Here is a 134,768-nt window from a genome sequence, read left to right as displayed (position 1 = left end):
ACGTCTGGAGGGGCACCGAGTTGTCAAAGGCTACACTACAGACATTTCTCCCCTGTACCTCTGAAGCTACAACAGATGTTTCTGAAGTGACCAAACAACATTGCATCACCAAATTTCCAAACTAAAATTTATGGCGTGTCAAATAATTCTGGCCAGATTCATGAAAAAGAGAGGTGAATTTTGGCACACGGATTAATATACGTGAGACCAAAAAAAAAAGCAGCAAAACTTTCTTCAAAGCTAAAAAGAAAAATATTAAAATTGCCATGCAATTGTTTTGCATTCTTTCCCAGCCTCGCTGCTTGTTGGAATGTCCTCCTAACCACGAAAGGGTCTATCACCTGTTCCCTGGCACATGCAACTCTTCTGGATGTGTCTATGCTGTGATTAATTTTGCCTACAGTCCTTTGAAGTGAGGGCCTTATTTAAGCTCTCCCTTGGAAAGGATGATGTAAAAGGAAGACATGATATTTGCTTACAGTTTTTGCTTAGATTTGTGTTTGCTGTTTCTTAGGTAACTGCAGTGCAGCCACAGACTTACTTATTCACTAAAACACACACACAAACAGTGTTATGACACCTTAAGGGCAACATATTTCTTGTGGCATACACTTTCTTGGACCAGAGCCCACAGCATCATTCAGCACGCAGAGTGCTATCCTCAGTTAGCAGATTGTGCATGGGTACATACACATGTGTACATCTATGGGCACAGAGGCGAAGAATTATAAACATTGGAGCCAAAGGACCGTGAAATGCAAGAGGTAGGGCTGCCATACACCAGTATCCAGCAACCCTAATCTGTGGCATTTCTATAAACACCCCAAATATATACAGTACAAGATTAGTATAAAGACCATTCACAGCAGAAGGAGATGCTTTGACAGGGCCAGCTCCAGGTTTAGGGGGACCGTTGGGCACAGGGTTCCAGTGGGACCCTTGCGCCCTCTTTCCTCCTCAAACCACACTTCCATACTGTCCAACATTTTTATTTCAAAAACCAGGACTCGTGTCCAGAGGTTGGCAACATGAGAACGGGCCTGTTCTGTGGTAGCTCCCTGTTTGTGGTATGAACTCCCCAGCAAGGTTCACCTGCCGCCTTCATTACATATCTTAGGTGCAGGCAAAAATGTTTCTCTTCAGTCAGGTGAACACTGGCTAAGTGCCTGGGATCCCTGGACTCTCACACCACTCAGAGATTGGGCTGATGTGGAAAAACATTCTATTAAAAATAATAAAAATAAATAATATTTCTCTCATACATATTAAATGCCTGAAGAAGCACTTTTTTAAAATAATAATAATAATAATAATAATAATAATAATAATAATAATAATAATAATCTTCCATACCTTCATTTCTATGTTTCATTTCTACATTCTATGTCCTCACTTATATGTTTCCATGGCATAGAAGTGAGGACTTAAAGAAGGGATGAAAGACCAGAATTACTCAGGATTTGTTATGTTTTACTGTCATTTTTGTATTTAAGGGGAAAAAACACTTTTGACAGGTATTCTAGTATTTATACCTTATGACTCATTCCAGCCAGCAGAGAAGAGCTTAAAACACAGAACAAAATTGCCATCTATAATTGAAATGGGCAGCATTACCACTGCAAAGTACTTTTATGTTTCAACTCTATTAGGAGGAAATTAGGGAGATATCCCATCAGTGTTATTGTTTACTTCATAATGAGAACAAGAACATAAAAATATAATCAGCACAAATGCAGAGCAGATCCAGAAACGGATTAAACTGACTGTATCAGAATCTCAGAGTGTAGCTTGTGATCACTGACAAGTTGAGTCCATGCGAAGCTCCTATAAGATGAAGCCCCTGATCCAAATATGTTCCCATGTACAGGAACATATTCTGTTTGTGCTACTGTGTGTAAGGACCTGTACCTTTATACCCTAACCAGCAGATGATCAGCGCTGTCATATCTGACAGTACTAACCAGGTATTCAAAGATGACGGGATCCCAAAAAAACAAGCAACTGGATCTTTCAAAGCTAAGAGCACTGATTGAGCAATAGCCTTTCCCACTGTTTATAACTTTTTAATATGCTTTTTTATTGCATGGTTTTATTGCTGTAAAACCACTTTGATTTCTTCCTTACGACATAGCAGTATATAAATATTTTTATAAATAAAAAATAAACTGAGCTGCATCTAGTTTATCTGCACATCGAAGCCTTCTTCCATTTCTCAATGGATTGGGGTGGATGAGGGCTCATGTGTCAGAGCTGTGTTCCAATGTGGAAAATATGCTAATTTGTATAGAATGGTTAACAAACTTAAAGCTATACAAATACAGCCATGCATTTAATACCTCAGCTAGTCTAGCAGTGAAATGGTCTAGTGTCTTTTGTAGACCACTGTGAGATGGGCACCTGTTAATGAGAGAATACAGTGAGATGTAGTAAAATCCCTAAAAGTGTTTACTATTTTGTGTGCATCCAACTGATGTGTGACCACCAAGGTGCAGGTCAGTTTTGGACCCAAACCTACATTTCCTTTCCTTTCCTTTAAAAAAAAACAAAATGCCCACTTATGGGGCTTAGAAGGTTTAAAAGTACTGAATTTCACAAGGTGATACTTAACAGTACTGCCTTAAAATTCATCAAGGAGGCTAAAGATTTGTTTTTTTGAACCTCAGCTGTAAAAGCAGGCAGAACTGCCTTGAAACTAAAAGCCCATCATCTTGGCAGCATAGCCAACAAAAGATTGAACTTTTGCTTAAATTGATCACCTGATTGATCTCAACTCTATTTTTATCAGCAGTGGATTGGATATCCCTGAGATTCATCAAAAAGCCTTTTCCGGTGCTGGCAACAGCAATGACAACAAAATCATACCATATTTACAGTAAAGAAATGTGACTTGAAGAAAGACACGCCTTGTTTTCTTAGATCATATACCCTATCCTTTGCCCTCAAGGCTTCGCTTCTGTAACACATCGGAGCTCCGAATAGTGTAAATACAAAGTGATACTGGAAAAAACATTGTCAAAACATTTAGACATATGTGATGGTGGCCTTCAGCAGGGGTAAGGATTTTATGGGAGAAACCTTGAAAGATGACACTATCAATAGTTCAGCTGCTGAGTCTAATGCATGTGTTTTTAGAAAGCAAAACCTCTTGCATAGCATGCGCTTGTCCCTTTGCTCTGTTTTGCACAAAGAGTTCAGCTACAATCCTAGAAACATTTACCAGTAAGTTCCATTGGGATTTACCTTTGATTAGCTATGCCTACAATTGTGCTGTCACTGTCAAAAGTATATCATCCTGCAGCACAATTATATGCATTTCTACTCAGAAGTAAGTCCCATTTGGCTCAGGGGGGCTTACTCCCAGGTAAGTGTGTATAGGATTTTAGCCTTGGCCAATAGGTAGCCCAAACATGAAAGCTATGTTTGCAACACAATTCTATGCTGTGTCTCTTCAGAGGCAAGACCCACTGTGTTCACAGTGTGAAAGGTTCACCAGCGCTTTAGAGCAAAAGTCTCCTAACACACATTTATGTGCAATTTTGCCTAATGTGGGGATTTTTGAAAAGCAATTTTGCTATGTTATTTTCACCAATATGTGTGATTTTATGCACACTGCACCACAGTATATTCATTTTTGGTACACTCCGCTGGTCTGGAGAACTCCATTGCAAAATCCAGAGAAGGGCAAACTTTGAAGGATAACTAGCTGGATACAAAAGAGTGGTGGGAGACACCAGCTGGGGAACCCGCAAGGGAAGAAGGCCCAGAGCCAGGGGCTGGTGGTGGGATGGCGATGAGTGGTCAGAGGGAGAAGAGGGAGCAGACTGGTAGGAGGAGGTTTTGGAAGCTGAAGAGGTAACAGCGTTTAGTGAGCAGGAAGAGGCTGTGGCACACAGCAATCCAGAATCAGAGGCAGGAGCAAAGGCTGGAAAGGAGGGGGTGAAGAGGCAGAAATGAGGTAGGCTGCTGAAGAACTCTGGGGGTATCCCCCTCCTGCTGTGACAAGCTCCCCTCCCCTTGATTTCCCAGTACACATCCAGTTTAGCATAGTCATTCTGAACTAAGAGTGCTAGAAGCTGTCACCTAAATGTTCTCTTCTTTTTTAAAAGGGGGAAAAAAACTTCCCTGTACTCCTGACTATGCAAACAAGACAGAAACAGTATTGTTAAGTTGTGGGTGAACATATCAGACGACACAGCAATTCTTCAAACAGCTCTTGTTTATTCACAGGCCAGAACAGAACTGAACTGAACTGAAGGGTTCAGCCAACCTGCTTATATAGAGCTCAACTACAAGGCAACAGTAACAACTTTCTGTAACTATCCAATCACTGAATGTCATTTTCAATTCCTTATTTGCATATGTGGACCTGAGTGAAAACTATCTACAGTATCCCCCTGCAGACCCAGGGTGAGAACTTCAGTACATAACAAGTATGATCCCATGCCTGTTTCGTTGTGCCAGAATGCGGACAAAGCAAAACAAACACCAAGATGACATATGCCATAAATATTTTTAAAGGGGTGGATCTCCATACGTTGTGGGACTCCAGCCCCTATCATCTCCAGCCAACAGGGCTAGTCGTCAAGGATGATGGGAACTGTGGTCCCAGAAGCATGCCTGCCATAGTGAATAAGTCAGATTCAAACTTTGTCATGGGTCTACTCTTAGCGTAGCTGTCTGGATCCAACCAAATATTTCATAACCTAAGCACCCAAAGATTTATACAGTATAGCTAGATGCAGTCTAATCTTAGTTTTGCTAACCTTTGTGATCTGAAGCTCCTAAACGTAACCGTTCACACCCTGTACTCTCTCCATATGGCCTCCTGTCATTGTAACCCTAATTAAGAATTCCTATTTATACAAATTTCCCATTATCCAAACGTTTCAAAAGTCCCTTAAGCACTTCAATAAATGAGATTGTAAAGTGTATAAATGTGCACTGGAAATCTACCTTATCTCTATAACACAGCCACTTATACTCTGAGCCATATCTCTCTGATCATTATGCCTATTTTCTTTCAAGCCTACAGTGTGACAAAATCCACATAATAAGACTAAGGTTATTTTGATGTCACATCGGGCTGTATTATTACAGACTTTTAAGTGATGTGGGCATGATTCACACATCTGTTTTTGAGATAGCGAAGTCTCCACGCAGCAATTTCTAACGCCTCATTTTCATGTGGGGAGCCAAAGCAAAATGCCTTTTCTTCTGAGGTGATATCTTTTGAAAAGTTCAGATGGGCCCTATTTCACACGATCCGCAGCTTCTTCACGCAGAGGTATTTTTCACTCCATAGAACGCACCTGACCATAAGACACACATAGTTTTTAGAGGAGGAAAACAAGAAAAAAAATATTCTTTACGAAACACTGGATGTATGATTTTTGTGGTTCATGCTGTGGCAACAGACATGATATGTGATTTGACGGTGAGTTTGGGGTAGCCCAATGCAAAAATCCTAAGAATCCATGTGGATCTGTCCTTTGTAACCAGGTTTTTGCACCATTGCAGCGCCACAAAACTAGGGATGCATGGTTTTTTTGGGTGCAGGCTGTAGCCATGGACATGCTGTGTGATCTGATGAAGAATTTGGGGTGACCCAATGCAAAAATCCTGAGGATCCATGTGCTTTTACCTCCTCCCTCCCAGGCAGCCTCCTTTATCTCTAGAGTCCTTTATCTCTCTCCCGATCCCTTGCCAATCAGCTGCTCAGCGGCTTTGTTTCAATACCCCCTTCCCTCTTGTTTGCCTTAGTGTCTTTTCCTTAGCTGGAGCAGTTTTCTGCTCCTCCTTTTCTTCTAATTTCTCTCCTCATTGCTTTAATCTTCCTGTCTCGTCTCCTTGCAAGTTTGCTGTCTCTACCTCCCCGCTCCCAGGCAGCCTCCTTTATCGCTAGAGTCCCTTATCTCCCCTCCCAATCGCTTGCTGATCAGCTGATCAGTGGCTTTGTTTCAACACCCCCTTCCCTCTTTCTAAAAAAAAAAAAAAAAAAGTGATTCGGCTCCAGGGACCACACATTCGCTCCATAAGACGCACAGACATTTCCCCATACTTTTTAGAAAGAGAAAAGTGTGTCTTATACAGCGAAAAATTGGGCAAGCTACCGGGTGGATACCCTGGTAGCATTTTTAAAAAATATAAATAAATAAAAAGAATCAAAAGTAGCGTCCAATGAAAATATATTGTTAGCCCTAAATTGATCTGATCTTGATTTGATTTATTATATATCAATGACGCTTTTCATTCAAATGAATCCCAAAGTGGCTTACAAACAATAAAAATACTTCAAAAGCAGCAAGCATTCATTCAATATGATGTTTGGTAACTTGTAAAAAGGTAAAGGTAAAGGTACCCCTGCCCGTACGGGCCAGTTGTGACCGACTCTGGGGTTGCGTGCTCATCTCGCTTAAGAGGCTCGGAGCCAGCGCTGTCCGAAGACACTTCTGGGTCACGTGGCCAGCGTGACGAAGCTGCTCTGGCGAGCCAGCACCAGCGCAGCGCACGGAAACGCCGTTTACCTTCCCGCTATAAAGCGGTACCTATTTATCTACTTGCACTTAGGGGTGCTTTCGAACTGCTAGGTGGGCAGGAGCTGGGACCAAACGACGGGAGCTCACCCCGCCACGGGGATTCGAACCGCCGGCCATACGGTCGGCAAGTCCTAGGCACTGAGGTTTTACCCACAGCGCCACCCGCGTCCCCTTGGTAAGTGGTGAATCAACGTTATTGGGCTGTTTAAATAAATTTAGGGGTATATTATTTTAATCCTCTAGCTCGAAGAAACAAAATACCCCACCTGAAAGTGAGTTGTTCCATGTAGGTAGACACAATGTCATAGACAGATGATGTGGTGTAGCAATGATAAACGTCCTAAGCGTTAGCATTTAAAAAAAGGCTAACCACTGTTTCAAAGGAGTACTATATAAGATTAAGCACATTTAAGCAATTATGTGGGGAACTGTCTTGCTGGTCATGTTCTGTCTTGTTTTTTACTAGGTAGCACACAGAAACGCTTCTGACATTTATGTGCTGTGGAACAGTGGTATTTCTGAGAATTATTTTTATTTTAAAAAAAACGCAGGAAGGCTTTCTTCCGGTAACTATTTTTGGTCAGGTAAAAAAACAACCACTAAAGTGATATGTATAGCCAAAGACTACTGCAATGGGTCTGGTTCCCGCCTTGCAGAAGAATTCTACCATAGAGGCTGTTTAACAGAAGGAGGGGCTGTTAATCTGATGATGCAAGTGAATTCAAGTCTGTTGCAACAAAACAGAGCTTTAAAAAAACACCCCAGCTATATCTGTACTATATTGTATATATGTATGCGTACCTATTTATATGTATACACATGCAGGTATATACCTATTCTCTCTCACACACATCTCTCTCTCTCTCTCACTCACTCACACACACACACAGAGGGGGGGCAAAGTAAAATAGACAAGGTAACGTAAAAGGAGGAAGCTTGCATGCCCCTGTTCAGTGCACAAGTTTCAGTGCACACACAAAGCACTCTTCACAGCGACAAATTAGGAGGAATGGGCACAATTCTGCCCTTTGTACAGGGCTGAGCCCTCAGTATTTGCCAGTTGAGAGCAACATAGAGATTAGATCACAGCATCCCCAAGATCCAACACAACATGGTGTTGTCTGCTTTCTGCAGATGCTGCAAAGCTTCCTTCTCCACATCACTCTTGCTTATTCTCCCCCCAGCTCACTCCAAAAAGCCCCACCCTGGGGCATCTCTGTAAACACAGTTCAAGCTACTGGGCTGCCTGCATCTAAGCTGTAAGTGGAGAACTGCATGGGGGGGCACATGTGGCCCTCCATGCCTCACTCTCTGGCCCTTTGAATGTTCTGTAGGTGCCATGGACTGGCTGGATGCAAAGGAGGGGTGGGAGGCACCAGCTGGGGAACCCCCAAGGGGAGAAGGCCCAGAGCCTGGGAATTAATAGTGGGACAACAATGAGTAGCCAGAGGGAGAAGACTGGGAGAAGGAAGAGGGAACAAGGTTTAGTGAGCAGGGAGTGTCTGTGGCAGACAGTAGTCCAGAAGCAGAGGCTGGAGAGGAGGGAGGCCAGGAGGCAGAGTAGAGACAGGCTGCTAAAGAAGCCAAGGGGGTCTCCACCTTCTGCTGAGACCAGCTCCCTTCCCTGCTGGTCTCCCAGAACCAGAAGCGGTAGAAGAGGGCAGAGCAAGGCGATGAAGTCTCAGATTGCTTGGGGAGGAGGAGACTTAGGCAACCATGAGGAGGTGGGACCTACAGTCCCTACAACTGCCTCATAGGGGCAAGATCTACTGGGATGAGCTGTGCTCACTAGGTCTGGCCTCCTGAGTCAACAGTGCTTCCTTGAAAATGTTAACTTCGCTGATGCCATGTGATTTATTGCAGACCTGCTCCTGACTCCCACCCCTGTCACTAGGCCCATCTCCAGGGCACACCCCTCACCTGCCCTGTTCTGCACCCCCCTCAAGTGCTTTTGCCTGACTGAAGTGTGCCCTTGAGCTGTGACGGTGCCTCATATTTGCTTGGAGAGGGGTGTGTGTAAGAGAGAGAGAGTATGTGTTTAGAAAAGTGCTTATTTATGTATTGTTTTGCTCAGCTGGATTGTCGCCACCTGTCCAGACGTAAGAGACTGCTGTTGATCTGCCTCAGACGCTGTCCCACACAGGGGCATGTGGCCCTTGGAAGATCATCTATGAGGGAATGTGCAGCCCCAGGCTGAAAGGATTTCACACTCCTGTCTAGGCCCAAACCATCTGTGGTGAGGCTGGGAAGCACTTAATAATTAAATTAAAAAAACAATTCCTTTTGTAGATCTATGTCAGTTAGTTCCAAGTCTCCATTAATCTGTTAAGACCGACGTTGCACAAGGTGGTGGCATTTTATTTTATTTTTGTTTTAACGTGCTTTTCTCCCTTTCTCTCTCCACCCCCAACATTTGCCAGCTCCGGAATTCCCTGCTTCTTGCCGGAGATCCTGTTACTCAATGGGGGTATTAAAAAGGCCCGTGGAATGCAGCCGTCTGCATGCTTCCCTGCCATAGTTTGCTCCACACGGTCGTATTTTTGTATTTTGGAAACTGCACATGCAAATAGTGGCAGGAGGCGGCAGGACGAGGGGACCAAAAATACAAAGCAAAGCCTTAGCATATGTTAGGGCCTCTCGGGCTAAAGCGTGGGGGGTGGGAGGCGGGAGAGGCAGACAGAGATCCACCCACCTTCCACATGCTCAGTAATTGTGTTACTCAGCTGTCTTTTCCTTGACTGCCCTTCCGGTTGCTATTGCTCAATAAACACAAGGCCATAAAGATAACGATATATGCTCCACCACAGATAAACAAAATCCTAAATGAATAAATTTGCTAGGCAGTTGACGATTTCATCAAACGCCCATCTATTAAAGCCGTCAAGCAATATAGAGAATAAAATTCAGGGCTGTTCCTTTAAGTGCTGCTTTATTCAGTTGGCTTTATGAAAGGTTTGTTTATGTCTCTTTTTTTTCTTTTCTTTTTTGCAAGGATCCCCACTTCCTACTTTTGAGGTACTTCCTACTTTTTAGGGGGTTGGGCTTGCTGCCCCTTGGGACCCCTTCCAACTCTACAATTCTATGATTCAGTTCTATGATCTCTCTTAAAGCAAGGCTGGGGGCCAACTTGTGACCCTCTGAAGAAGAAGAGTTTGGATTTGATATCCCGCTTTATCGCTACCCGAAGGAGTCTCAAAGCGGCTAACATTCTCCTTTTCCCTTCCTCCCCCACAACAAACACTCTGTGAGGTGAGTGAGGCTGAGAGACTTCAGAGAAGTGTGACTGGCCCAAGGTCACCCAGCAGCTGCATGCGGAGGAGCGGGGAATCGAACCCGGTTCACCAGATTACGAGTCTACCGCTCTTAACCACTACACCACACTGGCTCTCTGGATGTTGCTGGACTACAACTCTCATCATCTTTGACCACTGGCCATGCAGGTAGGGACCAATGGAGTCCAACACCTGGGGGGCCACAGGTTCCTCACCCTTTTGAAAATATTATTGGCCTATTTCGACTTGGTATTTGTTTTCCTTTGTCCTTTTTCACTTGTAAATACCTATTTTTAAAAATTGTGTCAACGCATCACTTTACACAGTTTTCTTACACCTTTCCTCTCTTTCTCTCTCTCTCTCTCTCTTTTGTAAACATCATTTTCAAAGAAGTGGAAAGTTCCCAAATGGCACATTTATACTCTCATAGTGGCCTGAGATTTATAAAGGCTTTAATCTGACACATGCTTCCCAAAAGAAAGCCCCACTGACTTGGTGAGACCTAAATACATCAACAGGATTGTGTTTTAAGTTCATGAATAGCACAGTCCTATGCATTTTTTGTAAATTTATTTATTTGGTTTTTCAGATTAAAATTTTACAGTCACATCCAACATCCAACATAGAAACAAGATTCCAAAGAATCTCCTGGACTTCCCTCCTCCCCTTTGTGGGTCCTATTGTTAATCATTTCCTCCTGCATCTTTTATGATAATCCAAATCTTTTACCTCTCCGTTGTGTCCAAAATTCAGGATTAGAATAACACTTGTATTTTAATGCCTTTTTACTCATACGTACGTCCCACTGTTTGCAGCAGAAGGTCTTATTCTTGAGCAGGCTTCCTCAACCTTGGCCCTCCAGATGTTTTTGGCCTACAACTCCCATGATCCCTAGCTAGCAAGGCCAGTGGTCAGGGATGCTGGGAATTGTAGTCTCAAAACATCTGGAGGGCCGAGGTTGAGGAAGCCTGCTCTTGAGCATATGCAGTAGCAGTTGGGGAAGCACTCACCTGACCTTCCTACACCTGCTTGCATCGCTGCTACTCACTGGGAGGTAGAGGGGAACAGGGTGGCGGGGGCAAGGTCAGCTTGGTGCAAACCAACAGAACCAGTCATCTGTCCTGCCAGCAAGTTTGTGCTGTGTTGACCTCACCACTGCCTCGCCCCCTCTTGACATGGGCAACAGGAGGTCAAGCAGAGGGCTGCCACTCTGCCAACCCCCAGTCTAGCGGGTTTATTTGTGCAGGATTGCAGCCTCACTGAACTCAATGGGGCTACTTCTGAGTGGATGTGTACATGATTGCAGCCAGAGCCACTTAGGGTATGTTCACATCACCACTTATTGTAAATCCAGTGGGCTCCCACTGCTAGTTTTTGAGGCTGCAATCGGTGGGAGAGGACAGAGAAACCAAACCAGTCACACACCTTGGACATCCTCGCCCCCTCTGAGATGTGAAGAATACAGCTCAAATGTGGGGAGGGGGGAAATGACCTTGCTGCATTTTAAGGTGCTAATGTGGACATATTCTTAATACACTAGCCAAGCAACAAAACAGTGGTCTATTTCAGAAACAGACTTCCCTGCACAAATTTAATTGATGCACATAACCTGGTGCAAAATATGTGCATCCACTGCCTGGATCTCCAAATCAAATACTGTGTAAATTTTTTCATGGTGAATTGAGAGCCACATGCCTTGTTTCCAAGATCTCTCAAGGAACTTATATCTCAAGGAACATCAGCCTGTATCGGCCCTGCAATGTGCAAACAGGGATGCTCCTCCCCATCTGTCATGTGAAGCATATGGAACTAAATGTGCGTGCCTGTCTGCTATCTGAGGCCACCGCACATAGCTATGAGCAGTGCATTATCAACCAAGCTGCACTTTACAGAAAATTCACTTTATGGATCAGGGCCATAAACCTCAGCTGTCCTGAGATAGCCACACTGTTGGTACATTATATTCTTGAGGAGGCTTTTAAGAGTTGTTACCTACCCCTCAAAGGTAAAACCCTTTAAGTACTATGCAAACAGTGACTCTTGCGCTGCATACTTCAAGAGAGTGTGTTCCTGAGGTCAAGTTTTCAGAACTCTGTAACATGCACTCTGCTGTTTGGCAACATCTCCCCCTTCTGGATAGAAAAGGTGCACTGTCTGAATCCATCAGTGGATGGATGCAGATTGCAGAAGATCTACAATCTCAAGAAGCAAAGGAGGTTCCCAGTGGTATCGTTCCCACAAAATGAGACTCCAAAGCTGAGCTTTGTGAGCTACCCGATCCTACAGTTCTCTGAGCCATTCATGTCTCAGAAGTGAGGGTTCCGTTTCCATGAATGGAAGGCCTCTGACTCACAGGACCACAATGTGACCCTTTTGAAAGTGCATCTGGCATTTGCATGGGTGCATTTAAGAATGGACACGGTCAGCAAATACAGACAGCAACGGCACTCTCCCCACCACCACCCTCCCGACCTTTCCTTTGAAACCCAGAGTGATATATTATCGATTGTACAGCTCAAAGGATTTTTAATCCATGCTGCGTGAGTCACTGGAAAAGCAACGTCCTAGCAACACAGTTTCTCCTCCTTTGATATCAATTATTACGGCACAAGCTCCTCCTTCTTTCCTGTCCAGAGGGGTTTGTGTGGGCTAAGGAGGCACTGTGCCAAACTGTTCTTTTCCCAGTCGGGGCAACGTGGGCGAGTGTAAATTTAGGCTCTGTACTGATTATACAGCGCTGGAGGCTGCTGTAAACTGGCTTTTGCAGAACTTTTTTTTATTCTTAAACTCTAGCTTTCTTAAGCATGTGAACCCAGTTCTGTGCCTTGGAACCCAACATGCCATTTGAAAGTTATTTCACTGAGTTAATGAGACATTTTCCTCCCAGATAAACCTTGGGGAACTGCACTATAAGACTGAACATTACAAAGCTCCATATTAGAAATTCTGAATATTAAGTAGTATAGAAATACCTCAAATAAATTAGTAAATAAATATTACAAAGCATTGACAGTTTTCCAATAACAACCTAGCACAGGGGTCTCCAACCTTTAAGACAAAAAGAGCCACTTGGACCCGTTTCCGAAGGAAAAAAAACTGGGAGCCGCAAAACTCGTCATTATAAAAATAACTTTTTTGTCACTTTTTAAAATTATTTCTTTGTTTGACCCCTCAGAATTACTCCTCCTCATAGAAATAAACATTAAATTAACAAGTTACCTTTTTTTGTGGGTGTGTTCTTCACTCCCCTTCAAAACAGTGACCAGCGTACATGCCCCCTTTCAATGCAGTGACCAGCGTACATGCCCCTTACAATGTAGTGGGCGGGCGGGCGGGAAGGTGACGTCGGGACGGTGCGTGACTAACGCACGCACCGTCCCCATGCGATGTCACAGCCAGTACAGCGCCCGCCACAGTGGGGAGTGTCGGGGCGCACAATGCGCCTCCTCCCCTCGCTAGTATCCGCCCCGGAGCCGCGGCAAAGGTGTAAAAGAGCCACATGCGGCTCCGGAGCCACGGGTTGCAGATCCCTGACCTAGCATTCATATAAGGGCTTTAGAGAGGACTCATAGTGTTTTGGATATCTTCTCTCAATAATGTACCATTTGGTAATTTATTCAAGCTGCAATCCTTTGTACACTTTTACTCAGGAAGTAACATCACTGAAATATTAGGATTTACTTCCATGTAAAATTGGGTAAGAGCAGGCTGGATATCTTCAGTTCCTGATTTTTTGAAGTGGAAATACCTACCTGAACATATTTCTATTTTCTATACAGTGGTACCTCGGGTTACAGATGCTTCAGGTTACAGACACTTCAGGTTACAGACTCCGCTAACCCAAAAATAGTACCTCGGGTTAAGAACTTTGCTTCAGGATGAGAACAGAAATCGTGCAGTGGTGTCGCGGCGGCAGCAGGATGTCCCATTAGCTAAAGTGGTGCTTCAGGTTAAGAACAGTTTCAGGTTAAGAACGAAATAAAAAAATTCCTTCCAGTAGCACCTTAAAGACCAACTAAGTTAGTTCTTGGTATGAGCTTTCGTGTGCATGCACACTTCTTCAGATACACTGAAACAGAAGTTGCCAGATCCGTCTAAGGTTAAGAACGGACCTCCAGAACGAATTAAGTTCTTAACCCGAGGTACCACTGTACAGTGGTACCCCGCAAGACGAACGCCTCGCAAGACGGAAAACCCGCTAGACGAAAGGGTTTTCCATTTTGGAGGCGCTTCGCAAAACGAATTTCCCTATGGGCTTGCTTCGCAAGACGAAAGCACATAGGGAAATCTCCGGGACAGCGGGGAAGTGCAGCGCGTCTTCCCCGCTGTCCTCGGACCTCCTCCGAAGCCTGGCAGCGGGGCGGGGACACCTCTTTCTGCCGCCAGGCTTCGGAAGGATGCTCCGAAGCTAAAGAAGCTAAAGCAGCCTGCCGCGATCCTCTCCTGGCTGGAGAAGTGACGCGCGCCTATGGCAGGAGCCTCCATAGGCGCGCGTCACTTCTCCAGCCGGGAGAGGGTCGCGGGGGGCTGGTTTAGCCCCGCGCGCGCTCTCCCGGCTGGAGAGGTGACGGGCGCCTATGGAGGTTCCTGCCATAGGCGCGCGTCACTTCTCCAGCCGGGAGAGGGTCGCGGGGGGTTTCTTTAGCCTCGCGCGCGCTCTCCCGGCTGGAGAGGTGACGGGCGCCTATGGCAGGAGCCTCCATAGGCGCCCGTCACCTCTCCAGCCGGGAGAGCGCGCGCGGGGCTAAAGAAGCCCCCCGCGACCCTCTCCCAGGTGACGCGCGCCTATGGCAGGAGCCTCCATAGGCGCCCGTCACCTCTCCAGCCGGGAGAGGGTCGCGGGGGGCTGGTTTAGCCCCGCGCGCGCTCTCCCGGCTGGAGAGGTGACGGGCGCCTATGGAGACTCCTGCCATAGGCGCGCGTCACTTCTCCAGCCGGGAGAGGGTCGCGGGGGGCTGGTTTAGCCCCGCGCGCGCTCTCCCGGCTGGAGAGGTGACGGGCGCCTATGGAGGTTCCTGCCATAGGCGCGCGTCACTTCTCCAGCCGGGAGAGGGTCGCGGGGGGTTTCTTTAGCCCCGCGCGCGCTCTCCCGGCTGGAGAGGTGACAGGCGCCTATGGCAGGAGCCTCCATAGGCGCCCGTCACCTCTCCAGCCGGGAGAGCGTGCGCGGGGCTAAAGAAGCCCCCCGCGACCCTCTCCCAGGTGACGCGCGCCTATGGCAGGAGCCTCCATAGGCGCCCGTCACCTCTCCAGCCGGGAGAGGGTCGCGGGGGGCTGGTTTAGCCCCGCGCGCGCTCTCCCGGCTGGAGAGGTGACGGGCGCCTATGGAGACTCCTGCCATAGGCGCGCGTCACTTCTCCAGCCGGGAGAGGGTCGCGGGGGGCTGGTTTAGCCCCGCGCGCGCTCTCCCGGCTGGAGAGGTGACGGGCGCCTATGGAGGTTCCTGCCATAGGCGCGCGTCACTTCTCCAGCCGGGAGAGGGTCGCGGGGGGTTTCTTTAGCCTCGCGCGCGCTCTCCCGGCTGGAGAGGTGACGGGCGCCTATGGCAGGAGCCTCCATAGGCGCCCGTCACCTCTCCAGCCGGGAGAGCGCGCGCGGGGCTAAAGAAGCCCCCCGCGACCCTCTCCCAGGTGACGCGCGCCTATGGCAGGAGCCTCCATAGGCGCCCGTCACCTCTCCAGCCGGGAGAGGGTCGCGGGGGGCTGGTTTAGCCCCGCGCGCGCTCTCCCGGCTGGAGAGGTGACGGGCGCCTATGGAGACTCCTGCCATAGGCGCGCGTCACTTCTCCAGCCGGGAGAGGGTCGCGGGGGGTTTCTTAAGCCCCACGCGCGCTCTCCCGGCTGGAGAGGTGACGGGCGCCTATGGCAGGAGCCTCCATAGGCGCCCGTCACCTCTCCAGCCGGGAGAGCCCGCGCGGGGCTAAAGAAGCCATAGCCCCGCGACCCTCTCCCAGCTGGAGAAGTGACGCGTGACTATGGCAGCAGCCTCTGAAGGATGCACTGAAGCCTGGCGTGGGGGGGGGGCGGAGAGACCTTCTCCCCGCGCCAGCCTTCGGATGGCTGTCCTGAAGACTTGGGGTGGGAGAAGGGTTTTCCTTCCCACCGCCAACATTCAGAATGCTGTTCTGAATGTTGGCGGTGGGGAGGAAAAACCCTCCTCCCACGCAAGCCCCGGGAACAGAGGGAAAGCGCTGCGCGCCTTCCCCTCTGTTCCCCTACCTGTGCTGAAGGCTTGCGGTGGGGAGAAAAGCCCTTCTCCGCACCGCCAGCCTGGCAAGCGGTTTCCCTAGGAACGCATTAATTGATTTTCAATGCATTCCTATGGGAAACCGTGCTTCGCAAGACGAAAAACTCGCAAGAAGAAAAAACTTGCGGAACGAATTAATTTCGTCTTGCGAGGCACCACTGTACATGGATATGATTTTATGCCTATACCATGGATTATATCTGTTATGTACTGAAGTTCTCACCCTGGGCCAGCAGGGGGATACTGTACTGTAGATAGTTTTCACTCAGGTCCACATATGCAAATAAGGAATTGAAAGTGACGTTCAGTGATTGGATAGTTACAGAAAGTTGTCACTGCTGTGTTGTAGTGGAGCTCTATATATGCAGGTTGGCTGAACCCTTCAGTTCTGTTCTGTTCTGGCCTGTGAATAAACAAGAGCTGTCTGAAGAATCGCTGTGTTGTCTGATATGTTCACCCACAACTTAACAATATCATTATAAGGCTGTCATGCAACTGAATAAAGTTTACTCAGTTAATCAAATCAACAGTGCAATCCTATGCATATCTACTCAGAAGTTCCTTTGTGCTCAGTGGGACCTATTCTCAGATAAATGCGCATACCGAATAGCAGTTTAAATCTGCATGATTTAGCAAATGACTAAGACAATAATTTAGTAGCAAATTATTCCTTCTCTCTCTCTCTCTAAGATGTCACAATTGGTACTTTAATCACTTTGGGAGGACGCATCATACTCTCGTATAATGCCTTTCAGGTGTTCTGTAGGTTTCAAGTTGCAACCTAGCCTAAGAACACACATAGGGCCCAACTTGTTATGTACTGAAGTTCTCACCCTGGGCCAGCAGGGGGATACTGTAGATAGTTATGCAAATAAGGGATCGAAAGTGACGTTCAGTGATTGGATAGTTTTAGAAAATTGTTACAGTTACATTGTACTGGAGCTCTATATAAGCAGGCTGACTGAACCCTTCAGTTCAGTTCTGTTCTGGCCTGTGAATAAACAAGAGCTGTTTGAAGAATCGCTGTGTCGTCTGATATGTTCACCCACAACTTAACACAACTGAAACAGAATCCTGGGGACTGTAGTTTCTTAAAGATACTAAAAGTTGCTAGGATACCCCTATTCCCCTCCCAGAGCTATAATTCTCAGAGTGGTTTAACAATCAAGCCCTCCTCCTAGGGAATGCTGGGAATTGTTGCTTTGTGAAGATAATAGGAGTCTCCAAACTCTGAGCGCCCTTCTCAATCAACGTAATACAAATACATTAAGGGTTAATTAACCTGAATGAAATTATTTTGGGACAGTATGTCCTGATACTCAACTCTTGCCCCTGCTTTGACAGCCTTGACACCAGGTGTCAAATGGCCACCCTCCGCCCCAGAGGACGGGTGGCATGTCTACACGGCTGAGGTCACATGTGGCCAGCTCCAGTCTCGCCTTTCACAGTTGTTGGGTTTCCTCAAGAAATTGTCTCTTGCTGGCATGGCCAACTCAAGCCAGACCTTCCAGTAACTTGGTGCACGAGGCAGGCAGGCAGGCAAAGATGAGCACCGTCCACGATGATCAGGCTCTACTAAGATCAGATCAGGGCAAGAGGGTGAAATCGAATGTAATTTCACACACAGAGCCTCCCAGGCCTGGATCGCAAGGTGTCAGATTATTCTCATTCCTTTAGTCTGGCAAGCCAAGGAAGACGAGGCTGGAGAGTAGGACTGCAGCGGGCTCCACGAGAAAATAAATCCTGTTGAATGCTGCATAAGTTCCAGGAAATCCTAGGTCACCTCCAGGCATTCAGGGCAGGATTCAGTTGCGCACCAGTAATGTAGCTTTGTACAATTAAAGTAGATTAAAGTTGTTGCAAGAAATCCACTTTTTAAAGGGATTTTGTTCATTTAGAAAAAGCCTATTCCGTATTAATTTTTTTAAAAATGTATCTAAACGATGAAATAAAGAGTAAAAATAACAGAACAAATACAGATCTGTTGCCATCTGTTCCGCATGCAAATACATTCACCAGGAAGACAGAAACAAGGAATGGAAATAAAGATGGAATCACTCTGCAGAAATCTGCATGTAATATGGCTGGTGGTTTAGGACATAAATATGAGGAACTGGTAAATGTGAGAAATGGGAAACCCTACAAGGCTTGCTGGTTTCCTGTAGGCATCTGGTTGGCCATGGTGAGAACAGGATGCTGGACTAGATCGGCCATTGGCCTGATCCAGCAGGCTCTTCTTGTGCTCTTATTTGTAAACATACCAGATTGGTTATTGTTGTTATTTTTAAGTTGATTTATTGCCCTAGGACAGGGATGCGGAACCTGCAGCCCTTCAGATGTTGCTGGACTGCAGCTCCCTTCCTCCCATCAGCCATGCTGGCTGGGGCTGATTGGAGTTTGGAGTCCAGTCCCTCCCCAATCCCTGCACAAAGGGAGCAAAGCTATTTAGTTCACTTTAAAGATACAAACCTAAAGTTATGGGGTGTGCTTTAAACCCTCACAGAAAACAATGACAGTCTGGAGGCACCTAAAGTGATGGGAAAATGCACTAAAAGGTGGGGGGGGAATAATAGGTTAATAGGAGGGTGTGTAACCACCGCATGAGGCAAACTAGGGTGAAATCGGGATAAATGTTCGTTGTCGCATCACCTCTCTGCTGGCAAGTCAGAATGAATGCTGAGTATAGCCTGGATATCACCTAAGCTTGCATTGTGCAAGCAAATCAGGGTGCTCAGTAAATCAGGATGAATGCTCAATAAATGCAGTCTGGAGAAGCCCCAGGGGGCGGTTGCTCCATGGAACTCATCAGGACTTACTTCTGAGTAATGTGTGCCCACATTTATTTGAGAATGAAGCCCGACTGAACATGGGGAAGGGCAACAGCTCATGGAGAGGCGTTGCATGAAGAAGATCCCAGCAGGTGGATCAGGTACCCCTGCAGCAAACGGAAAGGCCGTTTCCTGACGCAGATCCTAGGAAGCCACAGCTGCCAGCCAGAGAAGATAAAATACTGGGCTAGACCGGCAAAGAGCCTGGCAAGCATAACGCGGCTTCCTGGACTTCTGTTAACTCGGTGGAAGTGGCGCGCTTACTTCCGAGTACAGGTATATGGGAACCTCAAAGCCGCCAGGTGCTTTGCTGAACTACCAATCCCATCATGCCTGGCCGTGCTTGCTGGGGCTGATAGGAATTGTAGTTCAGCAACTATATCCGGCGGCCAACCTTCGACATACCTGTGCTAGAAAACCGGGCCGCTTGGAGAAACACCGACTTTCGGCCAATAGGTGGCGCTGCACCGCACTCTCTAGAAACACTATGAGCCCTGGCTGGGCGAATCCATTTAGCCACCGGGAGGGGAGGGGGAGCGTAGTCGTTAAAGGCATCGCGCGTTTCCTTCACACACACCCCCCCCCCAAGGATCCGACGCTCTCCCGGAGCAGCAGTTCCGGCGTCAAGTGAGGACGTGGCTCTGCCGTTTCCCAGCCTCTTCCTCTTCCGCTGCGGGCCCAGGCCTGCCCGCGGGCCTTGCCTGTTGGCGGAGCCGGCCCTCAGCCCGCGGAGGATGAGGCAGCCCCGCGCGGGGAGCGAAGGCGGCGGCGGCGGCTGAGGAGGCCCGGCCCGAGAGCCGGCGATGGAGGAGAAATGCGGCGGCGGCGAGGTCCTGCCCGGAGGCGGGCGGCTGGGGCCCGTGGACGTGCCCAGCGCCCGGTAACGGCCTGCGCCGGGGGTGGAGCGGGCAGAGGGGCTCCCGCCTGGGGGGGGCGCCGCCAAACTCACCCCGACAGGCGTGCTTAGGGGGCGCGGAGGGGGCGGCCAAGGGGCGGAGCATCCCGGGTTGAATCCCCGGTGCCTCCAGGGAGGGTCGAGAGGTGCCTCATCCTGGGCAGCCGCTGCCAGTCAGGGCGGACCATGCTGAGCTAAGATGGGCCTCTCGGTGTAAGGCAGCTTCCTATGCTCGGCCTGCTCTGCAGGGAAGGCTGGCGTAGGCTCAGAAGGAGCCGGGCATTGTCTTGAGCTATGCCTGGCCATCAGATTAGGGATCATAGCTGTCAAGGTTTCCCTTTTTTTAAGGGAAATCCCCTTATTCCGAATAGGATTCCTCGCAAGAAAAGGGAAAAGTTGACCTCTATGTTAGGTTGAAGGAGCACAGGACTTCCTATAACGGGTCAGCAAGTTTTTTCAGCCAGGGGCTGGTCCACCGTCCCTCAGACCATGTGGGGAGCCAGACTATATTTTGAAGAGGGAAAAAATGAACGAATTCCTATGCCCCACAAATAACCCAGAGATGCATTTTAAATAAAAGCACACATTCTACTCATGTAAAAACACCAGGCAGGCCCCACAAATAACCCAGAGATGCATTTTAAATAAAAGGACAAATTCTACTCATGTAAAAACACGCTGAATCCTGGACTGTCCGTGGGCCGGTTTGAGAAGGTGATTGGGCCGCATCTGGCCCCTGGGCCTTAGGTTGCCTACCCCCATCCTATACTGTTGAATAAGTGCTCAAGGGCTCCTATTGTTATCAGAAAGAGAACAGTCACTTTGACCCGCTCAAACAATGCAGAATCTTGTGCTCCCATCGAAGGCTTGCCAGCTTCTTAAAGCATAGGCTTTGGTGAGTTGGAGTCCACGCCATCCGATGTAGTGCCTAATGGTAAATTGGGTTCTGGAAGTTTGTGCCCAAAGATACCTGTTTTGTCACGAGACTTGGTGTTCTTGCTGAAAGAAATGAACAAAGCTGCCCTTCGTTGGGATTTAAAACTTAGATAGTTATGTAGAATCAGGGAAACTCCTGAGATACGGTTAGATTTTTCCTCCTGTGTCCAATATTTTGACATGTCAAGCTGCGTCTCCCAGATTGCCTCTGTGGTAAAGATATAGGAGCCACACACATGTCTCTCTTTTTGCATCTGGCTGGCTTAGTGACAGGTCCAAACCCACAATGTGATCCTTTATTTAAACCTTGTGCTTAATAGGGAAAATCCCACATTGGACAGCTTCTGAGATTTTCCATTCTGTGTAGCTAGTTCTCCATTATGTGCAACTCCCAGGAGCCATTTAACACATTGTCAAACTCCTACACAGAAGTAACATGATTTCTGCAGGTAGATTGCAATATATAATTTTCCTGCTGGTATGCATATCTCACATAGCAGTATGTGCACAGCAAAGTGCATGTAGGTAGGATAGGCATCTGTGATGACTTGCAAGTGGGGATCGTGTACGAGTTTGGTAGCTTGTGAAGCAGCATGAAAGGTTCACAATCTCTGGATCTAGCTTCCCTATATAGGTTTCATCTGTTTAGTTCAGATGCACAGGTGGCTGTAGGATAACTAGGCTCACTTGTTTGCTAAGGTTATCTTTTAGTAGACCAACCATGCAGTATTTTGAGTTGCATAGAAGCATTCTTCTTCTTGTTCCAGTCACACATTCCCAGACCCAGATTTCAAGTTCTATGGCACATGTAGTGACTGGCAGGCTGGTTGCAGTGCCTCCTATCCCAGAAGTCATCTTGTTCTTTTAAATATTGGAGCACAGAAATCCATAGTGGTATAGTGTTTTGTGCTTCAAGCATATAACTGCATACATTTTGACATATCAACACTACAGCACTTGATAAACAATGTTGAGTTGAAATTTGCCCCAGGTGGACATAATCTATCTATTTCATAGTATTCCAGTATAAAGATGTTTTGAAGAGTAAACAGACACATCCAGGCCCCACAGTTTTGTTTTTGTTCAACCTTTTGTTTAGGTACAATTAGAGAGTTATCTGCCGGGGCAAGTAAACATGGTCAAGAGTAAGTTGTGTTTATTGACATGGTGCTCTAAATGTTTCCTTTTTAGAATAATATAAATTGAATATATTTAAATTTTCATATCTAAATGTTTGCCAATATCTCATAGAACATTTTTCCCTTTTTTTTCTCCCCAGCCTGACTAAATATATTGTGTTACTGTGCTTAACTAAGTTTTTGAAGGCTTTAGGATTGTTTGAATCTTATGACCTCCTGAAAGTAGTTCACCTTGTACAGTTTATCTTCATAGTGAAGCTTGGGTAAGTTGACTTTTGATTACAGCAACTTCTATTGAGATTAATTTTATATCTTTATTAATTTTGTAACTTGCTTTTTTACTAATCATAGATTTACAGTTGATAATTTTTTATTATTGTTTATTGAATTTATATACCGCCCTATATCTGGAGGTATGTAGGTTCAGATGTGATGCCTTGTAGTCACTAAAGCAAATCCCTCTTGTCCTCATTTATTTTCACAGCTAACTAGTTGGTGTTCGTCTGCACCAATGTTTTCGCTGAACATAATTGGTACCAAACCACTGTTTAGAACCATGGTCAGAAGCATGTTTGCAAGCTGATTTGGACCAAACTAGTGGCTAAGAGCTCATTTTCTGTTTTGTAGGATTAAAATTCAAAATGTACTGATACTTAAAATAAGTATTTTAAAACACATAGCCAGTGTTGGTTTGCACACTTGCCTTCTATAAACTGTAATTTCACTTGATTTAATGGAAATCCCAATTTTTCATAGGTCGGCATTTTTTATGATTTTATTTCAAAAACCATTTTCATCTGGAAAACCTGTCACCAGACATCAGGTGAGTATTCTAGATGTGATTTATATATGTAGCTTGTTCTTCTAAAATGTAAACTTTAAGAACTAAAACTACTTTTCTCCTAATGGGAAACTTCTTGCTGCCTTGGGGCCACGGCCACATGGAAATGAATTAAAGTTGTGCAAGAGCATTAGTGTTTATTTCAGTGGAGCTTGCGTAGTAGTTCCTCAATGGATTGGTTCCCTATAGAACTTTTGAAAGTTGCATCCTATAGGGGAACTTTGTACTTTTATCAGCTTAGGTTTAATCATATTGGCCATTATCATTTCTTGGTGTTCACATGGGATGGTGGAGTAGTTCTGCTTATTAAGGTACATTTTGCCAATTTGAAGAAATTTCAGCAGTTCTACAGTGGGCTCGTGTCCTTTGTCACTACAGTGGAACCTCTGTTGTCAGAGGTAATTCATTCCGGAAGACCATTCAACTTCCAAAATGTTTGACAACCAGGTGCAATTGCTGGTCAGCAAATTCCTTTTAAAAAATGGAGAAACGCGCCTCAGAAGCCATTAGACTTCCAAGGCGCGTTTGAAAATGGAAGCATTCACTTCCGGGTTGTTGGCGTTCGGGTTCCGAAGTGTTTGGCTTCCAAAGCATTCAACAACCGAGGTTCCACTGTATCAGATTTAAAAGGCTCCCTATAGCTGTCTGCCCACCCGTCAAATTTGGCCTTTGACTATCCTAATAAAATGTAGCCCACAGAGCAACAAAGGTTCACTACTCTTGATACAGTACAAGGAATTGTATTATTTGATACTTTATTTTGTGGGGAGTGGAAATACTTGTGCTATGTCAAAAAACTGCTGCTTCCCTGTGGCTGTATTAAATCAATCAAACTGTTCAAGAGATTTGTCATTATGATTTTTATCTGGACAATGCTCTTGGGAAGCTAAGAAAATATAGTATCTGGTATGTGTGTATCTGAACAGTATTTTAAAATTAAAGAATTACCAAGATTGTCAGTTTAAAGTTAATTTGGAAACTAGTTCCCTGCATTTCGAATACTTAAAGTGCCTGTGGTTTGAATAATTATATGGACATTAGGTTATATGTGGAAATTTGAAGATCTAGATACCATAGAAGAAAGGGAATGAATTTGTCAAATCTTATTGCAGTAGCTAATGGTACCCTATCTGCCATGTTACAGGCTGAAGTTGATATTGTCCTCATGAGTGCTGGGTTGCATAAAGCCCTACTTCTTTGTTCAGTTAAAGACTCCAAATAATAGCTCTCCAAGCAAGTGGCTTTTAGGACAAATTGACACACATGTTTGGGTTAAACAATGTGAGCATTTTCCCATAGAAGCCTTAGTTGAGGTTGCTAAAAAACTATGGATCTGCTCTACTCTGTGTTGAAAGCATCCCACTCAACTGGTTGTCATAGATTGACTAGGAATTTCTGAATGAACTAGATGGAAGACTGTGCTTGATTCCCCTGTCAGCTCACTGCATTGCTATGCTGGATGTGAAGAGCAGCACTTTACCTCCTTAGCCACCTGCATAGAAGCTAAGCAGCCTGCTTTGGAAGGAATGAAGCATTCAGCCGCTTCTCTGCCATCCCACGGTCCATATCTGCTAGTTGCACAGGAAATGAGTTTCCTCTTACATGCCCAGCATTGAGGAGATTGGTGGCAGCTGAATGGAGAGCCTGCTTTCTTTCTTTCCTTGCTAGGCATGCAGCAGGTGAATAAGTTCATCCAGCATAGAAATATGGTGTGGTGGTGGCTGAGGGAAAGAGCTGAGTTTCTGTGCTGGGCATTCATGGGATGAAGCCCTTTCTTGTGCACCCAGCAAAGAAATCAAGTGGGTTGGCAGAGCAGGTGAGAAGTAGTCATTTCTAGCCTGCAGAATAGAGTTATGGTAATGATTCTTAGGTTGTTCATTTGACCTCATTTGAATTGTATATCCCAAGTAAAATCAGCAATTGAAATGTTAACTGGTAATGGTTATTTCTAATGATTGGGATTATGTTTTCTCTTACAGTGGATCAAAATAGTTAAACATGCCGTCGTTGGCTGTGTAATTTCCCTCTTGTGGTTTTTTGGCCTCACCCTATGTGGACCTTTAAGGTAAATATATTCTTGTCAGGGCACTTACTGTAGATATCTAAAATGACAACTTGTTTATTCACATAAAGAAGGGGTACAGAACTGGATCAGGCTAGCAGTCCAGATCCTTACCTTTCCCACCTCCTGCAGACCACCCCACCTGTCACCTGACATTCTGACATCAGTAACCCATTTTCACCTCTGGATTGAAATTAATTTCTGCGGGCACAAGTCCTGACAATTGGGCCTCAACAATCAACTGGCTGTCATAGCTTCAAAGCACCTCTTCCCAAATGTAGAAATCATAGAAATTTCAGAATAATTCTGTTTCCATGGAGACCACAATGATGTTCTTGAGACTGGCCTTGTATGATGGTGGTTTGTATGATGCTTGGCAAGCCTATATTCAGATATTGTTGTAACCGTTTGGTTAGTTGGAATCCAGGAAGTCATTCAGATGATTATAGCAATAAGAAACCACAAAAAGTTCAAATAGCTTCACAGTGACTCTTCCTCTTTTTTGTGATGACACTTAATCAACTATTTTTAGATAGGTGTGTAGCATTACTGAAATATTGGTGGTAATGATTTCTTGATATTCAGAAGTACACCATAATTTTTTAAAAAAATTAAATTATTACTACTAGATCTGCCACTGAAAATTAGAATTGCAGCTAAATGCATCTATTTAATTGCTTGTTCAGACTAAATTTTAACCCAATTCACGCATGTTAAAAATTTTTCTATTTACTGTTTGTCATAAATGAGATTTGTATCTCTTGTTTTGCAGAACTCTGTTGCTTTTTGAGCACAGCGATATTGTTGTCATTTCACTGCTAAGTGTACTGTTCACAAGTTCAGGAGGAGGACCAGCAAAGGTTAGCCATTATTTTGTGAAAATATCCCACATGTTTTGGAATATAAAAGAAGTGACCATAGCATTTGTCTAAAATTCATAAGAATATCTACCTAACTGTAATTTTGTAATTTTAAAATACTCCTTCATGGAGTGTTTACAGTCTTGGTGAAAAAACCTTTTAAGACTATACTTAAGATTTATTATACCAGGAATTCAGCTTATCAAGATAACCTACATCAAGGCAGATTTAATTCTCCCTGTTCCCTGCCTCACCCCCCAATCCAGAGGTATATTGAATTAAATTTTATTGAAAGTTCTTGGCATATTTCTGTTTTCCTGCTTTCTTAATCACCTTTTCTATTGCTATTTTTTTGTTTTCCAGACAAGAGGTGTGGCCTTTTTCATTATTGCTGTGATCTGTCTTTTGCTTTTTGATAATGATGACCTCATGGCTAAAATTGCAGAACATCGTATCCTTTCTGACCATGTGTAAGGGATAAAATTATGTCCCAACTGCCCGATTTAATTTAGACACTGATTACTGCTAATGAAAAAATATTTTCTGGCATAATTTTGTGACTGTACTGCAAAATACCAGTTTTCTCTTTTGTGCAGCTTAAATTCTGTCGAGAACCTGCTCGACATCTGAAATAATCAGTCTCACACCAAGATGACTTGAAGAAAAAGCTTTGGCTTCAGCAGCAATGTTTATTGTGTCCAGTGAAAATAATTCATCCTCTCTCCTCCAGCACAACGTTTGTTCTGCCTTGTACCCAAAAGTAACAAATCAAAGGAATGCAACCTTGCCCTTCCCGCAGACAAAGAGGGTACTATTCTACGTGAGCCAATCATTTAGTCTAGCATGAGGTGTTCACGTGCTCATCATGCTCTTAGCAATATCTCGTGCTGTAAAATCACTCTGCAATAATAAGAACTCTGCTCATGCTCTTATGTACAAGCAATCATTTTCCCACAAAATTCCTGTGTATTCTTTCTAATTCTTAAGGGAGTATTTTCAAGAGAAGTGTCTTCTGTGAAATGTGTGCCATTCAATTTAGGTCACATGAATTCTTAACCTCCTATGCTTCCCTTCCTATAGTTATTAAGCTCTGTTTAATTTATTCAAGGAAGCAATTCACGAAGATGGAAGTGCTTTTCATACTTGTCTGCTCATATCTGTCTATGATTGAAAGGTAGGGGTAGGACTCCATTGCGGAATTTTCCTGACCTTCACTTTCTTTAGCTGAAGGACACCATGACAGTGCTCTGACACACTTACTTTACACAATCATCGCTTTCTTAGGAGTTGCCGATCATAAGGTAAATGCTGTTCATATGATGAACTGTTGAAAAAGTGCACAAAGTACATAATGTTAGGAGCCTGAATGGCAATAGTGCAGTTCTTAAATGTCTTCTGGTTCTGTTGCATTGCTTTGTTGATTCGTTTCAGCAGCAGTTTTCAGATACTTGCAACAGGTGTGCGTGTTTTATTTGTTGCTTAAAAGGTCATTTCAGTAACGGCATTCTGATCTTACTTGAGAACAATAACCATTTAAAAATAAGTAGCGATTAAAATACACCATCAAGTTTGCAGTACGATAACATAACATACTGGTGTGATTGTAGCTGCTGCTAACGCTCAGCACTTCGTAAGCTGCCTGTTCTTCACCCTCAGTCTTTTTCCATGCACAGTTTATTTCAATCAAAATTCTGTCCATTGTTAAAAGGTTGTGGAGTTCCTAGAACCTTAGCATGAAGATATAAAGGCATCTTGTAATTTCCATTCCACTATTGAAATACTTACTGGGATCTAACCATGGAGTCCATCTTGCACATTAAAATTGGTGCCCTAGTCAGAAAAAATAAATAGGAATGAGTTACTGAATTTTGTTACTTTTAAACTTTTGCAGAACAATCTTACTAATGTAGAGAAAATGAAACACATTTAATATAGAACAGCATAGAACACTTAAGATAGCATGCAAATAGGTCCTGTTATAGACAATCACACACATTTTTAATTTAGCTTGCTCCAGTTTGCAGTAATTAACTATGTTTGTTTATCATAATAGACTAGAAGTTTTATTTAGAAAATATAAGCATGGATGCCATTGCAACAGTATAAGGATTAATTTTAATAACTGTGTTCCAGTATTGGAAGCTGCCAGTAATTTATGTGCCTGTTGAGAGACTAAGAATCCCCCATTCATAGAATTTCTGTGAACCAAATAAGGTGGCAGGGGGGAAAGTAGTGTTTTCTGGGCCTTTCACAAATAATATTTAAAATAGATTTACAATGTGTGATTCTTAAGTACACTGATATTACTCTCCCTTCCTTTGCAGGGTGGAGTAATTTTGCTAGTGTTAGCATTATGCTGTAAAGTTGGTTTTCACACAGCTTCCCGAAAGCTCTCAGTAGATATTGGTGGAGCCAAACGCCTTCAAGCGCTGTCTCATCTTGTTTCTGTCCTCCTTTTGAGTCCCTGGGTGATTGTTTTATCTCTGACAACAGAGGTAAGTGGCATAACCGCTGACAAATGGCTTTCTGGCAACTAGATTTATAACCACAACTACTGTGAATGCAAACTTGTTTTTGCCGCCGGTATTGAATGTTTGCATCTTTTTATTGCAGAGTAAAGTAGAATCCTGGTCTTCTCTCATCATGCCCTTCATCACCGTTATCTTTTTTGTCAAGGTTTTGGACTTCTATGTAGAATCTGTGTGTTCCATCAAGATAGAAGTCTCAAAGTGTGCTCGTTATGGATCCTTTATCATTTTCATTAGTGCTCTACTTCTTGGCAACTTTTGGACACATCCAATAACAGACCAGCTTCGAGCTATCAACAGACCAACACATCAGGAAACCACAGAGCATGTTATTTCTGGAGGAGTGGTAGTCAGTACCATTTTCTTCATTTTGTGTACGTATTGGTAACTTCAGAAGAATGGTGGCATGTGCTTATGACTGTTTCATACTTGGATAGAAAGAAATTCAACATGCATTGTTATCACAGAATGTGTGGTCTTAGCTTTCATTTGCATTATGATCTTCAGGGACAACTTATTTGATCCCTCACAAGTGTAGTGATACAATGGGAAATTGTTCCTCTGATTCTTCTATATAGTTTGTATGTAGGCAGTTCTAAACTGATCATTGGCTTTTGCACTAGTACAAGTGTTTTAAAATTGGACTAGGTTTGTGGGTTGTCACTTCTCTCTTACTTAACTGCTTGTGGAAACATTGATCAGCTTTTAAAAGGTACAGCCTTTCCATGAAAGCTTAAGGTAATAACCCCTGGCTTTACTTTTAGAGTTAGCTTTTTCTCTGCATTCCCTGAGCCCGCCCCCTTTGGAAATTTCAGCTTTGGTTAATATGACCATAGGACTGAGGCTGCATCAAACCCAGATTAGGGGTCATTTCATTTGGCCTTTACACCTGAGACTTTTCTCCCCCAACAAACAGGATGAATGAGCAATAGTTTTGCAAAAAATCTCTGCAAAGTATCATGGACCTTGAATTCTCTTGCCACATTCTGAGTGATTAGTGGGTGCATAAAATGTTCCAGTTCTTGTTTGTAGCTAAAATGCTTATGGGTTGTATACAATGAAGTTATACTCGGGGGTAAGTCCCATCGAAATCAATGAACCAAAGTTGGCCATATTCATTCCAATGGGTCTTCCTTGAGTAGGACTAACATTGGGTACAACCCTGCGTTACAGGACTGTTACAAAACGTAAACAAACATATGCTTTCTCTTCAGCTGCCAATATTCTCTCCTCCCCAACACGAAAAGGACAGAAAGGCACTCTTATAGGTTATTCTCCTGAGGGAATACCATTGTACAATTTTATGGGGGATGCCTTGCAACACAGCTCTCAGTCCTTACCTCGATTTATTAAAGAGTCGCTGAAACAAATTCTTGAGGAGTCTGACTCAAGGCAGATCTTCTATTTTCTGTGCCTAAATCTGGTAAGTTGGTTGTTTTTTTAATCCCTTTGAGGAAACTATTTCTGGTTTTGGTGAAGTGGGGGTAAACTTAGGTTTTAAGACCAGATATGCAATGTCTAATGTAGAATGAAATGGAATGGACTCCCTTGGAAGGTGGTGGGCTCTCCTTCATTGGAAGTTTTTAAGCAGAGATTGTGTGGCCAACTGCCATAGATGCTTTAGTTGATATTCCTTCATTTCAAGGAGGAGTGGGGAAGTGCCTGATTTCTGCATGCTTCCCTCTGCAAATGGCTGGCATCTTGACCCTGCCCTGGCTGTTCTCCAAGCCACTACTTTGTCACTAGCCCTGTTAAGGCATCTTTGTTCCCTTCGTAAACTTTTAATTTGTTGCATACGCCATTACTTTCAGTAATGAAAGAAACTTCAATAGATCATTAACTGGAACAGTAGCTCAGTTGGTTAGAGCATCGTGCTGATAACGCCAAGGTCCAAGGTTTGAAACCCCACCACCACCACCACCAAGGTGGGACAACTGCATATTCCTGCATTGCAGGCGGCTGGACTAGAATGAGATGAGCCTCACTGCAGTTCTGTGATTCTACTATTTTCAAAGTTCATTTCTAAGTTATTCAAAAAAGTTGATAACATTCTTTCATAAAAGGTAAAAGAAAATAAAGCATTTTTCCATGTCCTCGTTTTAACAGAAGCAGACATTTTAAGACTGCAATTTTCTACCTCATATTGTTACACTGAGTAGTGTGCGGAAGTTTTGATTTCCTCATGATATGTGAGCCCCTCTTCTCAGAGTGGAGTTGCAAAAAGGGGAGTTTCAAAATATATCAGGCACATGCTTCTTCAATGAGTAGCTTTATGTGTCATTTTCACAATGAAATCTCTGTTATTCACTTTTGTTCTAGGCTTTTACTTTTGTGGAATTATTTTATGGTGTGTGGACCAACAGCCTAGGTTTAATCTCAGATGGATTTCACATGCTTTTTGACTGTTCAGCTTTAGTTATGGGTCTGTTTGCAGCACTGATGACTAGATGGAAAGCAACTCGCATATTCTCCTATGGGTATGTATGTTGAACTAATTATAGAGACCTATTAATACTAGCTGAAATAGCACGAGATGTAGAAGGACTGTAGCTCAGTGACAGAGCAAGTGTTTTTTATGTAAAAGGTCCCAGGTTCAGTCGGTGACTTGCCCAGGTAGGGTTGGGAAAGGTGGTTGTCTGAAACCCTAGAAAAATGTTGCAGGTCAGTGTAGGCAATTCTGAGCTAGGTGGCTCAATGGATTGGCTTGGTATAAGGTAGCATCCAATATTAATGAAGGTTTGTGGGGGATTATGTTGGGAAAATGAGCTTTCCAGGTTAAACTACCACAGTCATATATTAGAGTCTAATCAAACACTTCTCACAACAAGGCAATTATTTGGCTACTGTGGAATTGATTTTGTATACATTTGTATTTATTTATTTTCCATTCCAAAGTTTTGAGGGGGAAATGTCAAATGGAAAAACATAAAAATCTTCCAATTTAACCATCCCTTTTATCCCAGAAAATCAGAACTGCTTAGTATTACTTCCTGAAGAGTCTTGTCTCTCTTTCTCATACATATCTTTCTGAGAAGCATAGCAGCCTGACAAAAAAATGTCACTTTCATTAGCAATTTGTGTAATAGAGAAAGCCTGGAAGTCAAGCAAAGTCATATACATCAGGCCAATTGACTTCATTTGTTGAATAATCACGGGTTTTCTGGCAAAATAGTTCAGGGTTTAGCATAATTCAGAACGCCACAATTATTAGACTTCTTTGGAATTGTTTTTATATGTCTTTTATTCTTTTTTCCCATTCCAAATGATTTTTTATTCCTCACTTTCTTAATTCCAGGTTTGGCCGTGTAGAAATTCTCTCTGGGTTTATTAATGGCCTTTTTCTCATGGTAATAGCTTTCTTTGTCTTCATCGAGTCTGTGGCCAGGCTGGTTGATCCTCCAGACATTGATACCAATATGCTGACTGTGAGTTTATAACCTTATTTTCTGTTAATACTTGGTTTATTGCTCTTAAACATTCTGATCTGTATGGTAGGAACAAAAAAAGTTTTAATCCCTCAAACATTGCTCTGGTGCACCGGCTCTGTTCATTTCACAGATGTTTCCATAAGATTGCAATGCATATGAGAGGCAATAAATTATACTTGGTTGGAAATTCTTCTCCTTAACGGTCATAACCCTTTTCCTCCAGGGCAAAGGCTATAGCCGCTGTTTAAAAGGATGCTCTCATCTTCACTTCTCCTGCTAAAAGTACAAATAGACCATTGTTTTCTGAAAAAGGCCTTAATATTGTACATGCTTGCAACTGTTCAGTTACATGGAGCCAGCACAGATGTAATGCTTCTGAACTGGGCCACATAATTCCACCCTCTTACTCCTATTTCTCTCTCTCTCTCTCTCCCCCCCCCCCCCCCCCGCTTCCCATCTCTCCCCCTAAGCCAGGGTAAAGAACCTGTGGTCCTCCAGATGTTGTTGTACTTTAACTCCCATCACCCCTGACCATTGGGCAATGCTGGCTGGAGCTGATGGGAATTTGAATCCAGTATCTGAAAGGCCACCCCTGCTTTATACTGTATGTGTTTGTCGTCCGTCCCCCCCCCTTGGCACAGTTAAAAGGAGTAAACAGTTTAAAGATTCTCTGTCTCTCTCTCATGCAGCCTGTCTCTGTTGGAGGATTGATAGTAAACCTTGTTGGTATCTGTGCCTTTAGCCACGCCCACTCCCATGGGCCTTCTCGGGGAGGATGCCATGCACACGACCACAGCCATTCCCACCATGGACACGGCCATAGCCACAGCCATTCCCATAGTGACCATGGGCACAGTCATAATCACGGACACTCGCATGGGGCACTGGGAGGTGGCATGAATGCCAACATGAGAGGTAAGTGGGGGGCAGTAAGGTGGTTGGGTTTTGTTTTGTTTTGCAAATTTATGGGGGGAGGGGGACAGTACTAAAAGGAAAATTGTAATAAGGTGGTTTGGTTTTTAAAGATTTCATACTAGAATGGTCAGTTTAAAGGATCCAATACGATGATAGGAGTACGTTGGCATATCAAGCCATGTTGTGCTTTTCCAATGCATTCTCACTGTTAATGTCTGTTTAACTGCCGAATTATGTATTAATGATCTGGGAAATTTTTGTTTGTTTCAGGAGTATTTCTGCATATCTTGGCAGACACCCTTGGCAGCGTTGGCGTGATCATATCCACAATACTCATTCAGCAGTTTGGCTGGTTGATAGCCGATCCCCTTTGCTCCCTCTTTATTGCTACATTGATTTTTCTCAGTGTGATCCCACTCATAAAAGATGCCTGTCAGGTACTCTTGTTGAGGCTTCCACTAGAGCATGAGAAAGATCTGCACATGGCTTTGGAAAAGGTTAGAATTTACTGCCCCTTGGGGTTTTTTTCTTCACATTCGCTCATGTGTCATGAAATTTAGAATTTCTGAAGGACGTTTTAAGTACTCCTCATTGTCAACCACATAACATCCTTTTGGAAAGGGCCTTGTTTTTAGGTTTGTTCACTTTGAATTGGCAACCTTTGCAAAACTACAGAGTTCAGGTTACTCTCTTCACCCCCCACCCCCCCAAAAAGGTACAGTTTATTCTACCATTTCTGTCCGAAGCTCCTACTCGGACTAAGAATCTTTGTGAAAATTTTATATTGCATTAAAGAAAAAAAATAAACATTTAAAACAACTATATAAACAATCAATTTTAAATCCACATTCTGGGATTACTTGAATCCCCTGATTTCCCTCTACTCCCTCCCCTGGTTCCTTTGTATTATTTTCATTTATGCATGTCTATAAAATCTTTATCTCTAATTACCTCCAAGCTTACACATTGTTTTTTAAACAATGTATGTTTTAATACAGTGTTTTTTAAAATCCTGCTAGTGTATTAACTTGCAGACTAAGAATCTTCTTGGGCATTCAGATGCACTGAGGAGAATAGTGTGCAATTTAAAGAGTATAGAATTTAAAGTATTACACTATCTTTGAAATAAGGCTTGCATTCACAAATATATGCTGATACTTTAATACAATGATTCTTTATTATATAACTGTGATTTAGTGAAAACCAGGTACCGAGAGAGCAGTAACATTGAACAGTCAAAAATAATACTATTACAAGTTCTGCATATGTATAGAAATGTTTTTTGGGTTTTTTTACAGATCCAGAAAATTGATGGTGTCATATCCTATAGGGATCCTCATTTTTGGTGTCATTCTGCTAATGTTGTGGCAGGCACTATACATGTGCAAGTAATGTCAGAAGTGATGGAGCAGAGAATTATACAGCAGGTAACTTTGTGTGTTCGCGCTTCGCCCACCAAGGCCCACAGAGCTAGTTCATGCCACCAGATTTCTCCACACAATTGTGTATGTGGGCACCCGACAGAGTAAACTAGATGGTATATTATGAGCTGACAGCCACCTCTGTAATAGTGACTGCTGGATACTGCTTATGGTGTTCTGTAGATTTCTCTGCTCTTACACTTTCTGTGAGATTCCATATTACTTCAGCTGGGCAGGTGTTTTGGCAAACTGGGGCCTCATTTCTTCACCATCTCTGCAGCATGTTCCAGCAGCGAATGTGTGAAGTGGTGCTTTTCCACCCGCTTCTGGTTGTTTATTAATTTAAACAGTTTATACACCTCTTAAAGCAACAGTTTCTGCATTGTTTGCAGTAAGGTTACAGAGATAAAATCAGATGTCAAAGAGATAAACAACTACCTGACATTTAGAAGACATCTGAAGGCAGCCCTGTTCAGGGAAATTTTTAATGTGTGACATTTTAATGTATTTTTAATCTTTGTTGGAAGCCGCCCAGAGTGGCTCGGGAAACCCAGCCAGGTGGGCGGGGTACAAATAAAAAATTGTTGTTATTATTATTGTGCTTGCTGAATTTTATTTTTTTTTAAAAAAAAGCATATTCACCAAGTTCCTGAACATCCAACAAGGTGGTCTCTGACCTCAGCTGGGAGTTCTGCACAATACTGAATGCATAGCTCCTGGTGGATGCAACGGGGGACCTTTAACAGTGACTGCCCTGAGGACCTCAGTGACTGGGCTGGTGTGCCAACTACAACCATTTTTGGACATGGGTCACTTGGCCATGGAGCTTCTTGCATTCATGACTCCAAGACATAGAGTGATATGCACTGTGTGTCTGGAAGCCCCAGCTACTGCAAAACGCTGCAGCTAACTATTGGTGGAAACAACTTACTGCATCCTTGTCTTTACCAGGCTGTATTAGTCTCTGGGGCAGACACCTTTTTTAGAAGCATCGCAACACATGTATATTTTGAATAGCCTGGGATTTCAATAAATGGTGGGGAAATTGAAAACAAACTTCAGTTTTTGTTCTGTATTCTTCAGAAGAAGTTGCAGTAAGAGCACACCGAGCCTCCAAGACAGACAAACTATAAATAGACCCATGTCTGGGGTGGAATAGTGTGTTCTAGTCCTCATCCCTGCGTCTTCTATGCTTATCATTGCATAACTGCAAAAGATACTTTCCATCATAGTTTGTAGACCTGGCCCTGCACCATGCTCTCTCCAGTATCCATTTTTTCTCTTTTGTTGTGCTTGGAAAGAATAGATTCCAGGTAGTCATTTGATCTGAATAGGACTCGCATGCAATCTTATTGGTTCATGCAACTCTTTGTGGAGAATAGGATGTAAATCTCAAATGCAAAGTGATACCACTTCTCCTTTGTGCAGCCAGATTGTCTTGCTTAGAGCTCCAAAGAAACATTTGCTGAAGATGTGATGCTCATATTTTTATTTTGTTCAGGTTTCAGCAATTCTTAAGGATGCTGGAGTTAATAATTTAACTGTCCAAGTGGAAAAAGAAGCCTATTTTCAGCATATGTCTGGCCTCAGTACAGGATTTCAAGATGTCCTTGCGATGACAAAACAAATGGAATCCATGAAATACTACAAAGATGGCACTTACATCATGTAACCGGAAGCTGACTCTGTAGGGTTCACTGTCTGTATTTCATCAGGTGAATTTGCACATAAATGTACAGAAACAAATGCCGTATATATTTGGATTTTTAGAAAATGTTACATACCTTTAAAAATAAGATCAAGAGATTTAAGAAGAGGTGGGATAAGTAGAACATATGCTGTAAATGTGGAAATACTGGCAATGTAAAAATACTGTTATTTGGTGTCTATTAAAGAAATTTTGCTATGTGATTGTGGATGAGCACAACTATATTGCACATTTCCCCCCAAAAGGAATATCAAGCATTTCTCTACCATCTCAAGCCTAAAGAAAATAATTTTAGGTTGCAACAGAAATAGCCAGACTCCAAAAAATGGCATCTTCAGAGTTATTTTGCTGCTGTATGTGTATGTGTATCTACACATTTTTAAAATGGGTTTTTCAAAGTTCATTAGATACAAATGAATATGTACAATTTTATATTCCAGTTCTGTATATAATCCTATTTTCTAAGCACAGCTTTGTTAAATAAGGAAAAATAGATTCTACCAATTAAAAATTGTCACTCAGCTGAGCTAATTTTTTAAAGGAGAAAAGTTATTTTAACAATTAGTCAGGGGTATAAAATACATTCTTTGTTCTTGCGCTCATATGTTTCTGTTCAGTGGGAAAGTTGAATAACTAATTGGAAATTTGAACCACTATGTAAAATAAACATTTTATAATTTTTATATATTTCTAGTGACATATTATTGATTACACCATAAAACTTGACTTATAGGATAGAAAGATGTCCCGGTTATGGGACAATTTAGTTCTGTACTACCCTGCTATGAGTTTCTTCTTAACTGGCCTAGTCTGTAGTTACTGATTTATTGTAAACATGGAGATTGTTCCTGGTTTGTTCCTCCTCTCTAGCCAGCAGGAGTAACAAACCACAATCTCTGGCATAGCAATTTAAAAAGCACATGTCCCAATACCAACCATTGGTAGACCATGCTTCTCATACCCCAGCAGTGTAAGAACTGTCAATTTATTCCTACTCTCTACTCCTGTTCATTAACTATTACTGACAGTTACAGAAAAAATGGGGTTGGCTTTTAGAGGGATTCAGTGTTCCCTAAAACCATTATCAGTCAGAGAGGTAGAATCCAGTGAAAGCAAGGAAATCCTTTATTTTCTGTTGCAACAGAGTCCTGCCCACCCCCCCTTGCAAGGAGGTGAAGCCCCTTTAAAGACTTTTGAAATTGCCCTACCTGGCAGTATGGCCGCTCTTTTGAGATGCTTTAGTTTTTGGATCCAGGTCCCAGGCATACCCTATTCATGTACAAAACATGCCCTCAAGACAGAATATGTAGGATTTATAAGTGTAAAGAACTTCTCCAAGATAATTCCTTCTGCGGACAAAATCTTTGGGGTCATTAAGACTCAAGGTGACTTCAGGATTGTTCTGTACTATTTCGGACATGTGGCTTGAATGTGTGTTTACCGTGTGCATTTATGAACATTTATTCTATATTTGAGACACGAGAATTTTTAAAACAATTCCATAAGAGTATCTCTCTTTACATTCCAAGACTGCTAAACATACACAGGAGACTCTAAATTCATGAGACTAGATTGTCATTGCAGTTCTTCAGCAAGACTTGTTTATTTGCTAATTCTGTCTTTAATAATGCTTTTCACCAGTTTCTGAGAACAGACCTTAAGCTAACCTTGTACTTTTCTGAATCCACCTGGATACTTTTTTTAAAGATTGGTGTCACATTGATTACTTTTCAGCTCTCTGGTATGGAGGCTGACCTTAGGGACAAGTTACATATTTTTTGTTAGAAAAGCAGCAATTTCACATTTGAGTTATTCAGTAACTCATGGATGGATACTATTTGGACCTGGTAATAGATATATATATTTGTTTTGTTTTTAATTCAATAGCCCTGGGCTTCCTTTGGAGGAAGGGTCTGATATAAAAATACATACATAATGCCCAGGACTTCATCTCTTGTCAGCACTATTTGCCTCAGTTCCTCCTTGAGAGAGTTGGTTCAGGCATAGGGATTCTGTAGTGAAGAGAGATTAAAGATTTATCTGCAGTTTTCCTCCTTTAGTATATATTTGATTCCATTCTAGAGACAGATAAATCAAGAAACCTTTTTTTTTTTGCACCCCTTATAGTCTGCTGTGTTTCTTTTGCCAAAATTTGTGCTTTTTTATTTCCATTTGGACAAGACTTCCATTTTCTGAAGGAAGCCGCCTTCTAGTAGCTTCCTAGACTTTGCTTGTTTACCACACTGGCATCCTCTTGGCCTTGATCTATGTTGTATATTTTGACTATATTTCTATTATTGTGGTTTTGAAACCCTCAAGTATTCAGGAGAGATTTGGCACTGTTGACTTTTATCAGTCTTTTGGGGAAGCTCCCTCTTTGGAAGTGAAATGTGGACTTTTGGGGTAATTGCTCACTTCCGTACATGTAGAATTCAATGGTACTGTGCTTGCTGTTCTCAGTTCATTCAACATCACACCACTTAAGATTATGTTCAGTGTTACTGACCCTCTCCTCACTTCCATGAGCAAACTATTCTAGGGCCTGGTTATTTCGGATATCTAGAAATTTTACCTCTTTGTGATAGGATCACATTTACTTGGTACATGTGAGGGTAACTGAAAATACAGGTTGCTGCAACATTTCCTGCTTGATTTCATTTTCCATCATCATCACCAGCGCACAAGAGTACTCTCCTCTCCTGTGCTTTCCACCAATTAGTATCCAGAAACATACTTATCATGAAAGCTGTAACAATTCATGGCCTCTGACCATGAAGGCTGTAACAACTTTTAAAAATCGGTAGGGGAGAAACCCTAAAACAGGACGGACTGAGCATGCTCAGTGGCTATGACATGCTGACTGAGTTCCTTGGAGGAAGTGACATAAATGTTAATAGCTACAATGTAACCAGGACTGTATAATACAGCTGTCACCCCAAATACTTTATACAGTGGTACCTCTGGTTAAGAACTTAATTCGTTCCGGACATCCATTCTTAACCTGAAACTGTTCTTAACCTGAAGCACCACTTTAGCTAATGGGGCCTCCTGCTGCCGCCGCGCCGCCGGAGCACGATTTCTGTTCTCATCCTGAAGCAAAGTTCTTAACCTGAAGCATTATTTCTGGATTAGCGGAGTAGGTAACCTGAAGCGTATGTAACCCGAGGTACCACTGTGAGACTGTTCAGTTTTGGGGAGGAAGGAAAATTGTTAACAGCATTTATATAGCACTTTTAAGTGTTTGATGCACTACAGATGCAGTATATTGATGTAATTCTTACAATAATCCTGCAATGTATGTTACTGTCCCCATATTGCAGTGTTAGGGTAGGGGCTGAGGCAAAGATGCTAATGCTTGTTAAAGGCTACCCACTGAATTCATGGCAGAGGTGAGCCAGAGACCTCAGCCTATCCTCGTTTTTCCTCTACGCTTGCCTAGTCCTAAGGGATTTATTCCTTATCCTTTTCAACGCTTGTATGACAAACAAAGATTCAATCAGCGTACATTTCCCAGCATAGGGTAGGGAAAACCTGCGGCTGATGCATTCCTTCCTATGGTGACGCTATTAAAATTAGAAGTGGGTCTGGAAAGCCGTTGTGGTCCAAAATATTCTTGTGCAATGCGCTCGGCTTTACCCAACTTATTTTTGTAAAAAAATATATATGGACCAATGGGAGTTCAAAATCCGGCGCACGTAAGCAAGCGGGAGAGGACGTACAACTCAGAAACACAGTCCTATAAGGAGAATTATAATAGTCTGGATTGGTTTCTTGATAGCCGGGAGGTACTTTTCTAGATGAGAAGCAAACGGCTCCACCTATTTATTCTCCCTCGTCCACCAGCTGAGCTCCCAAACTGAAAGCGAGCCATCCTTTCCACGTGACCTTCCGCATCTTCTCGCCACGCCCCCCTTTTCGAACGCTCGAAGTCATCCTCCTTGTAGCCGTAGAAACGCATTCAGGGTGTAACGCCGCACGGCCAATGAGAAGCGGCGGACGCCGAGAGAGGCAGCCAATGAGCGCAGCCTGGTGCGAGTTTTAAACTTGCGGCGGTAGGTGGGGCGGCCGTCGGACTCGTGCGCAGCAGGAATCGGCCGCTGGGAGTTTGCTGGGAGCAGAGGCGACTGGTTCGGATTAACATCTCGTGTTGCGCAGACCGAGTCTGGATCATGGCTTTGCGGGTCACCCGGGTAGGAAAGGGGCTTTTGGAAGGGGAGAATTTTTTTGTTTTTCAGTCTTCCTGCTGCGCCCTCTTTTTTGCAGGAGGTGGCAAACTTAAGGCTGCAGTCCTATGCAGGCGTATGAATGGGGCTTACTCCCGAGGAAACGTGCATAAGTTTCTGTTTCACAGGAAGTAAGGGGCGGTGGTGCTAGTAACTGCTAATTGCCATTTGAAAAACGGAATTATACTGCTGTGTCGAGTTTTTTCTGCCTACCAGAATTAGTGAATCGGTTCCCAGACCCATTTTTTTTGGGGGGGGGGGAGTTGGGCGTTGCCCTGGCTTGTTGAGTTTTACCAGTTGTGAATTGGCTAAGACTTCTGCTTAATTAGTACTGTGTCTCATCAACATTGATAGGAGGAGGGCTTTAAGGTAGGGAAGCTTGTAAGGTTCAGAACTCTTATTCCTTCCCATCCTAGCTTTATCATAAAGCTGTGCAAATGCTTTCTTGTGTTTGTGAAACAGAGAGGTACTTAAACGGGGTCTTCCTCCTTCCTGCAGAACACAAAGATCAATGCAGAGAACAAAATCAAGGCTGTAATGGCAACCAAGCGGGGAGGCGATGGTGCCAGACCCGGCTTGAGGCCTAGGACTGCCTTGGGGGACATTGGCAACAAGGCATGTGAAGCAAAAGCCAAGGCTGTAATGAAAAAGGTAAGTGTCCCCTCCCTCCCCCCCTTCCAAGTAGAGCTTAACATTGGGAACTATCAGGGCTACTGCAATGATTCCTCCCTCTACCCACTTCTATTCCCTCGCCCAGGAAATACTGAAACCTGCCATTTTGGACAAAGTTACAACTCAAAAAGTCACAAGGCCTACTGAACAGCCAAATGAATCTGTGAAGGAAGAAAAACCCATCCTTGAACCCGTTAAGGTATCAAATGACTTGCAAATGATAGGCCTAGCTTTATGGTTGGGTGGGGCATGGGGGTGAAGGATTATGAATAACATTTTTGCTATATATGTTGTACACATATGCTATATAAGTATGTGTTGTCTCTTGATATTGAAACTGCTATTTTTGAGCATTCATTAGCTACCCTTGGCAATAATTGGCCGTCTGCATACTGAGGCTTGGGTTTTAGCCCCTGGGTGGGCTACATTGTCAAGCTTAAGGCTGTCTGAACAATTTACTTTAATGGCAAACAACTTTCTTCCAGGGCTTGCGAAGTGTGTGTTCAGTGGTCTCCAAAACACCACTGGGTATTTCCTGCTGCCAAATTAATACTGATTTTCTCTTAAAATCAACTCTGTGAATATAGTATTGTGGATTCCCTCCCTAGATGCAGAAACGTGAGACAAACCATGTCTATTACAATGGGCTTTTGAATCTTTAGCTGCAATCCCTTTGGTTGTAAGTCCAATACTCAATCCAGTATCTGACTTAAGGTGGATCTTTGAATCCTTAGCACTTGCGTCTGACCTCCCACACTACTACTACTGTTATTTCCCACCCCTTTTGGGCTATAGCTTAGTTTTTCCTGCAGCCTGGGTATGGACTACTGGATCCCTTTATGCTTCTATGTCCATTAGCATCATGATTACACCTGGGTCAGTAACACACAAGTAGCTCTGCATCCCATGCAATGCTCTTATACAAAATATTGATCAGGAGTCTGGCATTTCCCTTCTGGTCAGCATTTGTGGGCCATATGGGCAGAGCAACAAATGAGAAATTTACCTTTGCACTATAGGGTGCCTTACACACACACTCCTCCCCAGACAACAGGCAAAATAGTTCTAGGACACATTCCAGCCAGACAAAAACACTTGAGCAAATCAGGGCCTTTAAGACGTGTGATCAGGAAATTCTAAAGACCAATAGGCCACATTTGGCCTCTAGGCCTGAGATTCCCCTAACCCTGACATGGATGCAGCAGAGACCTGCAGTTGACTTGTACTGTAAATGGGCAGTTATACAGAGACCACATATACCTTTTGCCTACCAATCTATAGAGAGTGGTCAGAGGACTCATGATGCAGCCACCTTGCTGAAGCTAAACAGGTCTGAGTCCTGAATTAGGAGCCCAGTTGCAGTCCCATGTATGCTGCCATGAGTTCCACAATCCAAGGAGACATGTAGTGTTGCAGCTCAGATATTAATAAGTGAAAACCTCTCTTCAACAGTTGGAGTCTCCATCCCCCAGCCCAATGGAGACTTCTGGTTGTGCGCCAGCAGAGGAAATACTGTGCCAGGCCTTTTCAGATGTTCTGCTTGAAGTGAAAGACATTGATACAGATGATGCTTCAGATCCAAACCTTTGCAGCGAATATGTGAAGGATATCTACAACTACCTGAGAGATCTTGAGGTTGGTTCAAGTAGCTAAGGCAAGCCTGATGCATGCCTCTGGAAATTGAGGGTACTTCCAAATCTAAGTTAACTAGGAAATGTCACTACTTAAGTTAGTGCACAGCAGGTGCCCCCCAAAATGACAGCAGCAGCAGCTAGGGGTCTTGCTCTTTGTGTGCCCTTGCTGTGCTTGCAAAATATCAATGGAGTCCAAACTCAGTTTATAAAATTGGGGGCAAGGAACTTGCTAGTTCAAAAGCAATGAGTGGTGGCGACATGTCAGCTTCAGCTGCAACAAGGCTGCCTTTCTTTTCATTTGTGCGGGTAAACATGATTTGACATCTGTTGTTTTCTTCACAGGCTCAGCAGTCAGTGAGACCAAACTACTTGGCAGGCCAGGAAATTACTGGGAACATGCGGGCAGTCCTAATTGACTGGCTTGTGCAGGTCCAGATGAAATTCAAACTCCTGCAAGAGACTATGTACATGACTGTTGCCATTATTGATCGCTTTATGCAGGTAAGAGCAGCATGGCAACACTTTTCTTTTTTGGCCTGTTTGCAGCTGTCTTTCCTTAAGATTCTGCGGGGACACAGAAGGCAGAGGGGCTTAGCTGCATTTTATGGAGGCAATACATTGCATCACAATGTTTCCCACGCCCATGTATGAATTTCATCATACATGGAACAATGCACTTTCCTTTTAAATTGAAAGCTGCATACTACACAGCTCTCCTAGGGTAGCTAGACTGGAGGTGCCTTATCAGTCCACGAAGTTGACCATTGAACTTGCAGTGGAACAAGTGCATAAATATTCCTTCCTGTGAAGCGTGTGTCCGCTTTGGGAGTAAGTGGTCTTCCCCAATATTGTTATTAGCCAGTTTGGCTAACGGTTGTTTCTATTGCAGAACAACAAAGTTCATAAGAGGATGCTGCAGCTGGTTGGTGTAACAGCCATGTTCGTTGCCAGCAAATACGAAGAAATGTACCCTCCAGAAATCGGCGACTTTGCCTTTGTGACAGATAACACCTACACCAACGTGCAGATTAGGCAAATGGAGATGAAGATCCTGAGATCACTGGACTTCAATCTTGGTCGTCCTCTTCCACTGCATTTCCTACGGAGGGCATCAAAAATTGGAGAGGTAATGCTGTTTAAGGGGATGCCAATCTCCCTAGGTCACAGTATGACACTCCTGAGTCAAATATGTGTGTAGGAAGATCCTAAAATGGAATATGTGTGTTGGAATCCTAAAATGTCTCCTTTTGGCGTGAGGAGTTGTATTCAGTATCCTACCAGTAGGCCAGTCTTTTCCAACCTGGTTCCTTCCAAGTGGGTGAGACCCATTGGCTGCAGCCAGCATGACTGTTGGGAGTTGGGCCAAAACAACTGAAAGACACAAACTTGGGGAAAGCAGAAATGGCTATCACTACTTTTATGAGCATTTGTGGTTCAAAATGGAGCCTGGCAAATTTAAAATTGGCCATGGAGTTAGGTTGTTTTGTCCTGAAAAAGCTGTAAAAAGCTCAACATTTTGCTTTGTCTTAACTGTGTGTAGCTGTGAAGGCACAACCTTTTGATTCAGTTCTTCAGATAGGCAGAAATGTCATGCAAGGCACAGTCTTCCTTGTTGATCTTCAGGGTTCGTTGGCGATAAACACTATCTTACCCTAACTATTCCAGGCCGATGTACAGCAACACACACTTGCAAAATACCTGATGGAGCTCTCACTGGTGGATTATGACATGGCACACTACCCTCCCTCTCAAATTGCTGCTGCGGCCTTTTGCCTATCTACTAAAATACTTGAAGAGGGAGAATGGGTAAGTAACTAAGCCCAGACATAGCCTGAAATTTGTAAGGTTAAAAAGACTACGCTTTTCACCTCCACTAAATACCAAAAATGACTTTGGGTATTTGTTTCCATGACTTTCATTCCCATGTGTGAGCTAGAATTGCTAGAGCAGAGTGGCTTGGAGAATCAGCTGTGACCCTGGAAGATCTGCCTCAAAACTTGCCTCTGCTACAAAGCCTCTAGGTAGCCTTAAGCATGCCGTTATGTGTGCCAGGGTCTCTAGATCCAAGTGCAGAGGAGGTTCATAGGGCATTCTGAGCTCTGCCATGACCTTCAAGTGTTACTCAGAAGGATTTCTAATGCTTAACTTCTTGCTCTTAGACAACAGCTCTACAACACTACATGCAATATACCGAGACTGATCTTATTCCTGTTATGCAGCATATGGCAAAGAATGTGATGTTGGTAAACAGAGGCAATGCAAAGCATCTGGTAAGCAAAAACCATGCCACTGTGTGTCTGGTTACATGTAAGTCCTAACTTGCTACTAAATGAGGTTTATAGCTCATAGTGTGATTAAGCACAGGTGTGTTTTGGTTATGCTAATATGTAGTGATATGGTTGACTCTACAATGGTGCAAAAATTATTAACTATTGATCAATCTCTCCGCAGACTGTCAAGAACAAATATGCCACCAGCAAGCATGCCAAGATCAGCACCCTTCCAGCACTGAACTCTGCAGTCATAAAGGATCTGGCTAAACCATTCTCGAAATAAACCTAATTTAACTGTTGGACAAAGTTGACACCGTGTGTTGCTACTTAAGTGTGTGTATATTATAAATATAGTGGTTATAAAAGTTTTAATAAACTTCTTTTTTACTTTAACCTCCTTGTCATGGTCTAATTGAAATTCCTGAATTGCAGATTAGCTAGTGAGATTCACAAAGGCAGCCTATAATTTTAAATAAGCTATAAATCTTTGGCTTCTCAAAGTTGTAAGAGCAACTTCTAATAGTCAAGAACTCTTCCTGTTCTGTTAAAGTCTATTTTATTGCTGTCCTGTAGCCACTCTTGTTAGGATGGCCAAGCTGCTGTTTGGACACAAGTGGAAATCAAATGTAATCACAGGTACATGGAACATAAAATGAGCCATGACTACTTGATGTGTAGATCAGTCTCTGATACCTGGAATGTAAGGCCTTCCTTCCCTCCTATTAGTGTAATTTTTAAACTTCAATATTTGTTGCAGAAGCAATTCTGAAGGAAACAGAACACACTTTTAAATTAACATTGTTTTAGCTAATGCAAAAAAGGGCTATAGAGAAATTATAGCTGTCAGCTCAGGCCTTACAAATTGGGTTTTCTGGAGAGGACAGGTGAGATATACCATAGTTTTTATTATTTGAATTTATAATTATTTGAATTTATAATTAATTGCTTGGGGTGTTTCATACTGTAGCTTCCAGAGTCTGGTGAAAGTTTAATAAAACAACTCGATTGGGGAAGGTTAGCCTGAAGCTAGTCAACTTTAGTAGGTTCTGTCACTTTAAAAGTACCAAGCCATGCTGAAAAGGATGGGAAATGGCAGCCTATCTGAATTGGTGCAATCATTTTGAGTGACTTCAATTTATCTGAGCCAGGTGCAACATGTGTGCTATTCCTGCAGTTGGGTGTGGTGGGAGGAAAAATCTTTATTCTGATGTTCACAGCAACTCAAGCATGCTAGTAAGGATTCATGGTCACAAATTTGCTAGGTCTTGGGAAGAGCACTACTGCAATTACACTGCTGGACTGGAAATATTTCCAGTTCAATCAGGCAAAAGGGAGGGTATGGCACACAGTAATTTGTTTAAAAGCAAGATAGCTGCAGCTGTTGTTAAAGCCAACCAATGTAATGACTACAATGAACATGGTCACCTATGATATAGGTCAGTCTTGGCAGGTGCTATTGTATAGTGAGCTCTAGTGAGCCCATTCTGCTTCTGTTTAAATCCTACTAAGTAACTGGCTGTTTCTCATGAGGTGGCTAAAGTACTTGAGCCTCAGCTTCACGATCTGTGCTTCCAGTGAGCACTCAGGGCTGATTTCCTTCAGAATGAATAGGTTTGATCTTTTTGCAGTCCATGGGACTCTCAAGAGTTTCCTCCAGCACCACAATTCAAAAGCATCAATTCTCCAGCGATCACCCTACCCTTATGTATAGGTCAACGCTTGGCAAATCCATATCATGATCAACTCCTGCCCGGAAACCAACATCCCCACTGTGGAAGGACGTGTGGATCCAGAATTGGCCTCCACAATCACTTAAGGACTCATTGTTAAAACCGTGTATATGGAAGACAATCTTACTCAGCTAGGATTGATCACCAAAGAATATAGAGGTCTGGTGACTTCTGCTTCACTGTATCTGAAGTGTGCATGCACATGAAAGCTCACACAGTGGTACCTCGGGTTAAGTACTTAATTCGTTCCGGAGGTCTGTTCTTAACCTGAAGCACCACTTTAGCTAATAGGGCCTCCTGCTGCCGCCGCTGCACGATTTCAGTTCTCATCCTGAAGCAAAGTTCTTAACCTGAAGTACTATTTCTGGGTTAGCAGAGTCTAACCTGAAGCGTCTGTAACCCAAGGTACCACTGTACCCAGAACAAACTTAGTTGGTCCATAAGGTGCTACTGGACAATTTTTTATTTTTTCATCCTAACACTGCAAGCCTAAATTCACCAGTTCCGCCAAATGCAAGGTGTAAATGTGTTCAGGATTGCGGCCTAAAGCCCCGCCCCTTGTTTTAGTTGGTTTATAACCGCCCTCCTTTATCCATTTTTCTTTGTTTTATTATGGGTGTCTGCGCGAGAGAGGACCTAACGCTGTAGTAGTAGTAATAATAATTAATAAAATGATGGACCACGAAAAAAACTATCCACCTGCAGGGTCCAAAGGCGGCTCCACGCACTTGACGCCCCGCCCCCTTGAAGAGGAGCTTTCTTCGGCACGCCCATCGCAGCTGGGAGGCGTGGCCCACCAGGCCGGAAGGTAGAGCGTCTTCGGATTTCGTTCGGAGCTGGGAGTGCGGCTTATCTCAGGCTGGAGCAATCGATCGCCGCGCTCCCTCGGGACCGTGACGTAAGGCTGCGGCGGCGGGCCTTTTGAAACAGAGGGGAGGGAGGGAGTTGCGCGAGGGAAGCGGGCCTGGCTTGCGATGGAAACAAGGGAGGGCGCGGCGGCGGCGGCTCCTCTCGAGGGCTTCGTTGAAGAGACGTCCGAAGAAGCCCGAAGGCTCGTGGGCGAGGAGGGGCAGGAGAAGCTGGACCTGGTGTCGCTTTTAAGGTCAGGCCCTCTCTGGGTATTGGTGTCTCAACACACAGAGAAACCCTCACACTCCCTCATATAGGAGCCAACGCCCTTCGCTCCCCCATAAAATATTTGAAGGGGCCGCCCCCCCAAGTTGATGGGCATTGCCATTCAAAGAGTGAACGTGCGCCACGTCGTGTGATCGATTATGCCTCCCCCCAAAAAATATTGGCACCCCTGCCCTCTCTACAAACACCCACGCACAAACACACACACCCTCCAAACTGCCGCATTTGCTGTTAAAAATCACGGTGGATTTGAATTTCTATGCCACCTCTATAACATTATTTAGAAAGAAATGCATTGGAAGCATGTAAACCTTAATTGTGCATATTTAGTTATTTGTTAAAGTCCCCGGGTCTGTGCAATGGGTCTGTGCATCTGGCTGTTAACCAGAAGGTTAGTGGTTTGAGCTGTGGGCAGGATTCCTGCCTTGCAGCGGGTTGGACTAGATGACCCTCAGGATCCTGTCCAACTTTATTATTCTGTGGCTTTTATTTCTTGCTTCTGAAATAAAAAAAGTCCTGAAGCTATTTAACGGTGAAAACATGCATAAAAAAACAACTTCGGGTCCAAACCAAAACAAAAATCTACCCTTAAGAGGCTCGTGGGAAAAGAAAAGTCTTCAAAAGACTATAGAGGCAGCATCTGATACGCAGTGGGAGGGAGTTCCAAAGAGTAGGTGCTGCCACACTAAAGCCCCAATTTCTACACTGCATGGAGCAGGCCTCCTGAGGATATGTTATCTGTAACAAACACTCTCCTTCAGAGTACAGTCATAGGTTGGGCATAAAGGGATAAGATTTCGGTATATTTTAGGAATTATGGTTCCAGGCTATATTGGGCTTTGTCCAGCTGTATTGACATTACAGATAGTTGAGCCATTGTGTTTTGCATTAGCCGCAGCTTCCAGACCAACCTCAATGGCACCCACACACCCTCGCATTATAGGTTATAAGTTTCAAGTGGTATGCTATGCTTGAGCCCAGGCCAGCTAATTATGATTCATTAAGAGAACAAAGGAAATGGCTCTGTGCCAGAGGCCAAATGGGTAGGCCTCCCTCCCTGATTAGTTACCATAGGTCAAAGTAAAAGGCCATAGTTGAAAATTCAGTTATGTGAATGAGAAGTTGGGAGAGAGGCTGCAGGCTGCAATGGCAGAGAGAGTGCCATGGCTGATTTCTTCTGGAATCCAAGGTTGTGGTAATGGTAGAAGCAAGATTATTTTGGGATGTTAATTTTTTATTATTATTAAATTTGTATATTGCCCTTCATCTGAAGATTGGGTCTTTCTAAAGACATACCCAGCTCCTCCTTTAAAATGCTGATCAGAATGCTACTGTCTTTGATTTCAGTATCAGATAAAAGGTGGATGCTATTAATTCATATGTGAACAAGATAAATTTTCTGTAAACTACTACCAGATCCACTCTCTTGATTTTTTTCTGTCAATTTGTTTTTTACTTTGTAGAGTAAGAGAACAAATAAAGCAACAACTTTTGGAATATAATGCAACAGTTAATGCAAGTAAGTGTGTGACTACCATTGTGAAAAATAAAAACTTTCTTATGTTTATATATTGCTAAATAAAAAACACAGTACAAACAGGTAAAGTTATTTGATAAGCCCTTGTTTAGAAAGTAAATTCCCGGATGAAGTCTCTTGAGGACTTTATTTCTCTTTATAATCTTATGAAATGGTGTTTTGAAACTTACTATACTATTAGCATGTTCCTCTTGGGGGGGGGGAGTGTTTTTCAGTTACTTCTAACATATTCATCTTTTATGTGACAGATGAAGAAATCATTACGGATCAAGTTATTGATGAAAAGGCCATTCTGTGGTATGTCATCATAACTTATTAATGAATATGCTACTATGATGTTTCCATGTCCCCCCCCCCCCCGCCACGTACAGTTCAAACAAGCAAAAACTTACTTTTGTGCTAAGGGCAAAGGGCTAACGGCAATGTTATGTTTGTAAGGAGGACATGGGTATGAAGCATTAACTTGTATCTCTTTACACGTTGCATATTCTAGTTCATTTCTATTTGCAGAATTATCTGTGATTTAACAAAATAACTGAAAATGTTGTATTTATAAACTATCAGGCTTGTGTTTAAAAGTGTCTAAAATATCTTTATGCTTCTGAGTTTAAATGGCTAGTTTTAAAATTGTTTATCCTTAACAGACATAGTTGAAAGTAAACTACTTATTTTAGTGGGATGTATCTCCAAGGGAATGTGTGTGAAAGCAAGGTAAATGGGATAAGCGGCTTGTTGTGGTTTTGTTCATTGTGCTCAGACCATGTTAAAAAAAATAAACTGGAAGTTCTGTGACCAGTTTAAATTGTGTAAATGGTTGTCTGCATATTTTGTATGTTTGCCCCTTGTAATCAAGAAGAGCAACAAGCTGTCCATGGTCTTAATACTCCACTGCCTGTCTGGGGAATTCTGCTCAATCCCTTCCCCTGTATTGTCCACACACCAACCTTTTTTCATAGCCTTGGGGTCTAGAAACTGGATTAATTTCTCAATGAAAGTTGAAATCTGTATGCTGAATGCTGCATCCAATTACAAGTTACGTGCTTGTGCGGCATGGTCTCAGAAAGCTTTCCCACCCAATAATGCTGGCAACACAGATGTTACATTAAATGCGGAGGAGGAGCAGATATCATCATATGAATCATTTTAGCATTACATATCTACTTGCTGTTCTACATCTCCAAGTTCCCAATGCAACTTGCAGAAAGAGTAAGAACCAATATCTGAGCAGAGCAATATTGCTTTTCAAACATCAATAACTAGGAAAATGCGTTAAAAACTTCTCCAATTAGAAAAGTTTGATAGAAGAATCACCTTCTAAGAAATATACGTTTCAGATCACTTGATCCTTGGTTTCTGTTTACCTGAGTTTTCTTTTGCTCTTAGTACAATAGAAGACTTGGAAGGGGAATTGGAAGAAGTGAAGCTATCACACAGACACAAAACTTTGGCATTACAAAGGTAAAGATTCAATCTTTCTGAAAAGTTGAAGTATAACATAGGACATGAATGAAGAACTAATGTAGACTGCAGGAATTGAAAATATACTGTGTCTGTTACCACAGGGATGGCTTGTTTGGTCTGATTCTTACCACATGGAAGTTAAAAAATCCAAGTCACAATCCAGCAAATGTTATGTGGAATTAAGATCCACTGAAATTAATGGGCTTGTGGATCCAACTCAGTGCTTGACTGTGCAGCAAAGTTACATATATGAAATTACTTAATAGTAATTTTTATGCTTTACAAAATTGAGCATTAGACAACTTTTTATTCTGCAGCTGCCTTCTACTGAACTTCATATATGTGTTTCCTTTTTTTAAAATGGTTTAATGGTTTAGTGAATATATAAATAAAACCTATGACATTTAGCACATGAAACAGCTTAACCACTAACTGAAATAAAATATATTATTGGAATTTCCTCAGAAATACAAACACAAGCTTCCTTACTATACAAAGTTTTATATACATCTTGATCTTTGAAATACTCTGATGTGATCTGTAATGTTTAGCCAGTAAGTTATGGTGCATCATTTGTTCATGGAAATGTGTATATGAAAGCAGAAAAAAATTCTTAGAATCCAGTTCTTATTTCTTCTATGAATGTCCTAGACATACTGTCATGCATTTCCTCAGAACACATCTTACTTTTCTTCTTCTTTTTAACTGTATAGGTTGCAAGTAAATGATGCACTTAGAGCCAAGCTGAGGAACAATGATGACAACTTAAAGTAAGGGGATTTGAAAGTCCAAGGAGTTATTTAAACTGAATTATTTAACTGACAAGAGTATTTGTAGCTTGTTTAATGACTATGGAATTGATATGCAAATGCTGCTTCTGTGGATAATAGAATATTTCAGAAAGGCACTCTGGTTAGACAACTGATAGTCCTAGATGAAATTTATAGTCCCTTATAGTTGGTTTAAATCAGCTGTTGCAATGCCCTATTTTAGTCCTTTGTAAAATTCTCATACTGTGGTTCCATTTAACTACAACTGGGATACAGTTTAAAACTAGAATCAGGTTAAAATTAGCTGTGATCTCAGCAAACCTCTTCCTCAGAATTGTGCTGTTGCTGATTTTTGTAGAAGGCAGCTGCTGCTTTTGTTTTTGGTTGTTTGTTTGTTTGTTGGGCAGCGTCCACTTAGAGTAAGCACCTATGTCATTTACCTCCCCATAACATGTTTTGGCAGTTTCTCACAGGGAAATCATAACAGTGAAAGTAACTCCCCTAGGAAGAAAACAGCTGAAGAGGGGAAAACATGGACAATAAAAAGTGGGCGGTCTAGCATGCTGTTGTCCCCACCCTGGTTTTTAAATGGCTCCAGCCCCTTTGCTTCATAGGAACTTGACCAAATCTGCATTACAACGCACAGGTGCTGGTGCCATAACATGTACTTTTGAGACTTTTTCTCTAAATACTGCTTTTTGTTGTTGTTTTTCACTGCTTGCAACTTGTTGCAGCTGCAGATTAATATCTTGATGCCCAGGTGTGTTGCATGCTTAGCTGGCATAATGCACACATAGAAGTACTAGTAAAAGCCAAAGACAGATCTATTGATATATGAATATTTGGCCATTAGAAATACCCCCATCACCTGGCTTTTAGACCTGATCTGGTGCAGGCAGTTTTCAACTCTTTTTGTTAGAGAAAAGTGGATTGAAGTCAAACTGCCTTCACTTAAATTGTGTCTGTGAATAGATTTAAACCAAGGGTGGGGAATCTGTGGCCCTCCAGATGATGTTAGACTACGTTTGTTTGTTTGTTTGTTTGTTTGTTTGTTTGTTTGTTTACTTATCAGTTTCTACACCACTCAACATAAAGATATCTAGGCACCAAAGCAAGAAACTCAGTATGATATAATATAATATAATATAATATAATATAATATAATATAATATAATATAATATAATATAATATAATATAATATAATATAATATAATATACATAATAAAACTGTATGTTATGTTCAGTAAAACATACAAGGCTGGGTCATATTGCAGGGGAAATGTGTCAATAAAGTCTTAACCAAGAGTCCAAAATATATTTTCCATAATCCCTGACTATCGGCCATCCCGGTTGATGGGAATTGGCCAACACCTGGAAGACTCAAGAGTTTCGCAGCCCTGGTGTAAACTAAGGACCAAATTAAATGCTACACACAAAATGCACAACAAAAATACCAGCCACTTTGGGATGGGATGATTTGGAGAGAAATAGCAGTATGGGGGCTGCTTAATCTTTGGCCACTGCTTTCTGCTGCAACTCCCCCTGTGGGAAACACATGTGAAACTCTGTAGGGAAAAGAACAATGTGGGAAGGGCAGCAGAAAACCACAGCCAGGGAAAGAATTAAGCAGCTGAATCCAACACTGCATATTCTCTCCAAATCACCCCATCCCAAAGAGAAAGGGCTGTAGTTCAGTGGTAGAGCTTTGCATGCTTTGCTGGGAATGTCCCCTATCTGAAACCCTGAAGAGCCACTGCCAGTCAGTGTAAACAGTACTGCGCTAGGTGAACCAGTGGTCTTCCTTGACATAAGACAACTTTATATGTCCCTATATATGCTTTTCTTAGAAGAAGGGCATCAGGCTTCTGTTTAAGTGCATTTGCATATAAGTTTGATTTGATTGTATGGGCCTCAGGGTCATGCTGATTTGTTTATGCTTTCATTAGGTTGATCGGGGAGACTATAAAACACATTATGATGCTTAGTACTGCAGTAATTAAATTGAAGCAGGCAAGTATCCTTTCTGTTAAAACGTTAAGACTCATTGTCTAGAAAAGATATATTTGCAACCCATGGTAGATACAAGTGTAGCTGTACTTTAAAAAGTTACTGTGTTTACATACTACCCTTTCTCCTAAAAAAAAAGTACTAAAGTTAATATTCACAGTTACAGTATTACTTTGGGGTGTCAGGGGGTAGTGGGGGGGACACATTGTGCTCTTTTCAGGGTAGCTTGTCCACCTTTGGTCCCCACCCTGCACCTGTGGCTCCTAGAAGTTGTCAGCATGCCACAGTAGCCACACCCCGGGAATGGCTTTGACTGGCCAGCTAAACCAGGTGAGGGGAGACAATGGGTCTTAAACCCTCAGTGAATAAGGGACTTCCAAATATGTGAAGACGGGTTCCAGTGGATTGAGTGGATGAGACCAATAGTGGGTCCAATGTTCAAGAAGTTGGTTTCTGCACAGGCTGTATAGAGAAGTGAGGGGCAGATGGGGCTTATCTGAGAAGGTAGTCCATGTAGGAGGAGGAAAACTGATCCCAAACCTCTACTGCTTTGTGGGACATCTTCAGGAGAAGAAAATCCTAAGGAGTCTTTAAGGTGGTTGGATGGCATCTTGTACACCACCTTCTGACAACTCCTGCAGCCAAGTTGGTGCCAAATATATTTATCTGCTTTCCTTTGGCATCAGCGAGGCCAAGAGGGGGCGGTCTTGTCATCTGGGCATCCCAGGACCTCCATACGCACTGCTCAGGCTTATGCCCCAGGGAGGTCACTTTGGTGCTGCTAACCCAATGTTTTGACTTCACCTCTGGAAGAGCACTCGAGGTAGACGGATGCCAACAAGTATTACTCTGACAACCAGGGTAGATATTTTTTACAAAATATATTAATGAACTGCTTTTTTAATATAGCAGTCACGTGAACTGGAAGAAAAATTGAATGCAGTTAAGCAGAGAAGACAATGTAAGTTTTTTAACCGTAGTGAAATATCAGTTTCCCTTTTGTATCTTATAAAGGTGGTGTGCCATGAAAATGAGTGTGTGTTGGAAACATCATTCCACCCAATGATGGATGTGCACATTATAAATTCTCATGGTCAGTCTGGTGGTTAGTGCAAAAGGGGTGTGGTAAGGAAGCTGCCCCAAGAACAGTATAAAGGCCACATCACAGTACCATTGTGTGCAATTACACAGGTGCTAAGGTTTCTTTCTGTGGGCATTCAAGAATAATAACAGAGATAGGTAAGCATCCCCACAAAGTTTCCCGTTAACTACTCCAATTCTGGTTTTACTGGATGATTACTGCCGCTTGCTTTACTCATACAGTGGTACCTCAGGATGCAAATGGGATCCGTTCTGGAGCCCCGTTCACATCCTGAAGCGAACGCAACCCACGACTGCCCGTCTGTGTGTGTGCGCGCAGGTCACGATTCGCCGCTTCCGTGCATGCGCGTGACGTCATTTTGAGCATATGCGCGAGCGGCAAAACCTGGATGTAACACGCTCCGTTACTTCCGGGTCACCACGGAGCGCAACCCGAAAAGGCTTAACTTGAAGCGACTTCAACCCGAGGTAGGACTGTATTTTCATGATCCCATTTAGAAAAGAACCTTAAGCCATATTATGACCTTAATGCAGGTCCACGCAGAGCTTGTCTGAAGCCCAGGGCGGGAGGCTTGTCCGTGAGACGGGCCAACACCTAATCTGACCTGACGCTACACACTAGCATGCAGTAATGCAGGTCCAGATTTTACTATCAGAGCCTTGCAGTGCATATGAACATCCATGGGTGTGTCACCCAATAAGTCCCCGGTCTGCCACAGGGTGCTCATGGCATCACATCATATCTGGAGGGTCCCTTGGCTAGCTTAGCCCTCCAATGCCCAGGGCAAGGGGGCCCGGCTGCTCCCACTCACACAGACCTGCCTTAAAGACACACTTTATTCCAAAACTAAGTTTTTGTAGAATCAGCAGAGCTTGTTTTTATTTGCACACTTAATATATACTTCTGCATACACCGGGAATCCCCTTAGTATGTAGAAACCAGTACCTTGATTTTTCATCGGTCCAGGTCCATTTTGCTTCTAAACAGCCAGGCACTCCCCACTAAAGTTTGCAATTACTATATAAGATCACTTACCTTTGATTTTTGTTCACTACTCAGTGCTGACTTGCTACTTTTTACAAACAGTGTTGTAATGCAATACTTGCATTGTAGTAGCTTCTTTAAGTGTATTGTAGCTCGTTATTGGTTGTATTAATACTATGCATGCCCATAAATCTGCTCTGGAAGGTCCCCCAACCCTGTGGAGCAGCTTTTGAGGGTGCGCAGATAGCTGCAGGAGGAGGGGGGGGAGGAAAGGGAATTGAAGTTCTGTCAGATGGAAGTCTTTTCTGCTCATGAAACAGCAGCATTGGATAAAACTCTACATGTTTCGAGTTCTAACAGTTTAAGCATGGTGTGTGGAATGGAGGCATACAGTCATACCTTGGAACTTGAACGGAATCCGTTCCGGAAGTCCGTTTGACTTCCAAAATGTTCAAAAACCAGATTGCGGCTTCTGGTTGGCTGCAGGAAGCTCCTGCAGCCAATCAGAATCCCCTGAAGCCCTGTCGGAAATTCGGGTTCCAAAACAACGTTTGCAAACCAGAACAATCACTGCCAGGTTTGCGGTGTTTGGGAGCCAAAACTTATGAGTTCCAGGGTGTTCGACAACCAAGGTACAACTGTATTTCTTTATTTTAAAACCATGTCATAAATCACTCACTACAAAGCCTCTTCTTGCACTAGGGTTTAGGAAATAATCAAGTTCATAGTTTCATATTTTTCTCCTCATAATTCAATAGCACTAAAGCAAGCTATGGATTGCAAACTGGCAGATATACATAATATGAAAATGAAACAAAAAGAGGAACTGGACAATATGGAAGTGAGTGAAATGTTGAAGAAGGCCCGTAGAAATCTGCAAAAGGAAATTGAGATGACGACATTGATTCAAAACATCTTCCAGGTAAAACTGCCTCATTTTGATCTGTACTAAATATAAATTGAGTCAATTTATATTCTGCTAGCAAGAATGACTTTACTGATGAGAAAGCTGCTTTTACTGGGGAATTTTGTGATCTATTGACAGTTTAATATATTAAACTTTAAAATTTCTGTGCATAGATGGAGAATGACCAAACGTATAACTTGCACAATGCATGACCACTTTCTTTTATCAGCCCACTTTTTTTTTTTACTTTTTTAGTACTGACATCCTGAAGAGAGTTCCGTTTGCTATTGGGAGCATGAAGTATCTGAAGTACCGTATTTTTCGCTCTATAACACGCACCCGACCATAACACGCACGTAGTTTTTAGAGGAGGAAAATCCGTAGGCATGCCACCCGTAGGCATTTCCTCCATAACACGCACAGACATTTCCCCTTACTTTCTAGGAGGAAAAAAGTGAGTGTTATGGTGCAAAAAATACGGTATTTCTTTAAAAGCTAAACAAACTGATTTTGTTTCAGAATCTCATTATTGGAAGTGAGGTCAATTGGGCAGAAGATCCAGCTTTGAAGGAAATTGTTCTGCAACTGGAGAAAAATGTGGCTAGAATGTGAAGAAGCAGCAGAGCAGTACATTTTCTATGGTTTGCTGATTCAGAGGAGAAGCAGTAGTCTGTCAAGCTATTGTGACAAAGAGGTGTGTTTTCATAATCATAACTGCAGTGGCGCTTAATTCTATTGATGTACAGATGGACTTGAAAACTTCCTGATGTAAAATATGTTGCCTAACTTAATGACTAGATTTGTTTGCTCTACCTTGGAAGAACTATTCCAGTTTTATGGAAGGAGTTATTGACGGATGTATTGTAACTGCAACATTCTTCCCATCGCCTCCTCAATTTCCAGAGAAATTATTGGCTGTTGCCTTCGAATGAAGACAGAGCAACAGGTTTGCCTTTTAAATCTTATTTCCTGCTGGGAAGGCAGAAATGCCTTTCCTTACCTTTTGACTTTCTTTACCACCTATAGCGAGCACATCATTTTTATGTGTGCCAGTGGAAAGCAGCTTAGCATTTTGAGGGATCATTTTTGTGATCATTTTTGTTATAGTCAATGGATTTCCAAAGCCACTTCACTACAATGGTATGTTATGCATGTTTAGTTAACTGTTGTGCATTTAAATAGTTGGCTGCTGCTATTATTGCAGTGCCATCAGTATACATGTAACATTGTGCATTTAAGTGTTTCATTAAAAAGTTAGATGACTGACTCCAAGGAACTTAAAATCTAAAATAATGAGGAACATAATGAAGGGAAGGACAGGGGTAGAGAAATCTTACTGTAGAATGACCATAGGTTAGAATTCTTGTATTGTTTATACATGTTATGTCATAGTATTGGCTGCGTTTGCAGTGAAATAAAATGGCTTTATGTGTTATCCTATATGGTTTGGAGGGTTCAAACCTCTTACAAGCTTACCACTCATGGGAATAAGATGTGGCCCTCTTGTGGAAGGATGGTTATTGGTTTGGTTTGCTTTTATGGTGTATTTTGCATCTTCATTTTGTATTTTTATGTTGTGAACCATTCTGTGGTCTTCAGATGAAGGGTGGTATATAAATCAAATAAATAACTCTTGTATATCAGGAATGGTTCTACGAAGGGGGGTAAAAAGTGGAGTCCCCCAATGATTGGCTTTTGGACCTGTGCTTTTAACTTGTTCATAAACAATCTAGAGCTAGGAGTGAGCAGTGGCGTGACCATGTTTGCGGAAAATACTAAGTTGTCCAGGACATGGGGTCACGAAGAGTCGGACACGACTAAATGACTAAACAACAAGAGGTGACATAATATAAACACGTGAGATAATGCCATGGAGAAAGTGGATCAAGGCAAGTTCTTCTTCCTCATAACATTAGACTTGTAGCTATCCTATGGAGCTAAATGCTGGGAGATTCAGAACAGACAGAAGAAAGTACTTCTTCACACAGCACATATTTAAAACCATGGAATTTGCTCCCACAAGAGGCAGCGACGACCACCAAGCCAGATGGTTTAAAGGAGAATTTAGACCAGGGGTCAGCAACCTTTTTCAGCCGTGGGCTGGTCCACTGTCCCTCAGACCATGTGGTGGGCCAGACTACCGTATTTTTCGCCCTATAGGACGCACTTTTTCCCCTCCAAAAATGAAGGAGAAATGTGTGTGCGTCCTATGGGACGAATGCAGGCTTTCGCTGAAGCCTGGGGAGTGCGAGGGGTCGGTGCGCACTGACCCCTCTCGCTCTCCAGGCTTCGCGCACCTCTCCGCAAGCAGCGGGTGCCCAGCGCTGGGCTCCCGCTGCTTGCGGAGAGTTGCCTGCATACTGAAGCCTGCACACGCTGAGCTCAGCGCGTCCAGCCTTCGCGCACCTCTCCGCAAGCAGCGGGAGCCCGGCGCTGGGCTCCCACGGCTTGCAGAGAGCTGCCTGTTTGGGGGCTGGGGTCGGGGGAAGCTCGGGCTTCCCCCACCCCAGCCCCGCACCTGGGGAAAAAAATAATTCCCCCCCCTTTGTTTCCCCCCCAAAAAACTAGGTGCACCTTGTGGGACGGTGCGTCCTATAGGGCGAAAAATATGGTATTTTGGGGGGGGGTGGAGGGATGAACAAATTCCTATGCCCCACAAATAACCCAGAGATGCATTTTAAATAAAAGCATACATTCTACTCATGTAAAAACACTTGATTCCCGAACCGTCCGCGGGCCGGATTGAGAAGGCAATTGGGCCACATCCGGCCTATGGGCCTTAGGCTGCCTACCCCTGTTTTAGGCAAACCTTGGAGGATAAAGCCTGCTGAAGGCTGCCAACCATAATGGCTATTGCTCTCTCTCTCTCTCTCTCTCTCTCTCTCTCTCTCTCTCTCTCTCTTTCTCTACCCCCCCTTCACTGTGGAAGCTATAGTACAGAATGGGAGAGAGCAGTTCTGCTTGCGGACTTGCCATAGGTAATGTTATAAGAATTTAAGGTCTCAAATATGTAAATTAAATGTACAAGACAAACACATACACAAATACATAAACCACATGTCTGAAACAGTACAGGAAGGCAGTCCTGAAACCATTTTGACTCTCCCAAATTGACCAGATGTTTCTCTGCAAGGAGGGAGGAAATGTCTCTGTGCCCATCAATCCTGCCTTAAGGGCACATTTAAGGTGTGGATAGGGTGAGCATGTGACCTGGATTCAGGAATTAAGTAGTTATAATAAAAGAGTGGCCAAAACCCAGATAATGCAATCAGGTAACCTGCCAGACAGGAGATAAACAACACACTCAGGATTCTGTTTTAGACCGCCCCCTGTGATGTATGTATGATGTTTCTGGGGGGTGGTCTGGAGTTTGAGGGTGGGCAATTTAAAAGGTCTATATAAGGGCCTTTGTTCTGGGTTCCTCCTCCCTCCGGCATCTGGTGAGTGAGGACCCTGTTGCAACAGTTTAATAAAGATGAGGCTTACTAGCTGCTTTGCTTCTCAATATTCTCTGGTTGCTCTTGTTATTTTCTCCTACCGATAGAGGACCTACAAAAGGACTCTGTATGGGCTCTTGGGGACCCCATAAGGGAAAAGGAGCAGTTTTTTTCCTCATAACAGTACCTAGTTGACCACTGTGGGACCAGGATGCTTCTCGAGTTGGGCCAAGGGCCTGATCCAGCAGGGCTGATATGAAGAAGTTCCCAAGGGAAATAAATCCAGCAGGCCATTGCTATTGGTTTCTTGATAGCTTTAGGACACCCCAGGCATCCATAAGACCAGGCTTCCTCAACCTTGGCCCTCCAGATGTTTTTGGCCTACAACTCCCATGATCCCTAGCTAGCAGGACCAGTGGTCAGGGATGGTGGTGAAGGAAGGTGAGGACAGGTGACCTCACCTAGGCCCGAAGTCAACCCCCCCCCCCCCAAGCAGGCTCAAAGCTTCTCAAAGCTTTTCAAAATCATTTTCTCAGCAGCTAAGCATCAGAAACATTCCGCTTGCTGTAACTAAAAGATTGTAACAAGGTAGAGAACAGAGCCCATTGTCTTCTCAGGCCTTTCTCAGAACCACATTGCAACTTGCTTTCTCTCCGGGAACCATGCCAAAGCACAAGAATGAAACAACGGGAACACTCTGAAAAACCCCTCACCCCCTTTCCTGCCAAGAGTCCACAATAGTTCCAAGACAGCTTTCTGTTCATGCTCAGAGGAACCTCAACATGGGGCAGGACTCCTGAGGGAGGAGAAAGGAGGAGGGAATTGGAAAGGGGTATATATGCTTGTGCACATGGCTGTGAACTTCCTGCATGCTTTTTGTGACTTATCACACTTGCTCCTTCTACCAGTTCATGGATGGTAGAAATAAAAGCCTTTTCTCCGAAACTATTCCTTGAGTGTCTGTTGACTCCCACTTCCCTTTCCAAGGCGCAATATCCCCCCCCCCCCCCAGGGCAAAGCCTCATAAGGCTACAGTGGGAATTGTAGTTTCAAAACAGCTGAAGGGCCGAGTTTGAGGAAGCCTGCAGAAGACCATCCTTTCTAGAGAATAGCTTGCCTTGCACTAATGAAATCAATGGAAATGCAGAACAAAACACACTCTCCCTGTCCCAGTTGGGACTTTATGCTTATTTTTTTCCTCGACTATTAAGGACAAAATGAGACAAAGCGAGTGTCAGGGGCCTGCCCATGCTTGTCCGCTTGAACTCTGAGCAGTTCAGTAACGCGGCTTGTGACGCCCGGCCTCTTTTCTTTCTCCGGATCCGCTGCGTGCGCTGAGCGTCGCGGCCAAGGCCCCTCCCGTGGGCGGCGCTTCGCTAGGCCGCCGCCCGCTCCTCCTCGAAGCCCCGGCCCCCGTCGGCGCGCACTTTCCCCTGCCTAGGCCGGCCGGGCGGGCGGTCACCATGGGCAGCAAGATGGCGGCCGCCAGTAGGGTCGTTCAGGTAAGTCCTTTAAGGCGTTTCTGCCGCAGGAGACCCCGCTCCGGCTTGGCGCACGGCCGGGCCTCGCACCTCTGGGCCAGGCTTCGGCGGCCGGCGGCGGGGAAGCGGGTCCCTCGCCCCGTGGGACTAGCGGAGGCCGGTGCCCTTGGGCGGGCAGGGGGAGAAAGCGCAGGAGGGAAGGCGGTCGAGGGGGGATGCGCTGCCTGCCGACCGGGAGAGGAAGTCGAGAAAGCTGGGGCCTCGCCACCTTGTCGGCTTCGGAAGGAAGAGGCAGAGGTTTGTTGGGCAGCCTTTCCCGGTCGCTTCGCCTGTCCTCCGCCTTTGCCCCCGAGGGTCCCAACTCAAAGCAACAGGGTCGCAATGCTGTCCTACGATGCACCATCATCTTCCTCATCGCCTCGGGATTAGATCCTTCTGTGCCCTGCAAAGCTGACTCCGGATTAAGTCTCTCTAGGAAGTCTCAGCCCTCGTGTCAATGACAAGCCTTTCAACTATAAATAAGAGTTGAGTGAAATATCAGCGTTTGCAGTTCCCCTGGCAAAAGAGGGAGAGGCACTTGAAAAAAACACCACAAATGAAAATAAACTGTTGGACTGGACATGTTGACGAGCAGTTTGACCCCGTTTTTGCTCACAGGCAATGCCTTAAAAGATTTCTGGCTGGTTTGGTGACTTGGAGAGAAGTGGCTCAGTCCGTTTTTAGTGCTTGGCACAGCGAGTGGGATGGTGATAATAACCAAAATAACTGGCAGTTTCCTGACCTTTAGCAGTAAGGTGGCTAGAGCACCTTACTTAAACGTACATCCTACGTTTAGGGTGGAAAAGCAAAAGGTGTATAGGGAAAGGCATTGTTTGGAGTGCGGAATAACTTTTTCTTCCTCTTTCATAATATTGGAACTCGGGTCTTCCCATGGAATTGATCTTTGGCAGTAAAACTGGAATAGCCATACACACACACACACACACACACACACTGTGCACAAAGCATTCATTAACTTAGTGAATTCGCTGCCACAAGTTGTGCCAAACTAGACTTGATGCAAAATGTGTTGTCATTAGCCACAATGATTTACATTTCAGACATCACAGCAGCTATAGATTGCCACTTGTGAGCAACATTCTATGAGGATAGCAAGTGATATACTTCCTGACCACCCCTTAGGTAAACACTAAACAGAACAAAAAACCCTTTCTTCTCTGCAATAGAAATAATAATGGATAAAGAAACTCTTCTGGAGAAATCTGTGCAATTAATTCAAGTATGACTACTGAACCTTGTACTTAGTGCTTGTTAACTATCCATGCAGATAAACCTGCTGCCTCGTGTAGTACAATAGTCCACCAGCTATGTTTCATTTGTCTTTGGATAGCATTAGATTGTGAATGAATAAGTGAGTAGTGTTTCTAGAGTTTACATGATAGGTTTTGTTCTTCAACTGCTCCAACATTTCAAATATAGAAGTTGAACTCTTCAAATGTCTTTGTATTTTGCTCCCAAGCAAGCCAGTTTGCATTGTATCCCATTCTACTCAGAAGCCATTGCTGTTGCCAATGTTCTGTTCCAAAAGGAGTTGGGTTGGGCTCCCCACTAACATGCCATTTAGCAACAGTGCTTGGTGGATTACACCTTTTCTTTGCAAGAAAATGTGAATATGTATATTGAATTGCTGTCCTAGTTATCTTACATTGCCTTCCATTTACCTGTTTTACTCTAGGTAGTGAAGCCACATACACCCTTAATTAAGTTTCCAGACAGAAGAAGTACTCCCAAACCTATAAGTAAGTATCACTTTTTGTAAATGTATGTTAATTTTATCTAGTAATGTTTAGAAAGAGTTTAATCCCAGGCTTGTGTATTTATAAGTATGCTTTATTGGATTCCATGTGACCTACTTCCATGTAAGAGTGCATAGGATTGCAGCCTTAGTCATCATATTTCTTTTGCTTAGACTGGAAATTGGTGTTAACTGACATTTGCTGTATCTTTGAACATACCATTCCAAAATTCCCCTTTTCACTTAAAAATGTTATTTTTGTTGTTTTTTCTGCAGCAGAATAACATGGCTATTACTCTGAATGCTTTATGATCTAGGGTTTCCTGAATATTTTTGCTAAAGTAAATGGTTTAGAACTTGTCTCTTGTTCCTTCAGTACAGGAGCCTCTACAGTCAAGAGTGCCTCTGCCTCATGGTTCAGCCTCACAACTCTCTGCAGGAGGTGGGCCATCATCATCTACAAATATTTCATTCTCCAGTAGAATTCAAGGCACACCTGACACTTCAGAATTAGTAAAAACGTTACCTCAAAAATATAGAAGGAAACCCATGTCGGTGGAAGAGATGGAGTATATCCAAGTAAGGTCCCAGAGGTTGCCTACATAATTTATTCTTTGCATTTGTTTTACTGAAATATCTATTATGTTGCCTTTCTTTTATAAATTGGACACAAGGTGGCCTTTAAATGAAATAGTTTAAACAGTTCCAAAATAAAAGCCCAGGGCAGTCAATGGGAATGTCTGCAATCTAGTGCTGTGTTGATAAAACAATAAACAGCATTGAAATGGTTCCAACAGCCTCATAGCCAAACAATAAAATAAGCATTAGGTGAAAAACCAAACTGTCAAAACCTGGATAATAAGACAGCCTAGTGCCTAGAAAAAATTAGGTCGCCAGGTGTATCTTTCTTGGGATGAAGTTCCACAGATGGGGTGCAACTGCAGAAAGGGACCCCTCTCTCCTAACCTTTTCTAAACTTCACCAATTGGGGCACCTAGAGAAAGTTTCTGATGATAAAAACACAAAAACTGCTGGATCAGACTAGAGACCTATGGATAGTCCACAAGAAGGACCTGTTGCCAATAGCTCTTTTTCATTATTGTTTTTCAGCAACTGGTATTCAGAGGCCTGGTGTTTCTGTTCCTGTAGATACTGTATATCACAATTATCATAATCATTATCTATTATTTGTACCCTGCCCATCTGACTGGGTTGCCCCAGCCACTCTGGGCAGCTTCCAACACACAAAAAACATGTTTTAATGTTTTCTGTGTTGTGACTATGATGATCAGTTTCCAGGCCAGTTGATAGGGAAGTGGGTGAAACATTGTGGAAGCCTGCTCTTAGACAGCCTGGCTTTAAATATTAAAAACAGCAGTTTGCATTGTTCCCAGGAACAACCTGAAAGCCATTGTTGATCTTTAGAGCAGGTGTATGCTTGCATAACAAGCCATGATCTGCAACCTAGCTGCTGCAGTAGTCTGAACCAGTTTAAATTTTCAGAGGCAGCTCCATATATAATGTGTTATAGTAATCAGCCCTTTGTGTTACTAAAGCATGGGCAACTTGTGTAGGAGAGTGAGTAGCTGGCATAAAGGTACTTAGCGCTATGAAAACAATCTCAGTATGCAGTATCCCTAGCTTCTACATCTAATATCCCTGTAGGAGTGCAACCCCATACAGTACAAGATAGCATATTCAACGTCAGATAAGATACTACTAGGTATCTTATCTTTATTCAGCTCCAGTTTATTAGTGCCCACCCATCACATTACTGCAGGTGTGGAAACCTTTTTATTATTATTTATAATTTTTATTAAATTTCCAAATTGTACATTTCAAAATAAACATTTAATACAATACCATATATCAGTTGACATACCATCTTCTCCTTCCATGGTTCATTTTACTTATCTCTCATTTCTGCGTATTTTACTATAACCATTTTAGTCAATTCTCCAATTTACATCATTCAATTATTAATCACACTGTTGAGTTTATCTTAATGCTGCCACCATTTTCAGTTGTACACAGTTATTTTCTAAAGAATCAGCAAAAAAAATTCCACTCCTCTCTAAATAAAAATTCTTCTTGCTCTTGTAATCTATAAGTTAAACCTGAAAATTCTATCATCTTAAGTTGCCAATCTTCCTTATTAGGGACCTGCCTCACTTTCCATCTTTGAAATAACAAAACTCAAGCCCCCGTTGTTGCATACATTAATAGATTTCTCTGATATCTGGGAACGTCAGTCCAAACTATTCCTAACAAAAATGCTTCAGGTCTTTTTGGGAAAGTTGTTTTAAACATTCTTTTCAACTCATTGAAAATCATTTCCCACTATTCCTTAACCTTGTTACACATCCATTACATATGAAAAAAGGTTCCTTCAATTTATTTACATTTCCAGCACATATCTGATTTTGCTTTATACATATTAGCCAACCTACTCAGAGTTAAATACCATCTATGAATCATTTTCATATAATTCTCTTTCAATGTATAATATGCAGAGAATTGGAAATCATTCTTCCAGAGTTTCTCCCAGAGGTTTAAATCTGTTATGCCCTATATCCATTGCCCAGTGTGCCATAGAAACTTTAACTAGCTCATTGTTTGTTTTCTATTCTAGCAATGTTATACATTTTAGACAATAATTTATCCTAATTCCATAGCAACACTCTTTCAAACTGTGAGCTTTGGTCCAAAATCCATTTTTAATCTGTTTTAAACAAATCATATAATTGATGGTACTGTAACCAATCCATAACTTGGCTCCTTACTTCCTCCATTGGTTTCAACCTGGGTTCGCTACCTGTGCAGGTGTGGAGAACCTTTATCCTTCCAGGTGTCGCTGAACTACAACTCTCATGAATCCCAGCACATCACCCAGAACGATGAAGTTGTAATTTAGCAATGTCTGGAAAGCCAAGTGTTCCCACCACCTATCTTAAAATGGCTGTTCGGAACATTCGCTGCTTTGCTTGGACAAAAAGGAGAAATAGCAATGGGTGTCATCCACATTTTGATGACACTTTACTCCAAATCCCACATGACACTCCAGGATTACATGAAATAGTTTCATGTTCAAGATTGCAGTGTTTGGGGGAGGACACTTAGTGCACAACTGTGGGTTGGGCCCAAGGGACTCAAATTGATATTGCTTTGAGAAATACAGAAATACAGGCAGGCAGTTAATTTACTGGACCCGTAAATAGGAAGTGGGATATAGCACACTACAGAAAAGTCCAAATGGCAACAGAAAAAATATGCGTGGCTTGCTGTTATTCTGTATATCCCTATAAAGTTAGACATCAGTCACTTTATCCAAATGCAAATGATATCAGTGCAAGAATTGATTTTTCTTTCTGTTGAAAGATAAATAACCAATATTTTTTCTTACAGCGTGGAGGTCCAGAATAACGCACAAGACTCCGGTTAGCTACTGGTGTACAACAAACTCTTATATTCACAACAAAGGCCTTCCTCACTCTCTGAATGTTATAAAAGTCTAAAAGCAAATAGCTTTGTTAAAGGTATTTCATGAGGGATGAGAAGGTAAATGCTTCTTCAGAAAGTGGCGGTGTCCTAGAACAGAAGACCATTCTGTTTTGAGTAATTGCGACTCCACTTTATACAACTCTACAATTAAAATTTTATTTTATTTGTTCTACTTAGCAATAATGGTTTTGTTATCTCCTTTGTAGCTGTTGTTGATACACTAAGGAAGAACAGCAAAATCTCGTGGTGTTTTCACTGTTCATGTAATGCCTGTCTGGCATGAAGGAAAGCAATATTTGTTTCTTCTCTCCAACAGCATCAATCATGTCCTTTGGGAGAGTTTTTTTAAAGGGTGGGGGATGTAAGAGACAGTATCAAGACAGAACTTGCAGGTGTTAGTGGATGAATTGTATTTATTAAACATCAGTTACATATTATTGCAAACTTATCTGCCTTCTCTTTTGGAAGGAAATACAGGCCTCCATTCTTGACAATTCCACTTGTAGGTACTACTCTCACTCAGCCTGCTTGTCAAATGAAATGTAGTCCAAATATGCAGGAACTCGTTTTAAAATGTATCTCTAAGTTATACTAACGACTAGAGGTTTTTCTTTTGAAATCTCAAAAGAATAAGAAATTAAAATGTTTGCACCATCTACTCATCAATCAAGTTTAGTATTGATACGATCCTCTGGTCTCAAAATGGACTTGGTTCCTGTGCTCCTCATCAGTTGTGATGTGAAATGAGGATCTTCTGAAGGCTCAGGTGCCCATTTATTTTAATGAAATGAGGCATCTATCAGTACACATAGTAGTAGCCAGAGATACCCTCCCAACACCAGTGTCACTGTTGCTTATCTATAGTAACGTCAGGCCTACCCAGTTATATGGCTGGGAGCATTACAATCAATCTGACACTCCTGCTGCACCCATGTCGTCCTGACCTTGCTCCTGCTCATCTTTGTGCTTTAGAAATATAAGTTCAAGCTACTAACATCAGTTAGAGTTGAGGCCTGGAACTTTTTTTCCAAGTTTGCAAGGATCACTGGAAATGGTTTCTGAGTGGGGGCGGGGAGAGGGGCAGGGATTGATAAAGCTGTGTTCTTAAGTGAGAATTCTATAAGTGGAAAGTGTTGGAAGTATAGGGAGATCCATTTATGTATAAATTTCATTGTAAAGAGGTTTCCCATCTATTGCATACAGCTTCCAGACACTGAATCTGGAACTTTTTTAAAATGCAAAGCATATGTGCTACCACTGAACTATAGCACTTCTTAAAAATAAATGCATGAATGAAATCTGCCAAGGAAGGCAATAAACACGCCTTGCAAATAAAATGCTGGTCGCATCCACATTGTAGCAGGATATCTGCTTCCCTTTTGATTCCCTAGTCATCATGAAATGACATTTCCGTTTGAACAAAATGGGTTCTGCTCCAACCTACATCAAATTGTGGAATCTTCTAAATGTGATGGGTTGATTACAAATAAAGCTGCAACTGTTAATTTTGAAGTGCTTATTTTGCTCTTTAGTTTATCTACAAAGTGGCCTTAAATCAAAAGCCACAGGGTATAAATCCTGAAAATAAATAGAGTAATAAATGCATCTTTTGTTTGGAAAGTCCAAACAACAACAACAACAAAACAATCAGGATGTGCATGCCTACTTTTTTTTGGAATTTGCTTCTGAGTAAATAAACTTGTATCACATTGTGCTGCATTTATATTTTCTCTGATTCATTTGTGTGCAAACAAACATGCATTTATTATGTTACCTTTACTGCTCTAGTCAGGTGTAGTGGCTGCCTTGGCACTTGGGAACTTGAAAAGAGGGAGCTGCTTGAGCAAAGTGGTTGAGGTTCACTGGAGTTTGCTCACTCCCCTATAGTTTTCACTAAACTATGTGCATACACTTGCCAACTTGTGATTGCAATTTATATATGATCCAGTGCAGTGGATTGTGGTCCATGAAAGCTGATACCATGTTAAATACTCATTTTTCAAGCAGGCATGAGAACCTGTGCCTCTCCAGGTGTTGAGTTCGACTTCAGCTCCCACCAGCCTTGGTCAGCATGGCCAATGGGAGTAACAATACCTTGTGGGCCACAGGTTCTCCACCTCTGTTTAAAGTGCCACAACACTTGTTTTTGTTGCAAGACTAACACTGCTTAACAACAAGCTTCCCTACCCCTCTCTTTTGGGGTGGCAGTGACAGCTGGGAAACAGGAATTTAGACTTTAGCATGATGTGTAAGGGCAGCAGAGGGCTCTCACAGAAGCAATGAGATGAGTTAACAGGGTTCCCCCCCAAAAAACTTTTCACATTACTTGTTACGATAAAACAGCACACACCCTACCACTTCTGAGGGCATCAGGCCAGCTCACCAAGTCAAAGGGCTGATAATATGATATGCACAGTTGTACATCCAACTGATAAGGTCTGACTGCTGATGCAACTGCTTCTCTGCCCAATGGTAGCACTGGCCCTGCTGCAATCTGAAGGGTGCTTTTGACTAGCAAACCCCCCACCTCCCAGCAATATTAACAATGGAATACAGTTCTGGTCTGTCACCAGCTGGTATTCCCCAGTGCCCCTCCCCACCCCAGGGGCACACTTACAATATGGGGATACTGGAGTTCACTGGCAAGGTGCTTTTAAACGTGTACAAAACAGACTAAAAATCAAGGCAGAGGGTTTCTCTGCCGCTACCTTTCATTAGGCGGGCGAGGCACGAACAAACTTGCAGCTTCCCAATAATCAGTTATGTCGAAACCCAGAATTTCTCCCCTCTGTTTTTTTAATGGACAGCCCTCACTAGCACTCCTGGGTGGGCGGAGAAGTTGCGACCCGAGAAGAAAACCACGGATTTTTCTATCCTCGTAACAGCTCTATGAGGGACTTTGCTTGCTCGTCTATCCTTTCCTATCTCTGTGTTGAGAGGCTGCTGTCACGACCGGCGGAAACCTCGGAGGTGGGGGGAAGCGTCGTTTGCCCGCGTGCGTGGCGCATGCGTAGGACGCGGTGGGAAGGCCGGTGGTGTACGGGAGAGGGGGAGGAGCCGGAGTCGCGCTGGTTTCCTGGAGGCGTCGTAAACTTGACGGTTTTTAAATCGCGCTTGGTCGGGATGGACGCCCGCGCGCGTGCGAAGCGCTACGAGAAGTTGGCCTTCCTGGGCGAAGGGCAGGTAAGCCGGACTCGGCTGAGGGGAGGGGTAACGGCCGGCAGCAGCAGCTTCCGTAGGGCTCCGGAGGAGGCGAAGGAGAGGCACCGCCTGAGGTAGTTTTCAGGGTTAGCCGGGGCGGGAGCTGCGGACGCCCCTCGTTGCTCCCTCCGAATAACGGCGTCGCCTTCAATGCCACCTACTTAAGCCGTCGCCTGCGCAGAGTTCACCTTTTTTGAGATCGACGACACGCAAACTTTCGCTCTTTGATAATAATAAAACAGTATTTCCACCCCAAACCCCACTTGCCCTTCGCCATAAAGGCCCCAGAGGACAGTGATGCAGTTAAAAATAAAGTGAAACCGATGTCTAACGCAGCGCCCAGAATACAGTTTAAATAGGAAAATAAAGGTCTCGCCTATCAAAGGCCAGGTTAAAAGGTGCAGTTTTAGCATAAAATGAAAGCTGCATTAAGCACCTCTGCAGAGGGAAGGAGATTCCACAGTTTGGGGGCAGTCACGGAGAATCCCCTCTCCAAAAAACCTTGAGAGCAGAGAAACTATGAAAAGCCGCCCCCTCTCCCTCCTAATATATAAAGTTGCAAGTCTAACTCCACTTACCTGGGAATAAGCCCCATTTAATTTAAGAGAGGTTACTTCTGAGTATACATGGCTGGGGTAGTGCCATAGGTGTATTTGTATTATAGGTTGTGGAAAGCATCTGGAGCTGGGCAATAGGCATTTTTTCCCCCAGAGACTTGAAGGCTGTTTGCTCATTCCAGTTTCCCAGGTTTGTATTTCAGAAACCTAAAGCACCTGCTTGACTGAAGATGGCACTTTCGAAAGAAAAATATCTGTTCCATGAGAAGCCTCTGTCAAAGCATTTTCAATGTGGAGTCAATGGCTTAGCACCTAGAAATATTGGCTGTTCACAAAAGATAAAGGAATGGGTAGTTGACAGGCTGCTCCCAAAATTGACTTTGATCTGTCCTTTGATGTCATGAAGGCTTAGGGCAGCAGCAAAATGATCTGTTAAAAAGAACCTGTTAGATATGCTTGTGTAAGCAGTTTGTTGCTCTGATCAAATCTACTTACAGCCAGACCTTTTTCTCATCCAGCTTTGGACAGAGAAAAGTGTTTTCCTAGCCACCCAGTTGTTACCCAATGGTCAAACCTGACTTACAATGGAGAATAATTTTTTGAGGGGCAAGGTTTGTACCTTTTCATACTTTAGCCAGAAAATAGCATCACTGATATCTCTGTTTAAAGCTGTTGCTTGACCATCTGGTTAGTAAACTTTTCCAAAATGGAGTTTGAAGGTTGGTGACTAGAGAAACAGTGGACAGTTGCAAAGTAACCAACAAGGAAGTAGGAGGTCTGCATTTTGCAACTAGCTGGAGCGAGAAGATAATGATGGGGAGAGAGACTCAAAAGTAGTGTCTGATTTTTTTTGGGTGCTGATGTTACCGGCTGCTGGAGCTGGCTGTCTAGGTCCTGCCTGCTCCTCTATATACAAAATTATATTTGAAATGAAATTGGGAAATCAAACCCTGTAGTGCAGCCACTGAACTTCCTTCTTAATAGGGATATAACAATGTAATACTTTCCTGCTTCGTAGAAAGCCTTCCTGTATAGGATAATGTTCATTATGTGGGTAGATTGTCATATGTGACATTCTTACATGCGGCATTCTCACATTTATGTACTTTGAGGTTTGTACTGATGTTTGAAACAGCTTTGCTGGGGGTTGGACCAGATGACCCTAGTGGTCCTTCCAATTCTAGAATTCTAGGATTCTGTAATTATGCTGTATCTCTTTCCCTTAGTTGCTAGTACTGACCAGCTGAGAGTGACATTAAAAGGAATGCATAGCATTTAATGAGTTAAAGGTGTTCAACATTGTTCAACATTTTTACTGTTTTTATTGTGATCATTTGTATTTATTATAGCATGCCTCAAGATACTTTATAGAAAAGAAGACAAAACACTTTCTAAACAAAAAGCAAGGCTGCCGCTATATAATTAGAAAACTGATTTTTAAGATGTTCTCTTTTTCTCTTTAGTTTGCTACAGTTTATAAAGCAAGAGACAAGAATACAAATCAAATTGTTGCTATTAAAAAGGTGAGTTAGCTTTATTAACCTGACAGCATACCCAAACCATGATTTGTGCTGACCATAGCTTGGAATCCTAGCCACATTGACGATATTTTTATTTATTTATTAAGCAACTCATAAATTGTGCATTGATATATTCAATTGCATTAACCAGGGCTGGTCTGCCCATGAGGCTGACTGAGGCAGTCAACGCAGGCAGTGGAATCCTAAGCAGTAATGTCCCTGCAGGTGCTTCGCTTACCCCTGCTGCTACTGGAGAAACAAGAAGGTGCAGCAGGAGCTTCCAGTGAAATCTCACAAAATTATTGTGAGCTTTTGTTGCCACCGCTTCTCTTCACCACTCCAGGTGGTGGTGGGCAGCCTGCCTACTGCCACTGGAGAAGTAAAGAGAAACAGCTTTAGCTTCTGGGTTCTGACCATGCATTTTGTCTGACCATGTTTTATGTAATTGTGCAGAGCTTTAGTAACCTAGAGCAAGTAAAAGCTGCAGTCTAAGCACACTTAAATAAATCTCTCAGAAATTACTTCCAAGTAAAAATACATAGACTGAGCTGTCAGTCAGTTTAGATACTTATAGAACAACAGACCGTAGCCTTTGACGTGCCTTTGGTAATGAGAAATATTGTCTTAATTAAACCATTTTCTTATTTTAGATCAAACTTGGGCATAGATCAGAAGCTAAAGATGGTAAGTTTTTTTGAAATACACATATATAAATGAACTATTTTGCATATGCTAGACTTTTGCTACCATGCTGGTAAATGACTTGCTGTTCTTTTCAATTTTGAGTGGAAGAGATAACAAATGAGATCCATGTAATTCTTTGTTTTGAAGTAGACCAGTGGCATAATATCCATACTCCACTGGTCCTTTGGTGATTTAGATAGAAAACATTCACAATTTTCCCCTTTAGTGTTCTTGTTTTATTTTTATCCGTGGACATAATTTTAAGCAGGGACATGATTTTTCTAGAAAATTTTGAATTGAAAAAAATTCTGATAAAAAAAAAATGGAGAGCCAGTGTGGTGTAGTGGTTAAGAGCGGTAGTCACATAATCTGGGAAACCGGGTTCGTGTCTCCGCTCCTCCACATGCAGCTGCTGGGTGACCTTGGGCCAGTCACACTTCTGTGAAGTCTCTCAGCCCCACTCACCTCACAGAGTGTTTGTTGTGGGGGAGGAAGGGAAAGGAGAATGTTAGCCGCTTTGAGACTCCTGAAGGGGAGTGAAAGGCGGGATATCAAATCCAAACTCTTCTTCTTCTTCTTCTGATATCCTAGTGAGTGATCCAATTTAACATGCTTATTTTACCTGTAGTTAGTCAACAGATCTAAAGGGGGGAAAAGGAAAAACTGCCAAGCTTGCCTAATACTACATTTGTAATTGGCATCTGTTCATTGTTTCTAATGAACTTATGAAGTGGAACTTTTTCAACGTAAAATTAAAGCCCTAGAAATTTTCCTGTTCTGTATCACTAATTTCAAGTAGAATGTACTGCTTTATGTGAATTGTGCATTCCATCAGTTAAGCAAGCTTATATTCAGTTTAATTTATTAATTATATTCTGTCCTTTTATTAAAACAACAACTAAAGTATTTTACAATTAAAATATTTAGTTATTTGTTTAATTTATAGTTTATCCTTCCTCCCAAGAGAGCCCAGTATAGTAAAATAGTACATCATTACAAGAACAAAGCAACCTCAATATAAAATATCATTTGTAAAAACTTTTAGATACCAGTGCTAAGATTTCATGTAGGGCATCTTGGAAGTATGTTACTGTTTAAAAGCTAGCCTATTTTTTAAGTGCTTACAGTCATTTGATAAACAAGAAGAGAATGGCAATGCCAAGAGATAGTTCCACAGTCACAGCACTACTGCTGAAAAGCCCCTTTCTCTTATTCACATCCACCTGATTTCATGTATGGATGGAGCAGAAAGTGTGGCTTCCAGGAGTTATCTCAGAGGCTGGACAGTTTCACATGTGAGCAGGTGGGTCCTAAAATAACCTGGTACCAAGCTGTTTAGAACTTCAATGGTGACTACCAGCACTTTAAATTGAGCCTGTAAGTAAATGTTGAAATGAAATAAGATTGGAACATGACTACAATCTTCAAATGGCAGACAGTAGTCTAGCAGCAGCATTCTACACTAGTCCAAGTGTCTAGACATTGTTTAAAGGCAGCCCCATGTAGAGAACATTGAAGTAGTCCTGCCTAGTAGTAAGTAGGGCATTGATAACAGAAGCTTAGTTCCATCTTTTCAGGAAGAGTTGCATCTGGCAAATCAACTGCTTCTAGCAAGGCAGTCCTCTTCATTCCTACCACCTGCATATCCACGGAAATCAAGGGACCAAGGCATACCCCAACCCACATGTTGGAAAACAATCTGTTTAGACATACTAAACTGTTAGAGCATACTAAGTCGTTTGGGTGATGCTGGGCGACATAGTGAAGAACAGTGACTAAAATACCTTGGACCTGATCCAATGTAAGTTCTTGCTTATCTATTGTTGAAGCAAGAAAGATGTGAATTAGCCTCTCCTTTTGCCCATGCCATTGCTTCCTCCCTAGTATAGAAACACTGACATTTGAGGGAAAGTTTTATGACATCTGAAAAAGCACCTAAATTTTGTTTTAACTACAACAAACTGAGCATCTTCTTCATTCAGGATGTGAGGGAATAGGAATTACATTGTTCCGAAATACATTCATTGCCTAGAATATTTGAAGCTGTGTTCTGGAGCTTGAATCTTACCAGAAATATTCACCAATTTGAAATAAAATAGTAGCAGCCTCTTGTCCACAAAATGTTATGCTTAGTCTTCATGAACATTATTCCCAAGGTACAGAGACCCGCTCACCTGAGCTAGGTGACTTCAGGATTTGAATCTCTAACCTCATAGGCATAAAACTAGCAGGTATGTCGCATAAATAATTGTGGCAAAAGTACCAATCGCTGCTCCCTATCACCCAGGATTACTTTGAGCCACTAGTACCACCAAATTCATACACTATTGAGGGTACAGTTCTATTGTTATTGTCATGATTCTTATTTCAATTCAGGTATAAACAGAACAGCCCTTAGAGAAATAAAGCTACTGCAGGAGCTTAGCCATCCAAATATTATAGGGGTAAGTACAAAGTGCTGTTTGAAGGGAATATTTCTGTATTAACAATATTTAAATACTATCCAATAACAAAGTCCTCTGGTTGGTTTATAATAAGAAAGAAACAAAACAATAACTAATAAAAGTGAAGCAGAGAATAAAATCAGTATAACAAACTCTCAGCAACACCCAGATTAGATAGATAGATAGATAGATAGATAGATAGATAGATAGATGGATAGATGAGAGTTTAAAGGGCCTTGGAAAATAAGTGTTTAAATTTGAGGCCCTCTTTATACCTGAGACCCAGGTCAAATTCCCCTTGCCCTTCGAACTTCCCTCTGATTGGCCATGCCTAAATGTGAAGACTCATAAACTATCCTTTTCCCAGGCATTAGGAGTTTCTGTTGCTATGAAAAGCAACACAAAAATGTGCCAGATTCAAGAAGTACTGAAAACTGGCTGCAAGGGAAGAATCAGGAGTACACTTCTGATTTTTCTTCCTTTTCAGGATTGGGTTGAAGTTTCAAGACATGGCTTGAACTTTTCTGAGCATGGTATCATAGGACTTCAGGCCTGGGAAAGATGGGTGTGGTTTGCCCCAAAACAGCCTTGCAGACCTAGTTAAGGAAATTAAAAGGGTGGTGAGACTCAGTCACTCTGCATTGCCTGGAGTGCTGTAAGCCTGCCAGGGCACATTAGAGAGGATACCTTGACCAGTGTTCACACACACATTGGATTAAGGACATACTATCACACCAATAATTTGAGTGTATTTCTCTTCCAGCTTCTTGATGCATTTGGACACAAATCTAACATTAGTCTAGTATTTGATTTTATGGAAACTGATCTAGAGGTAAGATTGCCATTAACTGGCTACTGACTTAATTTTGTGGCCGATGATTAAGCTTTTGCTTTGTTTATATATTGAAACCAAAAGTCCTGGGGTTGTAAGAGTTGGAGAAGGGACATGGAGGAAGGGGGTGGTAGAAGAGAACAACAGAGAAGGCAGAACAGTATGCCTCTTCTTTGCATCTATTTTTAGACTGTAAACCCCTTGGGGTTGGGATCATCTCTCATACTTTCCAAAGAGTTGTGCAGATAGGTGGCGCTGTATCAATACTTTTTAACATAAGCAGAATAACAGGTTTTATGCATAAATAACTCATATGGTAGGTTTTGTGTATCTGCTAGAGAAAGCAGGCATACACACATTTTCAGCAGCTAAAGAGTAATACAGACTTCATTTGAAGGGAAATAATTGTAATTGCTTAGGATGCCGCCCACTTAAAGGAATTCTCATTACTAGTGAGAAAACATAAGAATATTAGATACAAAGTTCACAGAGAATTTGGACAATTTGGTCAGAGTTCAGAACAGGAAGTTGCTATAATCAATACTTTATTTATATAGGTCTAACAATGTAGATAGTGAAAATACTGAAAGAGGGCATTACCAATCACATTATGATAATCAATTCTATAGCATTTCTGGGTCAGAGAGAGCGATTTATCTAAGGCTTGCTAGTTGATGTTTTGTTATTGGGGACATTGTGTACCTCAACAGATCTTTCTCTCTAATTTTTCTGGTGTTTTTTTTAAAGCATTAAGCTTCTGCAATTTGTAAAATGCGATATATATTTTACAGGTTATAATAAAGGATACTAGTCTTGTGTTGACACCTTCTCACATCAAAGCGTACATGCTGATGACACTTCAAGGTTTAGAATATTTACATGAACACTGGATCCTTCATAGGGTAAGGAACTCTAGGAACAAAAAGAACAGCCTTTAAGACAATGAGAAATGGTTCCCATTAAGGTGTTTGAGATGGAAATGTGATTCTCCATGTAAATTATCTCAGTCTTAACAACAACAACAAAATGTTTCTTGGTCCCTTTTGATATTTTTTTTTTAATGCCCCAAAATCTGAGGTTTCAAACTGGTATATAAAAAAAGACAGAATAAGTAGTTGGGCTATTTTACCTTTTAATAGGTATCGGCAATTTGCGTGCAACATTTTTTAAAAAATGAATCCAGCTTCCAAAGCCTTCTGATTATCAGAGGCACAAATGGATATAAATGGCACAGTCTAATTTACCATAGTCTGATCAGCCATTGTAGTTTCTATCTAGTGCCTCAGTTCTATATTGTCACTGCTTTCAGAAGCATATTTCTGGTTAAGGTGAACCTTTGATCACAAAGCAAAATATTTAAGTATTCTCAGTGATTGCCTATTTGTGTGTTTCTCCTTTAAGGATCTTAAACCAAATAACCTGTTGCTAGATGAAAATGGAGTTTTGAAACTGGCTGACTTTGGTTTGGCAAAATCTTTTGGAAGTCCGAACAGAGTTTACACACACCAAGTAGTAACAAGGTAAGAGAGAGATCCCTCAGGGAACACATCTGGCCTATTGATATGACAATTTCATCTGCTTGCCCAATCACTATGTGTTCATGAAGATAGGAACTTGAATAAGACTGCCAGTGTGTTGCAGAGTTTAGAGTATCATATGAGGACTGGAAGACCCTGGTTCAAAAACCACACTCTGTGTCATGAAGCTCAGTTATTCTAGGCCAGGGGTCAGCAAACTTTTTCAGCAGGGGGCCGGTCCACTGTCTCTCGGACCTTGTGGGGAGCCAGACTATATTTTGAAAAAAACAAAACAACAAATTCCTATGCACCACAAATAACCCAGAGATGCATTTCTACACATTCTACTCATGTAAAAAAAATGCTGATTCCTGGACTGTCCACGGGCCAGATTTAGAATGTGATTGGGCTGGATCCGGCCCCCAGGCCTTAGTTTGCCTACCCATGTTTAGGCCAGTAAGATAGGTTAGGTAATCCTACCTAACCTATCTCACAGGTTTGTTGTGAGGATAAAGTGGGGAGGGCCATGTACACCCCCTTCAAATATTTATTGCATCCACTTTTGAATGCCAGTAAATTGTGCAGTACTAACTTAAACAGCTACTTTGTCACCTTTTTTGGAGAAAAAAAAGATTAGATTTGCACCATTTTCTTACAGAAAGAACAAGATAAGATGTAAATCTTTAGGCACAAAATAGGATAGTGTTTGTACTGAAGGTACTGTGCACAGCTCATAAATGGAGGAGGGAAATGCAGCATGTCTTAATTTGTTTTTCAGGTGGTATCGAGCTCCTGAGCTACTGTTTGGTGCTAGAATGTATGGTGTAGGCGTGGATATGTGGGCAGTGGGCTGCATATTGGCTGAATTGCTTCTAAGGGTAAGCTCTCAGTAAAGCTGTCAAATGAAATTTTATTCTACTCTTGTGCAAATGGTTTATCTTCTGGCACTTTTACATGTAGGAGGAGTGCTGGAAATGCAATCTTTGTTCTGGGAACCCTCATGTTTGCTTTAAACTGAGCCAATGCCATTTGCTTACCAGAAAAATTCAAAGATTTTAGGGCTGAATTTCTTTTTTGTAGGAGCTCAGAACAAACCAATTTTGAAAGCCACTGTATTCATCTTTCTATAGGTTCCATTTTTGCCAGGAGACTCTGACCTGGATCAACTCTCAAAGATATTCGAAACCTTGGGTACTCCAACAGAGGAGCAGTGGCCTGTAAGTTTTTGAGTTAACAACCTTGTAACAAAAGCTGGCAGGGAGAATTGATGGAAACTTGATTGTTTTGACTTCCTTGCCTGTTTGACTAGCTTTATACTTAATGTGTGTTTACAGGTGAGAGGACCATTAATGACTTTTAACTATTCATTATGTGGGTGCTGACTTCTCTGTGCTATATTTCTTTCTCCTCCCCCTCCCCCCCCCCGCCTCAATAGGGTATGACCAATCTTCCAGATTATGTGACTTTTAAAAGTTTCCCTGGAATGCCACTTCATCACATCTTCAGTGCTGCTGGTGATGATTTGCTAGAACTGCTGCAAGGCTTATTTACATTTAATCCTTCTACCAGGGTCACAGCTACTCAGGTATTTAAATTTAAATTTCCACCCATCAGCTTAAAACTGTTTCTGTCAGTATTTAGCAAAAATAAGTTCTGCACAAGCAGAATTGCTTTATTTAATGGAGTGTATAGTTCTTCCAGGGGCACCTCCAAAGATTTTTATTGTGATATTTTAGCAGTGAGTTCCTAAACAGGTTTGTATCTATTTCAGCTCTGTTTCTGATGTCAACTGATCTTTCAATTTGTGTTCTGATACCTGCTTCATGAAGTAGAAAAATGGATTACATCATTTGAGATGAAAAATACACCTGTCAGAGGACTGCTCTGAAAGTCTGAATTCAGACTGGGATGCTCACCAAATAGCTTTACCCAGTTTCAGGGGGGAAGAGAAGAGCCACCCTTGGCATTTGACCAGTGCCACCAATCCCATTGCTCCTGGAAAAGAGAGCCAGTGTGGTGTAGTGGTTAAGAGCGGTAGTCATGTAATCTGGGGAACCGGGTTCGCGTCTCCGCTCCTCCACATGCAGCTGCCCCACTCACCTCACAGAGTGTGTGTTGTGGGGGAGGAAGGGAAAGGAGAATGTTAGCCGCTTTGAGACTCCTTAAAGGGAGTGAAAGGCGGGATATCAAATCCAAACTCTTCTTCTTCTTCTTCAAAGCAACTGAGCAGTAAGAAGGGGAAGGGAGAGTGAGCTGGGCCTGAATATTTTGGTTGGGGGCAAGAAGCAGCAGCCTGTTTGACCTGTCAATATTTAGTGGCCAAGATCTTTAATCTTTTTTTAAAAAAACTTCTTTTTATTAAATATTTTCTTGGGTTACAAAAGTATATACAGCATTTCTGCTTTCAGTTCATAAAGTTCTTTCTACAGGTCATTTCTATTCAATGTGAGACACTAATGTAATAGTATAAAGTTGGAGGAGAAGAGAGGTGGAGGAAAGTTGTTCCCTATGGCTCAGACAGCAAGCAAAAAAGGAGGAACAGGGTGCCAAGCCAGCAACTTCACCACTTGTGAACCTGAGGCCCACAATGAGAACCAATATGTCAATTGGCCCAGAGTGTCTGTGGCAGAATGCACATCTTCCACAGCAGTCTTATCATTCTAGTTATCTGAACCTATTCAAGTTTACTTCATAGTAAATTAAGCGGGACTTAAATCCAAGTACATAGTTTTTGCAACTTGGGGAGGCATGTATTTTGAGCTCTTTGTTGCTTTTTAAAAACTCTTACTGAAACAAAGGGCTGAAGCAGCCCTCTTTCCTGAGCCACGAATTGAGAGCTGCATATGAGAAATGTGTTTCTAATTGCTTGTACCTTTTTATTATTTGAACCTGTAATTCATTGTGGATGTTCCTTCTGGTCTTAATTTCCCTGGTTACTTAATTGCAAGTGTTTCTTGGTACAGACCAGTGATGTGGAAACTTGTTCAGTACTACAAGCCACATCAAAAAGCAAAGTAAGACTTTTTAGTTGTGCATAATTACCATAACTTGGCTATAATTTGAAGGCAAAGCACAGCAAAGCTAAAGATGGTGATCCTATTACATTTATGTTACAGTCTACTGCATATCCCATAAAGTTAATCCTTGAATATTTTTTGCTGCAGTTCAAAAGCTATTTGCTAACACAAATATTAATTGGGAAACCATGGGAAGAGAGGGAAGTAGCTGGATGAGATGTCAGGACTGCAGAATTTTTATTCAGAATGTACATGCAGTCCATATGTTCTAGTGCTATACAATTTGTTTCGTCCAAAAGGAGTTTATTTAAGCATTAACAACACTATAAAAATGTGTGTTTGCCTGGATGCAATACACAGAATTATTTGAGGACAAATATAGGTGACCAGAAAACTTGTTCCAGTCAGATACAAACCAGGCAAATATTGATTATATTATAGGAGAAAGTTCACAACTAAAAAACATTAAGCCCAGGGCTATGTGTACCCCACTCTGGTGTAGGGAAATTGAGAAATTGCATATGCAATCTAAATTATGTGCCAAAAAACTAAATTATACAACTTGAGCCATTTCGCATTTGCTATTTTGCATAATTCTAGTTTGAGAAGAGGGGTCAGTGAATTTCTGCTTTCAACCACTGTATATCTTATTCAGCATTCCTCTGACTTTCAGCATGTATTGCTTTCAAAAATAATCAGAATGATAGTATATGCACAGCCCTGGCTGTGCCCACATTTAAGAAAAAGTGTCCTTTGTAAGAATACAACACACACATGCACACAGAATCTTGCAGGGGGAAACCTCCACAGAACTGATATTGTGAGGAACCATAGACAGCCTCAGTGACCATAGACACTATCCATCGCCACTGCCACCCCTCACGCTCTTTATAGAAATAGTGTCATTTCTAAATACAGTAGTGTCATTTTTTATTGTTATCTCATTCTGTTCTCTTGAAGGCACTAACACAGAAGTATTTTAGCAGTCGGCCAGCGCCAACACCTGGAAGCCAGTTGCCAAGACCCAATTGCCCTGCAGAAGTCTTGAAAGAGCAACAAAACCCAGCTCCAAATTTGAAAAGGAAAAGACTGGATGGAATAGATCAAGGTAGCAACATTTTTAAATAGTCTCTTCCAATGTTAAGTGTAGAATTTAAACACTTATCATATGTCCAGATATGATTTCTCACTATATCCTTTCCTTTGCCTGCTAAAAACATTTTTAGTCATGCCTACCCAGAAAAGCTGGTGTGAATTTTAATATTTTTTAAGTATTTTAATTTCTTGTATGTTGTAAAGTATTGGTCCCCCCACCCGATTTTACGATTCTATCTTTTGTATACTACTTTGAGGTTTTTTACAGTCAAGCAATGTATAAAATTTATATTTATTTATTTCACAATGTAACATCTAATTTGCTAGCCTGGGCCTAGAAACACTGGCCTAGAACATCAGTGTGCATACCCTAGCTGACTTAAGCCATTCTAACCAAAGGGTTGCAACGTTGTAGGGTTGCTCACACCAACTTTTGCACTTAATATTGCAATAATATTTCGGGGGATGGGAGTGTGGCTAGCTAATCATTATGAGATCAGGAGAGATTCTCAGTCTTGCATTCTTTCACTTCATTTTGATACAGATCTTCTTGATTTTTTATTTTTTCCCTTTGAAACTATTTTATTTTTTTCCCTTTGAAACTAACTATGGTTTAATGGAAGTGGAAAGTTTAATGGCAGTGGTTTAAACTATGGTTTAATGGCAGTGGAAGACAGGAGTGCCTGGCGTGCTCTAGTCCATGGGGTCACAAAGAGTCGGACACGACTAAACGACTAAACAACAACAACAACATGGTTTAATGTTAGTACGCATGTAACACTAACAACTGTTGGTTCCCCAAAGGGAGAGAATGTGTTTATGATATGTCAAGCATGATTTAGAAGATCAGGTGTTCTTACATCTGCTTGAGATGCAACAATTGTTCTGCCATTGTAAGCAGGGAAGTCTAGGCTTGACAAATCCTTGTGCAGTGCACCTAACATGGGCAGGTGTCTAAGTGGAAGACGTCAGCTATGCTATTTTCAAATGAGACTTTTAGATGAATGATGCTTCAAGAACCTGGCAAAAGCCCAGAGATTCTTCCTTATCTGTTCCAGTCCCAAAACCTATAACCTTTGCTGGCAGATGGTTACAGAACTGAGAAGAGCAGAGAAGTATCATGGACAGGAAGCAGACTGTATTGGAGACACAGTAGGGACACTGGAGACACCGCTAGCTTGATTTTGTACTTGCTGAAGCAGTAGTCTTTCTCTACCCACCCACAGTTGAAATGGAAATGGACAGTAAAGTTTGTTCTCCATATGCTAGCCCACATTTTGACACTCACTAAAACAATGTAATTGTGATAAAAGTTTGAAATAGGTTAGGCACAAGCAATCTTACTATTGCTGTAAGACACAAGAAAAAGAAAGACAAACTGATGTGCATTAAACTTACCTCTCTCTTCCCAGGGTTACCAAAAAAATTGGTGTTTTGACTACTGTGGAAACAGGGATATTGAATATTTCTGCTGCTATGAAGTCTGAAAAGATCAAATAATGTGAAAACTCAAAAGTCACAATATGGATTAAAGCGTAATTTGTAAATGTAAACATGTAAAATGTGTGTAGTGTTAAACTCTAAAAACCATGTATTTTTATTGCTTTGCTTTTTTAAAAAATAAAAAAGTTAAAGACTCACTGGTTAATAATATATAATAGGTGGGATATGGGAACTTGGCATATGGTACTGATGAATGAGACCTTGTGCTAGAAATGCCCTGGGGACTGGAATCCCAGATGCAGAGATTGGAAGTCTTGGTAGGGATGAATCTTTGTTTCCCCAGTATCTGCTCTAGACAAAGAAAAAACAACCACCAAAATGTGTAGTAATCTTATTCCAGTTACATATGCCAGTGCAGTTGTAGAAAATAAGGCGATTTAGTAGAAGAAAGGGCTTCATTGAGTGTTAGTATGAGCTACAGTATTACCAGAGATGGCTGTGAATAAATTCATATCCTACAGTGGAGAAAGTTAGGTTTATCTGTACCTTGCTTCAGCCTAGACTAGTATGGTGGATTTAGGGCAAGGTCCTAATTCCACATTTATAAAATGAGAGTAGGTTCTACCTAACAGGATATTGCTACCAAGCGCCCTGATAAGCCATGAGTGAAAATAACCCCTGAATTCCTGCTTGTTAGCTTTCTTGATACATCTGGTCAGTCACTGTGAGACAGGATGCTGGACTAGATGAATTGAAACAAAGCCGCTCTTGTGCGAGTAAATCCTAAAACATTTATTTTGTGATAATATGGGATGCCTGAATGATTTTTTCACTGAAACCCCCAGCCAAGCAGACCAAGGCCTCTTTAACCCTGTTATCTTTTCTACTGCCATAAAGATTTAGCATGGGCGTGACTAGTTTATATCTAGAGATCCCAGTGCGGGAGCAATTCCCATAATTGCTGCAGCGGTGACCAAAGTTGCTGCTCCCAACATCAGTGTCCCTCTGGTTCACAGTATAGGAATAATTGCGACAAGCTGTGGGGATGGGACAAGTTTGTGTGTAAGGGCGGTAGCTCTTCCACCTCATCTCCAGAGCAATCTGCCTCTGACCAAAGGCGGTGGGAGACTATTCCTTCCATAACCTGCTTGTGGGCTTTCCAGGGGAATCTGGTCGATCCCTGTGGGAAAGAGGACAATAGATTAGAATAAGAGACTTCTGGTCCAGCAGAGAACTGCCCTGATGGCTTGTCTTAGAAGCAAACGTATCGTGTGAAGCAGATCGCGTGAGAAGCAGATCGGAAGCGAAGGATGGATGCAGGTAACGCAACACCTGCAGAAGCCGCAGCAGCTCTCCCCGCGAGAGGCGTCCCTCCTTCCGAGACGGCACCAGCCTCGGAGGAGGCGCCTCGCCAACCGGCGCCCGCAGGCCGGTAGCTCCGCCCTCTCTTTGGGGAACCTCAATCCCAGGTGCCCTCGCGCTGCGTTTCACTTCGGAGCGTGAGAACGAGGACAGGTGGTCTCCGCCGCGCGCCTGCTTCATTCCATCCAGGCTGCTTCCTCTTTTCTCCCGTCTCCTAAGCGGGGCGGGCCGTTCCTAACCTCCCGCACCGGAAAGCCATTTATCTCCTTCCAAGCAAAAAACTGACGACAGCGGAAGCTTCCAGCGCGCTCCGAGCTGGGCTCGGGCAACTTACCCTGCAGCGCAGAAGCCGAGCTCGCCAGGCTCCCGTGTTTGTGTCCTGCGTCGGGGCGAGCGCGCCGCGCGCCTCAGGCCTGGCCAGCTGCTCTAGGGGGCGCGTGTGCGCTCTCTGCGCGCCTCGGCAACCGAGGGCTGGGCGGCTGAGGAAGCCTTCAGCTGCGCCTCGGCTGCTGCTGCCCGGGCGCGAGGCCGCTTCCCTGAGCGAGCGGGCAGGTGCGGACGGAGAGGGGATTTGCGCGCGGCCGTCTGAGGGGCGACCATGTCCGCGCGCTGTTGTGCGGGTCAGGTAAGGAGGTTTTGTTTTTGAGGGGGGGGCGGGGAAAAGCCATTCCCTTCTGTGAGGAGAAGGAGCGAGACGAGGAAGCCCCTCCATTTGGAGGCCACCCTTCTCCTCTTCCCAGGCGGATACGGTCGGAAGCCCCACCCTGGCTGCGTGGCAGGGTCCTTTGGGACTGCGCCAGCGCCTGCTTGGCGGCCGCGCTCGCTTTCGTCTTCCCTGGATTGCGATTCCTAAGACTCCTCAGCCTGCCTGTGCCCAGGGCGGATCTGCCCGTGCCAAGTGCTCGGCTTCTGAGTTTAGCTGCTGGGGAACTGGGTCTGCAGAAAGGACTTTCCCTTGTCGATCCGAACAGGCAACGCGTAGGGTTTGCGGTGCTGCTCATGGGTGCCAACTCGGGGCCAAACGGATGGTGGTGGCAGACCCGTTGGCCTGCATTCAGGCGCTGCATCAACAGTCAATCTTGTGGCACATTGAAGATGGACAAATGCATAATGACAGAAGCTTCCCTGCTCTCGAGCCCAGTTGGTCAATGTCTAGAGTGAAATCTTGGCAGGGGTATATGCAGCGTTTAGTTTCTGATGGATTGGTTAGTTCATGTGCCACTTCGATTTAAGATCAGAAACGATTAAAAGGAGCTTACCAATAAACGCAAATCCACTCCTTAGATGGTGTGCAGATCGCTGTCCTTTTTCGCTTACAATGGCTTACAATATATGTTTGGTTCAAAGGTATACCCACCATTGACAGCTTGGGATTTCTCGAGAGGATATGTTTTTATTATTGCATTAGATTTTATGCACAAAGTGTTATGTAGCGCTTTTAAAGTCTAAGAAGTACTGTATAGCAGATCAAGACACCCCCTCATTCTTTTTGAGAGGGGCCAGTTTACAAAATAGGCAGAGTAGGTACTGGGTTATGGGGCCCCACACCTTTTGGGGGCCCTGCAACAACAGATCACAATTGATTTATTAACATTGTTGTTGGTAAAATAAAAGATGTATTAGGAAATGATTTGTGAGGAGCCCCCCCCACCAAGATTTCGACTGCCTAGGGGCCTCCACAGGGTTTAATCCAACATTGTTTCTGACTACAGTTGAGAAATTTTAGTTCCTGAAATCTGGATAGTTCATTTAGTTTGTGGGTTGCTGCTACGGGGACATTTGGAAAAGGGAGGCTAGCATTCAATTGCCACTGTATCCTAGAGTGGAAGAACAAATCAGAATTTCTCTGAGGAAAGCGATACTGCTAATGAATTGTATGCTTTGGCAACAGAAAGCATTTGTCAGTTGTGTTATCACTCATTACTAATGTCATACAGCCCTGCCCTAAATGTATTTGTTTGGGAGCAATTCCTGTTAAGTTCAAAGGAATCCTCTTCCTAATTAGATTATGACAGCCATTCCCAATACATTTCCCAATATTTTGTTTTATTATGCAACAACTTTTCAAACGTTGGGCTGTGATTGTAAAATATTGACAAAAGAGCTACAGCTGCTAATTAGTGGGGAGAAAACATTGTTTCATTCCAGAGTGGCAATGTTTTTGTTCCCTGAACTTGCCATGCCAAGTAAGTCTAACATATACTTTAAGCATAACTCCAAAAGGGCCTTTGAATCCTCCCTTTTGCTTTTTGTGTGTGAATGTCGCTAATGCAGGGCAGAAACACACTGAATGTGTTTTCTCTAGCTACTGTAGAGGTTACAGCAGATGACAGAATGCAAATGCATAAAGCATATTGCCATATGTAAAGCACATAAGAAAACATAGCTTTATTTAATGGGAGTAAACTCTGCTTAGATCCAGTAAAACATTGCTTACAAATGTGCTGCTTTAAAATTGCCTCTTTGTGCTGTTAATAATTTGAAATTCTCCCTAGATGTACACAACTTGAACAAGATAGTTGAAAATTCTCCTAAAGACAAAGGGAAATTGTGGCATACTTAAATTCATAATTTGCAATTTATAAACATACAGTACTAATAGGCAGTTCAGTCTGCAGGCCATAATGTTCTTTTCAGAGTTACACCTTTTATGTTTGTATGTGAAGGCATAACTCTCTGAAAGGAAGGAATGAATGAATAAATGAAATTAAACGCATTACCGTATTTTTCGCCCCATAGGGCGCACCGGCCCATAGGACAGCCAGCTCTCCGCAAGCCTTGGGAGACCGGCGCGACTTCCCACCGGGCTCCCACGCCTTGGGGATATCTGCCTGAAGGTCAGGGGACAGCAGGATGGCGGGATTCCGCCTCCCCGCTGTCCCCCAGCTTGTGGGGCTGGCTGCGGGGAGAAGCGCGCTTCTCCCCGCCACCAGCCTCCAAACCAGGTCGGGGGACAGCGGGAAGGCGGCGTTCCACCTCCCCGCTGTCCCCCGAGCTTGTGGGGCTGGTGGCAGGGAGAAGCGCGCTTCTCCCCACCGCCAGCCTCCAAACCAGGTCGGGGAACCGAAGCCCGGGCGGCGCTGCCAGGCTTCGAGATGCAGGCTGCTATCCACAAGCCCAGGGAGCCCAACGGGAACTCCCGCAGGCTCCCAAGGCTTGCGGAGAGCTTCCTGAAGCCTGGAGAGCGAGAGGGGTCGGTGCGCACCAACCCCTCTCGCTCTCCAGGCTTCAGCGAAAGCCTGCATTCGCCCCATAGGACACACACACATTTCCCCTTCATTTTTGGAGGGGAAAAAGTGCGTCCTATAGGGCGAAAAATACGGTAGTTCATAGTTGCCTATTGTGTCACTGTGAGATTGCAAGCACCAGTTAAAATCTTATCACATGCCACATGTGGCAGTTCCAGTTCCCCATTTGTGGAATGCTATCCTAGGTGAGGTGTCTATTTCTCTCATTATTGGCTTTCAGGAGGAATTTCAAAACATTACTTTTTACCCAGGCTGAAAGATGCTGCTCCTAGGAAGCCTGAAACCATTGGGTGAGAGAATGTGATCGATACCTTTTAAAACATTCTAAAAACAATCTGTTTGCACACTGGGCTACTTTGGGAGGAAGGGCAAAATATAAACTGAATCAACAGCAGCATCACCAACATATTTCTTATATTCTGAATAAGCATATGTTGCACATCTGTAAAGTCATTTGCAGTAGAAGGTGAATATCATTATGTGTTTCAGCAATCCACAAATTCAGTAGCTTGGTCACTAGGGCAATTCCAGGCAAAGTTTCTGATTACATTCCACCACAAATGTAAAGCCATGTGTAGGCAGATGGATGCAGAGATGACTACTTCCGATTGTAGGTAAACTATATCTTGTGCCAGGATGCAGTAGTTGTGGCATGTTTTGTGAAGCAGAAGGGTTTCTCCTTGTTTCTCCTTCCTTTTCTGTAAAAAACAATACCTTTCCTAACCTTTGAGTATGGCATGGATGGGCAGGAAAATGGTGGAAGGTGCTGATAACAAGCAGAAAATAAGAGACTGAGTATCTGAGGAGCAAAATAATGAAACTGGATAAGCATGTTCCCCTGCAGATACTGTTGGATTACATCTCTCATTTTCCAATGCTAGCTTGGGTTGATAGAAGCTGGAGTCTAACAACATACTGGGGGCTTCGTGTTGGCTTATCCATGCAGCAAAGGTTTAGCAGGCCAGCCCGCTTCATAAATGCCTTCGTCAGGGGCACTTAAATGTCCTCCTCACTCAACTGTAGCCAAATGACCCTATAAAAGTGATGCATGCATGTACTTGGCTGCTTTGGAAGGAGGAGTGAGAAATCTCTGCTTCACTTGCTACTAGAAAGAGGGGGGAAACACAGCTGTCAAGTTTTTATTAACCAAACATGGTGGACCTCTCCTCAGTTTATCCACACTGGTACAAGAGCTACAAGGTATATAACCTAGAATATTGACATTTTATTCAAGGAAAACTGCTGGAGATGGATAGAACGCAAACAATTTTTTAAAAAAATTCCGCAGAAGCATTCTAGTTCCTACACATTTTTAAAAACGCCAAAAAAGAATTAAAGTTTGGACAGTGTGTTTTGGAAATGTTTGGCCGAAACAGGATTTTAGGTGTTCCATTATGACTTAATTAGTTTTAGGTCATTCCAGTTCTTCCTATCCCTAAGAGTGTATAATTTCCCAAGATTTTTTTTTTCTGGGATGAGTCATTGTCATGCACATCTTTTGTTCCTCAAATAACAAATATTTGCCTTCACTATGCTGCGAGCTCTGACAGCAAATCTTAATAGCATGAACAGGGTCGGCTCTGAGTTTTAGAAACCGTTCATCCTTAAATTTCATAGGAGTACTGTGGTTATATTAGTCATGGAAATGTTACTTTGGGGGTGGTGCATAGGAAACAGCTGCTTGAATTACATTGAGTAGCTGTCTCTATGCAGCATGCTATGCATGTTCCATAACTCATCATATGGATTAAATAAACATCTTTGCACTATTTATTTCATCAAAAAATATTTTATTCCATAACATTTATACACTACTTGATTATAACCCCCCCTCAAAAAACAACACCACAGTTTACTATTTGTTTTCATGATAATTCAGTTGGTAGAGCATAAGACTTTTAATCTTAGAGTCGTGTGTTCAGTCAAGCCCCACATTGGGTGAAAGATTCTTGCAGGGGGTTGAACTGAATGACCATCATGGTCCCTTCCAACTCTACAATTCTATATGATTCTATGACTCTAGACATTGTTTACAGCCACTACATATCTAATTTTGCTGTACAGCAGTTGTGGCTAAATTGTGATGTCCAGATGTTGCTGTACTACAAATCCCATCATCCCTGACCCTTGGCTGTGCTTCGTGAGCTGACAGGAGTTTGAGTCCACCAATGTCTGGAGAACCCTAGGTAAGCTACTTCTCCTGTACAATATATTGATTCCTTGCTAGGCAGCCAGAACCCTGTAGTTTTGATAAGCACAGCAATACAAACTGGAACTTTCCTTGCACAAGGCAAAATTAGTTACTGCAAGTTATCTAATATTAATGAACTTGGCTATATCTTTGGCCATTGGTACCTAACCTCAAAATAGTTGCCTGTCTAGTTTTAGACTCTGCAGCTGCTTCAAAGCACATGCCTCCCCAGCTGTCTTCTGAAGACACAAAGCAACTCAGACCTAATTTCAATGATTTCTAACTTCTCTTTTTGTGGGTACTCAGCCATCATATAGGTTATATCCTGGCCCTTTGCTAGTCCTGCACAGTTATGACTTGCTTTTGCTTACATAAAAACATCTGCCCCATTTCACAGGAAACAGAATTTTACATATGGTTTTTCTGTAGCATTCTCTTGAGACTGAAAAGTTGACCTCTGTTTTAAATAAAGCTGCTGCAGTGGAAAACGTTAGTTATAATTGTTTCTTTTCAGAACACATTGTATATAAATGAAATGCTGACAGCCTTTCACTGTGATGCTAGACAAGGTTGTTGGTGAGACTGTGCTGTGTTGGAGATCTTGTCAGATCTCCTAATATTACATTTAGCAATGTTTACATTTCATTCTGATTTATATAGCTCTAAAGAGTAAACTTTAAAAGGCCTGTCAGATTTCTTGGGCCCTCTTCTTCTGTCATAGCTACTCTGTTTGTAGAAATAATGCTTTATGATAAAATGTAACAAGGAAAATAGACAAGGGTAGACATATTAGTCTCTTGCAGCAAACCCTACCGTCTTGTGGCATCTTAAAGACCAACACATATGGCACAAGCATTTGATTAAGTAGATTCTAGTCCAGGCTTCCTCAAACTCGGCCCTCCAGATATTTTTTGGCCTACAACTCCAGTGATCCCTAGCTAACAGAACCAGTGGTCAGGGATGATGGGAACTGTGGTCTCAAAACATCTGAAGGGCCAAGTTTGAGGAAGCCTGAAAGCTATGTGATAATAAATGTGTTGCTGTTGTAACAGGGTCCCACAGTGGGTCATAACAATATAAAATACAGCATTAAAAACATATCAAAACAAATTACAGTCACGCCTAAAGGAAGTCCTAAACATATATATATATCACAAGTGTCAAAGACCAGGATGAAAAGGTGTGTCTTCAGCAAACAACAAAACTGTAGAACTAGTCTTCAAGGTTCTTTAAAAAACCAACAACGTTGGTTCTGTGTTTATACTACACAAAGACACACAGTCTACTAGTACTTAAATTTTGAAGACGCATTAGTGTGTCATAGATGTCCTATAGTTTTAAAGGCCATCTGTGCTATCAGCAGCAAGGAAAGTTCCCCTTTCCTTTGCAAGCAGTTTTTCAGGGGTTTCCCGAATCTGGTAATTCTTCTAATTGTTTACACTCCCTAAAATTACTGCATCTTGCTCTGAGGCCCGAGGATGAGCATTTTAAAGTGTGGATAAGGGAACCTTTTGGACTCCACAGGCAAGATCCTTAGCTGGATCTGCCTTGTGGGCCAGATGTGAGAGGTGGGCAGAGCCTCCCATTGTTAGTCGCCCTGCATCACCATTATGTCAGTTTCAAAGTGTTGCTAAAACAGGGTTTCCTTCCCCCCTTCATTTTAACAGGCATGTAAATCCCTTCCTGAATCAGGAAGAGGTTTGCATAGAATCTTGCCAAACTGAGCGGGATTGATTCACCAGTCATGTGCATTGAGTGCAGACTTTAACCCCCACCTTCCTACACATCAGCTGATGTCATTAGTGGCCATGCTTTAGGGGAAATGGTTTTGCAGGCCAATTTGGATCCCTTGGTGGGGCAAGACTGACCTGCAGCTTGAAGGTTCCCCACTTCTGTTTTAAAAGATTAGTACTGTACAGAAAAAGGGACACAGGTGGCGCTGTGGGTTAAACCACAGAGCCTAGCACTTGCCAATCAGAAGGTCGATGGTTTGAATCCCTGTGACGGGGTGAGCTCCTGTTGCTCGGTCCCTTCTCCTGCCAACCTAGCAGTTCGAAAGCACGTCAAAGTGCAAGTAGATAAATAGGTACCGCTCTGGTGGGAAGATAAATGGCGTTTCTGTGCGCTGCTCTGGTTCGCCAGAAGCAGCTTAGTCATGCTGGCCACATGACCCAGAAGCTGTACGTCAGCTCCCTCAGCCAATAAAGCGAGATGAGCGCCGCAACCCCAGAGTCAGCTACAACTGGACCTAATGGTCAGGGGTCCCTTTACCTTTTTACTGTACAGAAAAGCCTGCAGTATAACCTAAACTATTAATAAAAATAATCTAGAAGATGTAGTTATCTAATCTCTGTGCATTATAGTTTAAAAGTTTAGGGCTTGCTGCTCTGTGAAGAGCAAAATGGGTTCTTAAGTGGTGCAGCTTTTATGTCTGTCATAAAAGGTTTGTATTTGAAATACCTTTGCTTATCTTTACACTCAATAAACCTTAGGAAAGGGTAAACTTCACCCAGGCAAAATAGTATCAAATAAATTAGAATATTGAGCACGAGCAACAGGAACAGAACTAATTAATTGAATTTACATTACATGCCTCTCCCTAGTGTCCATCATCGCCATTAAAAGTTGAAGGAACAGGGTTTCAACCAATTCCACATTAAATGTTGACTGTGCTTTTATAGGAACTTGGCTGTAAAATTGATTCTGGAACATAATCTATTTTAGGAATGGTTTTCTGAGTTGTGATATAAGACGGAATGGTCTGGGCTTGTCCTAGGTATTGCATATTCAGTGCCTGGGGTGGAACAAAAACCAATGAGTGAGAACTACAAAAGACTTCATCACTTCAAACTGAGAGCAGGTCAGTCCATTCAAATATGGACAAATGAGATTATCTTTAGTCTAAAGTTACATTACTAAATCTAGCTGGCAATTGATACATTCCAACTACTTGTGTTAAGGATATTATTTCGTAAGATAAACCCCTTCAGAGATTAAGCTACATCTCTGAAATACAGCAGTTACTAAGGGGAGGTATTGCACGGATAAATGTTTGAATTGTATGCAAATGTAGTCTTAGTATTTAAAAAAATACTCCGTATGCTGTAGGGACAGGATTTAGCCAGCTACAGTTATAACTAGAATTCCTATGATCTCCTAAAACTATTGACCCAAAGGCCACAAAAATCCCCTTAAATCTTATTTTAAAATCTGGCATTGTCGGGATAAAGGAGATAAATGCTCTGCTGTTGTTCCCCTGGGAACACTTCACAGCTGAGACTGGACCAGCCAATCAATATTACCCCAGCAAGCTCTCCAGTAAAAAGCATTGTCTGATACTGTGGAGTGTTAGCCTCTGCTTACAGAATTGTACTAAGGCAGCAAATGCAAGCAAGTCGGTGGGACTTGCAAGCAAATCTGTTTAGGATCAGTGTGCCAGTTTTTACTGTTACTGTTTAGCTGTCTGCTTTTCTTCAACTTTTATGAAACAAATACTAAAAAGAAACCAAGAGAGCAAAGGGGGGGGGGGAATCTTAATCCTTCAATTGAGATGTTTTTACATTTAAATCCTTATGTGAACATAAACCAGCTATTTTAACTGTATGCTTAAAAAGTGCACGCCAGTAACTTACTTGAAGTTCTTTCATGTTTCTGTATTTAATACAGTAAGCCTGCAATTTACACACATTAAATTTGTGCGCATTCCACTTTATGTGCTTGGCAAAAATAAAAATAAAAGGGGGGAAGGCATCTGGGGGGGGGGGGAGGCTTTAGCAATCCCACTCACTGTAGCACCCAATGTGTTTTGACTATACACTATCCCCAGAAACATAACCCCTATGTACAGTGGCGTAGCGTGGGTTGTCAGCACCCGGGGCAAGGCAAGTAATTTGCGCCCCCTAACCCCTGGATTTGCGCCCCCTAACCCTAACCCCCAGATGTTGCGCCTGGTGCAGCCGGTCCCCCCTGCACCCCCCATGCTACGCCACTGCCTATGTATGTTGTAAACTTACTGTACATTTCTTAGAGAATTTGTTGCTGCTGTTGCATTTGTATCCACCCTTTCTCCATGGAGTTCAGATAGATTTCTTCAGATGTGAGCAGAAAGCCAGTAATATAGTGGTAGAGTGTCAGAATAGGACCTGGGAGACCAGAGTTCAAATCCCCATTCAGCCATGCAGCTCACTAGGTGACTATGGCCCAGTCGCCAACTCTCAACCTAACCTACCTCACAGGGTTGCTGTGAGAATAATATGGAGACCCATGTAAGCCACCTTGAGCATCTTGGAGGAAAAGGTGGGATATAAATGCAACAGCTATCTTTTTTTTTCCCCCTCCTGGAATTCCTCGGTTAGTAGGCCTGACTTTAAAGCTAAAATGCATCGCTTTCTCCTTAAATGGCTTCCAGTTGTAATCAAATAGTTACCTTGCAACTCCTTTCGTCTTTGCATAAATATTCTATATACCGTAGTATTCTCTTTCCTTACAGTTTCCCTCTTACTCCTGCAGTCTTCATATGATGAGAAGCAAGCCAGAAGGTTCATTGTGGGTGGAACAGAGTTAAAAAAAGCTTATTGGAAGATACTAGCAGAGCATCTTATATTTTGCCCTTACCTTAGCATTATTCTAATAAACTTAGGGAAGTTGGTTCCCATCAGAAAAATAATGGATTCAGTACATAAATATAACTTGAAAGTATCTGGGCAAAGGTAACTGGTTCAACTAGTTATTAAATGCTTGGAAGTAGTAGGGCAACTTCCTTTACATGTTAAGGAGGGGACAGCCTTCTCTCACTCTAGATTGCCAGATGTGAGAAATGTTGTTTACTTTATAGCTTTCCGTGCTTGTATGCCGATCATTATTTTTATTCTTATTTTTGCAACCTTATGGACCCGATATCACCTCCTGAAAAGGGCTCATAGAATTTGTTAATAGCTTGCTGACACATTTGTATATTCTTTTGGTATTTGATTGGTGGAAATATTTCTTTTTTATCTTTTCATATATTTATAACATGTAACCAAATTATTATTTTTTTTGTAAGGACAATAGTGTGAAATGTGCTGCAGCTTTAGTCAACTTTTATTTTTATTATTTGAAAAAAGCAGGTTGGGTTAATGCACCTGCCTGCAAGATTACAATTTAATAAACCAAGGAATGAAGGGAATTGCAGTGCCATTTACTAGAAAGCCCCTTTTTTCTATTAGCATATACAGTGGTACCTTGGGTTACATATGCTTCAGGTTACAGACTCCTCTAACCCAGAAATAGTACCTCGGGTTAAGAACTTTGCTTCAGGATGAGAACAGAAATTGTGCTCCAGCAACGCAGCGGCAGCAGGAGGCCCCATTAGCTAAAGTGGTGCTTCAGGTTAAGAACAGTTTCAGGTTAAGAATGGACCTCCGGAATGAATTAAGTACTTAACCCGAGGTACCACTATATGGTTATTCTGAGATGACGGTCAGTTCTTAAGTAAGTGAGAGATGAATTCAACTTCAGCAAACACAGAAATACCCACCTGTTGAAATTGTTGATAAGGCTTAAGGCAAAATTCCAGTTGCTGTGTTCACTGAGAAAAAAAGTAATGACTGGGTGTGACTTCTTCTACTGCAAAGTTTCTTTTTTTTTCATAATGTATTTCTTTATACTCCTCAGAAGAGAGCTCAACACAAAAAGCCAAATAGAATAAAGCTGTTTCTTGCTTAAAAAAAAAAGTACCTAAGCCAAATAAGAATACAGTATACGTTCCTTTGATACTGTCCTTCTGAGAATGTTCATTGCTTCTATTGGTCTATAAGAGGGAAGGGGGAGGGGCTTTCCAAGTCCACTGCTGGGTAATACTTTTATTAGGATCAACCAAAAAGTCACAGCAATGTGGCAAACTGCTCAGTTCTCCAAAATTCTTCAACAGGACAGATGGTATACAAAGCAGGGGATGTCAGACCACCAATAGCAGTTTGAAGAACCTCCATAGTGCAGGATTATGGTTTGACTGTAATCTGCCCCACAGGCCCAGATGTGGATCTGGGCAGATGGTTTACAGAGGCCCAAAGGACCTAGCTGCAGGGAGGATGAACGAAGTGCCAACGATCAGTTCTAAAGCTTCACTTATAATGCAATGCAGAGATCCTCTTTGTTATGACTTGGGACAGACTCCAAAAACAGCAAGCGCAGAGCCAACCCCTTCCCATGAGGCTAGATGAGGTGGCTGCTTCAGGCGGCAGTCTCCAAGGAGCATCACCCCAGTTCTGCGAACCAGCTTTGCTGCTGGTCTCCCTAGCCTCTAGGGGCAGAGAGCGACCAGCAGCAAAGCTCTGTGGAGCTTCTCTCCTCCTGCCAAGTTGGTGAGAGGGGGAAGCATTCCACCATCCAGCTTTGCCATCAGACAAGGAGATGATTCTCCACTCCTGGCAGTGTGGCATGGTTTTGCCCTGGCTTCTCATGAAGGGAGTAGCCAATGAAAAGCCCTGCTGTCGAGTGAGAGGGGTTGGGGATTCAGAAAGGATTTACCTGCCTGATTGGGGAGACTCTTTGTGGAGTTTGCACTCTCATCATGGGGGGGGGGTAGCAGAGGGCTGTTTCACTGCAGGTGCCAAAGCATCTCAGGCCCCCCATGACCAAGTGCATCATGACTGTCCATACCCAGGCAAGCATTACATGCTTTACTTACACAGAAACATCATATGTGTGGTAGTCTGCCAGCTACAGTCTAGTAGTTAATCACACCTGCCTTTGTGGTCTCTTCCCAACTCCCTCCCATCCCTTACTCAGATGAGGGAATAGGCGGCAGACATCCATGTTGCACAGGTAGCTCGCAACTCCCTAGGCCAAGCTCTTAAAGCAAGCAAATCTTGCAGCATGGACCGATTAGCACCAGGTTATCTTCACAACCAAATGCTGTTTACAGGCCTTCTGGGACCGTTTCACCGCCTGGCTTTGCACAGACTGATAAGCTGTTATTGCATGTTGAACTCAACAGGAGCATGATTATGCTAAAGTAAGGTCTGGGATGGTGTAGTAAAGCTTTGCCAAACCAATGTGGCGGGGCATCTTTATATGAGAGCCACCATGTTGAACATGGATGGGAAGGCTGTGGCTCTCGAGATCTTGCCAAACTCACAATTTTTATCAGCTTCAACCAGCATGGCCAAAGATCAACAAAATCCGGTGGACCATGGGTTTCCTACCCCTGATGCAGAACATTTTAAAGTGACAGTCGTGATATTTAAACCAGTCTTCTTCTGGCATAGTTCATTTACCAGGCCAACAAAGTTTTTGTGTGGTAATGGCGAAGGCACACTCTTCTTCCTTTGAGGATATAGATAGTGCCACATGTGACATAAGTCCTCTGTGTGAGTGCCCAGTTTACATTGTCTCCCACCTTTTTTGATGACACCCATTTGCCACCCACATGGAGAGAGCCAATGAACATATGACAAAGGGGACATACCCCCAGGACACAGCTCTGCAGTGAAATATGCTAAAGAGATAATTATATATAGAAAGTGCAAGGGATAATATATTCTTATATTAGCTTTTAATGTTCAGATGTGTTTGTCTAGAATGATCACCGAGCAACATTCCTCATATTTTGTATTCCCTATCATACCTTATTCAATGTCAGAATTTATACAGTATGCCAGCTAGCACTGAATTTTCTTATGTCCCATGCTTGTTTGATTTGGTGTGTTTTTTCCCATATTAAGTGAAACAGAGCTCTTTTGTTAAGATGATCTAACTCTTCACCATTCAGTCTGTCACAAAAGCTTCACAGTGTGTAGTAAATTAATAATGGTTCAGTAAGGCTATTCAGTCGATTCTTGCGTGTTTTTGGATGGCATGAAGTAAGGCCAAGCCTCTAGGTTCCTGTTTACTCAGTGGAAACAAATAGAATTGGTGGGAGTTTTTGTCTGAGTAAAAAAAAATAGGAAAAAGCTTTACTCTTAAGCCTGGAAGGGTCTGAGTTGTAAGGCTTGGCTTTCAACATTGTCAGAAGTAATTGGTATTGTGTTTTGCTTGTGTGATGCCTTTCTACAACATAATCCATTTTTCTTATACAAATAATTCTATCTGTAAAATATTTGGAATGTATTTGATCAGGTGCCCCTATCAAAATTTTGCTGCCACCACCAAGCATTATTTCCCTACAGAACTTTTCTTTCTGACTCTTGTCACTCTGGCTTCCAGACCCTAAGGACTACTATGATCAGTAAACACCACGGTCAGCCATGATGGACCACTGCAGCAGCTAATTGTGGCTCTGAGCAACTTTAGTTTGGTATGGAGAGGTTGAGAAGATGCATGTGTGAGATCTTGGCTGTCAAGGAGATTTAAGCTTTAACAAAAGATAGGGGCAGATGTAACCTACATGTTACATTAATGGTATGATTAGCAATCTCGTCGTAGGTTTTACAAAATTAAATTCCTTGCATACGTAGGCAGCATTTGACATCAGCATAGTTATGAATGGGAAGGGGAGGTTTAAGCCTTATCTCCACATTTGCAATCCTACCCCACAATGTGGCCATTAACACTGGGGAAAACACATTTGATTTTTACTCCGATTGTAAAGAATTAAACATTTTTTTCTTGAGCACTGCAGTGCAAATGAGTCTCTCCTCACACATACACCCCAAAAAGAAAACCTCACTTATTTTGAGACATCCACAATGTGGTTGGTAATCATTACATTAATGTAGCAGGAATTGTCAGCTTTTTAAGGCCAGTGGTACATTTTGAATTTTTGAGCCGGTGACGTGGATAACATCCCATTTGGTCACTTGGAATCATAGAATCATAGAGTTGGAAGGGAGCAAGATGGCCATCTAGTCCAACCCCCTGCAGTGCAGAAATCTTTTGCTCAAGGTGGGGCTCAAACCCACAATCCTGAGATTAAGAGTCTCATGCTCTGCTGACTGAGCTGTCTACTTCCTGATCCCTTTTCTTGGGTTTCTCACACACACAGAGGCAGAAGGAGAAAGTGCCCGCATGGACACACTCCTTTTTTGACGTATGTGGTTCAAAGCTGGATCAAGTAGAACTAAACAGAGCCCTGAAAAGCACATAAAGCTGAAAGAGGAAGTGAGAAAGAGTGTCACTCTTTCAACTTCTTTCAGTTCAGTTGCTTTTCAGGAGAAAAGTTAACCACCATCGCCATCCCATGACCAAGGGGTCTAACCACCTTCACTACCTCATGACCAAGCAGGGCAAATAATAATACAGTGGTACCTCGGGTTAAGTACTTAATTCGTTCCGGAGGTCCATTCTTAACCTGAAACTGTACTTAACCTGAAGCACCACTTTAGCTAATGGGGCCTCCTGCTGCTTCTGCGCCGCCGAAGCACGATTTCTGTTCTCATCCTGAAGCAAAGTTCTTAACCTGAGGTACTATTTCTGGGTTAGCAGAGTCTGTAACCTGAAGCATATGTAACCTGAGGTACCACTGTACTATGATTGGAAGGTTTATTCATTTATGTGGCTAAACTTTCATAAAATATATCAAGGCGGTTTTCAGTATTATTTTTTTAAAAATACAACAATAGTATATAAACACCCATAAAACATCAGTAGATACTAGTTGGTTAAAAAGCAACAGATTGTGGAGGCTTATCTAAACAGTACAGTTTTCAGAAGACATCTGAAAGAAGGCAGGGATGATTCCTGCCCAACTACAGATAGGGAGTTCCACAGGGCAGGACCTGCCACACTAAAGGCTCCATCCCTAGTGAAAATGAAGGTTAACCAAACCACCAGAAGTGCCCCACCAGAGAAGCTCTATGTGATCAAGGTTGGAGTATAAGGCATCAAATGGTCCTTCAGATACTTTGAACCCAAGTTGTGTGTGGGACCTCAAGGCCACCCTTGGTGCTTTTGGCACCAAATCGGTGACATCGTAATGCATATTTTGGCCTATGTGTTTAGAACTTGGAGGTGCCAGTTACACCTTTCCCTGTGGGAAAAAAGTGGATAAACAAAGAGGATAGGAAAACCTTGTTTCCATCTCTGATCAAGTGGGGTGAAGGGGGAGAGTTTCAAAGTCTAGTTGCACTAGCAATTAGGTTTGCTCTCTCATTCCACCATATGCAATATTGGAATCTTTCATAGCTCTTGGTGCACCTCTCTGGATTATAGTAAATGATCAATGAGCTGTGTTTGCTGATGTAAAAATTATAACAATGTTAACCTTTTATTATTATTATTGATTTCCTCTAGTTGGCCTGCTGTTGTGGCACTGCTCCGTGTTCACTCTGCTGCAAATGCTGCCCAAAGATAAAGCAATCCACTAGCACCCGCTTTATGTATGCACTGTACTTCATCTTGGTGACTCTCATCTGTTGCATCATGATGTCGGAGACGGTAGCAAAAGAAATGAAAGCACATGTAAGTAACTGGTTTTTTTAAGGAAGGAGAGGGCAGATGCTAAATGGAATGAAGATGACTGTGTCATTTCCAGTAAAAAGCACATGTTAAATTTGGCTCTTGACAGAGGTTTGGGTGGAGAAACTATCATTATTAAATTGCTGGACCCTATCATTTGCATGATCTATGTTTCAGATTAGCATTAAAATGTTTAGTGTTGTTGGTGTTGTTTTTAAAAAATCCCACTACTGTCCTAAGAATGTTAAAGGCTCACTGTCTGTTGATTTCATCCTGTGTTTTGCTTTGAAAACTGAGAAGTAGGAAGAGCCAGGAGGAGTAGGAAGGGACAGTACAAAGGGTAATTGTTTGTATGAAGGCAAAAGATTACGGCTCTCTGAAACTTGAGTGTTTGGCAGATTTAAAAGAGAGAACACAAGTGACTCAAGCAGGTCCTTTGTTGGAACTCTTAGCCTCTTTCTCGTGCTCTAATGTTCTGCAGCAACGTGTAGAAAACTCAAGGGCCTCTCAAGTTTATTGTGTAATAGAACAGATCCAGAAGCAATAATTGCTCTTCTGCAGAGAGGAATACTGAATTCTGGTTTTCTCACTCCTTTTTCCATCTCCATCCTGATTTTAATGCAACTGCTCTTCCCATTCATTCAGTTGGAAAATGATTGCATTATTAGATTGCCTGCCAGTTACAGACAGCTCTGACACAATCCTGCATATGAAGGATTGACATAACCATGGGGGTGAATCTCTAGTCTGCAGACAATACAGTCCATACAAATACCATCGCTACAGTTTTCCTCATGCTTGTCTGGAAGGAAGGCTCACAGATAAACAGTTGATTACAATTCAGGCATCATTGTAAGAAGCATGGCAGATGTCAGTGAGGTAGGGATGGGGAGAGAGAAGCCTGAAAACTCTGCAGAGGTATTTTCTTTTGATGTTTGCTGCCTGTACAGTGGTACCTTGGGTTACAGACGCTTTGGGTTACAGATGCTTCGGGCTACAAACTCCGCTAACCAGGAAGTGTTGCTCCAGGTTAAGAACTTTGCCCCAGGATAAGAACGGAAATTGCGCGCCAGCAGCACATCGGCAGCAGGAGGCCCCATTAGCAAAAGCGCACCTCAGGTTAAGAACCGTTTCAGGTTAAGAACGGACTTCTGGAACAAATTAAGTTCTTAACCCAAGGTACCACTGTAGAAGAAACAAATACTGTCCTGCTGCCATTGTTCTGTACAGAGCAGGGACAAAAGTGACCTGATTGCATAAGCAACCCTATTTGCAGGTGTGTTTGCGAAGCAGAGAGAACAAGAAGCACACCACAGAATCTGCCTTTCAGTTTCAGTGGCATTGCCACTTGATCAGGATTGGGGGGCTGGCCTTCAGCAGGGAGTTATGAGTAGTTGTGACAGCTCCCTTTTGACTCTTCACGCCTCCTTCTGACTTGATTTTGTTTGCTTAGTTTTCTGCAGTCTCCAGACTTGGCTAACCTCTAGTGTGGGGTCTTGATCTAGCCACCATAAGCAATTTTTTTCTGCCCCCTTCCCACAAAAGAACCCACTATTCATGGCAAAAAGTTATTAAGAAAAATAAAAGCAGACAGAGCACTGAAGTCAGTGGAGCTCAGCATCCCGATGGGGATATAAGTTGCTCTCTCCCCAGTCATATTGGTCATATGATCAGAGAGAAGGCAATAATTACCCCTCTTTAGCTGTTCTTCACAGATTAGGAGAGTCTCTCTCTCTCCCCCCCCCCCCACCTCCCACTCTTCTGTGGGAAGAGAAGGAGAGGTATTTCGGACTAGAAGGGTTGACCCAGGATTTGTGCAGTCCTTGGATCAAAAAAAGTTGGCCACCCCTGGCATAAGCAGTTCTTCTTTTGGAAAATCTTTAGTAGTAGTGTTCATCACTGCATATTGGTACGGAAAACACCAGGCTTGGGCAGCTACAGTATTCTGGTCTGATTTTTATAAATGAAAGTGTTTGCTGTTTCAAGACTGATGTTCTGGAAAATGTTTATTAAATGTTTCCAGACCTTAACAAAACAGCGTGGAGTAACATGCTTCCTCAGCAGTTTAGCAAAGGACTGATAATGTTGGCCAAGTTTGTAGAGACTTCATTCTTTAGTTGCCAAACTGCCTTCTTTTTATAGACTTCCATCCTTAGTTTTGTAATTGCTTTAATTCACCCCTTAGTGGAAGTGGCCTTAGACTTTCATCAGTCAAAGCAGTCATTTGATGGTGATACATGATATCTAGGTTTTCTGCCCTTTGTTTTCTAGACAAAGCCCAGAGTCCAAATTTTGTGGTTTTGCTAGCCCTACAACTGAGTGGAGATTTGCACCTGGCACTCTCTAGCCCTGGTTAGACACTCAAAGGTCTCATCCGCACTTAGCTTTTGCCCCTTGCTTTATAGGCAGAGGTCCATGCTTTACTGATCTGTGTCCAATAGCTCTGCCCTTCCCTGCTCCGGCTGCCATTTCCCCCCCAAAAAACATGCTCTTTAACTCTGAATCAGAACAAATGGCAATTTGGGTTTTCTGTTCATTTCCATTTGCTCCGATTCAGCAGTAAAGAGTGGTATTTCATGGGGAAAGTGTTTGGGCATAAAGAAACTGCACTCCGACAGGGAATGACAAAGTGTGGACCTGTGTCTAGAAATGTGGCACAAAAGCAAGTCTGGATGAGCCTACATATTACACCACTGTGATTCTGAATTCGGAGCTTATTTTATGGCTCTTTGGATCATGGACAAGGTTTGGAGCTATTGGCATAAGCAAATGGAAGTATTTCCTATATCTCAGAATAATTATATTATGTTCCTACCAGGCATAGTCTACATCTTGCATATTTTCCCTTATCCAGAGACCGTTTAATTTAAAATATTTTTCTATACGTTGTTTTCTTCCAACTCTGCAAGCTGGGTTTAGCCTTGGAAGAGGTTCTTGTAGAGTTGGCTCTGTTCATAAGAGGGAAAAGGGAGTGTTAATGGTGTTCTGTTCAGCTGTGATAAAAAGTTCAGTTAGTCCACACACATGAGGATATAGAGAGGCCTTTATTTTATTGTAAATGCTTGTATTTGTATACCAGTGCTTCTATTTTCAGGCTGCCTTGGTTGTGAAGGGGTGGGAACCAGTCTTCATAGGGGACACAGCTGAAGTATAGAGCTTCAGATCAGAAGCTTGCTTTGTAAGATGTGTTTTCTGAGCACAACTCCACATTCGTGTGGTGAGCTTGAGACCAGAATGCGTAGCTGGCTGTTCTTTTTCCATGAGCGAAAGCACGGCCACAAAAGCAAATATTGAGTAAACGAGAGCTGGAATTTTCCCCACCTTTCTGGTATTTTATTTCTGTAACAGTTTTGTAACTAATAAGCATTTCATGCTGTTGGGAGTTGTTGGATTTTTTGGGTTGGGGATACTTTTTCTGTTGTAAAATAATTTTTAAAAATATTTTATTCTTACTACTGTGTGTTGTTGTGAGCTCTCTTGGTATTATCAATGAAAGGCGATACAGAAATGTTTCAAACAAGTTAACTAAACAACACTAAATTACGAGTGAGCAGTCTGTGACCCTCCAAATGCCACTGAATTCCATCAGCCTAACCCAGCATGAAGAATGGTCAGAGATGACAGGAGCTGAATCTAGCAATATCTGAAAGGTCACAGGTTTCCTACCTAGATTTGTTCAGGATCATCCATGTAGAACTAAAACATGGTTTAGTGTTATGGCCAAGTGGTCATGGCCAATCTTTCTGGCATGCTGTTAATGAATACCTTTTTTGGAAAATACAATTATTCCACAAAAGAACATGGAACTTAATTTCTAAATAAAGAATTGGCATATCTCAATATTTCTCTCCCAAAACATCTTATAGCACCGCTATACGGAGTTTTGTTTGAAATTCTGATCCTCTGGCAAATGTCTGAAGGTAAATTTAAGCAGAACTCTGGGTTGGCATCTCTGGTCACTTCACCTAATGAACTGAAAGTCTCTTGAACTGGGTGTCGTTGTTTTCATACCACGTATATCTAAATTTGCTTTACTGTCCTGTTTCAGATTCCCTTTTATGGCACACTATGCCAACATATTCAGGCAGGTGACTCATGTGAGAAGCTGGTGGGGTACTCTGCAGTTTATCGAGTGAGCTTTGGAATGGCCTGCTTCTTCTTCATCTTCTTCTTACTCACCATCAAAATCAACAATAGCAAAAGTTGCCGTGCATACATGCACAATGGGTAAGCCAAATGGTTGTCTTTTTTGTTTTGCACTAATTTAAACACTCACTATTCTAAGATGCTGGATTTCTTCACAATCTAAATATGTAGTGCTTAGTGCTTTTTTACCATCCATGCTTATTATTATTATTTTATTTTATTTATTAAACTTATTAATTGCTTGTCACTCAAAGGTCTCTAAGCAACTTACATGCAATGTATTAATACCATAGGGAGAAAGCGGGGTGGGAATAATATAATACTATAATATTTCATATAACATAACATCCATGGGGAAATAAATATATTAGCGATATGCTACTATATATATGGCTTAATGATGTGCAGTTAATAAGCAAAGAAATAATCTTACCCACTAATTTAGATTATTATTATTATTAATAATAATATATTAATTTAATACCCCACCCATCTGGGCACTCTGGGCGACTCCTAATAGAATATTAAAAACATGATAAAACATCAAACTTCCCTAAACAGGGCTGCCTTCAGATGTCTACTAAAAGTCAGATAGTTGTTTCTTTCCTTGACATCTGATGGGAGGGCATTCCACAAGGTGGGCGCCACTACTGAGAAGGCCCTCTGCCTGGTTCCCTGCAACCTCGATTCTCACAATGAGGGAACCACCAGAAGGCCCTCGGAGCTAGACCTCAGTGTCTGGGCTGAATGGGCTAATCTCAACCTCCCCCTAGTCCAAAAATCATTCACGTTGAGCCAACATTTCCCCCCATTTAACCTCCCCACCCAGAAGTCTGGTGTCAAGGCCAGCTATTACAAGTCAGAAGTGGGTGGGTCCAGTATCCTCCCTGGATGGCCCAGTGTCTCCTCTTCCTTCAGGGGGAGCAGAGCAAAGCAGGAAGATGGTTACAAATGTTTTATGTGCTTTGCACTTTACCCAGCTACCGCTCCTCTCCTGCTGAAAGCTCTTTGCGGCTTTGCCATTTCTTAAAGAAACCCTGAGCATATTCATAGCACTGAATAAACAATACTAGCAGAAGTTCCTTTTCCAGTGCTATATATACCCACCTCTCCTCCTCCTATGTTTGCATGGATTTCTTTACTGACTTCCTGTCATTTTCATTAGATCACACACGCACCATTCGTAAAGCATTTATAAAAATAACAAACCTAAACGTATTTAAAGTGCACACAAGGTGTGTCTCATTCAGGATGGATACTCAAGTCTGAATGACAGTGTTCATAGTGATGAGGACTCTTTCCTTATTTTATTTTATTTTGCTTTCCTGTGCAATTGTGTGCCACCTTTTACAGTGCAATAGCTGTGGTGTCTTTTGGTTTGTTTGTGCTTATTTCGGATCCTATGGTACATTGCAAAAAATAGCAGCCACACAGCTAAGAGGGAATACACTGTTTGCACTGTCTCTTTCTAAACCCCATCTTGATGGAACTCATATATGTTCTCTCTTCAGACACAGCCACAATGGCTATGTTCCATCTTCCACTGTCATACTAATATGTCCCTGAATACCAGTTGCTGGGAAGCACAAGTTGGTAGAGTGTTCCTGCACTCAAGTCCTGCTATGGGGCTTCCCATAGTTGGCTGGCCACTGTGAGAACAGGGTGCTGGACCAGTGAGCCATTGGCCTGATCCAGTAGGGCTCTTCTTAAATCCTTTGAACTGGGGAGCGTAGCAGAAGAAACACAAGAATAAGTGAGAAACCAGCCGATTTCTTTTTCATTTCCTTGTATTTATAAGGAGAGGTGATATTGCTTAAGTTACCTCCGCCCCTCTTCGTACAGATTTGTACAAGGAACCTAGAATGCGTTATCTGATTTTCACAGCTTAAGTAAATTAAATTCTCTGTGTTTGTTTTTTCCTCTTCAGATTTTGGTTCATTAAACTTCTTGTCTTGGCCGCCATGTGCTCAGGAGCCTTTTTCATTCCCGACCAGGATACCTTTCTTAAAGGTACTAACTTTAAAAGAATGGTGTGTGTTTTCTCTTCATCTATTACAAGGATGGTGAACCTGTGGCCTTCTTGATGTTATTGGACTCCAGCTTCCATGACCACCAGCAAGCATGGCCAGTGTTTCGGGATGGTGATGGTTGGAGTCTAGGGAGCTTCTTCTAGTAGGCACTGGTCCTCTATCTCTGATCTGCTGAGTATCAACTGATAGCAGATAACCAGAGATGCTGGGTTAAACCACAGAGCCTAGGGCTTGCCGATCAGAAGGTCAGTGGTTCAAATCCCCGCGACGGGGTGAGCTCCCGTTGCTTGGTCCCTGCTCCTGCCAACCTAGCAGTTCGAAAGCACATCAAAGTGCAAGTAGATAAATAGGTACCGCTCTGGCAGGAAGGTAAATGGCGTTTCCGTGCTTCTCTGGTTTGCCAGAAGTGGCTTAGTCATGCTGGCCACATGTACGCCAGCTCCCTCGGTCAATAAAGCAAGATGAGCGCCGCAACCCCAGAGTTGTCCGCGACTGGACCTAATGGTCAGGGGTCCCTTTACCTTTAACCAGAGATGCTAAATTGGTTATGGATGACATCTGTCACAGCCCTTTTGAGGGAGAGGGAGAAACAGCTAAAGCATGGTGCTGTGTTTTCTCATCTGCTCGACTTTTGGAAGAGATAAGCAGGAGCAGAGTGACAGGAGTAGGGACTGGATGTCCACGCTGCAGATGCAAGACAGACAAGGAGAGTGTTTGTGTGAAATGTAAGAGTTTGGACAGGAGCATGTGAAGTTAGGCTCATGCACTATTATACCACTTTAACAGTCATGGCTCCCCCTGTCCTAGAATTCTTTGGAGGAAAGCAATGACTGTTAAAGTGGTACGAGAGTCCATTAAATGTATGATGTGGCTGTGACCAGAATCCCTTTCAAGGTTGTGCCTGAGAAACAGGCCTGCAAGCCTACCAGCAACTGTGCAACAGAAAAAAGCCAAACTTTAAAGGGCCTAACTATACAATAATTCATTAAACACATCTGCATTTTTTAAAATGATGTATGGCAGCAGGAGTGGGGAGACCACCTGATTCATGCTAGAACCCAGTGGAGGAGAATTTGACTAATGTATTTTAATGTATTTTTAATATTTTGTTGAAAGTCACCCAGAGTGGCTGGGGTAATAATAATAATAATAATAATAATAATAATAATAATAATAGACTCTCCCGCACCAAAATAAAGCTGCAGTTTGTCACAGTAGGGAAGCTGCAATTGATGCCGATAACATCTTTCCTCTCAGGGCAGTTGAGTTGGAACTTTGAATTGTGAATGCAGCAAAGAGGGATAAGGTTAACCTCCCTCTAACCCCAGCCATGCTTCCCATAGCTCTCTAGAAACTGCAAGTGCAAACTGCATGTTTAACATAGCAAATAAGTTTTGCTTATCCCTCCCCCCTTCAGAAAAATACCCTGTTGAGCACTTGCAGCTGCAGGATGCTCCTTCTCTCCTTAACTTAAAGTGCCATACATCAGGGCTACACAAATACAGCATTTATCCACTTCATTCATAATGTGTGGGTGGTTGTTTATTATAAGAGGCAGAAAACTTTTCATCACTTTATTGCTGTTTGAAAATATGGTTGATTCCCCACCCCCACCCCCAACGTGTTAGGTGCATATTTTCAAGCAGCAAAACTCCCAATGAATGCAGGAGCAATGACTCACTATGGAATGTGAAAGACCTTGTTGGTATGTCAAGCCTGATATGATTAGCTCAGTCTAAGCATATTAGTACAGCTGGACTACATTGCTTGCAGTAGTCAGTGATTTGTTCTGTTCTTCATGTGGAACAATTAAACCAAACTGCATCTGATCTAGCGCTGCTAAAAGTCAGCAGCAATTTCAGTTAAAGTCTCCCACAATTTCATTAGTTTCCAAATTGACAATGTCTAGTAGTGCAAAATTAGATTTCTTGCAGAGCTTCCATTTCATTATTGTAAGATCCTGTCTCTGAACAGCAGTTCTTATCAATTAAGATTATTTGTTGTTTGTCAGAAATGCTGGCAGATGGCAATCTCCAAATCCTCTAAGTCTAGGAGGAGAAAAATGCATGATGTAGAATATCCCAAGGCTTTAGAGATAAGAAGGTGCTTTTATTAACTAGTTTAGGCTGTAAGCACTCACACATGCAATTGCGGGATATCTAATTAATTGTCCAAAGAAAGAGACAATTTTTTGAAAAATAAAGACATGAAGAAGGACAACTTTGAAGTCTGCAGCTCCATTCCCATTCACTTCCTTGCTTTTTCAGTCCACTAACTGGAGAGAGACTAATCATGTTGGCGGAGCACATGTTACCAGGCCTTGTAATGAAGCTTAGCTGCACTGAGCATTCTCAATGGAGTAACACACAGCCCCGTCTTGCAGCCACCTTTGCATGCTTTTGTATGTGCCTATAATTTAATTGGCTCTTTGATTTGAATACTTTTTAAAATGTGAGGACCTAAGCTGCATTGCTGAGATTTTGTGCATGGTTTGCACAGAAAACAGTTGCTGATTAGATTGTCCCCACATATAATTTATATATTGAACAAAATGTTAATGTTGGTTTGCACTTCTCTTTCATTAAAAATATGCTGTGCGTGGTTTTGGAGTGCTAAGGAACAGTGTGAATACAATTATGAATCTGCCCTTTTGGTGGGAATACAGTAAACGCATCTAAATTTGAATCTGGGGGTAAACATCTGGTTTCAACCACAAACTGCTGTTTGGGGTTGTCTTATAAAGGCCCTTTGGGGCTCTTATGCTCCACTTTCTTTCAGTTCTAAGTATAGAAAGTCTAAATAAAGATTCTTAAGTATACAGTTTTGTATGTGCTACCCAATATAGTTTTAATTCTGGGTAGCTCTGCAAGAGGAATATTTTGCTGTTGAGTTGCCTTATGTTGAGTAATATTTATATCCTCCTTTGTGCTTATATGTCTTTTAAATAAAACTTTTAAAATGAAATATTTATTTAAAACGCATTTCCAAATGACTTAATGGTAAATAAATCTCTAAACGGTATACAAAAATCCAACATAAAAACAAATTATAAAAACAGTTGTAACATTAAAAAAATAAAAATAAAACAGTACTTGTTTCCTACTTTGTTACATTGTTTTTAAATGCACGCTTTGTAATCTCAGTTTTGAGAATTATGGTAGTTGCAAAATGTTTTTAAATCCTCAGAATTTTAGATCTGATACTGCTTTATCCAACCAAACGATGCACATTCTGCTCTTCATGAAGTAGTGGTTGCAGTCATATTCCAGTGTTGAAAATGTAAAATGGGAAGGAACATGGATCGGGGAGCCTGGGACTGTCTGGTGCTGCTGGACCCCAACTCCCATAATCTCTTGCAATTGGCCATGCTGCCTGAAACGGGTAGGAGCTGGAGTCCAGCAACATCAGACCACAGTTTTCCCATTCTTAGGCTAGTTGACAGAATCTTGGACCATCAGAAATCTGCCAGATACAATTTTGGAGTGCACTTTTTGTGAACCACTTTCTTTCGGACTTTTGCCATGAATTCATTGCTTAAAAAAAAAAAGAACCTGTATAGTGAATAAAATGATTCATTTATCTGAGTCAAAACTGACAATGCAACTCTTTACTGTCCTACAGCATGGCGTTATGTAGGTGCTGCAGGAGGGTTCCTCTTTATCCTCATTCAACTCATCCTGCTTGTAGAATTTGCCCACAAATGGAATAAGAACTGGTATGTATCTTGCACATGCATGCATTTGTCTGAGTTTTTATGTTGCCTTGAATAGCAACTGTGATCAAATTTAGCGTTTGTATCAGGCATTCTCATATGATATCTTTTAGAGTGCTTCTTTCTTATCCATGCTGCTTCCTTTATTCCTGGCTTTGGGGTTTGGGTTTTTTTGGTCTTTCACTTACTATTTATTACAAGCTGCTTCTTTGAGTGACTATCACAGTTTTTATCGCTGCAGAAAACTTTCACATGCATGGTGCAACAGTGCCTTCATTAGTCTTTTTCATTCCACAAACGTTAGAAATGCATGAACTTCGGAAGAGAAAGAAACCTCTTGAGATTTCTGCATGATACTCAAATGCTGGGGGGGGGCAGTATTTGCCTCTCTGAGGAGCCCTCAGCCCTTGTATGTGCTGACGATTGGTTGCTTCGTTGATGTGTGATTGGGTTTGTTGGTCCTGCGGGTGAGTGATTTTCACCTCCCCTACAAAAAAAGCTCAACAACTCTGGGCAATTTCCCCCCCATTTTCTCAATTTGGAGTCCCCAAAAAGAGGGGGCATCTTATACACGGAGAGATATGGTAGTTTTTATGCTTCCTGATAAATCCTGTTCTGTTTCATTCTGCTGGACCCAAATTCATTTTCATGGAACCAAGCACTGACTTTTCTAGCCTTGAAGGTTCATCCTATAGCTGGTCACAATTTACTGTATTTTAATCCCTCCAGACATGCATAGACCATATTAGTTTGTGAATCCTGTATGTAGTTGGCCATGCTCACTTCAAATACCGTATTTTTCGCTCTATAACACGCACCTGACCATAACACGCACGTAGCTTTTAGAGGAGGAAAACAAGAAAAAAAATATTCTAAACGAAATAGTGGATATATGATTTTTGTGGTTCATGCTGTGGCCACAGACATGTGATCTGACAGTGAGTAGCCCAATGCAAAAATCCTGAGGATCCATGTGGATCCGTGCTTTGTAACCACGGAGGAGGGAAGGAAGGGGAACCATGGATCCTCTGCTCACGACTGCAGCAGATCCCCCCTGCCACCCGCAGGCATTCGCTCCATAACACGCACAGACATTTCCCCTTACTTTCTAGGAGGAAAAAAGTGAGTGTTATGGTGCAAAAAATACGGTAATTAAGGCATGGCTTGTTCTTTTTTAGAAATATCCATTGTATTAAACAATATAAATACAGCAAATTTGCCCCATAATAAACTATCCTCATGAGGATACCTTTACAATGAATCCATAGAATTCCTTTGCTTTCCCTTCAGCTAAATACATGCTGCCCTTTTCTTTCCCCAACAGGACATCTGGCACAAGGCACAATAAGCTCTGGTATGGCTCCTTAGCTCTTGTGACTCTCATTTTGTACTCCGTCGCTGTTGGAGCTCTGATTGTGATGGCTGTCTTTTACACACGTGCCGATGGCTGCAATTTTAACAAGATCCTGCTTGGAGTCAATGGCGGCTTGTGCTTGCTTATTTCAATGATAGCCATCTCGCCCTGTGTCCAAAACCGTAAGCAAGCTCTTTTGGTCTGGTATTACTTTAACTGGAACTACTGTTGATTTCCTTGGCCGTAACTGAACCTCAATAGTAGAATTATGCCTGCGTTTTGGGACTTGTCTGTTTGTCACTGTCTCTGACCCAACAGCTGAATTTCTGTTGTGTAAAATAATCTGCCAGCACCCACTGTCAATTCTGACAGCCCATCTGTATAAGCCTGCTGCATAGCCCCATCAGGTCACAGCACTGCTGTGGCTTACCTGCATGCATCAATTTGCCATATGTATTGAGAGGAAGGACTGTAGCTTAGTTGCAGAGCACATCCTTGGCGTGCAGAGGGTCCCTAGATCAATTCCTGGCATCTCCAGTTAAAAAGGGATCGGATAGCAGATGCTGTTAAATGCATATTTCTGAGAACCACTGCCATGCTGGACTAGAGGAATGAATAGGCAGCGTCTAGAGGAATCTTTGCATTATTATTACTAACTTACGGGTTGGAGCCAGACTAACAGCACAATCCAAACCCAAGATCCACCAGGATGTGCAAGCTTAGAGTAGGCAGATCTTGGAGTGATGGAGTAACTCTCTCAACACAGCTGAACTGGAGCTAATCTGACTCAGCTGGCAGAATCTATGCCGGTGTAAAATCCCCAGAAAAATTCATTCTTGGGGTGAAGCAAGGAGAGACTTAAGCCAACCTTTGTCAGCAGAACTTAGAGCACCAAAAAGGTTGGTGTAAATCAAACTCAATTTTAAAGGTTTGTTTTCCTTTTACCAGACTTAGGCTGCCTCAGCTGATAGTAGCTCTGCTTCTGAACAAAATTTGGAATAGGGATAATTTACACCATCTTAATTTAAGCCAGGATAAATTTTGCCAGCTTCCTGTGCTTAGAATTACTTTATTAGTAGTCATGCTTATAATAGACTCATCAAAATCAGTGAGACTTAAGTTAGTGATAGTTTCACAGAGGATTTAAGTTCAATTCTCCTCTTGGCCATTTATGTCTTCTAAGACAGTGTTTCCCAACCACTGTTCCGCGGCACACTAGTGTGCCGCGAGATGTTGCCTGGTGTGCCGCGGGAAAAATTAAAAAATTCGAAAGATTTTTTTTTTTAAGTCAAATTTTCGATTGGGGCGCCGTCACTAGATGACCCCTGGGGTTCCCTCCCTCCCTCCCGCTCTGCGCCTCCCTCCTCCTCCTCCTCCTCCTTCGGGGAGGCCCTTCTTGGCTCTCGGCCAAGGCTTGGCGGCTGCCACTCACTCACTCGCTCGCCCACCCGTCCCTCCATCCCTGCACCCGGCCTCTCCCCCTGCGTCCCCGTCGCGGGGGCTGCCGGGATCCGTAGTCCCCTCGCCCTTGGGCTCTGCGCCCGCGCAGGGTGCGCGAACTACGTTTCCCAGCGTGGCCTGGCGGGCCGGGCGTTTTGTTTGAAGCGCTCTTCTCCCGGCCATGGAATGAGCGCAGCGGCGGCGGCCGGGCGGGCAGGGGCTCTTCCGCGCAGACCCCGCGCAGCCTGCCTGCGCCCCTGCGGAGATCGGGTGGCAGGATGGAGCCCTGGGATCCCCGCGGAGGCGGAGAGGCGGAGGCGGAGGCGGAGGCTGCCCCCCAGGTAGGGCTGCGTCGGGGGGGGTTATTTTTGCAATGCTGCATCTGCGCCGGAGGGGACGCATCGGACCCCTTGGCGGGCGTGCAAGGCAATGCATGCGTGCAGGCGTTGCATGGAGTGCAGTGCAATGCAATGGCAACGCGGCGCCCTGCATGCATGCATGCAACTTCCACCGGCGCTCCGGACTTGGCAGGTGAGGGGGGTCCCCAGTGGGCGGCAGAGAGAGCCGGGAGGGCGAAGGGGAGCCGGGGGGGAGCAGCGCTGCTCCCCGAGCCGAGCCCGGGGGGAAACTTTGGCGTCGTTGCGCCGGGTGTTGGAAGTGGAGGCTGGCGGGGGCCCCTCACCTGCAAAACCTGGTCGCCTCTCATATATTTCGTGCATTGCATTCATCGCCCGCTTTCTCCTCCAAGGAGCTCCCGGGGGCGCGCATGGCTCTCCCCGTGTTATCCTCGCAACAACAGCCCTGCGAGGTGGGTCAGGCGAGTGACCCAAGGGAGCACCCAGGGATTGTCCTGGCCAGGTGGGGTGATTTGAACCCTGCTCTCTGCCCGGTCTTCGTCCTCATTTAGCCCCCACATGTGCATGACTGTGCATGACTGAGGTTTTCCCCCCTCGTCTTGGCTATGGTGTGAGTCTGTCCTGTTAATTAATGGGGTTCTGCCTTCGGAGAAGATGAGCCAGCCCTCAAGGAGGTGATTATGTAATTTGCTAGCAATTCATGTCCCTCCCGGCGTGACGCTGCGCGCTGACGTCACGGGGCTGTAATGGTGGTGTGCCTCGAGATTTTTTTCATGAAACAAGTGTGCCTTTGCCCAAAAAAGGTTGGGAAACACTGTTCTAAGACTTGTTTATCTACTTGAGCCTTTAATATCAAGCCTTTGGTGACAGAAAACATTCAGAGATGTAAATGAGTTAGGGTAACTCTGAATCCCCCTTCCCTTTTGATAGACCAGCTATGAGAGCAAATTGTAAGGTGTCTCTTACTTGTCACTTTTGAAAAAATCTAATTCTAAAAATAAAATAAAAATCGTAGTAGGAAATAGTGGGTTAGATCCAAAGCTTTTGTTAAAAAAGAAAAGATACATTTTCATTCTCTCAAAGCTTTTCAAAAATGTATTAAAACAATGATTATTAATAATATTCCTTTTTTTTAACTTTAGGTCAGCCACATTCTGGCTTGCTGCAGTCAGGCATTATCAGCTGCTATGTCATGTATCTCACCTTTTCATCTCTTTCAAGCAAACCACCAGAAACTAGTAAGTTTAGTTTGGATCAGGAATTATATGTGCATTTACACCAATGGTCTCTACTTCACTTGTTAGTACTGTATACCGTTGTAGTATTCATATCAGGACATGAATCTATCCTATATAGTTCAGGCTATGCCAGCCTTGCTTAGCCTGGTCCCCTATAACTCTCATCATCTCTGATAATTGGCCCTGTTGGTTGAGGCTGAAGGAAACTGTAGGCTTAACTATCTGGAAGGCACCAGCAGGGGAAGATTAATATATATATATTAGCTTCAGCTGACACATAGAATGTAGAGTTTTCTTCTGTTTTATTTCTAGCAATTACAAAAAAAAATATGAAATACTTTAATGTTTTGTTTGGAAAATGTTATATGATTACTATTGGGGGGTTTATTTTTAGAATATGATGTGTCACTAACTGAAAAAAATGAGAAAGTATGTTTTGGGGGGTGTAGAGCAGGGATGGGAAACCTATGACCCAATCAGCATGGCCATTGGTTAGGGATGATGGGAATTGTAGTCCAGCAAGATATGGAACGCTGCAGTTTCCCACCCTTGGTGCAAGTGTAATAGCTGGTTATTGGGGTGAGTGGGGGAAAGTGATGCTTTTCAGACCTTGCCATTTAGTCATAATGGCATGAATAAAAGTGAAGAATAAATGAATGAATGAAGCAAACTGTAAAATTGAAAAGAACAACAGCAAGTTTAGCCTTTTCAGTAGTACACTGTGTTTCATTATGGATCATACAGATTTTATTAATTTAAAAATACAGTATTAGGATGTATCAAATCATATAACTGAAACATAAAATTAGCCATGCTAATTGTGAATATATATTTTTTTTAAGTCCTAGATGAGAATCAGAAGAACATCACGATCTGTGTACCTGAATTTAGCCAGGGGCTACAAACGGATGAAAACTTGGTGACTGGACTGGGTACTGCCATCCTGTTCTGCTGCATTTTATATTCTTGGTATGTCTTGAGTTGCAGTTGTAATGAAGTATTCAAGTAAAATAGAATTAGAAAACTTGCATCAGTCTACTGTATTTGGCCCTACAATTGGCAGGAGAAGTCTTACTGGTGGTGCTGTCACTGGGTGCTGCCCAGTTTGTGCTGACCCATAGCAGGGCGATGGATCCCCATTTGTTGAATATTCCACTTCCCCACTGTGAAATGCATCTTTCCATCGTGGTTAACATTAAAACATTCCTGTTCACCCAGGCATCTGATAGTTGATTGTTCCTGGCAATCTTAGCTGGTTTTAAATGCTTTTAAATGTTCTTAATGGTTTTAGTTGTTTTTATCTAATTGTCTTGTTTTGCTTTGTTGTTTCCTATCACGTTTCCTATATGGGAGGATTGAGGGGGCAGAAATTTAACTAATAAATACTTTTGAGGGAGGTAGTAGTTATTATTTGGCACCATTTCAACATACAGTTTGATGTATGCTAAATGTAAATTGGAGTGTGTAAATTATGAAGCCACCATATAAGCGAACAGTAAGGCAGGGAGTCCCCATCTATATGCTTGGGTCAGTACAGAGGTACCATCCTAAAGAGATGATGATACAATCTTTGTAGTTTAATTAAAGTCCATTAAGAGGCTATATTATTGCTGGTATTCTAATAGAAATTACTAGAGTCAAAATGTTTACACAGTGCATAGAGATCCATCATACCAGTATTATGTAATCTTCTTAATAGTGTTTCTCTAGTACAACATGCACATTTTTTCCTTGCCTTGGTGTAAGAGGGCATTTACATATTGTTTCTCTCAAAGAACATGAATGAGTGAAATATGGCTCTAAAGTAGTACAAAACCTGTAAAACTGAAGTTTCCTCCCACTAGAGTGGTCTTTACAAAATCTGAATGGTATGTCTTTTTGGTGTGTAGTATGTTGATTTTGAAGAAACACTAAACTGGCTAAATATCTGCCCCCTTCATCTCGAAACCTCTAGTGATTAAACCCAAGTTCCTGTGGGAAGAGTATGTCTGCCATGCTCATTCATATACAGATACAGGTTTTTACTGGGGCTGTGACCAGTTTCAGCTGGTCCAAACCAAATTAGACCAATTTTGGGGTATCTGGTTTTGGGTTGGACCACCTGGAGCAATGCAGAGCTATCAGGAGGCGAAGCATTGGGTACAAATACTGAAGGGGTCTGTTTTGCTGTTTTGCCAGTGTGTTCCTTGTTTTCTCTAATGTCTGGCGAACTATTAGGAAACACCATTTCTGCAGAGGTTTCTGGTTGCAGCAGGAGTCTGTCTTCCCCAAAGGGTCAACTTCTATTAAACAATCCTTTTGGAGCTATTGGGCCTCCTCTGTTCCACTGAATTCATTTGGGACTAGTGCCTTCCAGAAATTATTCAACCTATTGTTAGAAAAGATGTCTCTTCAGCAAGGCTGCTTCTAAGAATGACGCATTCCCACTGATTAATTTCTGCTTTCCTGTTTGTGTCTAGCTTGACCTCAACAACGCGTGCAAGCTCTGAAGCCCTGAGAGGAATATATGCCACACCGGAAACTGAAGTGAGTTAACATTTTTCTTTGTTCTGCAGTATGTCTCTTTCTGCCAAGTCCATGCACTCTTTCATGGAAAGTTCCATATGCTCCACACACACATTTGCAGTTTCCTCATTAGCATTTAAAAGATACTAGGTACAAGCATAACATACTTGTTCTGCACAAAAACTCAGGGCCGTTTCAATATTATTGTAGAACACGATCGAATGTTGGCATTATGGTGGTCACATTGAAAAAACTACAAACTATACCTGTCTTTGCTCTGCAAGATGTTTTTAAGCTTTGGTACTTGAGCTTTCTCCTCATAAGTCATTGATATCAAGCTCCTGTTATCTTTTAAGAACTGTAGCCCCCACAAAGCAGCTACAACCTGCTCCCCAAGTTCTCTGATGTGGCTAAAAGCTCCCAGGTTTCTTTGCCTGGATCTCGCTGGAAAAGTCTCACTTGCTCTGTATGCAAATGTCAGTCATGTGGTTTGACTGGATTTTGTGTTTAGTTCTTATGCCAGTGTATAACCAGTGGTGTAAGTTTCTAGGAGTTTGTGGTACTTAGCTGAAAATATATTCAGGCAGTGCTGATCTCCAGTTGGAGGCAGGAACCTGAATTCAAGTGGTTATGCACAGGCTTAAGGAGAGTCATCTACACACAAAATTGCATATTTGCATTGTTGTAATTGCACCTTCTTTTTAAAAAGTTTGTTGTGCAATTCAAACAACTGAGGCTCATCTGGCAAATAAACATACCTTCAGAAAGTATAAACAATGAGGGGGGGGGGAATCCTGTGTGCTTCAAAGTATGGGAGCTGCCTAGTCCTTGCTCCCCCATACACACACTCAGTAGTGTGGTAGGGTGAGTGAGTGAAAATTGTTTTATAGCAGGATCTGTCTACAGAACCTTGATGCATTACATAGTTCATAGAATTTATGCACTAGTGCATTTTTAATGTGTAGCATGTTGCACTGGAACCACCTGTGGAGCAGCAATTAATGTATTTTTAAAAATGGAATAATCTGAAGTGACAAAACTGGTCCAGTGTTCATTGTGGCGATGTCAAGTCTATACAGTATCTGGTCCACAACGTCACATTATACCATTGTTTTTAACACAAGTAGTGTACTGGTGCATATTGCTCAAATGTTCCCGAGTTACTCCTCCCCTACTAACCCTTCCCTGCACTGGAGAGGCTGGTTACATGTGAACTAGCACTTAGGGTTTGTTTCCCTCAAACAAGCTATGATTGGAAAGCTGAGGTTTGCTTTAAAATAAACTGTGGTTTAATGTGACTTGTGAACCAGTTCAGCATGCCAGATGTTCCCAGTGTAGATCAAATATGTTTGGAGTGACCAACTTCCTCTGATCCTTATTAAACATTTAGTGCAAAAATCTCAGGTTTGTTGTGCTAATAGAAGTTCTGAAAGCATTTAAAGTTAGAATAGTTTCAGATGGCAGCCAAAATACAGTACTTCAAAGAAATGACAGCTCCTTGTGTGGGGCTTTGGCAAAAATGTAAGCTGGCTTAGTTCTTGCCATTGCTATGCTGCCAGTTTTGTTCTAGCTAGTTCATTTGGCCTAGCAGCAGCCTGAAATGTTGGCCATGTGATTTAGCATGCCTGTCACTTGCAAGCAGCACTGTCAGGGAGTGCTCTTAAGTGTGTTGATTCTCCTTTTGCTGAATGAGAGACAACACAGATGGATTCTGTCTGGGACGAGAGTCCAAGCTGCATGAGAGAGCCCTGAACCGTTGTACTAAAGTGGAGCATAATAGAATTACTTTTAGATCATTTGCTCTTAAAGAATGCTACAAGAACCATTGCATAGTAACATAAAGAAAAGGGTAGCAGCAGGCAGCTTATTGTGTGCTTCATTCTTCCCCATGACAGAAGGGCTTTTGTCTCCTGATTAGAAATGTAAACATAATTCTTCAGCTGCATCTGTTAAATAGGAAGCCTTTCTTGCATCTAAACTATAGACTGTTACCCACATTATGGAGAGCTCTTGGCATGCATGGCAACATTGCTAATTGGATCTCTCAAGAATTTGCAAGGCTTGAATGTCTGATAAATCTAACCATATATGTTGCCGTCTTAGACAACTGGAAGGCAAAAACTAGAGCAATTATCAAAAGTGTTTTAAATTTAAAACTCAAACTGTTATGGAAGCAATGCACAGAATTGAATTCCTACCTCAATAGCATTCGTTGAAAGTATTTTGCCTGTGCCTGTGTCAGACTTAAGCATTCAACCATGTGGTCAAAGGAAAATATTTTTTTTATATAGGTTAATGGCAAATAAAGCAACATTCCTGTGCTGCCTGGAAAAATAATAATTTGTTTAGAATATCACAATGTGGTGCTTTTTGCATTTTTAAAGAATTGTGTTTCTCAGTGTACCTCTTTTACCCAATCTCAGGAGAAATCCAAAATACTCTCTCACTTTTAAACTATTTCATTATACTGTGTTGCTTTCAAAAATTTGTGCATTTATCATAACATTTGTGTGTGTGATGTTTTTTCTATATGAATTCTTGGTTTCCTGCCATCACCATTACTGAAGTCTTGCTATTTGACTTCATTACTTGCTAATGAAGTAATGAAGTCAAGTAATCTATGAAGTAATGAAGTCAAGTAATCTATGAAGTAATGAAGTCAAGTAGTCTAAATTTATTTTTTGTTGTTTTGATTGAAAGCCCCTCATGTTTCTGCATGTTTAATTGTTTCTGTCCTGGTAAATGAAGCCTTCTCTTGTTTTCTGTATTTATGGTATAGGTGGCTCGCTGCTGTTTCTGCTGTACTCCTGCTGAAGATGGTAGGAATTCATTCTTTCATGCAACTCTACTTCCATAGTGATACATACAGTGGTACCTCGGGTTAAGTACTGAATTTGTTCTGGAGGTCTGTTCTTAACCTGAAACTGTTCTTAATCTGAAGCACCACTTTAGCTAACGGGGCCTCCTGCTACCGCCGCACCGCAGGAGCACAATTTCTGTTCTCATCCTGAAGCAAAGTTCTTAACCCGAGGTACTATTTCTGGGTTAGCGGAGTCTGTAACCTGAAGCGTATGTAACCTGAAGCATATGTAACCCGATGTACCACTGTACTACCTTGAAAAAGGGAGTGGGCTGCTTGTGTTTGTAGACAACTTCTTACCTTTTTGTGTAGTTTTTTTTTGCATTGGAATGGACATTTCTCCCTAACTAGTGCTTGCTTTCTCTTGTGAGGTGAGGGATGCAAGAATAGATAGGAAAGCTGTGGGGGCAGGGCATCCATTTCTCCGCCCCCTTTGATGCATAGAGACAGTTCAGTAAGAGGTAGTCAAAGTGTTTTCCCTGATGCATTCTGAGAACTTTCTGCACTTAGTAAATGGCAACAGCCAAACGATCCTTGGAATAGGAAGAGAGAGGTTGTGTGCGATTTGCCCAGTAAACCCAAGAATGCCGGCGATACAAATAGCTGTGTGACATATTCTGCTCAGAGCTAAAGGCTGTATACTCCAAATGTTGGCGTAGGGCAACACTGTAAGAAACCTTAAATGCATGTAAAACACTTGTAAAACCAAAGACACATAGGTATTATGGAACACTTTCTATCGAAATGCATTCCATCTTCTCAAAGGGTGGGTTATTTTTATTTTACTTTTTAGATTTCACTGTGGTGTGTGGGGAAAGTAGATATGTATAACTACAGGGAAGAGAGTCGTGCAACTTAAAATAACAGTTTCAACCACAGGGATGTTAATTACAGGCACTGCTTTTCAAAGAGAGAGAACATCTGTGGATAGAAAATGGCATAGTTCTTTTCTTGCTTATGTGTTGGTGTCCTGCATATAGTAAGAGATTCAACTCCTGCTTTGACTTGTTCTGTTCAAACCATACCCATTCTAACATTGCTTGCTCTGCTCCCAAATAGTTCTATCTCCCAGTGATTCATGCCAGAGAGTGGGAAGAGGATGAGCACATTACAGCTGCCCCATCCAGTTTTGTTGCAAGCGTCACTTTTTTGTTCTGCAATACTCATAGTGTGCAAGCTCTCCTGAATGGGGAACTATATATAGCATGTGATTGCGTAAAGTTTCATGACAGCTGCAGTAATTTAATTGTTTGGGAAATTCCCAACCTTGCCTTTCTGAGGAGCATATAAGTTTGTAAGAAAAGGCTGTGACTCATAGCTTTTGAGAGTCCCTGATAGGCACTCAAGTAGCAACAAGCCCCTCTTCCTACAGCTCCAGGCAATGGTTTCCAGAAGTCCAGATACTAGAGTACAAAATGTGTGAAGAGCATCATTTTCCAAAGGGATTGCACTTGAATAAGTTGCAGGTTTTGCTGGCAGGGCAGGCCCTTACTCATATTGGGCCACAGATCAGAAATATTTTTTCTGGCAAAAACTGTATTTCATACATATTCTATTCATTAACTGTGCTGTTTGCATGCATTCTCTTCTCTGAAATCTATTCCCGAATACAAACAGTAACTTACGATGCTGTGTTGAATCTGGGAAGATGAACTGAGCACCAGGCTGGGAGCTCTTGTCACCATAAATTGACAAATAAATGCTTCAAGCAGAGAAAGGCAATAGCACAGTGATAGAGCATAGCATTTGCATGCAAACGTTCCCAGGTTCAGTTATTGTAGCCCCCCAGTCAGACTGGCAAAGGCTTCCCCATTCTAGTGGAAGCCTCCCTTGGATCCTAGATCCCTCTGCTTACAACTGCAGGTCTCCATTATTCTCAGAATATGACATTACCTCAAAATCATTTGATCTCCAGCCTGACAGCAGTGTGCCTGCCTAGCCTTCACATCAAGCTATAGACTTGGTTCTCTTTTATTTTTGCTCCCCCACACCTTATGTCTCCTCCTCAGCCTGGGTTGTGCTTACTTCACCTGTCCAGAAGTTTGAAGTTCCTACATTCCACCTTCAGTAGGGAGCTTTTACCTCCATGAGAAGTGCATGTCACACAAGTGCAAGTTGCTTTGGAAAATCCACTAATGGGAGTTTTACCATTAGTTGAATGACACTGTTGGATACAAGCCAATGTAATCTTCAATTACATTGTACAACAATGAATATTGCAGAAGACAAAGCAGACAAAATACACCAGTTAATCTCAGACAGGAAAACTGAGTCAACAGTAATAAACTCACACCTTTGAGTTCATTTGAACCCAAAGCCCTGCCATAATAGAAAGAGCTTTAGTTTTATATCTTTTCATATCAGGAAGGAGCCAAACAAACATCCTCAGTCAAAACATTTCTTAAATTAAAATGCAACTTTTTCCCTTGGTTACATTCAGTACCTTGATTCTTCTTGGCCCAGAATAACAAGGCCAGTGTCTTCCTTAGGAAAGTCCATTTTAAATATAATTAATTTCCCAAAGACTATAATAAGTGCGTTCGCTTGTGCTTTTGTATGACCTGAAAGATGAGTGCTTTTCCTAAAATCTGCTTGTTTTTCAAAGTAAATGAGTGGTGTTGAAGATTTAGGCCTGAACCAAATCTTAACATTTTTCTTATATGTGTTTGGTTTCACAGCAGATGTTGAAGAGCCTATTGGCAGAAAGAGTGGCCAGAGAGTAATTTATGATGAAAAGAAAGGGACTGTATACAGCTATGCTTATTTCCACTTTGTGTTCTTCCTGGCTTCTCTCTATGTGATGATGACGGTCACCCACTGGTTTCAGTAAGTCACATTCTTGGAGTAAAGGGTTATAGCACTGAGTGGGTATGCTACCATAGTGGCTTGGTGCTCAACAGGATATTCCTGGCTAAATCTCAGCTTACCCACAAACCTACTTTGTCTTAGTCTCACCCCTCTGCTTCCCTGCAATATGGGGCTAATAATACTGGCCTGTCTTGCAAGGCTGTTGTGAAGTTTAATATGTAATTAATATATATGCAGCACCTGAAATGTGCAATATAAATTATAACCATTGTTTTGTGTTATGTGTATTTAATATCCTGTCCTTGGTGAAGTTAGCTTGTCTTGATTTGAATGGTGATAAACTTAGCTTACATTTGAACATGTCAAAGCACTGCAACACGTGAATGAAACTGTAGAACTTCTAACAAAAATATGCAACTTATTAACATCAGTTTCATTTCCAGAAGACTGAAGATTAGCCAATGTGATACAAACTAAAAATATATTAAGGGGCAGGAAATAAGTAAATTGCATGACCCACCAGTCTAATTTCTGGCCCTGCTAAATTGGTTAAATGATTAAGCATGAGTAAGAGTGTGATCCAAGAACCTTTTCCTGAAGTAAACCCCATTGAATTCAGAACATTTCTGAGCAAATATGCATAGGGTTGCACTGTAGCTAGAATGATTAAACAAAGAATAATGAAATGAACCTTGCAGAAGATGAAATTATTTATTGAAATTCCACCTCACTTTTCTCACCATGGCTTCTGCAAAACGAAGTCCTGCCTTATCAGCCTTTTATAATATCAACAAATGGGTTAGCCAACTCATTTACACCCATCTCTTATTTTTATCTTTCTAGTTATGAAAGTGCTGCAATTGAAAAATTCTTTGCTGGAACCTGGTCAATATTCTGGATTAAGATGGCTTCCTGTTGGGTGTGTGTCCTCCTCTACGTTTGGACTCTTCTGGCTCCTTTCTGCTGCCCAACTAGAGGATTCTCAGTGTGAAGCTGTTTCTGGTACAAGTCCATCAGCTTAGCGAATGGCAAAATAAATCTGTGTACTAGCTATCCTAACCTTGATGTTTAGGATACTACATTAACTCTTATGAAATCACACATGTAGAGTCTGGTTTTGAAAACTTATTTACATTACGTGAATTAAGAGAGCCTGGAGAACAAGTTTAGTTAAAAGTGGCACCTCAGTCTGGAAGTCAAAAGTTATGGATTCTCTTAAAGATAATTGGTGATAAGACTGATGCTGACATGTTACAGTCCTCGCAGACATTGATCCCCACTTTTTTTGTTGACAAAGAAACCAAACCCATAGATAAAATTACAAAATGGAACTTAAAACTTCACTGGGATGAAGATGTTGTCATGGGCGGGAACGACATCAGCTTGAGGGGTTTTTTCTCTCTATTAGATGCTCTTAGTAAATTATTGGAAATGTAGATTGTGGGTGAAAAGGATTTGTGGGTATAGAAATATTTATTTATACTATTAATGAAAGGCACCTTTATGAATCACTGGGTGACATGATGTAGAATCTGAAAACCTGACTGGGATGCAAGACACTGTAAAGGTTGGTGCAATTGAAAGTTGTTATGAGTCACTCTGGGAGTGAATGCATCTAATAAAATATTCAGAACAGAAGCAGTGAGCAACAAAATACAAATCTGCCTATAGCTAGCCTAGTAAGTATGGAGAGTTTCCCTTTTATTGCAGGGGTTGTTAAGAGTCTACAATGTGTAAACTTATTTAAAACTGTGATCTAATAGAGTTTAAGAAATCAGGTAAATACTTATATTGTAAAGTAGCCATACCCTGAAAAATAATCGGGAATGTTCAGAATTTGTTTACAGCAGTTTCTTTTTTAAAAAAACAATCCATCAGTTTTTTGATCCCAGATTTCATCCCTAAATACGTTTTGATGTGATTATTTTATATCAATTATGGATAGAGGATTACAAGGAGACAAAGCAAATTTAACTCACTGTAATATCAGCAGTCTTATCTTCTATTTCCCATGCCTACCAAAGTCCGCTTAGTGAGTTTTTCTTTACTAGGATCAGAACTAACTTTTTGCAAGCCCTTATATGTGAGTGGAGTAATGTTGCAAGAGAAACGATAACGATAATGATTACAAGGGGGTCATAACTATTTAGTGCACAAAGCCTGCAATCCTATACACACTTACCTGGAAGTAAGAGCCATATAATAAAATAGGTCTAGATTCTGAGTAACCATGCCTCAAATTGCGCTGTGTACTATTTTAATCAATAATGAAAGGGCATGCGTGCTTCACATATTAGCATATTGCTTTTTAGATTCATTTTAATGTTAATGCATGCCAGTGTCTCCGATGAAAATTAATGGCAGTAATTTAAGTAGTAACATTGTGCTAACTGTGAAGCTAGCTGTGGTATCTCAACTGCCACGTTCCAGTAAGTTGTTTTGTTTAAAAAAGCAAATCAATGTAGTTCAATTGTTAAAACAAAAGGTGCATGAGTGGTGGTTGTGTGGCCCACCTAGGAAATGCTCTAATGCTTTGGCTATTGTATTAACTGCAACAGCTGCTTTTGTTTAATATTTCCTGATAATTGGAGATGGCAGCCATCTGTCATTGACAGAGGAGTGCTGCTTTTCAGAGTAATGAAGACTCCTTAAACTTCAGTTCCAAGGTTTGAAGCAACAGATATGGTCACTTTTCCTGTTTTATCTTGCTTAATTAGTTACTTATTTTTCCCCTACTAGTTTATGCAGGGCTTAGTGAGTTCTATAGGGCTGGTTGGCATGCATATATAGAGGAGCTGCACGTTACCAGGGCTTTGTTGATTGAGCATTCTGAAGCAGAAAGCATCAGCAAAATCCTAAAGCAGCTTAATAGGAGAAATTGATCCAATCGGGGGAAGCTCAGTTTTCACCAGCCAGATCTTTTGAGGCACCTGTTTTTACTGTAATGAATTCAGCTTCTGTGTTTAAAGCTAGGGTGGCTAACCTGTTGGACTCTACCTCCCATGGGGACCAGCTGGCCTGGCCCACAGGCAGGGATGATTGGAGTTGTGGTCTTGCAGGATCTGGAGGGCCAAAGGGTAGCAACCCTTGGTTTAAAGAGAGTGATAACATGCTTTGGAACACCAGTCTCCATGTTTCCTCAGATTACTTGAGAATTTGTTTTTCTCTAATCAAACAGAACAGCCTTTGCTTTTTCAAGCAAGCCTTTTCTAATTGATGCTACTTTAATTAAGTTCTGGCTATTGGACCACTGTGAACCCCTAGATGTCATCAGTCTCTTTATATTAAATGTTCTTGAAAAAAATTATGGGGCTTTCATTCTCTCAAACCTTTGAGAGTGGTACACACAATGGAAGAGTTTTAAGGCTTATTAGACAGCATAGTGTCTTGCCTTTTGAGTGTGCTTAAAAGGGCAGCTGGGATAAGCTCAGGAAGAGGAAATGGTGCTACTGTTTAAAAGTGACCTTTATCATCTCCAGGACTTGCTAGAATAATTCCTTGGAGACTTCACTAGCCTCTGTATTCTGATGTTTGGAGAGAGAGAGAAATGAACCCTTTAATGAAACAATAGCAAATGTAAACTGCAAATGGCAAAGAGATGTAAAATGCTGGTGCTCAAATATGACCCTGCGAAAGGGAACCCCAGGGACCATTTTAAAATGTACTGAATTTCTTACACTACTGACTCCTTTCCTTACTTAATGTGTCTTTGTACTTTATAATCTGAAGAACAGCACTCAAAATAAGAATACTTCATGCATAAAGATGAGGGGACAGAATTATGTCCAATTGTTTACAACCCTTTTATTGTGCGATAACAGAGTTGGCATGTTGGGTTATTTGTTTTTCCACGTGGCTTTTAAAGGCCTTAAATCCACTGACCTTACTAATAACCATGGCTAACAATGCAGCTCACACTATCCAGCATCTATTTGTGCTACTAAGTGCTTTATCACAAAATTATAACTGAGAAAAAATGTTATGTATATATATCTCCTGGATTCTCTTAAAACCTATTCAGTTGACTTTTCCTGTAAAATCAATGTGTGATAATTCCCATAATTCACAAGTCATTTAAACTAGATTTGCAAAAACTACATTGTCAAATTTGAAATCTTTCTAGCATTGAAATGCCCACTTTAAAGAACTGTTTAGTTTGGGCTACAGCAGCACTCAGACCACCTGCTTTCGCCAAAGAATTCTCCTACAGAAATTAAGAATATTGTGAAAAGGTAGAGGAAAATCCATTAAATGTCCACAATAAACCTTATGCTTTATTTTACTGTGTGTGAAATAAACTATTAAATGTTTCTTGGCAGTGTTTGAAAGCAAAGAAAGTGTGGGGCGCAATCTGTTGGGAAGATCTCTTGTACAAGCTGTTGATATGAATGGCAGCTATGCAGGAGCTCAGATTCCAGTCTGTACCCATTCATTTCAATAAGGCTTCCACACAAAACTTCCTGGTGGAGTTGTAACCAAGCAGCCCATGCTCTCTCCAAATGTACCACCAACTTTTAATATTCTAACTCTCTAAGTGTTCCTTTTATATATTTTTATCTGCAATGTTTTTTCATGTCAGTTTTAAGGAATGAATTAAGAATAGAACATAATTCATAATGGGTTTTTTAAAGATTTTCAATTTTTAAAGTTTTTTTATACAATCTTGTTCTTTTTTCAATTTCGGGGAGGAGGGAGTTCAGAATTGTAGCTCAAAGAGGTTTCCGTTTGAGTCATGTAACTTGTAGCAGTTTTAAGACTATATGGATTTGTTGGTTTTTTAGTTGTTTGAGAGAAATCTTAAGTGTAAAACAAGCATTGTGTATGGTTTTTAAAGCATTTTGTTGGGTTTTCTAGGAATATTGAAAAAGTATTATAGATGTAATTGTTTAACTGGCCAATAAAGTATCCTTTGTTTAAAATTGCAATGGTTTTTTTCCCTTTAACGTCTCCTCCAGACTGTATGTATTTTATGGGACTCATACTGAAAATTTAGGTTTGAGCAAATGAAATAGGTGAGAATGCTCTTACCCTGGCATAATAAATCCGCTTTAAAAAACCCCACAAAACCTGACTTTTTGCAGGTTGGAATGTCCTGATACCTAGAAATCCCTTTTGATCCGTTAGTTTAAAGCTGCTTTACCATTTCAGCTTTCATTAAATGGTCAATGAATTTATTTATTACATTTCTATACTGCCCTTCATCTGAAGTTCACAAAGCAGTTTGTAACATAAGCGCAGAAAAACATAATAACAAAACCAATAAGTTGCCCCAAATGGTACTGATGGTGCCCAGAAGACCCTGGCTCACTGAGAATGTCCCTCACTCATTAACCATTGTTCCTTGTTCAGTCCAATATCTAGGTGCTGTGTTCCATCAAATATTTCTTCCAGGTGTGTATCACCGCATTGATGCTGTGTCTTAGGGGACTTACAGGGTGAGTGGATGGGGAACAAGATTCCAAAACCTGCTCTTGGGTACGTTCAAAATTAAATAGCAATGGTTGTGCTAGCAGGAGAAGCTAGTGCAACAAGACTGTTCCCTGCTACCCCCCCTCCCCCATCTGCCTCCTCAGTTGGCTCTGGAAGGTCAGGAAGATCCTCAGAACAGCACTGAGTGGGTGGGAGGAGAAACACTTGCTGCCTAAATGATTATATTCATGTGCTGTTCAATTCCATTCCAAATACATAACAATGCATTCCCAGAGCAACCAGTCAGCCTTACACTGGCAAAAAGAATAATGCTGAAACCCAGGTTGAGACAATATGTTGATTCTATACTGTGCCAATTTTTTTTAAAAAAAATATTCCCATGATTCGATGCCTGGTTTTTCAAAAGCATATATAATACATTTATTTTTTCCTATGTTTCTTGTGCTCCTTGGATAGCATTGTTGTTGTTGTTTAGTCGTGTCCGACTCTTCATGACCCCGTGGACCAGAGCACGCCAGGCACTCCTGTCTTCCACTGCCTCCCGCAGTTTGGTCAAACTCATGCTGGTAGCTTCAAGAACACTGTCCAACCATCTCGTCCTCTGTCGTCCCCTTCTCTTTGTGCCCTCCATCTTTCCCAACATCAGGGTCTTTTCCAGGGAGTCTTCTCTTCTCATGAGGTGGCCAAAGTACTGGAGCCTCAGCTTCAGGATCTGTCCTTCCAGTGAGCACTCAGGGCTGGTTTCCTTAAGAATGGATCGGTTTGATCTTCTTGCAATCTATGGGACTCTCAAGAGTCTCCTCCAGCACCATAATTCAAAAGCATCAACTCTTTGGCGATCAGCCGAAAACCATAGCTTTAACTATACGGACCTTTGTTGGCAAGTTGATTTCTCTGCTTTTTAAGATGCTTTAGATAATTAGATACTTAGCTTTCTGACTCTCTTTATAGTAGTAAACGATGGATGACCTATAATTTATGCATATTTTAAAAAAAATATATGAATGAGTTAATGTCAGCAAGCTACAATTTAGCAAGCTACCTGCACCTCTGCTCACAAGGATGGGGGCAGATCTTAGGGCCTTCCAGATGTAGCATGGCTGGTAGATGAAGTTGTAGTCCTTCAGAGATAGTTAATTACAGGTTCCCCATCCCTGTTTCAGCTGTTGTGGGGGATTCTATGGATGGGAAAACACTGCCACCTTGCACTCGTTAGGGAAATGTAATAATACACGCCCACCTGCCAAAAGGCAATGTTATTTTAAGAGCAGACCCATTGAAAATAATGGACATAGCTAAGTTAGCTCCATGGATTTCAGTAGGGCTACAACTATTCCACCAGGCCGCAGAGCAGAGGGAGAGAAAATGGAGGGCTCTGCCCAAGAGGTCTGTTGCCTTTGGCCCTCCTACAGCCCAGCCACAGCCATTCCCCCAGCTGCCACCCATGCAGCTGCCACCCCACCTGGTTGCTATCAGAGATGTAACTTTAAGGTGGAGCTTCCACACATCCAAGATTTCAAAGGCAGAAGTGACGTCCGGAAGGTGGTGGTTCGGCTTAGATCTTCAGCAAGTAAACCAAGAAATCACATCATTTTGGCACAACAACTTTTGGGTTCTCCTAAAAAGAACCTCAACAATTTTAGTGGTTTCCTCAACAAGCGCAACTTTACTTTTAAGTACAGGAGTCTTTTGGCTGAAAAGGGTGGGGAGCAAAAGTGCTTTCCTCACATAATTATTTATTTAAAGTCCTGTAGTAAAAAGGAAAGCAGAATTTCTTTTTTTCCCTAATTGATAAAGCATTGATAAAATCTTCAGAAGTATACTAAATTATGAAAAAAAATATGTATTCAGCTATACATGCTGAATCTCAAAGCAGAGATTGCCACCTAGTGGACAACTAAACCCCATATGCTCAGAAATCCATCCCCTTCAAATCATTATAGAGGTGAAGAGATATTACAATAAATCTTGGACTAATTTTCATTAACAGCAGATGAGGTGGTTAATTAACCATAGCTCAATAGTATAGGTTTGCATGAAGAAAGTTCCCTGTGACATCCCTGGCATTCCTGTCCCAAGCAGGACAGGAAGAGATTGCTGACTGAAGCCCCTCAGAGACACTTCCAGTCAGTTCAGGCAGTACTAAGCTTGATAGAAAACTGGTCGTATTTTAGTAAAAGGCAGCTTCCTACGGTCCAGTGTTGGACTGTACCTCTTCAGAGGCAGGGGACAGTTTACAGGCTTGAATGTTCCTCAAGTAAAGGAAAGGAAGTCTCTCGTACATAGAACTCTAGCCTGCCACAGAAAAGATGACTAGGGTAGCCTAGAACTCCTTCACATGGTTTGCTCCTCAGTACAAAAACCTAGAAGGCTGTCACATGAGACCACATTAACAATCCAGTTTTACCACCTAAACTGCCATTAGGAAGAACAGGATATTTGTTTCTTTGGTGCTTGGACCTTTTACACTTTAATATATAAAATATGGTAGCTGGAGTCTGAATTTCAAGTATCCGGCTGAAACTATGGTGTTATCAATGTATCAGAATGGAAATTTTAATCCAGTTATTACTTTAAAATAAGAAAAGACAAAAATGAACCTGAAAAATAAAAGGTGTTTTGATGAGTCCTGAAGGTCAAGAAGAAGTGAGGGGAACCACTTCTCTTTGGCATAGGCAAATAAAGTAAAACATCAATTTGAACTGAAGAATTGCAACTGAACTTTTAGATGGGGGAGTCAATTTAAAACTGTCCAGCTGGTAGCCCTACAGAAGGGGCTTTTGTCTGCAGACTTTCCTCAGCTCAATAGAACCTCTTGTCTACTCAAGGCCTACTCAAGACCATTTCTCCTTCAGCCAAGCCATCCAGAGTTGCCTCAGAGCAACCCATAATCTGTTCATAGACCCCCTGCTCGCCCTACAGATTTATTTTATTAAATCATTTGTCTAAGGTTTTCACATTCTTCTTTGGTCAGCACCTACATACATCTTGATGTCTGACTCAGCCTTCTCCCAAAGTAATTTGTGCCGCAGTGAGAGCCATAGGAATGCTTTACATACAGTGGTACCTCAGGTTACAAATGCTTCAGGTTACGTGATTTCGGGTTGCGCACCACACCGAACCCGGAAGTACCAGAACAGGTTATTTCCAGGTTTCAGCGTGCACACATGTGCAGACGCACTAAATTGTGCTTTGCGCAAGCACAGAAGTGCCGAATCGCAACCCGTGCATGCACAGGCACGACGCTGCGGGTTGCGAACGTGCCTCCCACATGGATCATGTTCGCAACCCGAGATTCCACTGTACTAATTTGTTAATTTGACAGACACAGGCTGTGTACACGCTTCTGTTTGCTCTGCATTCAGTGAACTCTCACTGCTAGTTTGAGAAGCACTGTACACACATTAGTCACAATCCATACCTATTCAGTTGCTTCTTAAGAAATACTACTTTTTGATGCACTTCCCCGCCCCCCAGCCAGCTTCATTCAAAACCGAGGAAAAAGAACGACCGCATTGTTTAAGCCAGTGATGTGTACACTGCCTTAAAACTACAAGCCTTTAGGGCAGGGGAGGACTTAACAAAGGCAGTTTTAACTGCCTCATCCCAACATCCTGCTGGCCTCTCACAGGCAGGGTGAAAAAATGGAGGGCTCTGCTTTCCTCCATCTGTTTCCGGCCTAAAATAATAACACTATTTCCCACCCACCTACCTACTTCCTCACTCATTGAAGAGGATCAGTGGCACTCAAAAGCATGTGTATGTTTTATTCTAGTTTGGGGCAGAGGGAGTGCTGGGGGTAAGGTAGGCTTGGGATCCCGACTGCTTCCTGGAACACTCCCCAGCACACCCCCATTTAGATGTCGTAAGTAGGTTGGCTGGTGATTCAGATGAACTGGTCTTGTTATTGTGGTTGTTATGTACTGAGTTGAATAGGATCCAAAAGGCAGCAGTCTGATTGGTCCTAGAACAATAGGATTCAAAATGCAGCAGTTTGATTGGTCCAAAGGAGCCACCCAATCCAGCTCCAGGTGGAAGGGAATCCACAACCTGATTGGTCTACAGGAGAATCCTGGAATTAGCCAATCACGTGGGGCCCATTTTCACTAGGGCAGTCGCTCATGTGCAGTAGCCTCCATGTGCAAAACTTAAAACCACATCACAGGAAACACTAGTTTTTAACCATTTGTTATGGCAAAAATGCATCAGGAAGTCTTTACAAGCCACAAATGAGGTATGAATTTGCCCACAGTGGTTAGCAACCTAAAATAAACAAGCATCATGTTTTCAATTTAAAGTACTGACTTCTAATCGCTGCTGCTTTTACAAACAACTGAATGTGATACTACCCTGGAGAGTTTAAAAAAAAAGTTTTTAGAGAATCAGACTTTCAAACATGTGCTACTTATGCTACATGGTCATTGTAAGTAAATTGTTATACCTAGCAAGCAAAATAACAATATAATAGATATTTGTTCTATATATTCTTGTGCTCTCTTCTGTTCTATTTATTGGACATACTTAAATGATGTATTTTTTAAAAAAACTAGTTTCTCGTTATTTTAGTCAGATTTGTTTTTAAGCTAATGGGTAATATTCAACTAAGTTCTACCCAAAGTAGAAATTGAAATTAGTACAACTACCTGAATCATGTTTGTTCATTTTAAGTGATCTACTCTTTTAATGGATCTAGTCATATTGCTGCCGGGCTCACTTTCGGATAGACATGCATAGGATAGCACTAAGTTTCACAAGTCAATTTCACCCCTGTAATCAGACTCTTCCACAGCCAAATGGGAGCATCTGCCCACGGCTATTTGAGCCACGAGAAGATGATGACCAGTGAAAGACTCCACCATGCTGCATAGTGAAGTGGAAGTTGAACAAGTAAATATCTTTTCAAGCTGTGGTACAAAGCTTGTAGCTGTCCAGGGCATATGCAAAACATCTTGCACAGATACCCTTGTGGGTCTTAGGCCTTTCCTCCCACAGTACATGGCTATCAAAAGTCTGCACTTAGCAGCTGTTTCAGCACTCAGCAAGCTGGCTGACATCATGTGAAAATAATGTTGGCTACAGTTCATGCCTTTGAAGCCAATGGGGGCCAGATGGCTCTCGGCATGGAAGCAAGGTTTAGGTAAAAGGTAATGGGGTTTAGGCAGCAGCCACAAGACAAACCCAATTACTAGCAGAATTGCTTGCCTGATATGTTGCTCACCCAATAGTGCAAAAACCTCAAGTACATTTAAGTGGTACATCAGAATTGCATCAGCCAACAATTTTGCTCCAGCTTGCTCCTCCTCCCAAACAGCTGACAGGTGGGAATTTAGTTTCTTTAAAGGTCTGCAGCCCTAGCTGTTGAATCTGGCTGGGGAATTGTGATCAGAGCAGCAGCTTGTACGTATAGCTACCGGTACTTTATCCAGTATCCGGGGCAAGCCTAAGACAATTTGCTGTGAGACAGAGCAGCACATGGTGCTTCTCACCCACCACCTCCAAGATAAGGAACACAGTACCCGAGGTCAGTTCAATAATTTGGGAACCTGAGGCTGAAAATACCACAAATACCCCCCCCTCTCTCTCCCTAGCAGGAAAAAGAAATCAAAAAACCATAAACTAAAATAGCAACTGACTGCCCTTTTCATGAAAGCCATCATCAGATACCTGAAGCAGCCATTTAATTCCTGTCTACTGGTAATTAGCCCTGCAAGCAGGCGATATGGACCCTGGCTTCCAGTTGCTTGTGTGGATAAGGCAGCACTGAGGTCTCCGCAGAGGAAGACATGGGGTGAAAAGCACAGGCCTGTTCAGGCATTATGTAATGTAAAACATGAGCAGGGAATGCTTCAAGAGTGCATGAAAGCTCCACACCCCCCATTGCATAGCTGTCAACTTACAGATTTGAAAATAAGGGAGCAGCAGCCTCGAAAATAAGGGATCAGCAGCCAAAATAAGGGATTTTCCCAGCACAGTATGTTCAACTTCTGAGCCCCTCCAAGCCAAAGGCAGAAAGCCTAGCCAGCAGCCAAACAAAGCCTCAAGCAGTGGTTACCACAGCACAGCAACCTGGCAAAGGGCAAGGAAAACCACCGTCACCTCTCCACTGGGAAGCGCTGAGCAAAGGCGAGTCCCCAGGCAACGTGGCCGATTTGATCGGCACAAGGCATGCAAGCTCCACCCCCCCAGTCATTCTTAGACTCCTTACTGGGTGTGCAACGCAGCCAAGCAACACAGTTGGAGCCTCCTTCCTCCCTGGCCAGCAGGCAGGGAGGGAGAGGAGCTGCTTCCTTTGAAACCCGGGAAATTTAAGGGACATCATCAATAAGGGACAGCAGTGGGACACAGCGCTGGGATGCGGGACTTTCCCGCCAAATAAGGGACGGTTGACAGCTATGCACCATTGCCACGTGTATCAGTCCCGGCATACTCCACGCAGTTGGGGACCTTGCCTTATCAGGGTTTCTGATCCTATAGAGGCCTCTAAGCACATTCAGTGAAATGCACTTAGAAGCTGGCCTTGGTAAGTGGGGGCTGGTGCATGCAGGAATGTTGAGGGCAGGGCTGACCTGTAGGCCCCCAACACCCCCTGCACGTGCTTACATTTCCTGTTCGGACAGAACACCGAAATAGGGCTTGCCTGTTACGTACACAGCCTCGACTCCATGTTATTGTTTTAAATGAGAAGCTACTGTGGCAGAGGGAAATTTGGAATGGAGAATGAACTGGGGGAGGGAAGAGGCGCTTAACCCTTTCCTGCCTCCTTTCCCCCCTTGCTTTCAACAATTCCCTGCCCCCAGCTCAACTTCAATTATGCGCTTGCAACACATGACTAAGATGCTGTTGAGGGGAAGGAGGAGGAAGGAAACCATGAGAGTAAATTTGGAGTGGGAAAAATGGGTTAAGTACCCGCTCTGTTCTATACTTCTGTTTTATAAGCAGCTTTTTTGTTTGTTATAAAGAAGGCAATGAGAAAGCTTTCAGCACATGTTTTTGTGTGACATGTAATTAGCCTATTTATTTCTGTTTATTTACAGCAGGAGGGGGGAACCTCAGACCCAAATGCAGCCCCCCCCCCCAGCTTCCCTATTTGCTCCTCAAGACTTTCACAAGACCACATGACCTCTCACAATGCCACAC

At 42.5% G+C, this 134,768-nt stretch overlaps 5 protein-coding genes across 8 annotated transcripts; all 5 read left to right on the top strand.

Annotated features, from left to right (window-relative positions):
• Nucleotides 1-19,290: 19,290 nt before the first annotated feature.
• On the top strand, nt 19,291-36,298 carry SLC30A5 (solute carrier family 30 member 5). Its single transcript, XM_083465279.1, has 16 exons — nt 19,291-19,762; nt 21,993-22,115; nt 22,609-22,675; nt 24,673-24,758; nt 25,528-25,615; nt 25,979-26,066; nt 26,840-26,916; nt 27,940-28,110; nt 28,229-28,517; nt 29,358-29,566; nt 30,463-30,620; nt 31,439-31,568; nt 32,261-32,486; nt 32,757-32,983; nt 33,785-33,913; nt 35,409-36,298. Exons 1-16 carry the CDS (start codon nt 19,686-19,688, stop codon nt 35,577-35,579), a joined length of 2,316 nt encoding a protein of 771 aa, XP_083321405.1. The 5' UTR covers nt 19,291-19,685; the 3' UTR covers nt 35,580-36,298.
• A 3,351-nt stretch (nt 36,299-39,649) lies between these two features.
• CCNB1 (cyclin B1) lies at nt 39,650-44,810 on the top strand. Of its 2 annotated transcripts, XM_083465595.1 has the most exons (9): nt 39,650-39,805; nt 40,337-40,489; nt 40,596-40,709; nt 41,963-42,145; nt 42,487-42,645; nt 43,034-43,270; nt 43,810-43,950; nt 44,304-44,414; nt 44,596-44,810. In XM_083465595.1, exons 1-9 carry the CDS (start codon nt 39,785-39,787, stop codon nt 44,698-44,700), a joined length of 1,224 nt encoding a protein of 407 aa, XP_083321721.1. In that variant the 5' UTR covers nt 39,650-39,784; the 3' UTR covers nt 44,701-44,810. The 2 variants fall into 2 exon arrangements, with proteins under 2 accessions (XP_083321721.1, XP_083321722.1); XM_083465596.1 differs by lacking the exon at nt 43,810-43,950 and having other exon boundaries at nt 39,651-39,805.
• Nucleotides 44,811-46,990: 2,180 nt separating this feature from the next.
• CENPH (centromere protein H) lies at nt 46,991-57,693 on the top strand. The gene is made up of 9 exons (XM_083465579.1): nt 46,991-47,249; nt 48,745-48,800; nt 49,067-49,115; nt 50,202-50,276; nt 50,993-51,049; nt 52,997-53,060; nt 53,967-54,018; nt 55,902-56,065; nt 56,570-57,693. Exons 1-9 carry the CDS (start codon nt 47,122-47,124, stop codon nt 56,660-56,662), a joined length of 738 nt encoding a protein of 245 aa, XP_083321705.1. The 5' UTR covers nt 46,991-47,121; the 3' UTR covers nt 56,663-57,693.
• A 3,070-nt stretch (nt 57,694-60,763) lies between these two features.
• CDK7 (cyclin dependent kinase 7) lies at nt 60,764-82,771 on the top strand. 2 transcript variants are annotated; one of them, XM_083465431.1, is made up of 14 exons: nt 60,764-60,989; nt 62,704-62,767; nt 63,140-63,342; nt 71,486-71,545; nt 72,193-72,226; nt 74,603-74,670; nt 75,434-75,502; nt 76,294-76,404; nt 76,904-77,022; nt 77,798-77,897; nt 78,150-78,236; nt 78,455-78,604; nt 80,997-81,144; nt 82,544-82,771. In XM_083465431.1, the coding sequence occupies exons 1-14, from the start codon at nt 60,951-60,953 to the stop codon at nt 82,567-82,569; spliced, it is 1,278 nt and encodes a 425-aa protein (XP_083321557.1). In that variant the 5' UTR covers nt 60,764-60,950; the 3' UTR covers nt 82,570-82,771. The 2 variants fall into 2 exon arrangements, with proteins under 2 accessions (XP_083321557.1, XP_083321556.1); XM_083465430.1 differs by lacking the exons at nt 60,764-60,989; nt 62,704-62,767; nt 63,140-63,342 and adding an exon at nt 69,256-69,447.
• A 1,259-nt stretch (nt 82,772-84,030) lies between these two features.
• Nucleotides 84,031-127,120, top strand: SERINC5 (serine incorporator 5). 2 transcript variants are annotated; one of them, XM_083465418.1, is made up of 12 exons: nt 84,031-84,561; nt 99,588-99,755; nt 103,801-103,979; nt 105,826-105,908; nt 109,550-109,643; nt 110,965-111,176; nt 113,933-114,028; nt 114,871-114,997; nt 116,488-116,554; nt 119,313-119,352; nt 122,072-122,219; nt 123,045-127,120. In XM_083465418.1, exons 1-12 carry the CDS (start codon nt 84,535-84,537, stop codon nt 123,190-123,192), a joined length of 1,389 nt encoding a protein of 462 aa, XP_083321544.1. In that variant the 5' UTR covers nt 84,031-84,534; the 3' UTR covers nt 123,193-127,120. The 2 variants fall into 2 exon arrangements, with proteins under 2 accessions (XP_083321544.1, XP_083321545.1); XM_083465419.1 differs by having other exon boundaries at nt 84,047-84,561; nt 122,075-122,219.
• Nucleotides 127,121-134,768: the final 7,648 nt, after the last annotated feature.

The sequence above is a fragment of the Podarcis liolepis genome, assembly GCF_965112155.1.
Source record: "Podarcis liolepis genome assembly, chromosome: 11".
In the NCBI taxonomy this organism is placed as follows: domain Eukaryota; kingdom Metazoa; phylum Chordata; class Lepidosauria; order Squamata; family Lacertidae; genus Podarcis; species Podarcis liolepis.
Note: the sequence above shows the minus strand (reverse complement) of the source record. Positions and strands in the feature narration are given on the sequence as shown.

Excerpts from the sequence above, each read along its gene's own strand:
- SLC30A5 (XM_083465279.1), top strand. The coding sequence starts at position 19,686 with ATGGAGGAGAAATGCGGCGGCGGCGAGGTCCTGCCCGGAGGCGGGCGG. Across the intron at positions 24,759-25,527 it reads ACCCTATGTGGACCTTTAAG|AACTCTGTTGCTTTTTGAGC; the intron begins GTAAATATATTC and ends CTTGTTTTGCAG. Across the intron at positions 26,067-26,839 it reads GGCTAAAATTGCAGAACATC|CTGAAGGACACCATGACAGT; the intron begins GTATCCTTTCTG and ends CACTTTCTTTAG.
- CCNB1 (XM_083465595.1), top strand. The coding sequence starts at position 39,785 with ATGGCTTTGCGGGTCACCCGG. Across the intron at positions 42,646-43,033 it reads TTATTGATCGCTTTATGCAG|AACAACAAAGTTCATAAGAG; the intron begins GTAAGAGCAGCA and ends TTTCTATTGCAG. Across the intron at positions 44,415-44,595 it reads GAGGCAATGCAAAGCATCTG|ACTGTCAAGAACAAATATGC; the intron begins GTAAGCAAAAAC and ends ATCTCTCCGCAG.
- CENPH (XM_083465579.1), top strand. The coding sequence starts at position 47,122 with ATGGAAACAAGGGAGGGCGCGGCGGCGGCGGCTCCTCTCGAGGGCTTC. Across the intron at positions 48,801-49,066 it reads TAATGCAACAGTTAATGCAA|ATGAAGAAATCATTACGGAT; the intron begins GTAAGTGTGTGA and ends TTTATGTGACAG. Across the intron at positions 54,019-55,901 it reads AGTTAAGCAGAGAAGACAAT|CACTAAAGCAAGCTATGGAT; the intron begins GTAAGTTTTTTA and ends ATAATTCAATAG.
- CDK7 (XM_083465431.1), top strand. The coding sequence starts at position 60,951 with ATGGGCAGCAAGATGGCGGCCGCCAGTAGGGTCGTTCAG. Across the intron at positions 72,227-74,602 it reads TAGATCAGAAGCTAAAGATG|GTATAAACAGAACAGCCCTT; the intron begins GTAAGTTTTTTT and ends ATTTCAATTCAG. Across the intron at positions 75,503-76,293 it reads TTATGGAAACTGATCTAGAG|GTTATAATAAAGGATACTAG; the intron begins GTAAGATTGCCA and ends TATATTTTACAG.
- SERINC5 (XM_083465418.1), top strand. The coding sequence starts at position 84,535 with ATGTCCGCGCGCTGTTGTGCGGGTCAG. Across the intron at positions 103,980-105,825 it reads CGTGCATACATGCACAATGG|ATTTTGGTTCATTAAACTTC; the intron begins GTAAGCCAAATG and ends TTTCCTCTTCAG. Across the intron at positions 114,998-116,487 it reads TGCTGCATTTTATATTCTTG|CTTGACCTCAACAACGCGTG; the intron begins GTATGTCTTGAG and ends GTTTGTGTCTAG.